This window comes from Danio aesculapii, chromosome 19 (assembly GCF_903798145.1).
Source record: "Danio aesculapii chromosome 19, fDanAes4.1, whole genome shotgun sequence".
Classification (NCBI taxonomy): Eukaryota; Metazoa; Chordata; class Actinopteri; order Cypriniformes; family Danionidae; genus Danio; species Danio aesculapii.
The window spans coordinates 31,922,658-32,066,836 of NC_079453.1; the positions used below are offsets into that span (position 1 = coordinate 31,922,658).

Here is a 144,179-nt window from a genome sequence, read left to right on the forward strand (position 1 = left end):
AACAGCTCCTTTAGAAATATTATTCCCAGAAAATTATATGACGTGTTCAATACTTACTTCCCCCATAGTATAACCCATAACATATATTTGAGGTAAAACTTTGCAGACCAAAACACCTGATAATTTTGTTTTATTTTGTAAAAAGGGAACATGATATGGCACAAGGTTAATTATTATTTATAAATTAACTTAGAGGCATTATATATAGATATAATGAAAGTTTATGTTTTATTTTAAAAATAAAAGAATGTATCTGCAGCAATCATGACGTTACTGCTGATGCCATCAGAACAACATAAAAGAGTTTAAACCAAACAATGAAAATCTGAATTCAACTTTTGCAAATGAACAACAAATAATATCCTATCAATATTATTCATAATAAAATATGGATACTTATTTTCATCAAAGTATTTTTTCTCATAAACAATAACTCACAACTATTTCTCCTTAAAATTCTGAGTTTATATCTCACAATCTTGAATTTGTTTAACTCACAATTCCCTCACACTTACTCACTCTCACACACACACACACACACAAAGAGAAACCAAAAAACGTATTAAAAAATATAAATACAAAGACAAATGTTAAGCCTATTCTCTACTCCTAATTTCCCTTTAAAAAAGGGGTCGTTGACACAAAAATGGTCATTTACTCACCCTAAAGTTGTTTCAAACCTTTATGATTTTTTTCATTTGTTAAACACAAACGAAGATACTTAGAAAAATGCTGAAAACCTGTAACCATTGACTACCATAGTATAAAAAACAATACTATAGAAGTCAAAGGTTACAAGTTTCAAACCTTGATCAAAAACAAGAATGAGTAAATGATGACGGAATATTACTTTTTGGGTAAATTAACCCTTTAAGGGAAAATCATTACGGATAATAAAAGAGTTGTTTTCCTCTTGGACACAAATGTTGGTGTGTCTGGCAGTAGGAATAGGGTTTACCATTTTAAAATGGCATTACTGTTATTTGCAACTTTATTCAATATATTCTATCGTAATTTTGCAAAAATACATGTGTTTTTGTTAAAACAGGTGTCCTGCCATTTTCTCCTACCCATCAGATTAAGCTACAAACACTTTATTTGAATGGTTCTGAGGCTGAGGTTAGGGATTAGGTAGGTTAAGACAATATTACAGCTTCATATCACACTACTCCACATTACAATTTACACTTGCAGCAAAATCTGATGAGCAGCATATTGCGTCATGAAAATGTGCTACCTACTTTTTAAATGGGAGGTAGGATAATCTGACATGGCAGAACACCAGCACTTCAAAACAGATGCACTACAATAGTGTAATGCCACATCTAACCACATGGCGGCAGCAAAGCATTAAAATTGAGCCTTCTTGTCCACATCCCTAGCAGCAAGACTCAAGAGGCCCTAAAATTTTTATAGCTCCATTTCAGCTCTTATTAAAACATTTACACCCACATATATCACCCGTACACAAATATTACCGCATCTTTACAAAAGCCCCAGCGAGTATGAAGACGCTCTAGTGGATATTAATGCAATAAAAAAGCTTCAATAATCTGGGCCAGTAAAACACAAAGGAGATGAGAGACCTAGTGTGAATGGTTATTATTGGAACACTGTGAAAAGAGCTAAGACGCAAATTAAAACACGCATTATACTCATGATTGAATCTTTTCTAAATGGTGCGCAAAATATTACAGGTTGGGTTCATATTTGTGTCGTTCTGACACATTAACCTGATTAAGCCATAACTCAACCAGTTTGTCCTGAAATGCACCCTTACGGTAATCACAACTGGACAAACTACAGCTCACTGCATTATTCACAGGTGTAATAAATGTTTTTCGTACGCTCGACACTTGCATCCATTTGAAACTAAATATTTGATCAGTGACTGATTGCCCCATCATAAACTAAGCGGACTTGTCTAGACACGTCCGGTGCTGACCCAATGCAGACACAGGCAGTCCATCATATCAGATCTGTCCGTTGAGACTTGAGAGAATGCTATATCACCCTCCTGTAATGACTCATGCTGATCTGGGATCTGCTGTTGGCGTTTTGGAGAGTTTGCAGGTAATTTCTTGGAAGAACTAGTGCGTTGGCAGGTGCACAAACTGGTCCAGCATTCACGAGAGTGTACAGTAACACCTCCACCACATCAAGCGGGAAAACAGAACAAAGAAAGGGAAGGTTTTCTATCTGGAGGGCACTGAACAAACTGACAGTTACCTGCAGTGTTTTATTAATAGGGGTGATTGAAGCGTGCATGGGTCATTTAAAGGTAAAGTTTAAAAAATAATAAATAATTAAATAAATAGGAAATTTCTGTCATTATTTACTCACCCTTAAAACCATTATATGTTTTTGTTTCTATTAAACGAAAGATATTTTGAAGAATATTGGAAGCCTTTGGAGAGAAAATATACATATATACACTCACCGAACACTTTATTAGGTACACCGGTTCAATTGCACGTTAACGCAAAATACTAATCAGCCAATCACATGGCAACAGCTCAATGCATTTAAGCATGTAGACATGGTCAAGAGGTCTGCTGCAGTTCAAACCGAGCATCAGAATGGGGAAGAAAGGTGATATAATTGACTTTGAACGTGGCATGATTGTTTTATGCCAGGCGGGCTGGTCTAAGTATTTCAGAAACTGCTGATCTACTTGGATTTTCACGCACAACCATCTCTAGGGTTTACAGAGAATGGTCCAAAAACGAGAAATTATCCAGTGAGTGGCAGTTCTATGGGCGCAAATGCCCTGTTGATGCCAGACGTCATGGGGGGAAAGACCAGACTGGTTTGAGCTGATAGAAAGGCAACAGTAACTCAAATAACCATTCGTTACAACCGAGGCATGCAGAAGAGCATCTCTGAACACACAACACGTTGAACCTTGAGGCAGATGAGCTACAGCATCAGAAGACCACACTGGGTGCCACACCTGTCAGCTAAGAACAGGAAACTGAGGCTAAAATTCACACAGGCTCACCAAAATTGGACAATAGAAGATTGGAAAAACGTTGCCTGGTCAGATGAGTCTCTATTTCTGATGCGACATTCGGAACTTGGAGTCAACATCAAAAAGCATGGATCCATCTTGCTTTGCATCAACAGTTCAGGCCTGTGGTGGTGGTGTAATGCTGTGGGGGATAATTTCTTGGCACTTGGCAACATGGACTAAAATCTCTGAGGAATTTAACCTTGTTGTATCTATGCCACAAAGGATTAGGGCAGTTCTGAAGGCAAAATGGGGTTCAACCTGGTACTAGTAAGATGTACCTAATATAGTGGCCAGTGAGTGTATATACTCTGGAGTCAACATCTACCCGTTTTTAACATCTATCAAAATATCTTCTTTTGTGTTCAACAAGCTCAAACTATTTTTGGAACAAGTGGAGTTGTGAGTAAATGGCAGAATGTACAGTAACACCTCCACCACATCAAGAGGGAAAACAGAACAAAGAAAGGGAAGGTTTTCTATCTGGAGGGCACTGAACAAACTGACTGTTACCAGCAGTGTTTTATTAATAGGGGTGATGGAAGCGTGCATGGGTCATTCAAAGGTAAAGTTTACAAAAAAGGATATTCTGTCATTATTTACTCACCCTTTAGTGTTTTTTAAATCTTTGTAACCATTTTTAACATTTATCAAAATATCTTCTTTTGTGTTTAACAAGCTCAAACTATTTTGGAACAAGTGGAGTTGTGAGTAAATAGCAAAATTAAAATTTTTGGGTGAACTGTCCCTTTAACCCTTTAGCAATTTTGTCAGTGCACTCCCTTAACCCTGGCATAGATTAGTAGCAATGCACGTATTGTTTTTCTATTGTTGAAGGGAAATCTTGGCTGTGATGAACTACGGTTATATTCCCCAACCGTCATCACCTTCACCTGCACTGTCCACACCCACACCAACTGTAACAACAGAGCGGTTACACTGCGCAGCAGACTCTAAACATTACCATGGATGCTTGCTGGTGGCTAAGGAAACAAAGGCTAATCAGCAGTGCAGCGCATGACATGAAACTGTTTTGTAAATGATTAGAAAAAAGAATGCGCAAATAAAACAACACACACACACACACACACACACACACACACACACACACACACACACACACATATATATATATATATATATATATATATATATATATATATATATATATATATATATATATATATATACAGTTGAAGTCAGAATTATTAGCCCCTTTTTGATTTTTTTTCTTTTTAAATATTTCCCAAATGATGTTTAACAGAGCAAGGAAATTTTCACAGTATGTCTGATAATATTTTTTCTTCTGGAGAAAGTCTTATTTGTTTTATTTCGGCAAGAATAAAAGCAGTTTTTTTTATTTTTAAAAACATTTTAAGGTCAAAATTATTAGCCACTTTAAGCTATATATTTTTCGATAGTCTACAGAACAAACCATCGTTATACAATAGCTTGCCTAATTAACCTAGTCAAGTTTTTAAATGTCACTTTAAGCTGTATAGAAGTGTGTTGAAAATATCTAGTCTAATATTATTTACTGTCATCATGACAAAGATCAAATAAATCAGTTATTTGAAATGAGTTATTAAAACTATTAGGAATGTGTTGAAAAAAATCTCTCTGTTAAACAGAAATTGGGGAAAAAATAATCAGGGGGGTTAATAATTCAGGGGGGCTAATAATTCTGACTTCAACTGTATATAGGCCTATAGGTCAAGATTTCTTTTCTCTTTTTTTGGAGTAACAAATGTTTTCATAGTTTGTGATTGGACATGGGTGACGCGGTAGCGCAGTGGGCACATTCGCCTCACAGCAAGAAGGTCGCTGGTTTGAGCCTGGTTCGAGCCTCGGCTGGGTCAGTTGGCATTCTTGTGTGGAGTTTGTATGTTATCCCAGTGTTCCGTTTCCCCCACAAGTCCAAAGACATGTGGTATAGGTGAACTGGGTAGGCTAAATTGTCCATGGTGAATGAGTGTGTGTGTGTGGATGGTTACCAGTGATGGGTTGCGGTTGGAAGGGCATCCGCTGTGTGAAACGTGCTGGATAAGTTGGCGGTTCATTCTGCTGTGGCAACCCAGGATTAATAAAGGGACTAAGCTGAAAAGAAAATGAATGAATGAATGAATGAATGATTGAAAATGAAGGTAATCTCAATGGTGAAGTTAAAATATTGATAATGTGTCAACTAAAAATAAATATAAACACATTTTAAATTTGGAAAAATTATCAGTAATATCTTTTAGTATTTTACAGCGTAATTCAAAAATATGTGATAGGCTACTTTTACAACAATTTATCTTGAATCCAGAGAAACTGTTAATGGGATATATACACAGCTAGTGTTTTTCAGCCAATTAAAAACTTCCGGTAAAAGCTTAATGTGACTACTTTTTTTATTTAATAAGGTTCCCTTTACAGCATCCATGGTGTAATGTAATTAAAATACATTCATTAAATAGACTTAAGCATTCATTTAGTTGTTCAAGCGTAAAACGAGATGAAAGACATGTAATCACAAGCAGCAACAGTAGCAGCAGGCCAGCGCAGAAACGCCATTGAAAATACTTAAGTAAAATACTTTAAATTGTCATATGCAAAAGACATGGTGTGGAAAATGCAATTTAATGCTGTGCTTCTTGTCTGATCTGAGACCCACTTTATATCATATATATCAGGCAGTGAAGATCACTGATTTTTAAAGAAATCAGACCCTAAACATAGCAATTTTATTATGGAAAGAGAGTTCATCAGAGACACTGAGGCTGGCTGGCTGAAATTAAAAGTTCATGTGCACATACAGTTGAAGTCAGTTTTAATACCGCCTTTCTAATAACTGATTTATCTTTGCCATGATGACAATAAATTATATTTTTCTAGATATTTTCAAGACACTTCTATACAGCTTAAAGTGACATTTAAAGGCTTAACTAGGTTAATTAGGTTAAGGCAGGTTAGGGTAATTAAGCAAGTTATTGTATAATGATGGTTTGTTCTGTAGACTATCGAAAAATATAGCTTAAAGCAGGGGTGTCCACACTCGGTCCTGGAGGGCCGGTGTCCTGGAGAGTTTAGCTCCAACCCTAATCAAACACACCTGAACCAGCTAATTAAGCTCTTACTAGGTATACTAGAAACTTCCAGGCAGGTGTGTTGAAGCAAGTTGGAGCGAAAGTCAGCAGGACACCGGCCCTCCAGGACCGACTTTGGACACCCCTGGCTTAAAGGGACTAATAGTTTTGTTCTTAAAATGTTTTTTAAAAAATTAAAAACTGCTTTTTTTCTAGCCGAAATAAAAACAAATAAGACTTTTCCAGAAGAAAAAATATTATCAGACATACTGTGAAACTTTCATTGCTCTGTTAAACATCATTTGGAAAATATTAAAAAAAGTAGAAAAAAAAAATCAAACAGGGGCTAATAGTTCTGACGTCAACTGTTCATCATTGTTTTCTCATATCCATCCATCCATTCATCTATCTATTCAGATGTCATTGTTACAACACAGGAACTTCTTAAATTGTCAACATAAATAAAAAGTCTCCATCAGAGGCAATGTAACAAAAGTTAGACAAGACTGTAATGACAATTTCTCTCATCAGAGAAACTGCATGTAAAAGATAAGTATTTAATGCCATAGTACAGTCATTAACCTTTATAACTTACTTAAGAAGGTCTCAGACACACACATGCTGTGGTTATATGAGCTCAAGTTTCTTTAAGTTACATAACACTGACCATAAGGTGAGACGGTGTGCTTATGTAAGTCGTCTTTATGGGAAAGGGGGAGTTGTGCAGACTTCAGCACTGAAACAGTTAACAGTGCAGCAAGCGGTTGATAGCTCCTCCCACCGGGGTTTATTTGCATATGAGGCATTTGGCGGGAAATCCTCCCCTCGTCTTTGTGCCAAAGTCCCTCCCTCATGGCGGGATCTGATGGCGGGAAAGAGAGCGCGCTAAACTGCAGCAGACCGGCTGCACCTCCGTAACCAAGCAACCATCGAAAACATTCAGCCTTGATCTACACACACAGGGCTTGAGGAAGGAGATAGTGCTGAACAAACACACCCATATAAAGACTCGTACAGTAGAGAGAGCAACGACACATGTTATCACAAACACACACGGAGCGCTGTAGGGGTTAAAGGCAAATGTTTAACGCCCATTTACGCTGTTTTGGCGCGAATCTGGACAAATAAAAGTTTTTTTTAAAACAAAGATTGAGACACACAGGAGACTGCAGATAAAGCTACAGAAGCAGCCATTGGGTGGTTATTTTTCAAAACGTATACTAATGTATACACTAGTAGCCTATTAATGTTTACTTTAAAGATACATGAATCATTTAGAAAAGGCACTGTCACAGTAACAGATTGTGTAGCTTTATTTCAGCAAACGCTGTTATTCAAGACTAAATACACACTTGTACTTTAATCCTTGTGCACTGTTCAAATTTACTACCATTTTGTTATGTTAGGAATAAAATCATCCAGTGAATTAAACTGCTGTAAAAATGCATCAGATAATTTGTTTTTTTTTTTTTCATTTTTTTGCATAAATCTGCTAATCAACCTCAGTCCTGATGAAAACTAGTAAATGTTTTTAAGAATTACAGGATTTTAACTCTTTAAATGCTGAGTTCACAAATGACATCACTGATTTGGGGAAAAAAGCACACAAAGTGACATTTTCAATATAAAAAGTAATTGTGAACTGGATTTTTAAAAACTTTTTATCAAAATCTTGGAAATGTAAATGATTAGTAACAACATTGGCTTTGACGCATTGTTAGATTTAAAATTTTCTCCCTAATTTACAGTTGGTGGCTGTTTTTGTCCCACTGGCTTCCATTATAACCACATTTGCTAGTGCATAAATACACAGTCTTTGTTTTTATTTACTCCATGTAGTTCTGAGAGCTTATATGCTTATTTTGATTTTCTCAGACACATCAACATAAGTGTGTAAAGGTCACTCTCACACACTCACAGACACACACTTTAATCTAAAAACTAAACTTTTTTTTTTTTTGCACAGGTTTATCTAAAGGGTTAATGGTGCCAACTGATGATCAACAGTAAAAGTGACACATTTTACCTCTTTCCAACAGGAAAAACCACCAACAATTAAAAATGCATTACATAGTTGGTTTTGCAGTCAAAAATGTGGTTATAATGAAAGTCAATAGGGCAAAAACAGCCACCAACAGTAAATTAGGGGGAAAAAAGAAAATGAATCAAAAACAATCCAAAGGCAATGTTGTTTTACCAACACAATCTCACGGCAATTCATAACTTTTTGATTTAGTGGCTAATTTGAACAATTTGCTCATCCCCCAATGACGGTTTTGTTTAGTGGTGGGGTTAGGTGCCACGCCTCCTTTTTAAAACAGTGCAATTTCGTACAACTGAACTCGTACAAATTCGTACGAATTAGCCACTAAACTGACAAAACGTAAAATACTTAAATTTTCTCGTGAGATCAGGCTGGTTTTACATGTCCAAGACTGTGAAAAAAAAATAATAGAAATCCAGTCCGCAATTACTTTTTATATCGAAAATAAATCATTTTGTGTTTTTTTTTTCACCAAATCAGTGAGACAATTTATGAATTTGGCAGTTAAAGAGTTAAAATCCTGTAATTTTATAAACAATTTAGTAGTTTTGATAAGGACTGAGGTTGATTACAGATGTATGCAAAAAAAATATTTATCAGATGCCTTTTTACAGCAGTTTAATTTAGTGGATGTTTTCATACCGAACATAACAAAAGGGTAGTACATTTACCCAGAGTGTAATGTTGAGTTTGAAGAGGAGAAGAAGAAGAAGAAAAAGCAAAGCATTTTCTCAAAATATGTGTCAAAATATATAGTGGTATAGTCTTAAACATTCAACATAAGATTTGTCACCAAAAATCATTCTGCTAGCTGAAACACAGAAAAAGGTTATGGCCAAATCAGTGGTCAAAAATCACCCCAGAGCAGATGAAAACATCCCCAACAGCACATAAGGGTTAACTGCATATTGACCCATATTGACTAAACTATACATAGACAGTGAGGAGAAAAACGGTTCAGGTAAACAAATACCAAGTAACACACTGTGAGGTATTTAATCTCAAGGCTATGAAAAACTGGTTTCAGTACACAGTGTATCGGCACAGCTGAGAGGTTTTTTTAGTGGGATCTTTTGCCGGCTTTTGTGCGCGCGCATTTCATTAAAACGAGTCATTCCAGTTATGCAGTGCTGTTTGAGCTGTGTAACTTATTAAAAGGTGGACGTGTTGTCATATAAGGAAGTACTGCTGTAAAGGGTACTTTCATAAAAATGATTTGGTCATACTCATTCTGTTTAATAATTACACTATATCCTGTTTACATAAAAGCATGAAAACTAACAGGCTGTAACATAACAGGATGAAAATAATCAGCTGGATTTAACAATTTTTCTCAGAAACGTTGAAGGGTTTTAAACAATGAACAAAAGCAAATTAGTTTTTTTTGACTACCAGCTAGCTTTAATAAAAAATAATACATAATTTTGTTTCAGAATATTCACCAAAGTGAAGGAGAAAGTACTTCACTTATTATTTTAAATTTCATAAACAGAAAAATATTTTATTTATATTTCAAAATATGGCATGTATAATGATATGTATATGGGGAAGTTTATGGAAACAAGACACTTCATGGTAGTGAGTGAGGCTAAAGATCTCTTGTCATTTGTCACTGTCACTGATCACACTTTCTGGAAAAAGAGTCAAAGTAGATTTCTGCATTAACTCTGCAATTAAACATGATTAAAAAAAATTATCAAGCATTTAGAATCAATTAACATCCTCGAAGCTTAAAATGTCTTTAAAGAGCCCCTATTATGGGTTTTTGAAAATGACCTTCCATGCAGTGTAACACAGCACTAATTTAATGAAAACATCCATCTGAGGTTTAAATCTGAACGTGCGCTGTGTTTAAAACTATTGATTCTTTAATAAAATAGTTGACTCAGAGAAAAATAAATGAATTGTGTTGGGTTCTTTTTGCCTGAACACGTCGACTGCGATACAGTACATCAACAAATATGAAGTGCCAGATCCGGTAAAACGTGAACGTGCCTTTCCCTTCAGACACTAGCGGAGCACGGTGGATCACAGGACTGATCATGACACGAAGATGACGATTACTGACAGACGGAGATTCGGCTGTGGGGAATTTTCACAATGGCTGTGCATTTTCATAACAATACCACAGTAAAGCCAACCTAGTGCTGTGTTTGTTCCTGTCATTTTTCTGATTTGTGATACAATAACCAACGCTGTAACAAGGGACTTGTCGGCCATTTGCTATTAAAGGAAAGAGCAGCAGAGATTATTATGTATAGGACTTTGTTAGAGTTTGACAGGGACTTTGTCATTTGGACCAGTTTCTTCTTCCTTTAGATCATAACATGTAAGTGTTATTTAAACTGTTGCCTCGTTTTCTGCAGTTTGCAAAATATGCATTTAATAGTGTGTTGTAACTTGTAATCGCTCCGCGTTACTTGTAATCACTAATCTATTATAGATATGGCTATTCACTTATTGTGTCCAAAACCACACTAAAAACACGACATGCTTCTTTCTTTAACAATTTAAATACATTTCTGAACTCACAATCCTCTGTTGTTTGTCTTTGCTATGGCCATCATCAGCTGTTCCTCACACGTGTGATGCGGTCAATTTCCAAAATAGTTTAACTTTAGTCACTGTGTGGATTAATACTGGATGTGTCTATGTTTTTACTTGGGGTTAGTGTTAAGAGTAGAGTAATGTGTTTGTGTTTAACTGCATTGCTTTAATGCATTCTTGAATTGCTCTCACATACATTTCTACTTCATAGCCGTGTTGGGCGTTTCTCTATGTCTAGCGCTGAACCCAGTCGACCAATCACAACAGACTGGGTCATCAGACCAATCAGCGCAGATTAGCCCAATGCAAAGGAGGGGTTTGGAAACAAATGAATTGCTAAACAAATCATATGGGGGTCATTGAGATAATTAGGTAAAAATAAATGCATATTATAAGACAACGAAAATGTTTTTGGGCCTTGAATACATATCGGCCTGTTGTTGGAGACCCCCAAAACCAAAATATGACCTTTTATCATGCATAATAGGGGCTCTTTAAAGGTCTTGCAGACCTAAAAAATGAAAATTAAATAAAAACTCCCTATGGAAAAATATAATGGTATTTTTGACTTCAATTGTATGAAGAATTAGAGATTGATGATTAAAAATTAATGTACCATTGATCAACCCTATAGCTCAAAGAAGAATTGTCTTTATACTGCAGGTCATTGTTGAAAATTAATTCCTCATATGCAGAATGAGTGAGGGTTTTACATGTAAATCATGACTTTTGCGATCTGTAGTACGATGTGATGTTAATGATTTAGTACTTGGCTTCTGTTAATTGATTTCATTCAAGTGACAGTTTAAGTTTTATAATCTGCAAAGTACCAGAGGGACAAATCAACATCTGTTCACACCATACTACAGTGAAACCACAGAGTTCAGCAGATGAAAGACTAATTTAACTTTCATCCAGTGTATTAAGGCATAAATTGTGACTTGTATATGTAATGCATAATAAGAATGACTTAACAGTGTTGTGGTATGAAGTGAATGTGACTGGGAATAGAGGAGAGTTGCCATTCCTTCAGCTCTCTGGCTCTCCCACACTGTTTAGCCGCAGGGCCAACAATCACACCCAGACCAACCACCACACCTGCTGTAACCTCCTCCAGCTCACATTAAACACACACAAACGTCTCAGTTTTTATGGCATCCTGTGCTTTAAAAATAAAAGTTCTCGCAACTGAGTTTCCATTCCACAAGTCTGAATGTTTTCCCTAGAACTGAGATAAAACCTTGGATTTTTCTACACCTGGCAACTCAGACTTTTTTTCTGAGTTCATAAATATGTAAAAGTCAGAATTACTAGCCCCCCCCTGTATATTTTTTTCCCAATTACTGTTCGAAATACAATAGAAAAAAATATTGCTTAAAGGGGCTAGAAATATTGCCCTTAAATGTTCTTTTTTTATTATTAAAAACAGTTTTTATTCTAGCCGAAATAATATAAATCAGACTTATTGACTCTATAGAAGAAAAAGATTTTAGGAAATACTGTGAAAAATTCTTTAAGAACATCTCTGAGTGAGCACACTTTTCTTCTGGCCAATCAGAATTGTGCAACTGAACTATGCGGAATGTCCATAAAAAAAAAATAAATAAATAAAAAAACTGTGGAAAGTGCGGACAAATGGGATAGTGGCATCTGCTGCTTCAGAAGCATTATTAGATAAATTAATATCAAAGAAAAACAGGAAATCGGTAACATGGGAATATTTTGGTTTTAAAGTCACAGACACCAAACAAAAACAGGTAATTTTTAAGAGCTGTTGCAGAATTGTTGCTATGGCTTACAGGTTAATGACCTGAAGCTTGACTACAAAATTAAGTCTCAAATCACATCGCAATTAAAAATAAATAAATAAATAAATAGCAATAAGATATTTTCCCTAAATCGCATAGGCCTAGTCAAAACCATCTGTTGCAGTTCAAACAGAGCATCAGAATGGGAAAGAAAGGTGATTTTAGTGGCTTTGAACGTGGCATTGTTGTTGGGCTGGTCTGAGTATTTCAGAATCTGCTGATCTACTAGAATTTTCACTCACAACCATCTCTAGAGTTTACAGAGAATGGTCCAAAAAGAGAAAATATCCAGTGAGCGGCAGTTCTGTGGGCAAAAATGGCTTGTTGATGCCAAAGGTCAGAGGAGAATGGCCAGACTGGTTCGAGCTGATAGAAAGGCAACAGCAACTCAAAAAACCACCATAGGTATGCAGAAGAGCCTCTCTGAACGCACAACATGTCCAATTCACACAGGCTCACCAAAATTGGACAATAGAAGATTGGAAAAAACGTTGCCTGGTCTAATGAGTCTCGATTTCTGCTGTGACATTCAGATGATAGGGTCAGAATTTGGAATCAACAACATGAAAGCATGGATCCATCCTGCCTTGTATCAACGGTTCAGGCTGGTGGAGGTTGTGTAATGGTGTGGGGGATATTTTCTTGGCAAACTTTGGGCCTTTTAGTACCAACTGAGCATCGTGTCAACACCACAGCCTGCCTGAGTATTGTTGCTGACCATGTTCATCCCTTTATGACCACAGTGCACCCATCTTCTGATGGCTACTTTTAGCAAGATAAAAGCCTTGTCATAAAACTCGTATAATCTCAGACTTGTTTCTTGAACATGACAGTGATTTCACTGTCCTCAAATGGCCTCCACAGTCACCAGTAATCAATTTAAAAAAGCACCTATGAGATTTGGTGGAACAGGAGATTCACATCATGGATGAGCAGCCGACAAATCTGCAGCAACTGCATGATGCTATCATGTCAATATGGAGTAAAATCGCTGAGGAATATTTCCAGTGCCTTGGTGAATCTATGCCATGAAGGATTAAGGCAGTTCTGAAGGCAAAATGGGGTCCAACCCAGTACTAGTAAAGTGTTCCCAATAAAGTGGCCGGTGAGTGTATGTACACACGTGCAGATACAAAGACATAATATTTGTATTTATGTTACTATAATTAAATATAATACAGAATATTTGATAATATAAATAAATCTTTCACTACAATTTAACTATTTTTGCGCAATAAAAAGATCCTATTGATGTTAATGGCTCTCCCTGTAACAATGGATCCTAACAACAAACCATAATTTCCAATGTTTAACTCACAAACCTTAATTTAGCCATTTTGCCACATGGCCAGTTTTTCTTGCACTACTAATAAATCATACATGCTCAAATATCTGTACGGGAGAACATGAAATGATGCAACCTGAAATTAATAGTTTTACAGTGTAATCTGAAATATGAGAATGAACAATAGTGATGCACATCTCAGCAACACACTGCCAAAACAGATAACAGAAATCACAGGCCATATCCGGGTTATGATAATGCTAAATGTTTGTTTCAAATGATTCTCAATACGTGCAGAAAGGCCGAGTAATCCTCCGGGGTATTGGGGGAAAACCAGCTCTTCTGTGAGTCATGGTGGGCGTACCTTCAAGGGCTGTGAGCCTCTCATCCGGTCTCTGGGAAAGGGTTCAGTGGGCCACCGAGCAAACAGGAAGTTCTGAAGAGAGGAGTTGAGCCACACAAGGAAGGAGGGGGGGGGGAAAGTGCAGGAAAAAACCCACTGCCCTCAGATTACATAACACAGCAGGAAATCTGCAGAGCTGTAACAGTCTACGCCAAAGTCACACGGAAAACAGCATCTGGATGCACGTGCATGCTCTTACACCACATTAATATGCAAATTGTCTATGCAAAAAAATTAAAATAAAATGTTTTGGACCACAGTGTTCCCCACTGAGACACTTATTTTTGATGTGTGCAAACTCCAGGTAATTAAGCTCACCCAGAAATGAGAGTCTAAACGTACTGCAGTCTTTGCCCTCAGTTTCCACCTAATACGACACAAGGACAGACACGCACACGTAAAGCAGACAAGCAGAACCTCAGATGTCTCCCTGCAGGCCTCTCACATCAGATCAGCAGCAGGCGTCCTCTCTGACCTCGCCGGAGAATCAACTATTCCACTTCACACTGCCAACACACGTCTGCTTCATCAAGTCAGACACCTCCAGAAAACACTAGCATATTCATACATGATGCATTAAAGAATACTTCTGAGCAACTGAAAGCCATTACACTGATACACTTATCAAAATTGCATTAACATCCGGCGAAGTTACATACATGAATTTTATTATTTACACACTTTTCAAATATTTGCCAAGTAATGGTTCACAGACAGAGTAAATTTCTTATATGGTATTTAATATATATTTTTCTTTGGAGAAAGTCTTAATTTTTTATTTTGACTGGGATAAAAGCATTTTTACACATATACACACTCACCGGCCACTTTATTAGGTACACTTTACTAGTACCGGGTTGGACCCCCTTTTGCCTTCAGAACTGCCTTAATCCTTAGAGGCCATAAATTCAACAAGGTACTGGAAATATTCCAGATTTTGGTTCATATTGACATGATAGCATCATGCAGTTGATGCAGATTTGTCGGCTGCACATCCATGATGCAAATCTCCCGTACCACCACATACCAAAGTTGCTCTATTGGGTTGAGTCTGGTGACTGTGGAGGCCATTTGAGTACAGTGAACTCACTGTCATGTTGAAGAAACCAGTCTAAGATGATTTGTGCTTTATAACATGGTGCGTTATCCTTCTAGCGGAGTCATCAGAAAATGGGTACACTATGGTAATAAAGGGATGCACATGGTGAGCTATAATACTCAGGTAGGCTCTGGCGTTGACACGATGCTCAATTTGTACTAATGGGCCCAAAGTGTGCCAAGAAAATATCCCCCACATCATTACACCACCACCAGCAGCCTGAACAACTGATACAAGGCAGGATGAATCCATGCTTCTTATGTTGCTGACACCAAATTCTGACCCTACCATCTGAACGCTGCAGCGGAAATCAAGACTCAGACCAGGCAACCTTTTTCCAATCTTCTATTGTCCAATTTTGGTGAGCCTGTGCAGATTGTAGCGTCAGCTTCCTGTTCTTAGCTGACAGGAGTGTCACCCGGTGTGGTGTTCTGCTGCTGTAGCCCATCTGCCTCAAGGTTCGACGTGTTGTGCGTTCAGAGATGCTCTTCTGCATGCCTCGGTTGTAATGAGTGATTGAGTTACTGTTGCCTTTCTATCAGCTTGCAATTCTACTCTGACATCAACATTTGCGCCCACAGAACCGCCGCTCACTGGACCATTCTCTGTAAACCCTAGAGATGGTTGTGTGTGAAAATCCAAGTAGATCAGCAGTTTCTGAAAAAGTCAGACCAGCCTGTCCAGCACCAACAACCATTATGCTCAGTTTATTATAATTTTTTAAAAAGCTAATAACATTGACATTATTTATACATCTTTTAAAAAACAAATATATATGAAAAAATATATTTTGGAAAGTTAAAGAATTTTGAAGCAATTATAGAAAAAAAACTTTTATATACAATTATGTAATATTAAATGTGGTGAGAAACAATTTCAGTATGATATACTCTACAAAATATTTTTACGTCATATAAATGCTGCTCTTCTGAACTCCTTAAATCAAATAGTAATTGAAAAATTATGGTATAGAGCAAAAATATTCAGAAGCACGCTTTTTAACTCTTTTTAAACAGCACTGAGCTAAGACTGCAGTAATGCCGCTGAAAAATCGTCTTTCCCCTCACAGGAATAATTATATTTTATAATACACTCAATAAGTCAGACTACTTTTAAATTGAAATAATATTTAGCAATTTTAGTGTATTAACTGTATTTGTGCTAAAAAATAAAACCTTGGTGAGCAGAAGATACTTCTTTCATCTGAAATGAAAGGGTTAAACCACAAACTGAGCTTTAAGTGAAAATTACATATTCGCTTTTTAACAGAACAAGACGTCTCTATAAAACATTGAAAAATCCTCCTGACAGCATAACTGACAGTGCAAACACATCAGGGAATGTGAAGCATGCTGACGTAAAACAGAGTTATGTGCGAATGTAACTTACTCATGAAGTGATATGAAAATCTGTGTTTGGGGAAGCGTTTTTTTTAATTATTGAAAAAAAAGATGAAATGTGTACAAATGGAAGCTTGGGAAAAACAAGTACATAGAGACCAAGTCAGTCTTTTAAAGAAAGCCAAGACGTTATTGAAACATCCAAGGCCGAGTTCAGTCTCTCACACACAGCACTACTGAATGGACCCTCCCTTTACATCTCTACAGAGAGGAAATAAGTATGCTACTTTCTGCATATGTTAAGGTGCTGGTATTTTTCGTTTGAGGGCACAAAAGCTGCAATTTAATCAGTGCATGAAAGCAAACTAACTGAAACTGTAGTGTATATACAAAACAAACTTTAACTAAAATTGTAGCAAAAACATTCTTCGTTTTCCTCCTTGTAAATGTATTAAATACATAAAGCGTTTAAAATTAAATCTATTTACTTTGCGCTGCCAACATCAGGCCAGGTGTTTGACCCGTACAGCACCTCAGAGTCCTGATGCCACTGGCCAGATCAAGCTAGTCCTGCTTCAGTAAGTCTTCGCTTTTGCTCCCATGACAAAAACAATGGCTAGACAAGGCAGGCACAAGGTGACAACATTAAATATGACCGGAGAAGACACTTAAATATATTAATTTAACACATTTGTGCCCAAAAAATAGGTTTTATTTCTGTATTAGTGATCTCTATCAGGAACGAATCGTTCTTTTTAAACTGGATCGTCTAAGTGAACCGATTGAACCAGTTCACAGAATCTAAATAATTTGAAGCGATTCTTGTCTCCAGTAATTGTCACAAAAAGATCCTGTTCATGGAAAAGATCTGAACTTCCCATCACTACTGTGTATCTTACCTCAGAAGCAGCACTGTACACATATTGCACTTAAATATTGTTTTGGCTTAAATGGCTGTTGTATTAGAATTTGAGGATGGGTAGATGTTAGTGTTCATGTGTCCTCTGAATACACTTTTCAAAAATTAACCACTTTGAGTTATCATACAATATTTATTCTGATGATTTTGAATCTTGCCCCAAACAAATATCCTTATTTACAAATAACTACTAAAAACTAAAAAAAAAAAAAAAAGCACTTTCAAGATAAAAAATAAAAACTAGTAAATGAATTAAAACTAAAACTAATTAACTAACTCAAAAGTAAGTAAAACTGAATTTGAAAATGTCAAAACGAAATAAAAATTAAAACTAATGAAAAATCTAAGTATTATATCCTTGACAGTAGCACACACACACATCCATTGGGTTATTGCCTCCGTAAAGGAGTGTAAGAGTAAGAGGTGAAAAAAGAGATGCACAATATAATTGCCAGACATTTTGCTATTGTATGATAAATGCAAATGTTTAACATTACCATTTTCAGCCTGATTAAAGCAGATAATTGGTAGTTAAATAAATTTACACAAATCAAACCACTTCAGATGGGGTTTTGACTGGTGCAATTTGCATGATGTGACATATCACACACAGACGCAGGAGTTTTTAAAACAGAGAGAAATAAAAGAATTTCAGAATCTCAGTTATTTTATTGTAAAATTAATGATCAAAATGTTTCCTTGCAGCTTATTTTGTGCAATTATGGTTATATAAAGTAATTAATAAACATCTGTCCACTACATCCTTTTATGTAATTAGTTTAGACCAGGGGTCACCAAACTTGTTCCTGGAGGGTCGGTGTCCTGCAGATTTGAGCTCCAACTCTAATCAAACACACCTGAACAAACTAATCAAGGTCTTACTAGGTATACTTGAAACACCCAGGCAGGTGTTTTGAGGCAAGTTGGAGTTAAACCCTGGAGGGACACCGGCCCTCCAGGACCGAGATTGGTGACCCCTGGTTTAGACGAATTAATCTAAATGTTTTGTCTGCTTATATATAGGTTATATCATCTTCAAAATATAGTTATTAATTATATGTATCAGTCATATATTCAAAAGACACATCCTAAGTTCATCAACTATATTTCGTTGTTTAGTCTCTAATACCCAGCCAGCTGTCAGTAACTAGGGTGTAGAACATGTGTGTGGTGTATTCAGCAGTGGGTTTAACAGGTGGCTGCTTCCCGTTAGCCTGAAAGGGCTCTTGACAACAAACACAAGTCCAAAGATATCCTGCATTAGTGCAGCAGTGTTTCCTCAACATCACCAACTGACAAAATGACACAAACGGTGGCCAGAAAAAGGAACAAATACAAATGGAAGTTATGGGAGAATGGCTGCGCTCATAAAAGCAAAAAAAAAGAAAAAAAAAGATGTGATTTTAACAGTTACATAAACCAACTTCTTGTTATTGTAATCCAGCCAAGGCCTCAGAAACAGACAAAGCTACTGTTCACAGCTGCATACAAGCGTCCACGGGTCAAATCATTTTATAACACATTTTAAACATTATTACACCATAAAAATTAGGATCCCTGTGAGATACTAAAATTTAAAGGCTGCTGTACATTTTCCCACATAAAGACACAGATTTATAATAATAATAATAATAATAATAATAATAATAATAATAATAATATTTTATTTATAGTCCGCTTTTCTCAGACCCAAAGTGCTAAAAGGCATACAAGTCAAACAATAATAAAGAAGAAAAATAAAAAACAGAAAACAGAACAATAAGACAATATATGAACAATAAAATGTATAATTAAATTATTAAATAAACTATTAAATTAGTTATAAGCTACGGTAAAAATGTGAGTCTTGAGACGTTTCTTAAGAAAGTCCAGAGAAGAGGCATTCCTGATGCTGATGGGTAGACCATTCCATAGCTTAGGCGCACTGTATGAGAAAGCTCTACCACCCATGGTCTTTAGTTTACAGTGTGGCTGATACCGCGTTAGGGGCCCATCACACCGAACACACATTTACGTTCCAATAACTCAAGACCCACCTCACTGCCTTTCTTGTTGACTTTTTTCTACTGCGAGTGCACGCCGCACAAGGGCAAAAACGTGAGGTGCAGCAGGCGGTTAAAACCATAGACTGTAAAAGATATGGATGTAGTATCCGTGACATCACTCATAGGTTTCTGAGGAACGCAAAAGAAGCTACCAGTAGGCGTGTACAATAGTCAACAATTTTTCCCCCGCACGTCATCGTACCAACCGGGGGATACCAAACAAGGGCAAAGAGGCAGAGCGTAAGCGGAGCTACAGACACCTGCTAGCATTTTGCTTTAACAGCCTTTTCTTTGGGAGAAACCCTTAATACTTCATTACCTGCAACTCGTTTGTGTTCTGAACACACATGCTTGGCTGTACACTATATCAGTAAAGTGTTTAGACTTTTAAAAACACTGTTGTAACACATTGAGCCACTAAGCATTGTTCTTACGATGTTTTTCTACCGGAGGAAAATGCGAATTACATCCAAACACTTCAGATATAGTCTGTGTTAGTAAATGCAAGGCTATTTATAAAAATCCAGGCATAAAACTGTTTGACAATGTTTCAGATGACTGTTCTAGAGCCTACAGCTGATCAATCTGTCAGATTCTGGAGCGCTTTGCAGTTCTAATGAAAATTATAAATGCCATATCATCTGATAATTGTAAGAAATAATTCCAAAAAACAACCGAAGCCACATAAAACAAAACAAAAATAAAATGTATATGCCGAGTTCAGCGGCTTATCACCCGAAATCAGCTGAGATGAAGTGACGGCGACCAGTGAGACCTAGCTGTCACTCAAGTGGCCACGCCCTTATTTAATGCAGATTTATTATAACTTAATATAAAAGAAAACGTGTGAGTTATAAAAAAAAAAAAAAAAAAAAAACCATGTCATGTTGTCATGAAGGGTAATATTAGCTATATGAACCAAAATCATTCTCTGTACCAGGCTGTAAACACCTTTTTTTCCAGCTGTAAAGTTGGCAATTTTAAAAGTGGGGTCAATAGAAATCTGCTCTATTATAGAGCCAGTACTGGCAGAATTGCAGTTCCAGTTACTTACGTACAGTATTTGCTTCACAAGGGAGAGCGGAAGGTTGCCGCTTGGTTAAAACACGAGGTGTGCAGGGCGCATGAGCAGCGTGCAAAACGCTTGCAGCCTTAGTAAAACCATTCAAAAAAGCTGCCCCTCAATGCAAAAAGTGAGTTCGGTGTGATCGGCTCCTAAGTCCAGATGCAGAACGAAGACTGCGGGTGGGAGTGGCGAGAAATTTAAGTTTTTTTTGGTACACTGTAATAACACTGAGCTAAAAAAAGCTCATGAAATTATTATAATCACCATTTTATCAATTCATCAGGAGCATGCAAAGTACTGGAAACCCATTATTCGTATGAAGTGTTATATTCATACATCAAATGTAAATGTATATAGTTAGTGGTGGGCCGTTATTGGCTTTAACGTGCTGCGTTAACGCGAGACACAAAAATATTTATCGCTGTTAGTCTATTCTCAAAGTTGGGTTGGGAGCTGGGCCTATTCTACTCAAGCTTTCACCTTGATATTTTAGCACGGATGTATACCTGACCAGTAAGCCGTCTGACAAAAAAAAAGTGTCCTTCTGAATCTTTCACTTACTTTGAAGACACTACTGACCACGTTTACATGGACATCTGTAATCTAGTTATTTGACTTAAGACAATAATATAATTAAGGTGTTTACGTGAAGTGCTTTCATGTAAGAGTTTCCTGTAATTTTGCGTGACTTTATCAGCAGTTTCACATTTACTCATGAACATTTCATTCATGGCCCCATGACAAACTAGGGTATTAGACGCAAATAAGAGATAAGGGACTGGTGAGAGTGTTATGGAATTTAATAACGCACACCTCCGTTTATTCGTTTACTCCGTTAATTTCCGTTTACTCCGTTAATTTAATAATTTAATAGTAAGTTTTTGACCACCCCACTGACATTTTAAAGAATATCTCAATGGCGAATGCATCTGTTTTGTAACGTGCGCACACAGTCAGTGGAGGTCCATGACACAGCGCCAGGCAAAAGTATAAATCAGGCTTTATGAGTTTGGTTCAAAACTACTTATTTAAATAGGCTGAAACACAAATCTTCAGGTTTTTGGAGGACAACTTAATTGTTTTATGTTCAACCCTCTTAAATTTGTAAAAAAACTAACTTAATTTCTTCATGTTGTCCCAACACAAATCGATTTTGTGTGGAACCCAGCATTTTCTTCAGTGTAGTTGATCTGGGTGGCTTAGGTTTTTCAAATTCAAATGTCAATGTGGCAATCTGTATTTACTTAAATACTTTAAACTTTCAATATCTAGCTACATTATTCAATTCCTATTTACAGTATCATTTCAGGCTTCTTTATAGTTTTTAAATTATTGATTTGTTTGTTGTAAGTAAACTGAAGAAAACAAACTGATGATTGACCGCTTTATATGTTGATCAGATGACATCCGGATGGTCTTTAACCAATGAAAGCTGCAAAAGAGGCCAGACCTTCAGCATAAAGTACAAAGTGAGCTAAACTAAACTGAACTACGCTCCATTCAACTTTGTTTTTTATCTCACTCCCTTCATCTCAGCAGATAATCTCTACCATTTAAAGGGTGTTTTCATTCCTGGGAAGACGGTTAACGGTTAGTCTGTTGATTTAATGTAGTTCATGCAAATCTGAGGCCTCTTAAATGACCAGGGAAATGCCTAGAGCAGTTTCAGCATGTTCAACAAACCAGACATGGAGACCTTAAGAACAGTTTATGTTGAGCAAATGCTGACAAATGGAAAATCTACCTCAGACAAGAGACATAGAGGAGGAGATGAAGACAAACCACTCAGTGTTTGGAAAGGGAACATGGTGCTCCTATGTGACGATAAAGATTGTTCCCTGTGGTATTGCTGGTAAAGGCTATTATTGCAAACTGATGGCCTCTTATCGAACAGACCACGTAAGGCCACACCAGTGTGTCCAATTCACCGTTATTGAGACATTACCAGGCAAGGTCTTTCTCTCACCACAGGAATGAGCTACAAGCTTCATAAATATCAGTCTCCCTGCTTATTTTGCATGACATTCATGCTGAGAGATGTGTGGAATTCAAGTTCTGTGTTTCAGGCCAGATAACAATACCCTGAGGCTTGCTGATGAAGACTGTATATGTCGGAAAAACAGGATCTATAAAGCAGTTAGGGAATTGCAAGCGAGAACATAAACATATACAGACGCAAATGTATTGTTAAGTGGCAGGACACCTATGGATCAAGGTCAGAAAGTAGCAGACAGGACGGCAGCCAATTCAAACAAGGAAACCGGTTGTCCAACCACACCGCCAGCAACTGAACACCACATATGCAGGACTTGAATAATGGTTTAAATGGAGTTAAGGGCTGCATGGTGGCTCAGTGTTTAGCATTGTCGCCTCACAGCAAGAAGGTCGCTGGTTCTAGTCCCAGCTGGGCCAGTTGGCATTTCTGTGTGGAGTTTGCATGTTCTCCCCATGTTCGCATGGATTTCCTCCGGGTGCTCCAGTTTCTCTTACAGTCCAAAGACATGCGCTATAGGTGAATTGAATAAACTAAATTTGCCATAGTGTTAGGGCTGAGCGATATTGCAAAAAAATGTGATCATGATATCATGTTTCATATCGTTTAATAACGATAATTATTGAATATTTTTTAACAATATATCTAGGAATATTAGGATGTTTAGTTTTAAATTACTTTATTTTAAATTTACCAACATTACTAAGGCAAATACTTTTAATAGTCAAAAACAAAAATAGTTAAACAAAATATCTCATCTCTTTGTAATAAAATAAGTGTTAAAGAGACCCTTAAACTTGATTAATAAAATGTTACAAAGTTTGTGAACTGGTAATGATACAGTAGATCAACATCTGTAAGGTGTCAATAATAATGATACAGTAAACCTCAAACTCTGTGAACAAATTATGATGATCAAATCTGAGCTTTCAAATAAAGGAACCATCCACCGCTATTCAAATACACATTGCAACATTACAAATTGTGAAGTTGAATAACTATATTAGCCCCTATGCTAAAAAATCTTTCAGATGGGGAGCTAGTTGCTGGGATGCACAAGAAAAGAAACCAAAAAGCCAATGTGGCGACATCCTTACATCTTTTTTAATTTACAATCTTCTCACTGCTGCTATGCGGCACTCATTTTCGCATGTGTTGTTATTCTGACCTGACGTGACAATGACACAACACAAAACTAATATGTGAATTTCCTTCACCATTTTCTATGGCGTCTCTCACAACTAGGCGTAACCATTTTCTCAGAGGATGACAAACCACTGCTGCTGCTCCAAAGCAAGTTTATGGAGAAAAGTAAAAACTGCTGCAGTGCTTAGGTGCACTGTTTGTCTGAGGTAATTAGTTACTGAAATGTGTATATTCCATACAAAGTGTGAAGCAGATTATTTAGTTCTACTTGCATTAATCATGGTGCACTTGGGGTATTCAGAAAAGTTCAGATGTTTTTCAACTAGGTGTACCTGGACGTCCCACTTGCACACCATGTGCATGTCGATCCCATGTGCATGTCGTGCACATCCATTGAAAATGACAAACTTACACTCTAAGCTTTTTGGCATTATTTTTAAGGCGCACACTCAGCCACATTTTAAAAAACTATAGCGCTACATACCGCACTTTTTATTTTATTTATTTATTTTTTATATATAATCGATATGGACAATGGTGTTTGGTCAAAAAATACCAATACCGATTTTATCATCCAGCCCTACGTAGTGAGTGAGTGCGTGTATGGGTGTTTCCTAGTACTGGGCTGCAGCTGGAAGGGCATCCACTGCGTAAAACATTTGCCAGAATAGTTGGTTCATTCTGCTGTGGCAACCTCTGAAAGAGACATTAAGCTGAAGGAAAATGAATGAATGAATGTAGAGTTAAGCTACTGAGTACAACCAACACCGATGGGTTTCCCTAATTACACAACCCCTGATTCAAGCAAAACTCTCATTTGGCCGAGAAGAAATAATATAAAAACATGCAAACCAGACTCAATATCTATCTGAAAGGTCAGGAATCCAATGTGAAGAAAATGCCACAAATGACAACCTTGGAGGCATGCATGTGAAAAGATAGCAGGCTATGACCTTCGTTAAAGCGTGGCGTTAGCCCTTTGTGTTTGGGTTAGTTCTAAATCAGAGAGATATCGCCTGTTTCTCTTATGATGAAAACTGTGAGAGGAAACAACGTGTTTTCCAGTTGACAGCATTGTTATGGTGTTAAAAACAAGTTCTGTTGCTGAAGTCAGCGATATATTGACTATAAACACAGTCCTGTATTACGGGCTCTTAGATAGGTTTATAGTGACAACGAGAGATTACAAACTGCAATGTTTGTGTCAAAACCTTGCCATAACATTACTACTACCCTCATTCAAACTTCTGGTAAATATTATTCATAGTCTAAAAAGAAAAACATAGACTAATCCACCATTCGAGGTTAATATCTACAGCAAGCCTTCACTAATAATACACTGTATTTTCAATTACATCTAGTCCCGTGGTTTTAGCAGATGCCACTTTTTTCACAAATGCTTCAGTCTGTCGTAGTGGTTGTGTTGGTTGCGTGTTACGTTACAATCAGTGTCTGAGCCTTACTGGCAGTGGCGTGTATATTAGCTGCATTTGTCAAGATAGCTCCAGATGGCCTGGTGTTTTGTCTAAGGGGATTAGGATTATCTTGTAGACTCGCAAGACGAGTTTAAGAGCGATCATACTGCCTCTGACTACACACAACTAATTCAAACTGTTCAGACAAAGAGGGAGATGCATAGTGGGCCAGACCACAATTCAGGAAAACTTGAGCTCTGTTACAAAACATGCTACTCTACTGCCTTTATAGACAGAAGCTTTATAAAACTTAAAGTATACTTTGGTTTTTACATATGCATGTGGATTTATTGTGTATAGCACTTCACAATCCTAAAGGTCTTTCCTCAGCACCACCAATGTGATCCACCTGAATGATGTGACAGCAGTCACAAGATAATGGCACCAGTGCACTCACCACACACACCAGCTGCAGGTGGAGAGAAGAGGCAGTGATGGAACCAATTCAGTTGATGGGGATGATTGGGAGGCTATAAGGTCAGTAAAAAGGAAATTTGGCCAACACACCAGGGTTACACCACTACTGTTTACGGAAAGCATCACAGGATTTTTAATGTCTACAAAGAGTTAAGAGCTTGGCTTAATGTCTCATCTGAAAGACAGTGGTCACCGACAGACCCCTTCACTATATTGGGGCATTAGGACCCTCACAAACCAAAGAGTGAGCACTACCTTCCTGCTGGCCTCACTAACACCACTTCCAATATACTGTACTAGACTATTCCCAAAGAGCAAGCTGCCTTAAGGATTAGCTTATGATTGAAGATGCATTTTCATCAGTTCACAAAGACTATTGAGTGCGGACAGCTGAAGCATACTTTGAGAATCAAAATAGAAACACTTATGAAAGCAACTGAAACCAAATTAACCTCTTAATAGTAGGGGTGCAACGAGACGTTTACTCAACGAGACGAGACACGAGATTGGGTTCACGAGACTAGATTTCCACCATTTTTAAGAAATCTTCAATGATGAAATACATGAATGGGAAATATTTAAAAACCATAAAAAAAATAAAAAAAATAAACTTGCAATGAATGCCATTTTACTTTTTTTAATGAATTTTATGCAGTAAAGGAGAATCAAACACTTCAAAATAATTTGCTAATATATGGAATATAGTGTTTATACAATTTAAAAAATTTGCTAAATATTGAATGAAAATTTTATTTTTATTCAACTGAGGGAAATTAAATTCACAAAATAGAAGACAATTATTTTACACTTATTTTAATGAATCATGCTATAAAAGACATGCAAACACTGCCTTATATTTAGCTTATAAACTAGACTGGCTTCTCCCCTTTACAGTTTTACATGAGACAAATTGAACTTAAAAAAAAAAAAAAAGCAATTTTTTGTTTCACTTTCATTCATTAACAGCTTTCGTTTTTTTCCGAACAGCATAAACGTGTGTTCGGTGATAAAGATGATGATGGCGATGTGTGTGTGCGCATGCACTTGGAGAAGATGTGTGTGTCTTTGTCAAACAATCGTGTGTGAATGGCTTATCTTGTCGCAAAATGCAGCTAAAAGCTAAACACAACGGTAATAGTTTGATTATGGCTTTAACATGCCTGTACTGCACTTCAATATTGCGACTGAAATAGGAATACTCAACATGTCTTAATTTGATTTGTGTTTACAACGATTATGGCTTTTAGCATATCTAAAGTGCTATTCCATGGCATGTTACGAGCCGTGGTTAATGTGTGTGGCTGCAGTTATAGCAGCATCTGCTTTGTGACTCGGCAACCTTTGAACTCCTGTGGGGGAAAAAAACGGTTACGTCACACCTGCCCAAGCAAACGAGAGACACGCAACTCCAAGGCCAGCCTGGGTTGTCCGGTGTGTGCAAAGTACTAGATGTGTGGTTCAAATCCAATCCTGCCTCAAATCTTAAGTGCTAAATTCACCCACACGCTCCATCATAACAACACAACTCACGAGACAACTTTTCACCTCGACGAGATATCTAGTCGCAATTTAGTCTCGCGAGATCTCGTAGCCAGAGATCTCGTCACATCCTTACTTAATAGTGGTTCTCATTGAGACTTATTTGCATCTAAATTCTATAGAGAATCCCTATGATCCTTAATGTACCGTCAAGCTGCTAAGAGAACGCAACAAAACAAAACTAAAATAGCAATTTCAAAGTTAAAATTGTTGTTTAAAATATACAATTGTACCTTTTCGTTGAGCTTTTTTTAAATTTTGATTCAAAAATTGACAAGTTGTTTTCCTTTATGAAATGTATCATGATCAGACCATGAAACTTTCACTATTGTATTCATTTACGCAATGTATCATGATCAGATCAGACCATAAATCTTTCACTGTGACCAACACTTTAATCCACAATTAAATGAAAAGATATTGCCCTACAAAAATAAAAACATCATCGCTGAATCTCACCACACTGACTACAAATTGGCCATAATTGGGTACTTTAAGAATAGCCTCAACATTAGTTGCATATCATTTTAATGAATCATTTTCTTAGTATGACACACTGACATTACGGTACACATTATGCAGTTTTTTGCACATTGTGCAAGTGTTTCATGTGCCATATAGTGGAAAATACGCTTCACAAGAGCAGACATAAATGTCATATCCTCTTGATTTTGCTAGCAGAAACATTGCAAATCTTTCACATGAAATCAGTTTACAATCTTTCATAGATAACACTGTTTTCAAAGGATGTCAGAGAAGGTCTCTGTTCACACACTGGCAATAAAATACCCCCTTTAAGGCATCTCACTGTTTTGGATCAGGGGGTTAACAAAATACACCAGAGAAATAAAATAAATTCATGTGAAAAAAAAATTAAAGAAATCTAAATATACTTTTATTAGTAATAACATTACTAATATAAATTTCGGACAGACAGACAAATATTCTTGGCATTACTCTTACTTCAGAATCCACACAGATACAGTTTCCTATCAGGTCACAGTAAAACAGGTTAAAAGTTATGTTATCAGCATTCCGGTTTATGCAACGCATCGCATTTCTTAACTGACACTAATTCTCCAAAGTGAATGGAGAGCAAGCTTGAAGCAGATTCTGCCGCATGGCTATTACTAACTACAACACAAAGCTGACCTCTGGTAAGGACTGAGCGTACAGACTGTTCCACTGCACTCCAGAACAACATGATTCATTCTCTACACTATCATTACTGCGAGAGAAAATGAGAGATCGAGATAGATAGTGGAGGGAAATCGAGGAAAGCTGAATATGAAGACATTACCCTCACATTTAGGCTGATATTCAAGTAATGGAGGGGAAAGGTAAGAGGAGAGGGGGGGTATCAGAGAAAGCGAAGGAGAGAGCAAGATAAGACGATGAAAGGAAACCGAATCATGCATGTAGGCTAGGTTTCAGAGGTTACCGGACCTTGAAAAGAGGCCAGAGGAGGGAATGGACTGTGTCTAACCATGACCCTCATTCACTCCATACAGATACATGTCCTGATAAGCCCTATACTAACACTGAGAACAACAAATACAGCATAGCATGCAAGGGTCTGAATTCACTCTATACAAACTTTTACATAAATCAAGTTCAAATCCACTAAAGTTTTTAAAAACATTCTTTTTAAGATCTTATGCAAAGGTGCAATAAAATCATTCAAAAGTGATATCGGGCTCTATTTTAACAATTTAACGATAATGACTTTTAAGTCTAAAGCGCATGGGGCAAAACATTAAGGGTATGTCCGAATCCGCTTTTGTATTTTAAGGACGGAATAATATGGTCTGTACCCTGGCGCATGGTCTAACAGGGTTGTGCATAATCTCTTAACGAGTTATGGGTGTGTTTTGAGCAAAACGTGCAAAAAATAAACAATCAGACTCTCATTTTCCATTCCCTTTAAGAATCAGTTGCATCATGCCATGGCGCATTTTCCATTTACATAGCGGACTTTGTAAGAGGAAAAACAACGGAAAAACTGAATGCTTCACTAGCAAGAAAACAGTTTACAAGACCATCTGCAGTGTAAGGATAAAGAACAAACCTTCTCCATTCGGCCTCTTTACTTTCTCTTTACTTGTACACTTTACTCCTTTACTTTTGTGGATAAGGAAATGGTGTTGTATGCACTACACTTAAGACATCCATTAGCCTACATATTTAATTTCATTTGTTAAGCGCAAAGATTTGTTTCAAAACTATTTATGAATTCAGTTTTAATTTCCAGCAAATTAATAAATGAACAAACAATAATATCGAAGTGTGGTCAAAAAACAGAGTTTTATCCAAACACGCGTCCATTTTTATGCCCCATATGATGATGCATACATCTCCAAAACCCGACAGGTGAACAAATCTAAACTTGTTGTTATTAAAATAAACAAACAAACAAACAAACAAACGTGTATATATATACACTAAATAATACTGTAATAATAAATCATAATTACAAAATTTTTATAAAAAATGCAAATTGTCATGAATAAACAAAAAAGAGCCCCCCGCAAATGAGAATGGAGGTGTTTTTATATCCATGTAGTAAATAATAATTTTTGTAACATTTTAATCCTTTATTTTTTTCATATGTAAACATTTGTGTATTGCTGTACATCCTGTGTTTATTAAGCGTTTGAACCTGCATAGGCGCATAACTAACACGCTCTGCCCTGTACTTTTATTTATTTCAGTTTCTCATAATAGCAACGCGCCAACAATGCACCTTACCACACTTTCTTTATAGACCGGCACACCCATGAGTCCACAAAGTGGTGCAAATGGATTTGCTATTTAAACAACATGGCGCAAAATGGGAAAATTAGGGTAGCGCTGGTCTGAAAACAGTAACAAATCGTACAAAACACGTCTTGCACCTTATTGCACCATGTGGATGAAACCCAAAGATTTTACCTTATAAATAAATGCTGTTCTTTAAACCTCAAAATACAACCCTAGAATTATAAATATCATGGTTCCCACAAACACTACTAAAGAACACTGACCGGTATAAGAAATGTTTCTTGTGCCGAGGAGTAAAAAAGGAGTAATGCAGATATCTTAAACTGTATTAATGTTTCACTACATTACTGATTTACTGCACTTTTGAAAGTATTTCTATAGCCTAGGGAGAGAGGTCTGAAATTGAAACATCTTATTTGTATATTCGCAAAGATTATACTCTTAAAACTTTGTTAATTGCTCATCAAAATAGCACAATTTTGTTGGGGAAAAAAACTAAAACAAATCCAAAAACAATAGTTCACCTTTGTTCAAGTTTCAAAACGTTATCATCTGGGTCAAGTTAACTCTAGCCTCAGAGATATGGACTGCCTGATATGTTTTGTTTTGTTTTTTTTCAGTGCTCTATATAGATACAGATAACTTCAGATCAAACGAGCCAATATCAATGAAAAGACAACAAATAGAGTATAAACGGCCAAAATGAACAAAATATTGTATCTGTAAACCGCATCACAAAAGGGCCTGATATCACAAACACCAATATACTGACTTAACACAGGTAGTATAGGAATCACCGTAGGATTTGTTTTATCATACTATAGTATCTACGTGCACTTTAAATGGGCTAGTACTTGACTGAATCACATAAGACAATTAAACTAACAAACCTGACCCAATTCTCCAGTTCTCAGTGTGCTATTTAAGCATTAGATCAGCTGGTTTTCTTTTATTCAGGGAATGATTCAGCAGTTAGGAGAGAGAGGGGAGAAAGCAAAGAGAATGACGCCAACAGCAGTATTAAACTCGCTAATCATCCCAGCGTGAAGTAAACAAACGTTCTTGCATAAACATAAAAGCAAGCTCAGTGTTCAATAAATGGGGAAAGAGCTGTGGGGAAGTTCTGCTCGCAGTATCTTTACAAAACGGTTTACTCAGATTTCACTGATTTATCATGTTGGAAAATCATGTGTCTATAAATTGACACATTTTGAAGATGAGCATGGTCCATGTTAGTTTGGATTTACAACCACTTTTAGGGGCCTTTTACAGAGCTTTTTTATTAAAAATGTGAAAATCATGGTTTCTGATGCATTGTCACTCCCATTATGCTTCGTTCACGCTAGGGCAAATGATATTAAAAAATGTTGACATTGCAATATTTTGTTTGGCTGCGATGTATACTGTGATAGGAATATAATTTTACCAGTTGATTTGAATAACTTAATTTGGAAAGAATACATTAATTTAGATCAACTGGGATGATCAAGTCTTTTTCTTTGCAGTGTATTTGCATAAAATACAAATTTCAATACAAGCATACACACTCACCGGTCACTTTATTAGGTACACCTTAGTAGTACCGGGTTGGACCAAAAGGTTGCCCTCAGAATTGCCTTAATTCTTTGTGGCATAGATTCAACAAGGTAATTGAAATATTCCTCAGAGATTTTGGTCTATTTTGACTTGATAGCATTATGCAGTTGCTGCAGATTTGTCGGCTGCACACCCATAACGCCAATCTCTCGTTACACAAAATCCCAGTGGTGCTCTATTGGATTGAGATCTGGTGACTGTAGAGATCATTTGAGTACAGTGAACTCATTGTCATGCTCAAGAAACCGGTCTGAGTTGATTCGTGTTTTAAATCATGGCATGCTATCTTGCTGGAAGTAGCCATCAGAAGATCAGAATCAGAAGATGGGTACACTGTGGTCATAAAGGGATGGAGATGGTCAGCAACAATACACAGAAAGGCTGTGGCATTGACACGATGCTCAATTGGTACGAATGGGATGGATACATGCTTTCATGTTTTGATGTCAAATTCTGACACTACCCTTCGAATGTCACAGCAGAAATCGAGACTCAGACAAGGCAACGTTTTTCCATCTTCTATTGTCCAATTTTGGTGATCACCTTTCTTCCCCATTCTGAAGCACTGTTTGAACTGCAGCAGATTGTCTTGACCATGTCTACATCCATAAATGCATTGAGCTGTTGCGATGTGATTGGCTGATTTAAAAATTGCGTTAACGAGCAGTTAACCTACCTGATAAACCTGTACCTAATAAAGTGGCCGGCGAGTGTATAAATGCCACAAAGCAAAAATAAAAGTTAGATAAACAGTGGTTTTTGGTTTTCTGGGGAGTCTAACAGTATTCAAGGACAGAAATTTAACAATCAGATGTAAAATTATAGTCATCATTGTATAAATAATTAAAAATAATATTTAACAATATCTTGATTTTTTTAAACTTTATTAAATAATCTAATCCTGCAATGTGACTACTGCAGATACACATATTGCAATACTGACGCTTTTAGTCTGTTATGGTTGACACTGTATGATTATGCAACTTTGGCTTCCAAATAATTGAGCAAGAAACACAGGGTCATCTTTAACAACTTGAGCGATGTCATCAAAAAGGGGGAACTAATAGTTAACTTTCGAAAGCAGGAGTGTAAACAAGCCATGAATAAAAGCCCTCCAAAAATAAGGAAACGGGAAACAGACAATATTGCATAATTCCATCTCAATTTCATTTCAACATGTTTGTTATCTGCACATGCTTTTATTGGTTAACACCACAGACGTGAGTCAATCCATTGTAGAGCATCAAAAAATGTAAACATGCTAGTCAATTTGACCTGAAGCTTCCCAATAGCTGTGCCAACTGTCAATCACTATTACATACTATACGAGATATTAGCAATCAAGAAGTTTAGTCTACAAACCTACTGTTATTCATGAATTATCATGACACCCTATGCCAAATAAATAGTGCAAATAAAGACTTGGAATTGTGAGTAAACTGAATATTTCTCCTTTTGCATTCCACAGAGGAAAGTCAGATCTGGCATAACAAAAGGACAAGTAAATAAACTAAAATGTTTTTAAAAGGAGTGTTAAATCTACTAAAATACTGTTAAATCTGAATATTTCATGAAGTAAACAGACAGGTCTTTAAAAGCACAATCGGATGACATGAAAGGTCAACAAACCCCAGCTGACTGCTGTTTGCCTTTTTTCCATTCACTTTCGTCCCTGAAAACTCCCTCGTCTAAATGAGCTGTTATCCGTCAAGAGGAAGATCAGCTGACCCACTAAGACTTTCCCGCCAAGCTCTCAGGGAGCTAAAATAAAACCCACACACAAGCACATACACATGGATGAGAGGCTCACCTCGCTCTTACCGGAATCACCGGCACCCGCTGCAGAGTCCAAATCAGTGACCCAAATCAGTGTAAATGTGGGACAGGCACTTGCAGGCACTATGTAAACACTCTCCCTTCCAGCTATTGTATGTGTGATGTATATTTAGCCTAGAGAGGGAGGCTAATGAGGGTTATGTAGCGAACTTGCTGAGATTCCACACTTGAGTGCATACATCGACATGGAGCAGGGATCAAAAGTGAGAGAGGATGAAAAAGAGGTAGCTTGTGGCTCGCTGCCAAGGATTACGAAGTTGTGCGCCGGTATGAGCAGGTATTGGTGGCTCATCGCCCAAGCAACCCTGATGACTTCATGCTAAACGTTTTTCTGGTTCATTTGATTAGATGATAAACACAGATCTCTTCAGACGAGTCATTTAAAAAATAAAAAGCACTTTAATTACATTTGCATAATGTATGCAGTAATAGACATATCACTCTGTAAAAATAATGAAATATCAACACTTAAACCCAAAAAGCAAATGCAGCGAAGTCTTAAACTATGAAAAATTACCCATTCACACTCATGAACGTTTAAACTCATTCCTTCAGTCAAACAGAAATTATTTGGAAGATTGTTCATGCTGCTCTTTTCCACAATATAATTGCGTTTCACATGAATGTGTGTGTTTTTTGATTGATGTTGTAAGAGAAAGGGTAAAGGCACTGGGAATCCTGAGAAAGAATGTCCACATCTGCTTCAAGAGATAAGCGCTGACAATAACTGATCAGACGATTAATATAAATGTAAGACTTGCAAAGTCAGCATCAGACTTAATAATGAATAAATAACCTCCATTCTCGATCAGCAGGAAAACAAATGTGATCCAGTAATCCAAAATCATCTGTGAAGTATTGGAGTTCAGTTAGAACAGCCAAAAAGGTTAGCACAGCTCACCACAGTGTGGTTTAAGAGGGCAACAGAGGTGGCTAGATGTGGTTAAAAAGACCACCACTCAGACAAAACAGCAGCAGGGAAGACATCCGTCCAACACAAGAATCCAAATCCAGACATTAACTGTAACCACAGGCCTGTGGCAGATGGAGAAAACCACCAAATCCAGAGGTCCAAACATCACAGAGCCTGAAGTAAAGTTTCGCTACTCCACAGGGACACTGGAGATTTCTCTGCTGCTCACTGCAAACCAATCAATCTCAAAGTACCTTGTCATATTGATCTGATAAATACATTAAGAGTACTTTCGTTCCTTTGGTCCTTCTCCAAGCTTGACCCCAAAACACCCTAGTAGAGGCAGCGAGGGATGCTATAGTGCAGGTACCTGCCCGTCACAGTCATTTTGATGTTTAGCAAGTTTCGTGTCCTGATCTGTGGCCTGCTCCGCTTTCCTCTTCTTACGGACTTGATAAAGATGGTTTTTGGACTTCTGATGAGCTAAAGGTAAAGACAGGTAAAGTATTAGCATCTTATTTCTTCTTTTAAGACATTTGAGAACACACTGGTTTTACTAGATTAAAAACTCACCTGTCCATTCCAAGTCTCCAATGATTACCTTTTCACATAGATCGCACATGTGATGACTCCGCTTATTGCGAGACTCCACCCCTTCTGCTTTGATTGGCTGTGTAGATGGTTGCTCTCCCTAAAATGGTTTAAAAAGACAGGTGATATTAGAGGTGACCTGAAGCATGAAACACTACTTTCTTGGTCTCCTACCAAGGAAAACAAACACCCAATTTTCTCTAAGCAAGCAAATGCTATCAAAATCACTGACTGGATTTTAGCAACACAATCTACCTCAACAGTTTTAATCGATGATGTGTACGGGAATAGAAACAAGTCAAACCTTTTGGAGGCAGTCCAGGATCTCTAGAGCAGGAGTAAGTACAGCAGTCTCCCAATTGGTCACATCAGTCACATCCAGACCATAAACAGGTGGCACATTGCTAGCAGGCCCTAAAGATTCAGATGATACATTGATTAAAGATGACACTGATGAAAAAGCACCTTGATTAAACTTGCAGAATAATTGTGGTGCAAGGCAACAGGGTGAACACGGTGTACTTGTGTTTTCAGATTAAATCTAATTGAGAAAAGTTAATGGTTTCACCTTAGGCTAATGGTTACTTTATGTTAAACTTTCAGCTCGAGTCCACAGGGGAAAAACAATGATCATGATTTGCTGATTTGTCACGGGGAGTAGTCTCAACTTCAGATGTCAAACCAACCAAATCAGATAGTAGCTGTTCCCATCCACTTATTTTTATGCGCATTTTGGGAAAAAAGTAAATAAAACAAAAAAATTAGCAGAAAGAAATCTGTAATACATTTACTGAGTGAATTCTAGCAAGTGCTTTAAAAAAAGTAATGTGATTTTGTTATTAGCTATCATGTAATTACAAAAACGCAACAGCATTAATGAACAAACCAGCGGACTGACCACAATGTTAAACATCTGATAAGTTGTTTTGGTCATTCTAAAACCCCTTAGCCAAAGTCAATAATCAAAGTTTCAGTGTCTTGAGCTCCCAAGGAGCGTTGTCTTTCACATCAAAAAGTCACTGGATGTTCAATGCATTTTGTAAGCAAGTCATTTATTATACAAGAAAAAATGCCCACAGTGGCTTCTCCTTTTTGATATTTGATGTCAGTATATCATGAAATGACTATTTTGTTCTCTTAAGCCCAGGTCAGACCACACGATTTTTATTATCAGTTACGAAAGTTACTATGTCAGATATTGCAATTTTATCTTGATAAAATCTTAACTTGTCATCGCTAACAAATGTGCAAGACTACACATTCCTTCACACCTTGACATCTACGATGAGTGTAGCAGTCACAAGTGTTGCAATAACAATATTTCTCATCTTGTTAATTTCAAATTTTTTTTTTTAATCTTCTGTCAATTCTCAATAAACACTGATGCTTGCTGACATCTAGGCTACATTATTTAAGGGCATTCCTTACGAAATGGATAGGATCAAACGTATATTTCCTTTATAATATTAAGATATTTACTTTTAATTCCAAATATATATTTTCCAGCCATGGGTTGCTTATTAAACACTCCCTCCCCTGAACTTGCCGCAAGTGAGATGGAGAAAATGAAAGCACATCAGCAGCAAAGAAAAATCAGATGCTAAACACATAATCTTTAAAATAATTACATATTTAAAAAATTGCAAATATATGACAGAGGTTTGTGATGCAACAAGTACAGTGAAGCATTAATTAAATCCTTATTTTCCTTGGAGCGAAACAAATCATTCACCCGCACAGCCGAGTAGTGGATGGGCACAAACAAAAATATAATTCGTACATATTATACATTTGGTATAATTATCTTAATTTTAATGTATTTTTGTTGGCCCTTTATCTACTAGATAAACAAGAATAACGAATAACATTAAAAATGACCTGCTTCAAAACCAGTCATGCTTCAGCACCAAAGCACAAACTGGTTCGTTAAAATATATAGCTTAAATAAAATTACTGTGAAATATGCACATTTTCAGAGAAACTTATACTAAACTTTAGTTTTAATGACAAAATCATCCATTACCGGTGAGTTTCAATTTAATTAGTTTAATCACGCAATTTCAATACAGAAGACAGGCTTTTTCAATGCATTAGCAGCACTGAACGTGTTGCCAGATTACCTCGGAAGAACAAACTAGATTAGAAGGCTGAGAGAACTCAGAAACTTAAAACTGCTTAAAACACCTTAATATTTTAGAAAAAGTAGTTAAAAGTTTGCATAAACCAATGATAGATCTTCTCCACCCATGACCGACTCGTAAGTAAATATGCAGACAATTTTTTGTTTGCCCTGTGCCATGTATAAACAGCAGCACGAGCAGATTTAACTATAAATTAAAGCTGCAAGCAGCGATGATAGGGACCTCGCACCCCGGGCTCACTGCCGCCCGGTGACCTCAGGATGACAGAGAACAGCGAACAATAATAATTTACGCCGATATATATAAAAAAACCTGAGAAAAATGACAGATTTAAGCCAAATTTTCTTCTGTCAGCAGGTGGCGCTATGACTGTGACTCAAGATTGGCATTTGTCACCCACATAACTGAACTCATCAAAAAATTAAACATGCTAGACTTTCTGCTATAGTGTCGCAGACATGGAATTGGTTGTCGTGAACTATGACGCATTACACACGAAAAAAACAATTGAATCTTGCGTCACAACGCACATTTGTCATTTACGACTCCCCACGACACCCTACAGAGGAAATCATACCGAAATTGTGACAAAATTGGGTGACCAGACCAGGGCTTTGGACACATCATATTAAGTCATCATATGATGGTTTTATTCAGCAGTCCAGAGTTTGATTTGAATCTTTAGCTTGAAAAATAAAATAAATAAAAATGGTAAAGGCAGGAAGGTATAAAAGGCAGAGAATGTGTGGATGTGGTGCAGTGAATCAGTATGAAGTAAAGCGGGGAGTGCCTGCAGCAGTCTGAAGCTGCTGAATCACTGCTGCTCGATAATCTCCAACAGCATTCTGACACTGTCAGCAGAGACGACCTCACTGCCTCCCTCTACACTATTGATCAATGCACAATACAGCAGACATGCACAGAAAACGTGACAGGCCTATACGTTAGGCACATGCAGAGGAAAATAAAACACATAGAACTTCCTAAAATTTCAGGAAAGATTACAATTTCTGGGTCCAAGTCAAAGAGCTTATCTGTAAGCCCAAGGTACTGTTTGGCTTCGAAATAAAATAGTTTTTCATTTTTATAAACAGAACATCTCATGATTTAAGGAAGTGGTGACAAACAGACCTGCAGAGTTTAGTTCCAACCCTGCTTCAACACACTTAGCAGTGGGTTTCAAACAAGCCTGAAGGACTAAATCAGTTTAATAAGATGTGTTTAATTAGAGTTGGAATTAAAACGTGCAGAGCTGAGTTTGACACCTGGGTTTTAAAGCATCAATGTATGTACAGCTGTTACGTCCCATGGCGCACAAGGACGTTACAAAAAAAAGGAACACCCAAAAAGGACAAAATTATATAACAATTTAATAAAGAAATGGTTTTAAACAATATGTAAATGTGGTAGTCAGGAGTGTTTCAGATTTAGGTGTATCCATGAATATGTAATGTAGTGTAGCAATGTTGATGTACAAAATAACTGAACAATAAGTCCAGTCCAAAGCAGTAGCCCTGCTTTAAAATGCCAGCCAGGGCCCAGAGCAGTAAATGACAAGCGTTTCCTATAACAACTAGATTAAGACGGAGCCAATCCTCAATTTCAACCAGACAGAGCCTGTTTCTCAATATGCGTTCTTCAGTGTTATTGCGTCCTCGCGTTCTTGTGTAACGTCATCATCAACTGCCAAAGTTCAGTTTCAAAACTCAAGACTGCAAGAATGGAGAACGCTTAAAACTTCCCGATGTGTTCTTGATTTCGAGGACGCATGGATGAAGATATCTATCTAGAAGTCCCAGAAGTTATTGCAACTGAAGGTGGGAAGCGTAGCATTTTTATTTTATTATTAAAGTTCAAAGATATAACTTATTTGTCTCAGGAGTTTCCCTAAATGAAACGGTGAATATAAACCATGAAAATCTTAATAAAGGCATAAACATTAAGGGTGTTTATTTGCTGAAATTGGTATTAAAATCTGTTTTATTTATATTGTGCAACGTATATTTGTAAGGCTTTAAGCATAGTATATATTGTGAAAAGGGGAAAAACAGTAAATCGCTGTATGAATGCTGTAATGTTTAAATTTTCCATTAAAAACACGTGAAGGTCACATGACCATCAGAAAGAACGCAGCATCCCATTTCTCACAGGATGCTTTCTCTGTTCTCCTGGTCTTCGAGTTCGTTCTTCCGAGGACACCTGGCAAGACCGATCTTCACAAGAACGCAAGTCCGTTCTCTGCGTTTTTGGAATTGAGAAACAACCAGACTCCTAGGCCATATCGAGTCACAAGAGCAAACAGTATAGGGCAAGTTAGGTCCTCAAATTCAACGTTTTGGGTTTAAAAAAAAAAAACAAGAACAGAGTAAACAAACACCAAGGTTTCAAGTCTCTACATTGGTGCCGTGACCAAGATGGGTTTGAGATTTTGTGGAATGAGTGAAGTGGAGAAGTAATAGATCTCTGAACCCTCCTACCTTGGCTTGTATATGTTTGGGAAAGTCAAGCACATTTACTTAAGTAGTTTTTAAATTTCGGACAGAAGGTTGTGGTTAGAAGCTAAACATTGGCTGTATGTGCAAGCAACTAAAGTCGAATCTCTATTCTACTTTAGACTATAACCTGCAGACACAATGACAGAGCCCAAACAAAAAGACAGCATCATCACTAACTGCAAATTAATATAGCATAGGACAATTTCAACTGATATGTGTTATTTTTATTTGTCTAATCTTTTGTACCTCAATAAGACCATTGACTGAAGGAGTGCCACTTCAGGTTACAATTATAAAGCCGGACCTAATCGAACATCTTGTTGAGTGTTCTCTTCAGTGTTTGGACTTTCAGCAGTGAAATTTAAACCACACTGAACTGAACTAAACTAAACTCTGAAAACTGGACTGAAGCAGTTTCAATTCACTAGAACTTCTATGTTAAGCTGCTTTGGCACAATCTACACTGTAAAAGTGCTATGAATAAAAAAATATGAATTGAATTGAACTTGTATGGTCTTATAATTAGTAACTAGTTATAGAAAAATACTGACCAGACTGTCTGAAACGTAAGATAAATTTAAGAATAAAATAAAATATTAAAACATGCCTTTAAGATGAACTCCTTCATATCTAGTGGTAAAAAATCACACCTGAAAAAGGGAAAATTTTGATTTAAAGATTTCCCATGCTGTTAACCAGATCTTTAAAACTAATGAGATATCATGACCTGCTGTCATGCTTTACTCAAATCCTTCTACTTCTCTGATTAGACCCAATAACCACATAATCCCCATGAATTATAGGTTGAACTCCTTAAAATAGAGGTATAAATGATGAAGGAAAGAATAAAAAGGATCCATTAGTGACATTCTGCCTTCTCTGGTCTTGGCTGCATGGTACTGCACTAAATTGTACCATATCATAAACTGTTACCATGTCATTTTAAGCTAACATTAAACTGTTTATCTGTTTGAGGCTTAATGTCAATAATGCATAAGATGCATCTCTATGCAGTGCTGTCATGGAACAATGTTTTAAAACCCCATCAGGAAGTAACACCACAGTAAATAGAACAGCAATTAATGATTGCACAATTTGTAGACGATGCTTCTTACTGTGATAGATTATTGTATTACTCGTAAGAAGTTAAATTGTAGTGCATATCTAGTCTTCTCACTAAAAGAGGGGGGAAACTTGCTCAGCAACAACTAATCCAATATCATTTGATTCAAGAAAGTCAACTGCGGCCAGTGAGCTGTCACTATGACCAATTGCAGTGGTTATTCTCACAGAGGCTTAATTACCTCCTATGTAGACATGAGTGGTCAAAATTTCCTGCTGTGATAACCAGTTTCAAAGCAGGATCTCTCTGGCAAAGATATTTTTAGAGCAGCTATTTTCAAACATTGTGTGGCTGAACTGTCAAACTACTTGAAATGACATCCTGTATTTACAAATGTTTGCTTTTCTTTGAGTTAAATGTAAGTTGACAAACCCACTGAAAATGAACTCAAAAAGGCATAGATTGTTGATTAATCAAAGTTTGCGCAAGAGTGTTTAATTGATTTTTGTTTGCATCCAAGTCTGTGACGGCTGGAATTGTTTTATCACTCAAGATTTTTGTGATGAAGAAACCCAAGCTCTTACGGAATGCAAAAAGTATTCAGTTAAGTAACACTAGCCTTTTATTACAAAGGTAATGCTCTGATAATTACTCTAAAGAGATCAACAGAGTCCAGCACAAACTAACTATGAAAACAGAAGAGCCAGTATTTCGTAAGAGCAATACTGATATCATCATTCAGCCCTCACCTGTTTACCTGAGTTAAATGTTACACTGTCACAATGACACATAATCAAACCCTACTTTGAAAAAATAAAATAAAATCAAGGAAGCATTTAATTAGTTCGTTCTTAAAAATAACTATGCTAAAAGTTGCATTATTTGCATAAAATGCAAATAACAAGCCATTTACAACCAGAAGATTATGACAGAAAATCTAAATCTGACAAACACTTTCTCCACGTCTGGAAAAAAGGAACAGACAGTTCTAATCTGACCAGTGGAACGGCTCCAAATGCAATTATTATCCTCATCACCCTGTGTTTGTTTACAATTAGAGCAAACACAGATGACACCAATAATTATTACATAATACTGAAATACAACAACAGTATCCATAATAGTATACAAGACACTATAAAATAGCTCTAAAAAAGAAATAAGTAATGGGCTACCAAATAATAAACTGCAGTCAATCAATCAATAAATCAATCGATAAATAATGTATTTTACATCAACAAATTGTCCAATGAAATTGGATAAACAAATGTTGAGATTTCTCAGAAAGTCATACATTAGTGAGATACATTAATTTTAGAGGGTTAAATTCTTTCAGTTTGCCTGTGCATGTTTTGCAGGGGCATCAAATGCACAGGTGTTCCTGCACACAAGAGACCCGAGCTTCCCACTTAACTCATGTAAAGCATCTCTTTACCCCAAACTAAACCTTGTTGCCTCTTGCCTGCTTCACTCTTAATCAAAGGCAGTTCTTCAGTCTTTATGTCTGCCATTGTGCTTAGTAGAAAAGAGCGGCAGCAGGTGGGCTTGCACAGAGACACCTGGCTTACCTGAGCCATGCGAGGAGTGGACCACATTCTTTTTTCTTTTTTGTATCTTTACCTCTTTTAACTTCTCTTCCTCTCTCTGAGGTATAGAAATTAGAAGAAAAAGGGCAGCGATGGCCATCTGGGGACAAACAGATGCTAAACGAAGGGCTTTCCCTCTATGTCCAAAATTCAAATCTCAGTGAAATCCAAGTCAAGTAATCTTGCCAAACCTGAATGGTGAAAAAGACGAGAGAACAAGGGTTTTTAACCACAGAGATCTCAAATATCGGCCTCAATGAGGCGGCGCCACTCCAGCGCACTCACAGCGGACAGCCATACGGCTGCCACCTTTTGAGACAAAGACCCCTCGCTCACCAACTGGCAGATCTTTTAAAGTCCCTGAAGACATGGACATTAGGAAACACACCGAGCAGTCACACTTGCTGCTGTTTGTGCAATAGGAAAGCTTAGGGCAAGAAGAGACGAAGGAGTGGATATGGATTTCAGCACAGGACACCTGTTGTAATGCCCACAGCTGAAGGATTTGACTGACATCACAAAAAGGAAGTGAGAGCTGAAAGACCAAATGAGACCAAATGGTTAAAATCCATAATCATTAGACATCCAGCTGGAGATAGCAGTCTTGACATCACAGCTGTGTTTTCACTCCTCACCACTTCATTTTGTATTTAGCTCTACAGAGTCCACCAGTGTATGCTGCCTAACAAGCTCATTAACAAATGTTCATACATAAACATGCAGAAGGGTCTGTACGCAAATGGCTGGCAGCAGTTTTCCAGTTGGAATGCATTTTAGGGAGTACAGGGTGTGTCCCGAGGTGTGCAGAGTGTAAGAGGACACTCTTCCATGTTGCACCTGTTGCGCATCCCACTCAGGTTTCCCCTATCATTGACAAAAGGTTGTTATTTAACGCTCACGTTGCCTCCCCAAACCATCAACTGAGCTGTTGTCATGGTTACACCCAAGCTGCTCTGCCCCATTTCCCTGAGGAAGCACAGGCAGAACTGCAACTCAGGATCATGTTAATCTCAAATTTAGATTTAACACTATCAACTGTAGGGTTCAAACCAGCTCATCGAGGTAGAATGCTGGCAGCCTGATCACCCGCCGGTGACCTAACCACACCTGCAGTTCTCCACGATGAGCGTCCAGTGTCCTCAAGCCTCTAGAACCTAGACTGCAGCTCGGCACAGGAAGTTTGGCCGGAGGAGAAATGGTTGTGCTGAACTGAGCCTGGTTTCTATCAAGGTTTTCCGGTCTTTTGTCAATTGCTGAAGTTTGTTCCTTGCCACTGGCTTGCTTGGTTTGGAATTGTGGAGCTGCGCATCGATGGATTTGCTCTTCAGTGTTTGGACTCTCAGCAGTGAAAATTAAATCTCACTGAACTTCAACTCTGAAAACTGTGGCAAAATTTCAATTTACTAGAACTTCTATGTTAAGCTGCTTTGACACAATCTACACTCTATAAGCGCTACATAAATAAACATGAATTGAATTGAATATTTGAGCTAGCGAAAAATTTTCTTAAGTTCCAAAATTTTGATGGCTCTGAGGGTGATGTTTTCTTCAGAACTGTTAGTTTGGGTCAGCAAGATAAATATACCGATCAGGCCAATTCATGACAATCCAGAGATTGTTTCAAATCACAATGAAAAAATAGGAAAAAGGGAAAGAGGAAAAAAAAGTCAATCACACCATAGTCTTCGAGGACAACAAACCCAGGTTTGCCCTCAATGACCCCACAAGTCCTTATCCCCAAGAGGCCACACCGCAGACTCCAACCTCCTGCCACCCATCTGAATTCCTAGCAGTGCACTAATGCCTGCAGGATTAGACTGGTCAGCTGAGGGCCCCATGAGGCTCTGGGATGCGTGGGGTGCAGAGGGAGGGATCAGCTATCCCACTGACAGAAAGCCACAGATTAACCAAGCCAAAAGCAGGTCAGAGTCCAGGATAGGTGGGGATGGATCCAACTGGTTCAACGAGAATGAAACAACCTTGAGTGGTAATGACTTGAGACCCACTGGCCTGGTGACCCTTTTAAGCAAGGCAACATGAGGTGATAAGAGTTTAAAAGAGTACTGCTCTAGTCCAAGTCCATATTTTTTCAGGACTATTTGGATTCTATTATTGCACACTGAATCCAAAATTTTCGTATGAAAATTTCAGACTTCAGTGTGCAAAGACCTTAACTTGGATAAAGTGGACTTGAGTCTGAGCCTAGTCTTGTCTGAACTTTTCAAAGAGGAAGTGTAAAGAGAAATGTTGACTGCTACTTATGTTCTAATGTAATTAGGATGACAAATTGCTTTATGATAAAGCAAACCCAACGCATTACAAGACTGAAAAATGATCAACGCACCGGAAACCATCTAGTGAAAAAAAACATTCCAAAAAAGCACCTCCTTGAAGAACTCTGATGAAGATTGTGCAGTCAGCCTACAAAAGCATTAAAGGCCACATTCACAGACCTCTCCCCTAATGCCAGCTAACCCTTGTGCAGTCCAGCCACACATGGCGGGACACAAAACTACTCTTAAAGAGAGCTAGCCACTGTTTCTGCCTAATCTCATTAGGGCTAACAGGATTGCTTGTAGCCTCTGTGGAGATGGAGAGCAAGGGGTAATCAAGGCCAAGTTCCAAAGAAACAGGAGAGAGAATCCAAAAGAAAAGCATGGACAATGTTAAAGGGGTGGTCCACTACGATATCGTATTATAAACTTTAGTTGATGTGTAATGTAGCTGTGTGAACAAACAACATCTCTGAATGTAACATGCTCAAAGTTCAATGCAGAGGGAGACATTGGCTTTTACAGGGTTAGCTTAACAAAGCCTACAGTGAACGAAGTTTGAGGACAACAAAAAGTAGTCAGGTTATGCGGATTCATCATGCGCATACACCCTGCGCAGCAAAGGGGCATGGCCAGAGGTGCTATAATGCTGTAATGTAGCAGAAAAAGCTAAAATGCCGTCCAAACACTGCTATTTCCACAGAGCTTGTTCTGTTTCTGTATTTGGGTTACTAAAGGACACGACACAAATAGAAAAGTGCTTACAGTTTAATTTTAATTATGTTCCAGAGAATTATAATACACACATATATAGCTAGCATTTGTCAAAGGACAGCTTCCAGAATCTCTCCCAGTTCAGCGCTGGATTCGGCTAAAAACTCCTCAAATATAAAATAGACAAAGCTGTGGACTGTAAGCCACAACTTGTAAGTATTTTTATTTGCTTAAATCGATCCATTACATGCACAGTTTCTAGTGTTAACGGTGTATTGTTGCAAGGACATAAAAACAAGGATGTAATAATGGGAAATGCTGCCATTAACAATTAGCTAAAAATTCATATTTTTCCGTCAAACCGCTGTAAACACCCACAGATTTCACCAGCATTGCATTGTCTCTTTGCGGCCGCTTTCCCTGCCTTCTACATCCCAAATAATCAACTCTCAAAAATTATGTGAACGTTTCATATTGCTTACACATGCTTATTCAAAATATATGTGAAAGACACTTGTCAGATTTTGTTTTAAATAGCATGCCTGAGGTTCAGCTGTGTCCTCCGTGTTATTTTCTGTCTGATTCAGGCACAAATTGATAGTACTAACAGCTGCTCTGACTGACAGTATTTACACAGCGCAAAAGTGCATGCTTATAAGGGCGTGCCGTTTTTTCTGGCGACGTGGAGCCGATCTGCGAATCACAGCACGTTATGTTAGCTGACCAATCAGAGCCTCTTAAGGGCCTGCCTTTCGGATAAACGAGGAAATATGACAGTCGTTTTCATGTTGGATGAGTAGCTGTATTTAATCAAAGATATACGGAAAAAAAAATTATGAGATTTTCTACAAATGAAGCATGAGCAAACATTGCTTTGCATCTTATAAACACAACCAAGTCACAAAAATACATTCTTGACCACCCCTTTAAGAAAATTGATGGTAAATAGGGCTGCACAATATTGGAAAATTTAAGTGAATATGATACGAGTGTTAAAGTGATAAAGTGAATATAATTCTGCAGTGGGATTGCATCTCCATAAAATCTAAGCAATCTATAAAATTGTCCTCAGACACATTTTCGTTGTTGTTCCTGTATGAACATCCCCCATGTCAAATGCACACACCCCATTTTACTTTATTACGCACACATCAGTATTCAACACCTATACAACTCCTGTATAGCACCCTTCACATTCTTGCCCGAAAAAAAAAACTTCACATCCTGACGTCACCAACACATCCAGACACAAGCACACACAGCTGGTTAGTCACTGAAAGGTCCGCCGATTTGGCTGTTGTCTGTTAGGAAGTAAAAGAACAAGCTGTTCAGACTGACCATGTCTTGAAAGGCCCAAGCTTTACGAGCATTTGATCTTTTATCAGCTCAAGGCCAGTAAACACTGAACCCTGAGACTTGGAATTTTGAGGCTGTCTGTAAGGGAGATGTAAAACAAACACTATTTCTACACAACTGTTTGTGTGTTTAATGGTCTGTGTGAAGTCCATCTCGTTAAAACTGGCTGTGATTACCTGATCATTGGACCATACTAAAAAAAAGATGCGCTCACACAGCTCTTGGGGAGGACTGAAGCCAATATGCAACAGACAAGCCACCAGTGGGACCAATATGTAATGTGCACCACTGAATTCAGAACGGGGAGGAGTGAACAGCACACTAATAGCAGCTGTGATTTTCTTGTGTGTGTGTGTGTGTGTGTGTGTGTGTGTGTGATCCAAAATTGAAGCCAGTGGCTGCTACGTACTTTGAACTAAAGCAGCTGCTGTGTTACAGAGCATCCAGCAGCAGAGACTGTACGTCACAGACCATTAAACTCTCAAACACAAGCGACAGGATAGAAAAGGGAGGACGACAAACTCACATCAAAGGACGGTGACTTGAGAATGGTGGAAACTTTCACGCAATGTCGCGCTGTTTTTTATTGCAGGAACAATACAGACAGAATAAGCACGCTTCACTGCATTGTGGGTGTCAAATCTACTGCCTGAATTACTACACCACACCAAGGAAAGAGTGTGTGTGTTTAGTGAGACTTACTCTTGAGGAATCGGTTACGGACCCACTTATTCTGTTTCCGGGCGTAGCGGCGGGTCACCTGCTTGAGAGACTCGATCCCTGTGAGAGGAAATAATCAGATCAATATATGATGACCACACCACGTGAAAAGAAATTGGCTGCAATGGGTTTACAGACACAGTTTAGAGTGCTTAATAGCAAAATCTAGAGCACAAGGGGAAGAGGAAGATGCAATTCCATTAAAAGCCTAAGCTGCCCCTCTCTCTCAGTCCACTTCCCCTTTAGAGTATCCTCTTACCACTGCTGCCAGAGAGCACTGGCCTATGTCTACAGTAGTCAACATTTGAAGTGGATCAAAACCATTCAAAAGTTGTCCTAAATCTATTGAACAACAGCCATTCTTATCTAAGGAAGAATTTTAACCATCAAACATTGAATAAAAATGCATATTTTAAAGCACTTCACAGGCTTCAGTGTCTCTGTGTCTGTGGATACACTCAATAAACAGCGATGAGTATGGTGAACTGATGACCTTCACAGCCAATCACAGTCATTTTGTCACCTTAGAATTATAAGGTTCTATCTGACATTTGTCAAAATTGAGTTATTTTTGAGTTTACATTATGGGATGTTTTTTATAAGTTGTTTACATTAATACTTATTTAAAAAAAACAAATGTTACACACATATTGTTTGCTATGGAATGCAAAAACTTTGAAGCCCAATCTCTCAAAATCATTAACGCAGATAGAACCTTATAATTCCAGGGTGACGATTTCTGTTGAGCACATGAACACAATGGTAAATTAGCAGTGTTTAAAAACGTTCTCCACAGCGATTAAATCTTCATAGGAAATAGACGTTTTTAAAATGTCAGTATCGTTTGGCATCGACTTCCATTCTCGTGACACCCCTAGTGCAAAGTGAATGATCATTGTTGACTTCCTTAGGAACAAATTGAGATCATCTTTGATATTCACTAAATTGACAGAAAATCCAAAAATAAAAACTCTGACCTCAAAATTAGGATAAAAAAAAAGTTATGGAAGTCAATGGGAATATCATCAACTGCTTGGTTACCAAACTACAATGTAGAGCAGCGGTTCCCAACAGGGGGGTCCCGGCCCACAAGGGTGCCTCAGCGAGCTCTGTCCTCCACAAAAAAACTGAGTCTGACTGATTCGCCTTTAGCAGCTAATACCCAAGCATACTGGACCCAGGTGAGGAAGCTCGAAACATTTAGAGTCGCAGCGCTAGCAATATTGCAAACACGAAATGCAGGAAATACCAAGATAGTTACCTGAACTATGATTTTATTCCCTTTTTTTGTGGCAAACAGTCCCTGACCCAGCCAGTGTATTATCTGCGGCAAAGTTCTTGCTAACGAATGCATGAGGTCGTCCAAATTAATAAGACATTTAAAGACGACTCATCTCCAATACCGCAAAAAGCCCAGAGCATTTTTGAGTGCAAGGCAAAAGAATTGACACATGAGGGACTTCACAGCTACTGACAAGAAACTTTTAAATATTGGCAACTAATTGGCAACTAATAAGGCCAATTTAAATGCCAAAGGCCAACGTTTTTCAGTTACAAATGGCCTACTGAAGTTTTGCTTTTATACTTTACATTAGACTTTTATTTGTACATAAACCTATCTAGATATTGTAATAAACATACCGTTTGTTTGAAAACACCATTTTTTGTCATCCTTACTGCAAACTTATACGATTGATAATAACATTAAATGTTGAAGGGAGCCTTACAATATTCTCCGGGGGAAAAGGGGGTCTCAGGCAAAAAAAAAAAAGGTTGGGAACCACTGATATAGAGGATAATCAAATAAAACATTCATTTTAGGTTTTTAATCAATAGGCATACAAGGCACAAATGCTAAACAATATCAAGTGTGCATGTCTGACAACATAAAACAAGGATTTCTGCACATTTAGTTTTATATTTAACTTGCTCTGACATTTTGAACAAATGAAATGTCAACTTTTGATCATAATCTGTATCAAAATTATGCAGTACCCTCAAGCCTTGTGTTTGCTCACCTACAAAACTCATGTGTTATCATGCTATGCTGAATTCTACAGTAACCCATGGCACTAAAACCTGTGACAATATTGCATCATGAGCCTCTTGTGTGTTTCAAGCATGTTTAGTAGGCAACAGAACAGAGCACCTCCCCTTCAGTTTGAAGCACACAGAACATGTTACTTATAAACTGCTTTTTAAAGGTTTTGGGGTGGTATGATTTATTTTATTTGTACTTTTTAGAAAGTAGGCTATTACGCTCTATATTTACACCGAGGCTCTATATTTCATCAAAACCAGCTAAAGCAATGGGCAAAAACAACTATCTTGCATTATATTCAATTAATGCTATTATTCAATTTCATCCACTATTATTTCAGTCATCGGTGTCCACAAGATCCATTAGAAATCAATTTAATATGCTAATTGTGTTCTAGGAAATATTACAATCTCATTTTCCATTGTGAAAAACTGTTCAGGCTACAACATATTATCATTTTTGAGCTCACCTCCCTGGGAGTGTAGTCAGACAAAAACGCAAGTCACAATCTATCACATCAACATCAGATTAACACCAACCAATCCAAAAGCAGCATTATTATCATCTTCATGGCCTATTGACAAGTCTGTAATGCTCAGCACTCAACACAAGTGAAACACACTCATGAGCTCTTAGCAGACATGAACAGCGTTATGAGTGCACCAACTTTCATGCCAAGCGCGCCGGTAATTGATCTTGACACCAGTTCAACTGACTGACACAGACAGAGAGAGAAAATAGAGAGGGAGAGATAGAGAGAGAGAGAGAGAAAGAGAGAGAATGACAAAAAGCACGTCTGCCTCTCTACAGCCCCACGGCAGCTGTTAACAGAGACAGAGAGCATTGACTATTAAACGATGAATGTTTCAGAGATTTGATCAGATCATGCTGGTAATCAAATTAATTACATACGAGCATTTGATGAGAAGTACTCTCAAATACAGATCATTCAAAGACTTTGAGACAGTTCATAACAGAGCGGCTTTCATTGATTGTACATGTTTGGATAGTTCACAGCTATACATTTTGTCATGTCTAAAGTGCTTGTTTACATGTACGTCAGACATGCTGGCATTAAAGTTACCACTCCAAGCCAAATTCCCTGACTTTAACTGACTAAAAGGCTGAATTTCCATAACATACAGTAAAATCAAACAGCTGTTGAGCACTCCCTTTGGTATTTTCAGACTCTGTGATTGCTGAATTTAGCGCCAAATCAAGCAATCAATTTTTTTAATTGCCACCAATTTCTCACAAATCTTGCTAGGATATGGTTCCCTGTTTTACATTAACTAAAATATATATTTGCATATAGAAAGTGCTCGTGCAGTAAGCTGTGACAGTCAAATTATCAAAATGCACACTCGGTTAAAGCAAAACACATGAAATGCCACCAATGTTGTACATTGAGAAAAGGAACCGCAAAATCTGTCATTTTAGGCCACAATTACCAAACATTTTGTCCACAAAATACAGGAAGAACTAATTAAGCACCAAGCAGACCAAAAGCATCCACAGGCAGCATTTTAACAGATACATCCTGGCGACTATATTTAGCTGACAAGTGGGAAAGGAATAAAATGGCAGTGAAATATAGCTTAACCATAACAATAAGCAAAACATGTAATACAAAAATAGTACAAGTGCAAAAAAAATTATTAAAGGGAACAAAGTTTAAAATGACACAAAACAGCCTATTTTAAAATGAAATCAGTACAAGTACAAATCAGACCCCCCAGGTTGTGATGTTACGGTAGCTGAATCCAATGCAAAAATCAACAAAAAGTCACATATTTTTGCGATCCTACAAATTTTTTTTATTTAAACGGAAAATAAACGCAAAAAATGTAAATAATGTCATAAAACATCTAATTATAAACCATATAATAAAATGAGATTTCAATTTGCTATTAATTGTTTATACGAATGTCTCTCGTAAAATTACGTCTCACAATCATGGAGGGGGTGAGGGTGTTGGGGTGAATTGTTTTGCAGCTTGTGCAGTAAGCAGACACGGATGAAGCGTGAGTGATTTACATGTGACGTGAATGCAAAGATGCAACTAGACATCCTGTGGTGCAAATTGGGCGTTTCGTGTGTTTGATGCGCTTCAGACTGTAAAAGTGGGAGCAAACATCTAACAAACAGAGCAGTGGAAAAGACAGAAACCAAACAACTTACAATGATGGAGATTGGTTCAACGGATTGGATGACTGCTGCTGGGCGAGGCCGAATTGAAGGACATTATTTGCTATTATGATATGTGTTAAATTGGTAACTGATTTCATTTAACTCTTTTCCCGAATCCCTTTTTTAACAATCTTTCTGAATGAAATGACTACTTTTCTACATCCAATCAGATCGCAATAGAAAAAGAGGACACGCCCATGGTTTTCTCATTAAATATTAAGTTTCTCTAGGAACTGCGTCACAATACAACAAAAATAAAAACGGTTCATGCAGACTTTAAATTATATAAAATTCTCACTTTCACTTTTTGAAATTCAATGATATACCAGACATTCGTGTGAACCCTGTGTCATTAAGATAATTAATCATTGGACCGGGGGGGCCAAGTTGGAGCACTCACTCAGATCCCCCCGCTCTGCGATTTGTTAGGGAAATTTATAATCAAACCAAAACAAACGATTACAATTGACTTAAGATTGGCAATATATATATAAATATAAAAGATAATTAATCATTACTATAAAAAGTAGCAATTAGCTAAAACAGAATAAATCAAAGACGTAATATTGACTTTGTACATTACAATCATAACATTTTTATCACTGCTGGACTAAATGTTCTTGCTTCAAATGTGTTGAGTTTGTTCAAGGACTGATTTGCTTGACTGTTACAAAAGAACTGCTATGGCGACCATGAGAATGCTTTCAGAATGACTGCCTGTGATTCTGTTTGCTCTCTTTTGTGTGAAGTCAGGAAAGCTTTCATAACTGTTCTCACGCAGAAAAAAAATTCCAAGAACATCAACAATCTCACTAGGTTTATTCTCAAGGCCTGAAGCGACAGCTGTTTAGTTTGAAAACAAAGAGAATGAAGACACTGAAGTTAAAGGAGAATTTAAAGGTGAATAAATCCTTACCCTTATTCATCAGTTTATCACGTTCTTCTCGACTGATGTTCTCACTCGTTGTCAGGTACTCATGAAACTCTTTAAAACCAATAGATTGGAATATGCCATGTTGATAGTTCTGACTGCAAAAAGAGAAAAAACCTTCCTTACATACAGCAAATTATCATCATTATACAAGTAAAACGTTGAAGGATTAGATTAGACTTTTACTGAAATTGCTGAGAGTAGCCTTTGCCCATGAAAAATAGCACCACAATGCTGTAATGTTCTAGGTTGCCCCTGCTAGTGTTATTTACTGGTCAAGCATACCACATTTTACTGTCACTTCTGAATAAAAAGAAAACCAAAAAAAGAGAAAAACGCACCAAAAAAAAAAAAAAAATTACTTCATTGCACTGTTCCAAAACCCACCATTTACAAATCAACATTATATTGGTCATTTAAATCTTTTTTGAGCTGATGAAAAGGCAACAGTAACTCCTAACCACTCGTTACAACTGAGGTCTACAGAAGAGCATCCCTATACACACCAGTGATGCTCCTAAAAGCCAAATATAGAAAACAGGGGACAACATTTCTTCACTTTAGCTAAAAAAAATTTTTATAAAACAAATCAAAATGGACACCAGAAGACTGAAAAACAGCTGATGTTTGTCAATTTCTACTGTAGCACTCAAATGGATCAAAATTTGCCATAGACATTGATTCTTTGGGCCTTGAATCAATGTTTTTAAATGCAACTGCCTTTCTAAGAATTATTGTTATTTTTATTTCTCTATGACTACAGTGAACTCGTCTTATGATCGCATCTTCCAGCAGGAAACTTCAGAAGTTAAAAATAATCTTAAACTGGTTTCTTGAACATAACAATGAGTTCAGTATACTCGAATGACCTCCACAGTCACCAGATCTCAATTCAACTGAGCATCTTAAGAATGTGCTGGAAACAGAGATTCATATTCTGGATTTGCAGCCAACAAACCAGTGGTAATTCTGTGATGCTGTCATGTTAATAACAACTAAAAACCCATCTCTCCTGAACCTCTGTAAACAAAACCTCACTTGAGCCTCACTTCTCACCCCACCTCACCACATACACATTCTGAGTGTCACACACAGGTGAGCGGTCTTAACAAACCACCAGTAGAAAACAATCCATCTCTGACACTGACCACTTTTTGCACATTTGGATGAGACCATTTCTTACAATTGCACTATATGTAAAAAAACACTGAATTTATGAAGTGTGCTTAACATAGGTTTTCACATTCTCTTTCTAAAAAAAATGCCTTACTCTAGCACTTAATTCTCTGAACACTAACAATTCCTTTGTATAATTAGCACCTCTTATGTGTATTGCCTCTTCTTGTTGAATCGCTGAATGTCTCCTCAATTGAAAGTCGCTTTGGACAAAAGCCTCTGCCAAGCCACTAAATGTAAATGTGATAGACCATAATATCTGAATAATGGTTTCCATCTTGTTGAATCTATGCCACAAACAACTACACATGACACTGCTTTTACATGCTAAAAGGAGTTTTCGTCCTAACCATCCATGAGAGTAATGCACAAATTTTCTGTTTTAGAAATGGTTTCTATTTCTACAATGTTTTGGCTAAAACAACACCATAAACTACTATGACAATGAACACCTCAGCCTCCTGTTACCAGTCTGACACAGTAAATATTTTTCTTGCACAACCCTTTGTGTTCGCTATAAAAGAAAAAATATATCAAATGCTTGTTGTAATGATAACTCTAAAATGAAATATAATCTATTGGAGTGTGGAGTGTGTGCTTTCGGTTTCACTTTCATTGCAAAGTGCATCGTGAATGGCCACCGTCACTTTGAAAAAAAACATACATGCAAATCAAACTTCCCATGCAACTCCCAAACGATTGCTCTGTGCAACAAACTGAATGTTATTTACAACTTTAATACCTGTTATTTACAGCCTATGTAAGTTCTGTTTACTAAAGTAGCCATCTTTGGCGGGCACACACACGCACGTCTTCTCAGTTGTAAACAAACAGTGCATTAGCTCTAGTGATTTTGTGGCCGCGAATACATCATTACATAAAGAGAGAAATTAAATTTTTGGGTGAATTACACCTTATAAATTCAGTATGTGACACTTAACGCCATTTGGAGGTGTCCATGTTGCTGCGCTAAGTGTATATATAACCTTCCGTCTCGCTACAATCCAACCCGCTCTTTAGGATCTCAAAACTCAGGGCTTCTGGTAGTACCTAGAATAGCAAAGTCGAGTAAAGGAGGTCGAGGCTTCTCATTTATGGCTCCTAAACTCTGGAATAGCCTTCCTAATAACGTCTGAGACTCAGACACACTCTCCCAATTCATAACTAGATTAAAGACCTATCTGTTTAGTAAAGCATACACTCAGTGCATCACTAGCTAAATGATACATGAATGTTCTCCACACAGGTTTCTGCATCTTGTTTGTATACACTATGAACAGCAGCTACGCTAATTATTCTCTTTATTTTCCATTTCCACCTGGGGATACTCATCCCGAGGCCCTCAACACTGATAGAGTCACGAGAGTCACTGATTAGATCCAAGACCAGCGACGAGATGATCCCAAGGTTTCCAAATCCTGGACCAGGCCGTATCCTGAGCAGCTGCTGTGGTGGTCATGGAGGAGTGATGAGCATGAGACTGATTAATGTGACGCTCCAGGGACAGACGAGTCTTCGCTGAGGTCCAGCTTCCACTGAGAATGCAGCTCTGCACAAGACATTTGGCCAGCGGAGAAATTGAAATGGTCGTGCCCAACTGAGTCTGTTTTCTCTCGAGGTTTTTTTTTTTTTTTCTTCACTTTCGCCAACTGGTGAAGTTTTTTTTTTTTTTTCTTCACTTTCGCCAACTGGTGAAGTTTTTTTTTTTTTTTCTCTCCGCTGTCGCCAGTAGCTTGCATGGTTTGAGATCAGTAGAGCTGCACATCGATGACTTGCTCTTTAGTGTTTGGACTCTCAGTAGCGATTATTAAACCACCCTGAGCTAAGCTAAACTGAACTGAACTTAAACACTAAAAACTGAACTACACTGTTCCAATTTGCTCTGATCTTTTATGTGAAGCTTATGTGTATCGTTTTTCGATTAATCATGCAGCCCAACTAGATTTTGACAAAAAAAAAAATAACTAGCAACATATAAACAAACGTAAGAGCATGTACATTTAATAATGGTTAAAATGTATGAATTAGGTTATAAACCAGTCCATTCTATTGAGGGAGCAGTGCATTATCTTGAATGACTGGTATTTAAATGCTTATCTACTGTATCATTCAAATAGCTCGTTGATAACTAGCCATGTTGTGTTGTTAGGACACTCTGCATGGCAGATCTAAAACTCAACCCAGTACTGAAAATGCATACCTAATAAAGTGGGCAGGGAGTAAAAGATGACCACGACATCCATTACATCCAGACTCTAAAGATGAAATCACATCTAATGTTGAAAAGGACTCAATTTTAGATGGAAACGCGGTCACTGGGTGCATTGGAAGAACCAGCCCCTAGGGGTAAAAATTGAGTCGCCATACAGCTCAGAAAACTGAAAGAGAGATCAACCGGTCACAGGGACACAGACGAGGGGAGGGGGGTTTATTGACAGGACAGTGCGAGATAGAGCGAGAGGCAATGGAAAGGAGAGACAGGCCGAGTCTGACCTTGCTGCCTTGTGACTGCTCCCTGTGTAAGGTGAGAGGGCTGGCGGAAGGGCGGTAGATGCAGACATGAAGAGGAACTGGGGGGAGGAAGACAGTGGGATGACGTGAGGAAAGAGGAGAAAAGCGCTTGGGTGGCAACTTTGAGGACGAAGACGTCTGAGAGGGGAGGTGAGGGGAGTGATCGGCTGGACGAAGCACTGAGCGGATGGCCATCAATCAGAAGAAGCCACACCCAGAGCGCCCAAACCCCAGACACTGCTGTGTCATCAACATCCACACACAAACTGCAGTGCAGTCCATCCGCCAATATCCCTGCACAACAGAGCATGTGAAAGCTCTGACGATCAATATTTAATCACCTTATTAAACAAATATTGTTAGTGGATCAGTACATATAGACTAATGCACATGACGGCCTCACGGGTTTGCTGATGTTCTGATCAGTTCAAGATTAAATGATTACAGCGTCATTACCATATTCCATACACAACTATGTTCCTTACAGATTACCTTTGAACACCAATCTCTGAATAAATAGTTATATCGAGCTATACATCCGTGTAATCTTTGTGTCTCACTTTTTCATCCCAGATCACAACAGAGACTCTTCTACTTAATGTTTCCGAAAAAATTTTTTTTAAGTATGCTAAATTCAGCCAATGCGCCTGTAAATGAACACTGGGCAAGCTTATGGTGCGAGTGTCGCTTGAGAGGGGAGACATTAAAATAAATGACCTTTTTTTTTTTTTTTTTAAATAAATGTTTTGAAATGGTGATATTTAGACATCTGTTGTGAGTTATGATAACCACGACGCAATTTCCCACCAGAGAGAGCCTGATAGACAAGCTTCAAACACTATTTGCCCACCATCTTTGTGCATTGATGTTTATATTCATAAAAAGTCAGTTAAGTTAGTGTTAACTTGCATAATTTTAATGTTTTAATATTTTAAATAGTCACGTTGCAATACAATAAGCTTGATCTAAAACTGAAATTATTGTAAGGTTCTTTCAGTGCAAACATTCATAAAAAGATATTAAATTTAACATTAACTTTTTAATAAGACTTCAAACAATGTCCATTTTTGCAGATAAACTGAAGTCTTGCGCCCTGTACGGAACACTATTTTAATCATGTACGGAATACCGTTAATACCCATCATCTTCCGTGCGAAAGCAATATGCGAAGGTGGTGTTTTTCCCCTCATTTCTCAAAAACTACTGGTCCAACAGACATCAATCAACATTTGGATTGTGTAGTAGGTAGTCACCCAGAGAATGATCACACAAACATGCTTATGTGGCTTTCAATGATGGAGGAGTGGTCGTTTGAGCATGCAGAAGAGCAGAAAGTGTATGAAACATGGTTAGTCTACGTTAAGTATATTATTGGATCAAGTTACCAACTGAATTTTGGTTGGATATTTTTTATGGTCACAAGTGAGTTTCAATATAAAATTGTGAAATGCAAAAGTCAACCTTCCAATATCTGTAATATTATGGGACTTGTATAAGACTTTGTTTTGTCCCTAAACTAAAGACCATGTTATGTTTAATCAGTTTTACTGCCCACACGAGAAAAAAAAAAAATCTTCATAAGAAACAGAGTTATCCTGAAAACCCACACAATTTGAGGTGCCATTGACGTCAGTATGGGCTAACAATGTGGGAAATGTTATGTCTCGAAGTTTAAACAAGCAGCAAAGATAATAGAAACGTTAGCATGCTCTAAAGATATGTTCACATGGCCTTGGTGGCCTTTGATGAACTATGAAATGTTCAGTTAAAAACAATTTGCATGATGAGACGGTTATAAATATGAACTGAATAGATAATACACCTTTAATAAGTCTGATGCTAATGTCATCATGTTCACATCAAATGTTATGCAGCAGTAAGTCCAATTTAGTATCCTTCAAATTATGCATACTTTTGTAACATCATGTACTCTAAAATTGCTTAATTCCTTCAGACTGTCATAGTGACTTCGCTAAAAATCAGCTTGCATTACATCAGTTGTTGAAAACGTTTCACGTGTCAAAACCCTACATTCCCACCACCATTACTTCACAAGAACTCTCTCCAGACAGGAACAGCGAGTGCTAAACCTGCTAGAACTTGTTAAATTCAAAGGTCTGACATGCAGAACAGGTTCAGCCAGCGAAACTTCGCTTTCTTGTATAGCTCTGACAGTTGAGGAAAAGAAAAGATAGCTGTGCAGCTATTGTGTCATACAGTCATGTTTCACATGCTTCATTGAGAGGTAATACAAGAATTATGAACACAAAACAAATCTGACCCATTTCCATAAACCAAATAGAGGATCTTAAACTATAGAAGTGCCCAAAAACAGGTGACTGATATTGTACAATAGACAAAAATAGTCATGAAACCATGCAAGCGAAAACATATTACAACCCATTCTGAAATGCAAATTGTTTTGGCAAATTTTAGGAAATTTAGCAAATTTTTTGGCAAATTTTTACGAATAAGACAATAATCTGATTAAGAGTCTATCATGTAAACTGCGATTTAATTATCTTTATCCAACTAAAGTCATATTCAAACTAAACCGAAATCGAATTAAGATGGAGTATTCTTATTTTAGTCGCATTATTGAAGTGCTCTACAGACATGTTACCGTTTTGTAGTACTTTTGCGACAGGATGCACACACTGCAGTTGTCAGGCATTTGACGACCAACAAATGGTAATGGCTTCAAGCAAAGAGAGCACATTTTGGTGCGAGCGGGAAATGATGATTATCCTTTCTTTCAGTACGTCCGAGTTTGTTGCGGGGACATAAATGAAAAGTTAGTAAATTAAACTCAATAGTATCTGACTGAAGAGGTGGCTTGTTGCTTGAGAGTTTGTATCCACTTTTGTCTGTTTGCATGAATAGTGTGAGAAATCAACTGCAGTTGAACTTGTCGCAAAATTAAAAACGAAACGCCCAAAATCACATATGGTGCAATGACAAAGACGAAATGGAGGAGACTAGTGTCGAATGGTGACAATGACGTTAATCGAAGTACTGTAACGTAAAACGGAATCATAAAAAAGACGCATAAAAGACGTGCGAATAAAGCACTGTTTCCATCCAACAAGTAAAATTGCCACTTCCTGATTATCTGCCGCCAAGTATCAACAGTAAAAACTGAATTTACTGCAGTAGAAGCTGCGTGAATCTGTTCTTCATTTAATTATTGACTTGCACCTCAGAAGGCAATCCTGACATGCGAAGAACACGTGGTGCGGTTTGAAGGTGTGAGACGTGGAGCTCAAACGCTCTTGATTCTGGAGGTAATTAATAATAATGACACTAATACTGAAACGATTAAGGCGTTTTAGAATGACCAAAACAACATTTCAGATGTTTTACAATATGCTCAGCCTGCTGGTTTGTCCGTTCACACACATTTTTATCACCACATGATCTCTTATAACAAAATCAGATGACCTTTTTTTAATGCACATACTGGAATTTGTTTGGTAAAAGTGTTTCCATCATAGTTTATGTGCATCTTTTCTTATCGAATAAGAAGTTTATCCTACTCAGTTAGGCGCATATGTTTTTTATGCGCATTTTCTAAATTTATGCACATCTTGGCGTTTCCATCAACCATTTTTTTATGTGCACATCCACAATGCGCATAAAAATAGGTGGATGGAAACGTAGCTATTGTCTTGTTCTATAAAGTACATATAAGCCATAGCCAGGTGATGCAATAATCAACTTAGCATGTTCGTAATTTATTTATGAGTTCATTTTGAAATGTCCTATTATAAAGCAAAGAGATCTACCTGCTGTCTTTGATCATCTTCTCGTTGAAACGCATGTGAAAATCTTTAAGCTCATCAATCAGCCCAAGAGACAACATCTGATCCACACGCTTGTCCAATCTCTCATCCAGAACTACAGGAGAGTGCAAAGAAAAAAAGTAAGAACACCCAATACATGTTACAGAATTGCTCAATATTGGTTAGCTACCATTTGTTTTGCCATTCAGCCAGAAGATGCAAGGGTCCTGAAACCGCAAGGGACCCCCAAGACAATCTCCTCCATCCTGTCCTCGTTGCTCCTCCAAAAGTCGACTATGCGGAACTCCGGTGTCCATATACACCTGCAGACTCCTGTCGATAAATTATCCAATCAATGGACCATCTACATAGAATCAAAATGGCAAATGATTTTAATTAAAATGACAATGCCTTTCTCCAACACACAAAGATTTTCCTCATACCAAATAACCTCTCACGTGAACGTATTATTTGGAAAGAGCACACCACATACCAAACAAGAACATGATCTACTGCAAACAACAACAAGTACAGTTCTGTCACGCTAAAGAGAAAATGCTTGGGAATTCATCGAGCTTGTCGTTTCTTTAAAAGCAACTGATATCAGGTGGAGACATCAGCACTCTGAATGGTGGGAGAGAAGCTCAGCAATACTGCAGACGCAGTGGCACACAGGTTGGCATCAATTAACCAAGTACACAGTGCTCACAAGAGGTGCTAATCGGCCCCCTGATACCAATCAAACACCAATTGAAGCATGTGAAAATGTGTAACACGCTTGGAAGCCACAGCAGCTCTCCCACACAGGTGGAAAAATAGATGCAGCCCAACAAAAGCGAAAAATTTATGATGGCAAGACAGTATTCAAGTTCCCTTCAACTCTGCTTCTTTGTGAGAAAGTGTGAGAGGCAAAACTAAATAGCATTTCCTGAAAGAGAAATCAATGATAGTAGTAAACAGGGTGAGGTGGTCAAAAATCTGGGCTGTTATTTAAAGAGAGTGTGGGTTCAAGTGCCATGAACTACCACCACTGCGCTGTTGAGAAATTTGACTTGACGGCCATAATTTTAAAATCTCTGAATTAGTTCTACAAACATTCATGCAAAGTCAAGACTATATTCTAGATGTTCTATGACAAATACATTACATAAAGCCCAATGCAAACTTAGATTTTCTTCTGCTTACGCTAAGGCAGGGGTGCCCAAACTTGGTCCTGGAAGGCCGGTGTCCTGAAGAGTTTAGCTCCAACTTGCCTCAACACACCTGCCTGGAAGGTTCTAGTATGCCTACACAGAGCTTGATTATCTGGTTCATGTGTATAATTGGGGTTGAAGCTAAAATCTGCTGCACACCGGCCCTCTACGACAGAGTTTGGGCACCCCTTTGCTTAAGCCGCAGTCACACTGCACTTTTCGCCCCATAGACTTCCATTCATACATATGCGAATGCGACAGACTGGAAACGCAAGCTCGTGAGACCAAGAGTGGTATACATCAAGATTTAGATAGAAGCATTCAAACTTTTTTTTTCCCCAAATAAACCCTACCAAATCACACCAGAGTTTGTTTTAATAAAACCAACTTTCTGTAAACGCCTTGCTTTATCACAAAAGTAAATACCTTGCAATCTTTCGTGTATCATGAGGGTGCAAGATGGCCGCCATGTCAGGATCCACCTCCATCAACCGTCTGTGAAGATCAGGACCACCCAGCTTTTCAAGCCCCGCCCTTGAATCAGCACCACCACCTCTTTCTGGCTCTGTGTCACTCCCCTGCTGATTTTCAGACAGAGGAGGACTCGATTAGATCATCTCTGCCAATAGATGCACAAAATTCTACTTAATATTACTAAATCGGGCGTTATGGTCAGTGCAGTTAGTGACTGTATTATAATCAATAACAATACTTGTTTAGCGCAAAAGTTCGTAACATACCAAATTGTAAAACACTAAATCCTTCCTATAAAATGTTCTGCCTTTTGGCTTTGTTTTGTTTGTTTGCTCATTACTACACCCATATGCAGCGCAAGTCAGATTGTCTTTAGTCTTGACTAGTGCGGTTGAATGACTTTTGTCCTGGGAGCACTGTACTAATGTGGCAGCGCTATTGACGCATGCTCAGAGTCCGTATGCGAGATCTAGTGTATATATCTATGGTTTTACGCTTGAACAACTGAACGCGCAAGTCTATTAATCTAACTGTATTTTAACTATATAACAACATTGATGCTGTGAAAGGAACCTTATGAAATTGAAAACGATCAAACCTTTCACCAGACGTTTATCATTGGCTGAAAAACACTAACTGTGCATAAACCCCATTGATTAAACACAAGAAACACTAAAATCAACATTTACCCCAGTGTCGATGAGCACTTTCCACAAAATGGACTCAATGTAGTAGTTTGTGCCTCCAACAATGATGGGCAGCTTCTTCCGATGATGCATGTCTTCTATGTAGCATATTAAGGAAGTCAGACATCTCCCAGACAAGAAATTAATTTTTCAAATAAACATCCTTTGACGCCACACAGTTACAAGCAATGCATAAATTATGCACAAAGATCATACGTGTGCAACCATATTGGGTTATACTGCAAAGTGCACCACTGCTTGAAATGCAATACCATACTCTCAGATCTATAGCCACACCAACAATAATGTCCAGGCTTGGTGCCATGAGAGGGCAGTTGGTTCAACATGGCTGCCGGGTCTCTGTTAAAGACTGTAATAAATGGCATCGCCAAGGAGCAATTTGATAACTGCTTCAATACGAGAAAACGCATCAGCACTCCCACTCACTCGAGACGGTCAAACACACACTCTCAGACACACTTCCAGGTCACATGCATCAAAATCAAAGTAGCCCGGCAGCACAAAGAAACTCACCCAACCCCACCCACGTCGCTGTGATCCTTGGGGATGGAGGTGGAGAAAATGAAAATTAGGAGGAGAGAAGGGAGTGAGAGACAGCGTGTGGAAAAGGGTGGGGAACAGACTGCATGAGATTTAAGTCGTGTTTAAGGATCTCTAAATGGATGCAATTGAATAACTCTAGATTTATTTTCATTTCTTCATATTCTTGGACCTGGAATACACCAAAACTACAATATTTGGTTTTTCTGTGATTTATATTGTGAAAATAACTTTAATTTTTGCCAGAGTAGATATATTTGCAAAAACTAAATCATTCTAGATTGTGTGGATTTAGTTGGGGATGAATTTAAAAATTATCTTAATGTTTTGTTTTTTTTTGGAGAAAAACCTTTTTGGGGCTTAATTTAAGAAAGCCTCAACAGTAATGAATACATATTTTTAGTTCAAGAGAAAAAATATTACTGAAATACATTTTAGGTTTGTCACGATACTGGAATTTGATACCACTTGGTACTGTCCATTTCCTGCGACCATTTGAGCACTGTGGAGCACATTCTTAAACACTACTGATTTGTCATTGTGTTCACGTTCTCAACAGAAATGACTGTGATTGGCCATGAAGGCACTGTTTCACTAAACTCAACGTTGTTTACTGAGTGTAACAACAGATACAGAGACACTGGAGCGGTTCAAAGTCACATTGTTCAGCTGGTTTGTCTGTGGTTACACTCAGTAAACAGCTGTGAATTCGGTGAACCGATGACCTTCACGACCAATCACAGTCATTTCTGTTGAGCACGTGAACACAATGGCAAATTAGCTATGTTTAAGAATGGATGTTTTTTAATTTAAGTACCGATTGGTATCGAATTCCAGTATCGTGACAACACTAGTACATTTTAGATAAATTGTCCTGCTTATTCTACTTCAACATTCAGTTGAGCATTTATAGACCATACTTTCACTGTTCTTTACTTGAATTCAATAATTAAATTACATTTTGATTTTTAAAACCAAAATATGAAACAAAATGTAATAAAATATTGTACAATTAAAACTTGCACAGAAATTAAACAAAAACTTAAACATGTGCCAATGATAAAATTTAACTTTATTACATTTCATTTGAAATTAAATCCACAAACTTAAATGTGTCAAGCACTGTGATACCTGGTCGACTACAGCCCCTTTCACAGGATACCGGTAAATATCCAGAAAATGTCCGAAACGACTTTACCGGTACATTAAAAAAAAAAGCGCTGTTCACACAGGCAAGGACGTTCCGGAATTTTTCCGGAAAAGACTATTCACACATCCATTCCAAAATTCAGGTAAATTAAGACATCATTAATCAGAAATGGCCTCTAAACGGTTGCGTACATCTCTAATATCAACACATTTCTAGATTCCCATTGTTGTACATCTCTGCTGTGTGACTGGCTCTTAGATCAATATAAAGTAAAAAGCCCAGAGCTTATCATTGTTATTAACATGAATTTTATAGCGATTCGATATAACATCGTTTATCGACCCAGCCCTAATTCAAAGGCTTTCATTTTCATAAAAAGCGTCTGAATGTTCTGATTGGCTGGAGTAGATGTCTCACGTCAGCACATTCTAATAGTAAATGTGTCCTTTCTGGCAAATTCTCGGTAATGTAACAACTTCTCTTTCTGGAAAATTGCAGAATGAATTTACCGTAATTTTTAAAAAAAAGGCCTGTTCATACATGATCCCTTACTGGCAATTTTGCGGAAAAGTCTGTGTGTGAAAGGGGCTTATAATTCCCATTTGACCTTGCATATTCTTGCATAACACTTGCAGATTTAATTTTTAAATCTGCAAAATTTACTTGACTAATATTTACGCCGTTGCTTCATTCTTACACAAAATTGTGCTTTTGATTTAAAGCATAAAGCTCAGAATGTTCATTTTCTCATATCTTACAAAGCTCTTGCTTTACTTTTCAACTAAATTTGACAGTCACACTATGCCACTATACGAAATGTCAACTTTATTTTGCTATATCTCATAATCTTAAATGTGATTGTTACTTCTGATTAACCTCAGAGTCTTATGTGTGCTGTACAGTAGGCATTGTTGCTCTTCAGCATGGAAGCAGGACCAGCGTTCTCATCTTCCGCCACTCCTCAACTGCTGTGCATGAATGTCTGAGGCGTCTGCGGCAGTGCTCCTCCAGACACACACACCAAGAGAGAGAGAGAGAGAGAGAGACCCACCCCACCTCCTCACAGCATCTCCCTCAGCTATTAATATCCTCCTCATCTCTCCGCAAACATCTGCAGCAGACGGGCGGGGAAAACGAGGACAGCGACGCGTCTTTCTCCGTCTCTGCTACACGCATTTCTAGTTATGCCCTTGCATTTACTGAAAGAGCATATCGAGAGAGTACAACCCAGCGCCCACTCAGAAAATGCCAGAGCCATTCATGTGGTGCACTGGGAAATGCCACATTCCACAAAAGACGCAAAAATTTAAAGATTGGGATTTGCATTCAAACAAGGCCGCAGTCTTCACAAAAGCCGTGTCACTGATGTCAGAGAGGCGACGACATTTTAAAAGAACAATTACTGAGAACGATCATTAAGAAGTTTGCAGATCACATATTAAATGGCTGAGAAAGGGACCATTAATTTTATCCGCAGGGACTAAATAAAAAGCATTTATATATAGAAGGGCCCGTCAACTAAATGAATTTCTACAACCATTAATTATGGAGAGCATAGATTGGGCATATTGGTCAACTAGTCATCCAGCCAACTAGGATTGGGCGATATTGCAAAAAAAAAAAAAAAAAATTCTCAAGATATCATGTTTCATATGATTCAATATCGATAATTATTTAATATTTTTTAACAATACATTTAGGAATATTAGGATTTTTTTTGTAATTCAACCACTTTTATTTTAATTTACCAACATTACTAAGGCAAATAGTTTTAATAATCAAAAATATAAATGTTGAAATACCTCATCTCTTTATAATAAAATAAACATAAGTGTTAAAGAGACTCTTAAACTTGACAAGTAAATTGTTACAAAGTTTGTGCAATTGTAAAGGTAGATCAACATCTGTAAGGTGTCAATAATAATGATACAGTAAACCTCAAACTCTGTACACAACCAATTATGATAATCAAATCTGAGCTTTCAAGTAATGGCCCATTTCCACTGAGTGGTACAGTACGGTTCGGTACGCTTTTATGGCCGTTTCCACTGTCAAAAGGCGTACCGAACCATACGATACCACTTTTTAGGCACCCTTTCGAAAGGCACCCTTTAGTCATTAAAGATCATGTCCTGAGCATCTGATTTAACCTAAGAGCTTGTGTGCTTTTATTTTCTCCACCCCGCTGCGCGTGATGAAAGACAGTGACAAGGCGCATATGTTGACTTTTTGTAAAGTATAGGCTACTATAGCATATAACAATTTTGTTGCTTACATATGATATTGCATTAATTTGCATAAATGTTTTATAAGCTTTAAAATGAATGCCTCAGTTTGGTGCGGAGTTATCATTATACAAAAATCAAGAAAATCTTTGCATTTGTTTGATTCGTAGATTAGGCTAGGCCATTTTAAAAAAAGGATATTTTATAAGAACTATTAATAACTGTATTTTTCCAAATGGAAAAAAAGGTTAGTTTGTTGGTAATTCATTAAAACTATAGCCTATTTGTTGTCTTTATGAGTGGTGCAAGAGCGAGCGCTGATGGAGAGAAAATACAGACACTCCGACTTCTGAAATATTTCAGAAAGTTTTGTTTTGCGGCTTGTTTCTGCAATTGTGTAAATAAAAGGAGGTGTTTAAGACGCGGATCCAAGACAGAGGCAATCAGCATTAACGCTAGTTTGGCATCGACTCGTCTGTGTCAAACTGTGACCAGCAATATCCTTTTATTTTGCTTCTTTGACAAAAGTCTGTAGACACGTGTGGTTGCAGGTGTTACCATTCCGTGAGTTAACAAATATGTGTTGCACATTTATGCTGGCAAATCTTTAAAAAAATAATCTTTTTTCAATCATTTAACTGATACCATTAATCGGTTAAAAACGCACCCTTTCAGTAAACAGATCATCAGTTATTATGAACATCTCTACCCAAAACGCACAAAAATAGGTGGGTGGAAACATAGCTAATGTTGCTCTGAGATGCATTAATGTTCTGCTTCAGGTTTGTCTAGAACTATGTTCATTAGCATAACAGGAGGGAAAAAGTACACTCTGTGTATCTCATGACTGACTTGTTAAAAAATAACCAGACATTTCTACATGAATCAAGCACAGACATGATAAAAAAAATAAACTTATATAGTTTCATCCACTCAAGCAGACTCTTGAATTTGATTCTGAATCCTGTATTAACAAAGGATATGAGAGAAAGTGCTTTGTTCCTGAAGTCCACCACTGTGTATCCACTAACCAATGGATCCACGAAGCTGATCATATGATGGTGACATTGGGCTTGCTCCTCCTCGGTAACCTTGTTGGTGATGATATCCAGCCCTTTGTAAACCTGCAATGAGAAACCAATCAGACGATATAAAACAACGAAGGTTAATCCAGGAAATAAAGGCTAAAACTCTCCTTGGAGAAGAATTGCGAATATCACATGCTTCGTAGACCACATAACTGTTTGTGCTTGACTCATCATGACATGATCACTGCATGAATCCTTAAAAAGGCCCAATTTTAAATGCTGGGACCAGTGGGACAGAGGTAAAACAGGTCACTGGCACTTCTTTGCCTTGTCCTACATATCTACTGTCACAATTCTATTGTTCGGTTTGATTAATACATAAAAGCAGATGTTAGCATGTAACAAAATGGAGAGAGATGCATCTACAAACATAACAGGAAAGAATAGGACTGTGTTATTTGAATAAGAACCTCTTTTCTAATCCAAAACCCAAGTTATGTGGCAACAGTCTTTAAATGGTCACCATAAAAGCATGGTTCTTTGGTCACTCAAGAGCGTCAACAGGACTTTATTATCAAGGGCATGCATGCATGTCCAAAGCTAAACTCAGACCAGCTTACGGTAACTCTGCTGCCCTTGCGTGCTGATTTCGGCAAGTTAGGAAGAAACGCTACTGAATTATTAATATCTTCTCCCCTGTGCTCTCTACAGGACATCCCTGCCAGCAAAATCTTAGCGAGGTGAATGGGGAGAACAACATATGAGGAGAGACAGGCCATACTCTCCCTATTGCAGTATGGTAAACACTAATTAAGAGAAGCGATTATAAAACACGCAGAAAGTCTTAACAATCGCTCCAGAACTTGGCATGGTACTTCAATTCTGGTTTTTACAGTGCAAATAAAATGGCTGCTTTTCAGAGCCAGCCCTCTTGAACGCAATAGTTCGCCTTTACTGGCCTCTAACTCTGTGAAAACTTGGAATCAATAACAGCTGGTTTTCAATCTTGAAATAAAAACACAATGCAGCTTTGGACCGCTACGCTTGTTAAGATGGTTTTAAAGCAGGGAGTTTACCAACAGGCTCATGACATTTCATAACTGTGGATCTTGGGTACAGAATGTAACATTTTTTGGTCATTTTTAACAAAAACAAACTGGTGGTTATAGGGCAAGACAAGTTATTGAATATGTTAAAGGGCTCGCAAACGTGATTAAGCAAACCTGTGAATGTCATGACCATCTTATCGAGGAAGCACAGCTCTATGATCAATAGTAAATCTCCAAATGAGGCCAGAGGTTTTCTTGTGCGGAAACTCCAAATATTCTGCGAAGATTAACGGTATTCTACCATGGGCTTGTTAAGTGTCATGCAAAGTGGCTACCGAGTCCAAGCGCTCTACTCTCCTGTCGAACCGTATGTGGAGGCTCAACAAATGGTAATAATAAACATTTTCAAAGTGCTGTAATACTTTTGAAAATCATGATCTATACATCATGCCTAATATCAGACAGCCAGAAAGAGATTCATTGTTTATATATTGTTAAAATATTGATGCAGCAAGTCCAGAGACTGTCGTGTACAGCATGAATTTCTATAAGATTTACTTTTTTTTTTACATGCATTTTTTTAATTTATCTTTGCTATTTGGGCTTATTAGAATCTAATTAGAATAAAAACCTAAGTATCATCCTTTGATACGATCTACTTTTAGAGAAAAATAATGTCCATATATGTGGACTTGTGGTCCGAATTTACATAACACTTTTTCTTGAATTTTTTTAAATGCATAGTCAACTTGCTTTGACTATCAGAGAGTAAAAACTAATTTTCTTGGACAGTTAAAAATAGTGTTTAGGACATTTCATATGCTGCAAATCAGCTGCAGGATGACACCGTATGTCTGTAACAAAATATAAAACATTCAAAGTATTTTAAATAGCCACTTAAGAGCTAATGTGCGGTCTACGTATGTGCACACTCAAGCCCTAAGAGGTTATGGTGTGATATGACTAAAAAGTGGTCATGAACAAATTATTTTTTTTAATTCAAACTAGTAGGAGCTTGGATTTGGAAACAGTATCTCATACGTCTTGACTTCACAAGCGGATTCAGCTATCGCTAATACAGCTCCATTTGAAAGCACATGCTGGAGCTATACTAAAACCAGTTTTTATTGACAAGATGCACAAAAATCACCATTGATTTATCACCCAGACCTAATGTGATAAGCAAATATGCAATTACTTTTGAAAGGACAGAAATTTACTCCAAAAACACGAGCTACCCATGAAAGCATTTTAAAAGCACAAAACACCAAGGCCATTTGTAGCTTATATTAACATGAATTCTATTCAATCCAATCACAAAGTGGAGAATGTCAAATACAATGTAAATGGTCTCTAAAACATGTTGAGCATGCCCAATTTTAACCGCTATCAAATCTACCAGAAAATGCATTTGATCAAATTGCTTTCATACTGAAAACACACATGGGTCAAATGTGTTAAAATGGCCACAAAAGACCACCTGCTCAACACCTTCTGAACAAAAATGTTATGCGATGTGAAAAAGAACTTCTAAAAAAGGTATTCATACGTTGCTGCATTGTACCAAAAACATGGGATTGACTGAAATTATGCTGGCCATTCAGTTTTTGCTTGTTAGTCTTCACATTGTAAGCCACATAGCAATTTCATTAAGTCAATGGAACTCAGCCATAACACAGAGCGCTCATGGAAAAGTGATGTAGAGCTTAATAAAGAGTAATCTTAATTTCAGTTGGATACAGTGCCCGAGACTGTAGATTCTCAGCTCCATCATGCGTGTTGCATCAATTAGAGATCAATACAGTAAAAGTACATGGTCTGAAAGACCGGCATGCCGGAAGCCACACAGTTCAACAGCGAGGCCATATCAGGTCAGCTGACTAACAAACAAGAGTGGTGCATGGGACAATTGTCAGTGCTTCCCACACATACTTTAGTTGGGCGGGCTGCCCAGGTATATTAATGCCCATTCAAGTATATTTGGTTATCATTCGTGATCAATTAACCAGTTTAAAATCTTTAAAATCTGCCCTACACATTTCAACACTCCAACAGACTCCCGCGCTCTGCAGATCCACAGAGATGTGCCTTTTAGGCACTTAAAAAATGTGTGAAATTGAGTTGAAATATCCTAAAATGTCCGGGATTCGACTTTTGCTTTCGCTTTCTAAAGTTGTCATTATTCGTATGCATTTTTGCATTACCTTTTTATTTAAGTCTATTTTTGCTTAGATTCAGTTGACTGTGCGAAAGCAAGAAAAACATTAAATACTAAACCTAATTCTTTATTAAACGACTCTATATACTCGGAGAGGACAAAAACGACATTTTTAATGGGTGTAAAATATTTGTACACCATTAGAAATGGTTAATCAGTTAATTTGCCTTATTTTAATAATCTGCACTTTTTATTCTTGTAGTTATAATTTACAGTTTTTATTCCTTTTCACCATCATATACTTCTCCTGTGCTGTATATTTTATTAATATATTACATACTCCATACAAATCTAAAATGCTTTAGCAATACTATACAAAATGTCAAGCCAATAAAGCAACTTGAACTTGAGAGATCTGCTTTTACCCAATGGATGCACATGGCTCCTAAATAATGAAAAGAAATCCACTATTTCTCTCATGCCATTTCAACAGTCTTTATAAAAAAAAAAACTATAACCCACTGAAAAAAAAACTGTGTATAAAAGCGTCATAATAAATAAAAATATAGTCAAAAATCAAATTTTTTTGTTTGTCGCATGTGGTTTAACCATTTAAGTGCCATGGATAAAAGGAGTATTTCAATCCGGCTACCACAACAAGTATATTTTAAACCTGTGGGAAGCACTAATTTTACTAATGCTGGAACCAGAAACTGATATAGTAGGCCTTTATAAAAGATCGAAAGCATAATCATCATGAAACTGTTCTACTGAACAATTAAAAGCAATTGGCAATAATACTTTATATTTTCTTCATCATAAATTGCTTCATTTATTAAATACTGCTTTATTTATTATAGGTTACTGTCATTTGGTCTAAAGAGCTACAAGATTTTGCTGAAAACTACTACATTTGTGAATTAGAAACTTGCAAAAATTATTACAAATGAGGCGACAAGCACTGACACATCATTGAAATATTTGTTGGACAAATGTTTGTTGAAATTTGTAGGTAAGCTTATAGTTTATGAAAGGAACTGGAAATTGTATTTTTCTGAGACAATCTTAAGCTGAAAATCTACTGCATACTGCTTAGTCAGAATATTAACAGTACATAGATGTACTGTAAGTGGGACAGACAAACATGTCTTGCTTTCATCAAAACAACTAAAATAGCTGTATAAAAGACACAAAAGTTCTGCAGTTGAGAATTTAATTAACAAAAAACACCAAGTGTGCCTACCTTTTTCTTATACCTTTTATAAACGACTCTGACAGTTTACATGATCTGATAGTACACAAGTTAAAATTTCCACAGAAATACAATTAAATACAAACAATACTAATATAAGAATGTGAAGTACAGACCCAATTAGAGAAAAAAAGAATTGCAATAAATACAAGACGCAAGGTGTCATTAAGTTAATTCCTCAAAGAAAAACCTTGACTTTCACGACTAACAGGTCACAGCAAACAATCACAAAATATCTATCATATGAAAAATATATATACATGTTTTCTCTTCTCTCAAAAGGTTGTATAGAGCCCCTAGCAAGCATGAGCAGCCCACGATAAGACTACAATGACATAGAACTGACAAGAAAAAGAAAGGAGGGTTGGTGTTGTATGTGTGGGGCAAAACATTGACAGAAGGGTCTGTGAATGTCGAGCCTGGTCATGTGGCTCTTATTTGGGGCCACGTTTCTTAAGTGCTGCCGGCATTAGCAGGTTTTGTTCCCCCCGCACCCATTTATTACCCCCTTTAGTTAGGCTCTGTACCAGCCTCTCACTGCCACCAAGCCCACCCTGCAGTCAAAGCGTCCATTCCCCAGTCTTTCTTTCATTTTAATTCTCTCTAGTAGTTAACAGAACATATTTAATGTGAAGCAAACACAAACACTGCTGTGAGAAACGGAAGTACAGTTTGTTGTACATGCTGTAATGTCCTTTGCGGTCAATCAATTTACAGATTTTAAAGAGTATTTTCCTTACTGACGATCTGTGGACTGACATTTGAAATGTTCAGCAGTCCAAAAGTAGAACATATTGCCACTTGTTATTTGGGTAAAACTGATAACGTTGGCACAACTTTGCCTCAAGGCAAACTGCTTAATGCAAAACGATGGCAAGCGCCTTCAGATTTTATAAAAGAATGAGAAATGTGAACTCTGCCTTTAAGAAACATTTTGTAAACATTTTAATGTTTCATGTAAACAATGCAGATTTATACTTCTGCATCAAGTGCAAGCGTATGGTTTGGTGCAGCCTTCGCACGGTCACATAGCCCTCGCCATGGCTGACGCAGACCTCTCAAAAAATGTAACTATACGTAGCAACAACGCATAGCGCAAGCTCTATGATTGATCAGCTTGATAGTTGTGACCAGTGTGAGCGGGACTGAGAGCCGTGCAAACCCGTTGGATCGAGTGTTTACAAGTGTAGAGTCTAGTGAAGTAGCTCTAGATGGAAAATTGTTGCGTTTACCTTATCACACTTGATAAAAAGTCTGCAGAAATACTGACATTCTCCCTTTGTACATGTCATCAGAGGAAAGCCCCGCCCATTAGTGACAATCTCACCTTCATTAAGCTTAGTACAATAGCCTTGTTTTTTAATCTGTCACTATGCTGAAAATTTTGAAAAGAGGGCTGGGAGCACAATCTTTTTTGAATGTAAAGCGACAGTCAGCAAAATGGCAAAATTAGGGTCAATGATTAAAAAGGGGAGTTACAAAGAGTTATAAAACATCATTTGTCAGGTAATTTGAGCTAAAACTTCATATACATAATCTAGGGCAAAGATGCCCAAACTAGGCCCAGGGTAACCTTTGATTTGGTCCGCTAACCAATCAGAGAAGAGATGGACAAATGATGGGGAAGGTTGGGGCGAATCCCTCAGAGATCGTCATTTCTAATTGTACATAACCTTTTGTTTGTTTAATTGTTGCGCTACAAAAAAGCAAACCTGTGAATTAATAAAATTATTAAAGGGCCATGAAACCCTAAAACACTTTTTGGTGGTTGACCGATATATACATTTATTGATGCGATTAATGTTTTTTTTTTCTATACATTTTTTTTATATTATTAAATTAGAAAGTTACCATGTCAACTTGTAACATGTCAACAATAATGTAATACAGTTTGGTATATTTAGCTTCGGCCCACCACACTTAATCAAGTTTGGATTTTGGCCCTTCATTAGAAAAAGTTTGGGCACACCTGCTCCAGCAATATCAGAGACTTATTTTACATAAGGTCCTATTATAAGTCCCATTTATTGTTTAGATTGTTTAATGTCTTGTGATCATGTTACAGATGAATTTGGAATATTTTGTCAACAGACATTATCCGAGAAATGTGTGATACTTTTTTTCTTGCAAATTCTTGCAAGCTTTTAAACATGGCCACAACCTCATTTTGTAAGAATGTAAAATGTTTTATGTTAACTAACGTGATGTCCCAAACTATTTTAAAATCGATACCAAATGAAAAATGTGTCCACTAGAAACAATTGGAAATTTACACATTAAAACAATAAACAAAGTTTATTAATTCCTCTCAGCCTCACTTTTGCTTGAATTAAATTTGAACCAAGAAGCTTTCCAAACTTACTTTCTGATGAACCATGCAAAATTTCAAGCTGATTAAATGATTCTTTTGCAGATTAGCTTTCCTGTTGCGCTTGCCTTGGTTTGTCTGCTTGAGGTTGCAATGCTGAGGTCCTGCTGTCGGGTCTCATGCCCTTCCATGACTCAAATGACAGGCATCTAATCCCATGCAGCTACCCAAGTGTGTGTGTGTTTGTGTGTGCACATGTCCTAGAGAGCCAGTGTCTAACTGAAACATTATTAATGAGGACAACTGGTCCGTTGTGGGAGCAAGTGGACTCCATATTTAATATCTAAAATTTTATATTTTACAACAATAAAAGAATTTAAGTAGTAACTGTTTCAGCAGGGTGTAAGAATCCGAACACTCATCATACGCAAGAACTAAGCAGAAGACAGACGACACAGTGGTCTCAAATCCAATCTGTGTGTCTGTGGACAACAGCCCCAAACAGGGAGGGGACAGTTTTTCTTTGTGTGTGTGTATATATGAGAGCCGAAGAAAGAGGCAGACAGAAACAAGGGGGAAAGGGGGTGAACGGCAGGGTGTAGTGAATCCAGTGACCCACACAGTAAACACTCAGATGAGTCCCCAGACAATGGCTTTAGTGTTGAGCTATTAGAGCCGGCCATGGCTGATCCACACAGCACCTCAGGCCATGCACGAGACAGCTGCTCCCCGCTATTCATACAGGGGGAAGGGCCATGAAGAGGGACGATCCAAGCAGTGGCAGGATGACAGACAGCAGGACTGAAGCTTGTCTACAATTGATTTTTTTAATCATGACAACAGACTTAATACAGAAGACGATTTTTGATGATGATGATGATGAAAGCTGTGCCTGAAATTAAAGACTGTCTAGGTACAAGGTGCAGCTTGTGCAATCAATAAATAGAACACATTCTAATTGATCTGATCTATGAAAACATGGACAGAATTGAGAAACATGGAATGGACCCTATTCTCAAGCCTGTTATGATGCGTTTAACGGTCACCAGAATCTTAAATCCTTGAAAGTTTAATATTTAGATTTTTTTTAAACGTATGAACATGTATATGTATTTATGCATATATTAAATCATATTTGCTTCAAATAAAAAAAATGAATTACCGCTTGTGCGAGGTGTTTCTAATGCATAGTCTATAGACAGGACAGTAGATTTGACATTATTCTCCTCTCTGGCTGCGGTCATCAGTCTCACACAATTTTTTTTTTCTTTTTCTGAAAGTCTTTATAACATCATCATGGAGTTATTCTTTTATTATTTGAGCAAATAAGATTGTAAAAAAAATATTTGTTTCATTCTTCCATTCAATGTGCTTTATGTTTTCCCAACTATGACGACTTCTGCTACTGAGAAAGCTGGAAATGTGAAAAGAGTCTATTCATAGAAAGAGAATGCCAGAACTTGTGCATTTTAGAAGAATAAATCTAAATTCATTGAACCAAGATAATGCTAGTCTCTGTAAATCTTAACATGCAAAAAGACTTATGAAGTTTGGTTGACTGTGTAAATAAGTAATATATTTTAATCAGCTACACAAGTCATGAAGGAAAAAATTTTAACCTTTAAAATAGCATCTAAAAAGTTATGTTAAGCCCAACTCATTCATCCTTTCAAAAAAGTATTCATCACAAAATTGTCATTTAAAAAAACACTGCTTAAAGGTCCCATGAAATTAAAGTTTTTTAGATGTTAGTGTGAGTATTGTTAGTTTTTAGGATATCTGTAACATAGTGTGCTCCACAAAAGAGTTTAGAAGATATAAAACTGATATAAACATGTAAAGCTGGTAGTTTGTCACTTCTGCCTAAATGGACCAATTTTTTTTTTTTCACATCACCTCATACTTCAATCTCTCATCAAATCACAGGCAATCAAATGCTCTCTAGTGTCTGACATGCCCCGCCCCCTTCAAGACGCTTCTCATTTGCTTTGCATTTAATGCGCTTAAGCTCAACTGGCAAAGCTGTGATAAAACAAAACACTACTGGCCGTTTTAGAAAAAGGGGAGGAGCTACACTGTCCGACGCTCTTTGTGTTTTGGTTGAGATCACATCAAACCTTAAATAAAAGTGCATATTTTAAAGCACTTCATGAGAAATTGAAGACAGTTCCTGACAAGTCAAAAAGACAACAAATCAGTCGCACTTATAGATGCAATCTATATATTTTATCTATAATAGATAATGGTAACAGTATTAGGTGTTCTTGTTACACATGTTTTGTTTATGTACTACAGTAATTCCAAACAATTATGCAAAATTACAAGCAACCAACCCTAAGCACAACCTGCATTCTAACCCTAACCATACAGTATGTACATGTAATTAATGATACTCAGTAGTTAAATGAATAGTAATGCTTTAACAAGTTCTTAAAATAAAGTCGGATGCCCTGTTTCCACTAAGTGGTATGGTACAGTACACTCTTATGGCTGTTTTCACTGTTAAAAATTACCAAAAAGCAAACCATACTGTACCACTTTTTGGGTACCCTTTGAAAGGTTGGGTAATAATAAAAAAATGCATTATGATTAGTTGCAGGTGGGTCGCGGGTGGATGAGTTTAATTAATGATTTTAGCTTTGTATTTTTTAAACATTCGTTAAATATAATAGGCTATGCAACGGCTGTAAAGCGCTTTATATGAAAGTCACAAGACCGGTACCTCAAATATGAAATGTGTGTGCCAAATCGAAAGGCCGGTCAAGTCAAAGTCTGACAAGCACTTTAAGTTCTTACATTCGTCAGGACAGCAAAAAAATACCACTGGAAGTTACATGGATGATTGTGTGGACCTGTGCTGCCTTGATTTACAGTACGCCCCTTCCATGTTGTCTCTGGCAAGGGATGCACAGATTAGCTCTCTGAATATGCTGTTATTAACAAACGGTCCACGCTGACCTATCATCATGCTTAAAACAAAGAATTTGAATTATTTAAGTGAAGATCGGGTGCGGAACTGTGGATTTATATATCACATAAAATTCTGTGAGGGCGGGTGGATGATTAGTATGAAGCTGCGGATTTGAGTGACATCTCTAGCGAGCAGTTTCACTTTCTCCAGAGAACTCACGTATTGGGGTGATATAAGCACACCCAGTGCTTTTTTTTTTCAATTTAACAACATAAAAAACGGTGGACCAATTGGAGCAGTTTTCAAACTGACCACAACTTTACATAGGAGAGCGGTCACCCCGCCCACCAATATTGATTGACAGGCGTGTCATCATATCCTCAGTTCGTTGATTCACGTCCGCCATTTTCAGCGTGAGTCGAAGCGATATCACTAAAGGAACACGCTAGCTTTATTTTTAGATGCAAGGCTCATTGAGCTCAACACAAGATCAATATTCTCCACATTATCGCTCTAATCGGAATTATTGGTTGTATCTTTGGGTAGGTTTGCAAACATGTGTACTTCTCATTGAGTCTACCTTATACTTCAGCCGTTTGCATTTCTCGCGATCCCAGAAGCTCCCTGTGATCTTAAATAGCATGCGTTTTAGAATTCTAAACATAGGTTTCTTTCAGGGTATACTCAAGTCGACGGCTGGGCGTCGCTGACCGCTGCAGAAACCTATGTTTAGAATTCAAAATGCGTGGCGCGACGATTCGGTACACTTCATGTCTCTGCCGCGCCACAGAGAGTGTCTGGTGTGCCGTGTTGCGGCTTCGAGCAGCGCATCCGGTGCCTCAGTCAAAGTTAATTCAGTGTGCGTGGTTATTAGTTTCTGTGTACAAGCTCGGCACTTGAAACTAGCACACAGTGTCTGTAAAACTGTACAAGGACACAAATGATTTTGTACTCTCTGCTTGGTCTGTGTCAGAGTCGTACATGTACGACTGAATGCTGTACCTCTCGCTCAAGCTCCTTCTCTGTCTGCCTGTCAGACTCTGTTGCAAACGCAGAGCGGGTGAGCTCATGGCCCCGCCCCCCTTGTTACGTTGGCGGGAAGCCGAAACTAATTTACATGTGAAGCAACACACCCATAAATCAGCGAACTGTGGACACGCCCCCAACATGACACTTTTTAACACATTATAATCAAAAAATCTGAATCGTGTTTTAAACTGAACCTAAACTGGCACACTTTAACTTAATATTAATATTAAATCATAAAAAAAGGTAAACTATGTGCCCTTTAAATCGGCCATCTGCAATTTTTTTATCGTCCTGAATGATTGTAGCATGTCAGACTGCAAGAACATGGCTCCCATGTCACGCTGTAAGATCTCAGCTGTCAAAGTCAGACTGAACGACAATGAAAACACGCCAAACACGAAAGAAAATGCCCCCAGAGTTTGACGTCCCCCACCCGTCACACTCTCACTATCCCGCGTTCTGAAATGATTCCTAATAGTAAACACAATCAATTTGTAGTGACAATTTTGCACGCAGCATGTCTCAATAATAAAACCCCCAAAAAAACTGTTTTAGCATTTCCCCGCTGTCATTTATATTGTCGCATGGATTGCGTCATCAAATTCAGAGCTCCTATTGGTTCTTGGATTGACACTCATCGCAGCTGTAGTCAAACTGCAGGAAAGTGTCTGAAATCTTCTGACACTGCCAGAACTTCATCGGAGGAAAAATCTGATCGCAACGAGCACCAAGCGGCTGTCTGTGAACATGTCAAACCAACAATAAAAGATCACAGATCTTAAACAAGGATTTCAGGAATCTTTTAGGATTACCTAAATTTGTCTCAGATGACAAAATCGTGGCAGAAATCTCACAGTGTGAGCAGGGCTTTAGGTGCAAAAAAAAGATTACTTTAACTGGTGTGATAACCAAAAATAATTAGCATATTGCTTTATTGTATATACATGTTCAGAGGAAAAAAAGATTTTAAATTAAATTGAAAAAAGATGAAGTACGAAAGGTAACACTTTACAAAAGTCTCATTATTAAATGTTTGTGAGAAATAGCTACTTCACAGTTACATGTTAAAGTTGATACAAAAATACAACATTTGTATTAGTTATTATCTTCATTAATTCAATGATTAGTTTTTTTAAATGCATTATTAGGCATTAACTAAGGAAGTAACATCACCTAAGATTAATAAATGCTTTTGTAGTTGTCATTACATTGACTTTAGTTAAACCAATGTTAACAAATTTTTATTTTAATGTACAATGTTATTGAACAAAAAGCCAATAGTCACTAAATTCTCAATGTCATAGGCTGGATTAACATGTAAAAAACATATATGAATATAGATTACCTATCAAGTCTTAATTCATTTGGTGCTGTGATCAACAACAACTTCAAACACAAGAATCTAAATATTCTTAAAAGGCTTTCTAAAAGTTTGAATAATAAATAATTATTCACCATATTTTGAAATGCCCATGATATCAATATTGTGCATAATCATTATCATGACATACTTAAAGAGCTATTGAATAGCCGCTTATGTCTAATCTGGTTTATTGTCTTCTAGGTGATAATTATTAGTCCAAGAACTCTCTCAACAAGATGCTTTTATTTTGTACTAATGTCATATTGACAGAAATTGTATTGTATATTAAGTGATGAATGAGGAAAATGATGACTATTTTATCTGTATAAGAGGTGGAAACTAGTCTCTCCAACACTGTACCTTCTACTACAGTTTTTACGCCCCAAACAGAGAGTCATTTACTCGCCAGCATCTCTCCATCCATCCTTCCTCTCCTCTAGGAATGGCTCAGTGAAGCCAGACTAATAAATCATTCACAATGTCGCTCTTTCCCCTCGCTTTAGCGCTATCAAGCAGTCATCATTTGTGGAGGCTTTCTGAAATCGCACCGCACTCAACACCCCACCCACAAACTAACCCACTTCCGCACCTCATTTCAGGGAGGACAGAGGAGGGCGTCAAGAGAGATGAGCAACAGAGAATAAATGAGAGACGTCACTTGAATTTCTCGCTTCAGTCTTAACTAAGAGATGAGTTTAACTGGATATCAGGAAGATATCGAGCACTGACAAGGTTTCATAGACGCCAGGATGAATACAGACGTCACAGCGGGCATGTGCTGTGCCGCCAGTCCTAGGCGGCCAGACAGGCTGACACAATTGGATTTTCATTCATTCGGCTCAAATTGAATTTAGCTGCTGGTGTGTTTGGCAAAAGGGGGGAAATGGTTCCTTCCAAAAGCATTTAGCGCCTGAGCAAACAGAGACTAACCAACTCCGCACTTCAATACATAATAGGTCACATTGACCCTTCTCTTATAATCTGTGTGATTAAATTAGGTTAAAAATAATTTATGTTTACAGTTGTGGTACTGTCAGAAATAAATATTCAATAAAAACAAACTTGTGTGTCTACTAGGGTTGTCAAAAGTATTGAGTTTGGTACCATATGGTACTGAAAAAAAAAAGTCAATTTCCTGCTAACATTTGAATGCTGAAGAGTGGGAAATGGTACTGATTGGTACCAAACTTGATCCTTTTGAAACATCTCTACAAACTAGATTGTCAATGTAAAAAACATCTTTAAACACAAGTAAAAAATACTATGTAAAAAAAACATTTCTTGTTAACATTAAGTGTACAAATTATTAAAGTGTAGACTTAATAAACATTGTAAACAGTGTATTAAATCAAATGTAACTTAATATAATTTTAGCTTGTTCAATGTGTCAACATCATAATAGTATTTTGTATACTCATTTGGTAATGAACTCGATACTTTTGACAATCCTAGTTTCTGGAAAATGTGGAAAAACATCTTTAAACATAAATATAAAAGTACGATGTAACAAAAATATGACATCAAAACATTTATTTGTTTTTAAGTGTAATTTAATATTTTTAAAAAAGTTTGTTCAATGCAACAATACCATAAAAGTATATTTAAATACACTGAAAGAAAACTGGTTTACAAAGAGATGAAGCAAGAAAAGGAAAGATGTTAAACATCATTTACTACTAGTAGAGCATCAGATGTAAACAAAATTTTTTTTTACATTAACTGTCGGATAAAGCAACTATAAGGCTGGGCAATAAAATTGGTATCGGTATGTATTGACCGAACACCATTGTCAATATCAAATAAAAAAAAATTAAAAGTTCGTCATGAAGTGATATAGTATTATTAAAATGTGGCTACAGAGCATGCACCTTGGAAGAAATGCCAGTAAGCTTAGGATGAAAGTTTGTCATTTCCAATGGAGGTGTACGACACTCATATGGGAGCGATGCACACATGTTATGCAAGCGCCGCACATGTGACGGGTGCAAATTTTCCAGGTGCACCTATTTGAAAACATTAACTTTTTTAGATTCATACAAGTAGAACTAACCAATCATCCAAACACTGCAGTGCTTTTTACTTTTCTCCGTAAACTTGTATTGGAGCTGCAGCATTGGTTTGTCCGTTTGTCATCCTCTGAGAAAACGGTTGATGGTCGCCTAGTTACAGAAAGACAGCAGGGGAGCGCGAGCGCAAAGTGCATTGAAAATGGTGAAGGAAACTACACGTTCGCACTTGTCACTTAAGGTCAGAATAACAACACATGCGAAAATGAGAGCGGTGGCTAGCAGCAGTGAGGAGATTGTTCCAAAAAAAAGGATGCAAGGATGTCGGTAGAGTGGCTTTTTGGTTTCTTTTCTTTTGCATCCTAGCTATTAGCTTCCCATCTGAAAGCTTTTTTTTTAGCATTGTGGTAATGTAGTCACCCAACTTTACAACTTGTAATGTTGCAGTATGTATTTGAATAATGATGGTTAGTTCCTTTACTTGAAAGCTCAGATTTGATTGTCATATTTGCTTTTGTTTATGGAGTTTGAGGTTTACTGCATCATTATTATTCAGTTTGCTCTGATTGTTCAGCATTTGCACTTTACCATTGCACACATATTGTCACATTTTATTTATTAGGTTTAACAGTCTCTTTAACACTTGTTTATTTTTATTTATAAAAAGATCTGATATTTTGCTTAAATATTTTTCTTTTTGACTATTAAAACTATTTGCCATAGTAATGTTGGTAAATTTAAATAAAAGTTAAAAATTTCAATATATAAAAAAAAAAAATTCTATAATTATTGATACCGAATAATAATATGGATACCGAATAATATGAAACATGATATTGTGATACATTTTTTGCAATATTGCCCAGCCCTAAAAGTAACTATACATGATTAAAGCTCTAGGAAAGGATTTGAAAATCAGACTCAACTCAATAATCTCTAGGTATTGTTCACATGGCAAGGCCCCTGTGGGTTTCCAATGCTGTCTATGCAGTTTTTAGACAGCAGCTTCTGTCTGCTTTGAGATCTGATCTATTAATCCTCAACACAGAGAGATGTTAGGGTGAACAAGTGTTCATATAGATGAAACACCTATTCAAAGAGCTAAAGGGAAAAAAAAATGCAGTAACGAGACAAATGCTTTAAAGACCTGAGTCCAGCGGAGTATTCAAATCAGGCTAATAAATGATTCTCTTTGAATTATGGTTATCATGTGAAACAGGACAGCACAGAGGAGTCAAGGCCTGTCATTTGTCATGCAGGGAAAGTTACTGGAAGTGAATGAGAGGCAGCAAATCCTTTAGAGTCCAAATCGCCTTTAATGGAGTGTTAACATCATGTCATAAGGTTAAATAAAATTCATGTAAACAGTTATTGAATACGTGAATGGACGTTCAAGGCTCTTGCGGAGAGGTGAAATCGCTGGTCGTCAGAGAGAATAAAGATCAAGTGAAAGAAAATGTTTCAGTCAAGCTGCATTTATTAGAAAATCTACAGCTTGAGCTAAAGAGCAAGTAGCTGCTGGACCCTAGACTGATACTGATAGAAAATAAAGATGGTTCACAAATTAAAAATCTAATTAGAAACACTTCCAGTGACACTCTCCTGCAATCCATTTTGGCAAGTGTTGCAAAGATGTTTATGCACACATTTAACACCAAACCTGGGGTCGTTTTAGTGCATTTGCTGAAAGCACAGATGCAATTATCAGAGTACTAGTTCTTGAGAACATCTTGTGAAACCTGCTGCTACTGACTCTGAATTAATTTAAACAGGTGCTTACAATTGTGTACATGTATTCAAAGCAGAGATGTCCAAAAGTTGCCTAGTGATGACCTTTGGTTTGGCTCACCATGAACGCATATTTTAATTTCAGCTTTTTTGCTTAGAAAATCTGATTAAGTCTCAGCTTAAAGAGAGAGTATGTCAGAAATTTCAAGTATTTCATACAAATTTAGAAAAAAAATAATTAAAAATCAATTTTAAATTTCTGAGGTTTTTCCAAATCCAAGCAAACAGTTTGCTCCAAAATTGACAAAAAACAGACCCAAACTCCCAAGGTTATATTGGTTGTTTATACTGGACAATTTCAGGATTCCCAGTTCGTTTGACAAGAGTGCTCCGAATCGGGTCAAGGCACGGTTCAGTTGGCCCGCCCTGGCCCGGTTGGAAGAGGTGCGTCAGAGCACAGTTCGGTTGGGCTTTAACGCAGTACACTTGTAGTGTCAGTGCAAAGCGTGCCTGAGCGCGAAACTGAAGATGCGACGTCACTTTTAAGAGACTGTTTCATATTGATTTATTAATCATTTTTACTTTTCAATGAACGCAAACTGTCATAGATTATCAGATGCAAACTCCTCGCTGCACATCAGCTGGACCTTCAGTAAACCTCCTAATACCTGAAGCACAAGGACTTTTATGATAATTTTACTGCATTAATTTTAAAATATTTTACTGCATGTTACTGCATCCCAAACGACTAAAAATAATACAAGACGATAAAACTAAAGCAATCTCTACTGTGCTGAGTAATATTGCTTCTCTTTCTGTTAAATTGAACATTCGCACCATCGATGACATAAGGGTGCTCAGGCTCGGAAGGTAAAATGGGAGGGGGGACAATCACACTTCTATGTGGTTCAAGGCAACTGTGCCTAGTGCGACACCATCCCTCAAAGCCTAAACTGTATTAAATTAAACTGTAGCTGTAAATTTAAATTAGGGACGAAGAAAATAGATTTTTTATTTATTTGCGTTTTAATGCCATTTCAGCATCATTGGCTATATATTCATGGACGCAATGCTAATAATTACTAAAGTAATTTACAAACATAATGGTTCATAACATTTTCAATTAATCAATGATAAAGATTCTAAAATCTAAGAGACACCATTTATAACACTTCCTTTAAAATAATTTCTGAACAAAAACATTTTTAATATGTTTTAAAAACATACATTCTATTTAAAAATGTTTTATAGTCAGAATATTCTAACACAAGTCACAATTTGGTTTCTCTTCACCTTTTCAACAAATATGAGTGGGTAAACCATAGGAAGTAGAGGATTGCAAACATGCTTCTTTATATAAAGTCATCAATTTTAAATCAGTAACCTGTAAGTAATATAGCTTTTTTTATTTCGGTTTGAGTTGTTTTGGCCACAAGATGTCAGTCCCGCTGACAGTCCCCCACAGACCACTGTTTGTTTCACAGCCAAAAAGAAATGGGATAGATGGAATAGCAGCACAAGTGAAGACAGCTAAAGATGTGGTGTATATACATGCAAGATATGTGAAGTGGGGTACGCCAATCACTGTCATGCTGTCTTTTGTTATAACTGATCCAAATCATATCAGCTAATATTCTTCAGATGTAATATTAGCAGTATTTACTACAAGAATCTGGGGTTCACTGAAGTTACGCAAACAGCTGTCAATATCGCGTATGACTTTCTACTATTTGAATAGCCCGGGAGTATATTAAATGCAATATTTTACGTAACTTGTAGTAAGTATAGATAACGCGGATCCATCTGAACACACATGCTGGAGATTTACTGCAGATTACACATCTGTCATTAGTGACAAATGCACATGGAAATTACATGCAACATATCAGCTCTACTATTAATTTATAATTATAACGAAACGTACGTGTACTCCATGGTAGTGCTGGGCCGATAAACAATATTATTTCGAATCGTGATAAAATTCGTTGATAACAATAAGCACTGCACTTTTTTTAATTCTATAATGATCTAAGAGCCAATCATAGCAGAAATGTACAGCAATAGGAATCTAGCAGTGTGTTGATATTAGAGACGCAGCAAATTTTTGGCTGCCAAAAATGGTCACCTACCGAAAATAGGTTATGCTATTTAAAGGACCCTTAAATTTTTGTGGCTTCAGTTATTGTTGGGATACTCTTTTTAATCTGGAAGCATTAACAACTGATATCTTTTTTTACATTAATATCAATATTATATGTTTAATATGGAAAATAATTGAGATTGCATTTTTGCCATATCGCGCAGCCCTACTCCTTGTTTATTTAAATAATCTCGAAATAGATCAGGAGAATCAATAAGTCAGAAGAGTATTTTTTTGCGACAGAAGGCAAACAGTACTTTAGTACAGGTGCTAAATTTCTCTTGTTGATTGGTTTAATAACAATAAAAGTACTGCATTAAACCAATTTTATAATCCTATTATGAACACTATCACTGCTCTATCAAACCTCGGCTACTCCGTGTTATTTGTTCCCATTCTGTACAATTGGGCTACATTCATTTAGCAAGTCTTGCATCTCAAACATGACAACAGCATGTGTGTCCGGGTTTTCCCCGAGTGTCCCATTTCACTATTATCCATGTTACCATGATACCTTTAAACCCTTTGAGTTGCTTTTACACTGATCAAAAGCTGACACCAGCAAAGTGTAGTAGGAATCAGTTCTGCATCGGTTAGCTCAAACAGCCACGAAAGTCCATTAATAACTGTTCACGTTGATGTCTCGGAGTCCTTCGCTTTTTTGAATGGCCTATTAAAAAGGCCGCTGGGATCTGGAAGATCTCATGTGAAAAGCGGGATGCCCTAAGCACCTAAAATCCCTTCTTGCTTTTCTCCCGTTACAGCCTTTGTGACCTCAGTCCGGGTTCCCATGATCAGTTTGCTGACCCAAGGTCCATTGAACCTTGCCCTCCCTGACCTTTCCTGCTCAATCCAACAGCAAGAATTTGGGTACAAGACTTCAACAGACCATTATTCAGATACTCATTCCTAACCTGACCGCATGAACAATCGGTCACTCTCTCGACTTAGTCCCATTCTATCCTGCCGTACAGTACTGCCATTCAAAATGTAAATAGTGTCCTGTGTAAGCCGCATGACCACTGAATGTCCAATGAAAGCTTCTGCGCATAATAGGCGTGTAGGCACCAATTCAGCATGTCAATAGCAGCTTCCCAGCAGCCTTCCTGAAACAGTGATCAGACTTCAACAAAACAGCCCAACTCACCCTTGCACAAACTTGCATTTTCTATCTGTGAACAAACGCAACGCTTTTCGAAATACTATATGAATGTAAAGCACACATTTACTAGAGAACATTCTCATTGATTCTGTGTGTTTCTTGTAAAGCTTTACACCAGCAAGGGGTCTTGGAGGAGGCAGCTTGCTGCTCAGTGTGTGAGCAATGGATGTGACTGCACTGCAGCACAAGGGGAGGAATTTTATTAGCGTAACCCAATTAACTGCACCAGGTGACAGCCATGCCATCCTCAATAGAGCAATACATCCTCAAGGAGGCCACATGAGGAAAGGACAACCAGAGTTTCACATTTTCTATGGAAAATATAAATGGCGTTTGCCTTTATAAAAAGGGGTATGGCCACATTACGGATGGTCAAAATAGCCTGGCACCACATTTGAGCTTCCATAGGAACTAGGGCTGTGCGATTGTGGAAAACAATTGCAATTTCTGTCAGATATTGGGATTGCGATTTGATTTGCAATTTAATTTTGCTGTCAAGCTTCAGCTCAATAATCTGTAGGCTGTAGCAACAATTCTGTGACAGCTCTTAAAAATTACCTGTTTTTGTTTGGTGTCTGTGACTTTGAAACCAAGATATTCCCATATTTCCGATGTCATGTTTTTCTTTGATATTAATTTGTCTATTAACGCTTCTGAAGCAGCAGACGCCATTATCCCAATTGTCCGCGCTTTCCTGTCTGTTTTTTTTTTGTGGGCGTTCCGCAGTTGTGCAATTCTGATTGGGCAGAATGAAAGTGTGCTCAATCAATTGGCTAGTAAGACTATCAAACACTGACGGCAGTCATGCATTTGCTTTGGGCGGGGGAAATTAAATAATACATCTATATTTCATATCAGAGCCTCTTGCGATTATCTAATCGCAAGGTTTCAAAATGCAATTGCTATTCAATTTCGATTAATTGCACAGCTCTAATAGGAACCAATGACATTTGCTCCTGCGCAAAGCAGATATAACTGAGCTCTCATGTTTGCTGATCAACGGTTATATTATGGCTGCACAATATAACACTTGAGCATCGATAATCGCAATGTCCCATTGCAGGATATGAAATGTTGAATTGGGATTATAGTTGATCAGCACAACAGTTGAGAATTAGACATTTTAACTTCGTTTTAAGCATTCAGGTGCAAAAAAGTAAATTTGTAACTTTAACGATAAATTATTTTACTGAATTAATACAATGAAGACTAGTTAGTGATGTTTTACATTCCATTGTTCAGTTTCCTTACCTGAATACTGTTTGACTCTCCGGAAAACTATAAAGCACTGTTTATTTTACTTTTTTTCATTGCTCTGTTGTATTTTTGTTTGCAATTTGTTTATTTTTTATACATTTTTATACACGATTCACACCTTTGCAAAATCCTAATATAAATCATTAATAATTTCTTTCCAACTAGAGCTATTTAAGCCATCTGGTGAAATTGTTTACATATCACAATATATATATATATATATATATATATATATATATATATATATATATATATATATATATATATATATATATATATAAATAAATGTAAAATAAATAAATAAAAAAAAAACTGAAAAAATTATATTTCGCTATGTCAGATTTTTTCTAATATCGTGCAGCCCAAATTTATATGCGTAAATATCTCAATTTATTTAATTTTGACTTTGGAACTTTTACATTTTGGGAAATAACTTTACTTAAAGTTTTTACTTAAAGGATAGAAAATTTATTGGAAATATCACATGTAATGACAACACTCATTTCTGTTTTAACGAATCTCTGGTGTTTTCCAAATAAAAACTACAGTTTAATATTAGCACAGCATACGTGAAGCTTTAGTCATGTCCAAAGCCCACATATGCAGGACAAATTGTGCACCGATGATCAATAGTAACTGTTAGTGAAGTATGAGCAACAGCAAGACAGGCTTGACTTTGCAAACAAACCAATTAAGTTACAAAGCAGCAAAAAAAAAAAAAAAAAGGTCTTGTTACATTTCTAAAGGAAGCTATATAAAACAGCACTTTGACGATGATGTAATCTGCATTTAGAAATGTAATTGGTGAACTAACATAATTGTAACTATCCTCGTCAAAATACTTAAATGGCGTGTCCTGACACACTTTAAACTTCAACCCATTAAATACAACTACATCCAGTTCAAGATTGGGAATGGGCCAAATTTCCACATCCTGAATAATACTTTAATGTATGATTAAACTGACCCAATTTCAACAGCAGAAAAGTCCCTTTCTACTGAGAATAATAGACAAGCCTATATGCAAATGTGGTACCAAACCTTCACTAAGCCCACCCCCTGAGTTCCCAGGCCTTGTTTCCAGGGGCCCTGAGAGGACAAAAAGAGTCCATGCAGCCAAAGTCTTTTTATGTGTTACAAACACAGATTTGGTGCAGGATGTAGTACATCAGCTGGTTCACCTGATTCTTGTTGCAAAGAGCTGAATGATTTTGTAGTAAAACTGCAATTGCTAAAACGCAAATGCAATGAAACAATAAGGCTTCATTGTAATTTCTCAATAGAACGCAGTGCTTCACACAGACTTTACTTGGGTGGGACACCCAGGTATATTGACAACAGTCCAAGTATATTTGGTGGTGACAAATGAATAATACTATTATCATCATGCTTTTACACTTTTTGTTGTATCCGCCCAAGAAAGCCAAACACTTGCGATTGATTAACCAATGGAAAATCTTCTCTCGCTCCGCACCGGACCGCACGTTTCCTACTGCTGGTTCCGTCAACACTCACACAGACCATCTCACGTGCTCTGCAGACCCACAGAGACATGCCTTTTGCGCCAAAATGAGTCCGACTGTAGTTTCTGAATCTCCTAAAATATCCAGGATTCGAGTTTTACTTTCGTTTTCTAAAGTTGGCACTATCTATAGGCGTTTTTGGGTTACCTTTTTGCAGCAGACTGCGCGCGCACAGCTGCGAGAGAAACAATAAATGATTAATCATTTAATAAACGACTCAGATAAACTTTACTATATACCCAGAGAGAACAAAATATACTGCTACAAAGTATTTGTACACCATTATAGAAATGGTTAATCAACTAATTTGTCTAATTTATATAATCTACACTTTTTATTCTTGTAATTATTATCATTTTGAACAATATTTTTATTCCTTTTTTCTGTTATTTATCATTTTCTGTATATTTAACTAATTTAATGATGTTAATATATTACATGCTTTATAAATATCTAAAATGCTTTGGCAATACTGTACAAAATGTCATGCCAATAAAGCAACTTTAGAGAGAGAGAGAGAGCAGCCTTTACCTGTCAGGGTGTGCACATGGCTCCCAAGTAGCATAAAAGTAAGAGAAATAGTGGATTTCTTTTATTTCAACAGGATTTTTAAATAACTTTAACCCTTTGAAAAGATGTATAACAGTGTCATAATAAATAAAAATTTAGTTAAAAATCTATTTTTTGTTTTAAAGGTGTTTCAATCTGGCTACCACCGCAAGTATATTTCAAACCAGTGGGAAGCACAGTAACATGCAAGAACAATACACGGCCACAGTAAACCAGATAAATCCAGCAACCATGGGCAAGCACATTAATATTTACCACATAATTAGCCATAATTGGCTACTTTCGGAGAAGTTAAGGGTCAATAAACTACATTTTCTCAGATTTTAACAGACGTTTGTTTCACACACAGCATAAAAAGACAGATTGGCAGTTCTGTTATGTTTTATCTTCTGCATTTACAATCTGCACTGTTGAAGTCACAATAAGTAATTCGGAAAAAGACCACAGTTTTATGGGATGCATCAGTCTCTCTAAAACAATGAATAATAATAATAATAACAACAACAATAATACTAATAATAATAATAAATTACAAAATTGTGTTTTGGAAATTCTGAAAAATTGCCTACAAAATGATAGCGCTTGCAAAATTGCTTGTTAATGAATGCTTTGAAAGATTGTTAATCTTGTTTTGCAATTGTATACATGGTAAATTACCCTTTGAGAATAACTTTCATTTTAGATGAATTACACTATGTAAATAAGTGGTGACAAGAAATTATTATACATTTAATTCTCACTGAATAACTTAACCAATGTATTTGTTCAAAATGCCAATTCAGTCATTAATGAAACATCTAAAAGTATTTCAAATCAAAGAAACATGAGAGAGTTTCATGCAAACTGCACAATTCTAAAACTGAGAATCATGATTTCTTTTAAACAACAACAAAAAAAAAATTGTGCGCAATGTGTATGTCTGTCAAACCTTTATGGACAAAATAAAGCCTATCATTTCATATTATGCTCTATTGTTTATGTTGTGGTGTCACAAAACACAGTTTATGATTATACTTTTATACCCAGCGCAATATTACCCACCATTACAGGGATGCAAACAGAAACATTAATCATGAGAAAGTTGCAATCTTAAAAGTTCAATTATTACATTTTATTTAGTTTTTTTCTTTTTATGTAGAACCTGCTATCATTACTTTTTGAAAGGTGTTTTATTTTATTATTTATTTTATATTTTACATTTATATTCAAACATTTGCCCTTATATTTTAAATAGCGATAAATAGGAGCACATATAATTAGTAAATTTGAGTATATTCTTTAAAATGTAAAAGAAATCATCCTTTATATGTGGTTTATCTATCTATCTATAATTTTTTTTTTACAGAAATAGTGTTATATCATGATATCAAACACAGGGTTTCATAATCCAGGGTAAAATTGGTGTCAATCTGAAGCATGCTTCTAAATTATAAAAGTGAAATGCTTCTTTAGTCAGGGTTAAAAAAATGATAATAAACAGAGGAGGTTATTTACTGCAAGTCATATTCTAGTAACATAAAACCACAACAACAATATTTAAACAAGCGAATTTTGAAAATTACTACAACTACTGCATAAAGTAAAATTAAAAAACGTTATATAAAATAAAAAAATCCTCAACACTGACCACTGAAGCAGCCACCTGACATTAACCACTGACAGTAATTGAAAAAATACTGTTGTAATCTAAAGTTGTTTTTTTTTCTGCATTAAACATTTAAGTAAATATTGTATTTTTGCTAATACTATTTTTAGGAGGGTCTTTAAATAAATAAATAAAATAGAAAGAGTATAAATGCATGTTTCCAATATATTTTTCCCAACATGCTCCCCTTGAGGTCGTATTTCATCTGACTGGCTCAGAACCACAAACATGGCTGACTTCTAATCAAGGATTTCAAGGAGTACTTAAAGTCACTGCAACTCATAGGAATGCTAATAGACAGCTTTCTCTAAATATTCTTCTAAAAAGACTTTAATACAGTCTGGCACAAGATGGTGAACAGGAGTTTCATAATACATCATTCACACTGTTATGCAACATGCCTTACTGTGCTCATGCTAAAGACATCTCCGGCTTTAGTCAGAAGTATTCACACAGAACCAAACACAATCTTTCAAAATTACAGGCAGACTACATGATCCCATGTGACAAAACGTAATTTGAGATAATAAAACCATTTAAACAGATGAGGTCATAATACTGAACAAATCACGACCTTCTAGATTGAATCTAAAACCATCTAAAATAAGTAAGCAGTTCTTACATGGTTGCCATAAGCCTAGGGACAGTGACAAATGTGATAAAACTCGAAAATATGATTAGCTTTATGATAATTTTAGGAATTTTGATCGCGTGGATCATTGTCAAAAATGGCGACCAGTGAGGAGCACGAGGAAATAAAATAATTAGAAATCGACAAAACGAACATGATGCACAGAGCAAAACATCTAAACAACGTTTAATTCAACTTATTTTCAAAAGAAAAGCAATTATTAGCATATGTACACAGTTTAGAGTCCAAAAATGTTTGGCCTACTGATGTTCTTTTAATGCGACATAAAACATCCTGCGCTTACATCTAAACCAAATCAAAGCCTCCATAAAATCGCGATATTCTTCATAAACAATTACATATTTGATTTTACAGTTGTACTGTTTCAGAATTACCTGTCATTTATTAATCAAAATGCCCTTTCAAGTGCTAGCCTGTTTGATAGATGATGCAGCAGATTGCTCCACTCACCTGCATGGAATCGGCGCTTATAATCTCCCCATTAAGTCGTTTGCCGATCTCGATAGCCAGTTTAGATTTGCCAGTTCCAGTGGCTCCTAAAATCACCACTAAAGACGGCCTGATGCCTTTCTGGAGTACACGCGTGGCGGCCGCCATGACAGCAAGCTCTCAAGTCTCTGGCACGATCTACGCATGCGCGTTGACTACGCTGTGTAGGAGGGAAGTGTTTCCAAGCAACGAAACCTGTTTCTATAGGGACGAGATTGAAGGATTCAATTATAGCAGGTACGGCAAGGCAAGTGTGTTTCATTCAGAAATAGGACAAAAGTTCATACAATCAAACAAAAGTACTTGGAAAACAGGAGACATAATATAATATGGACAATGAAATAGCACTGCTTGGTCCAAACATAGAAGAAGCAGGTACATTTATTAAAAAAAACATATACTTATTGCTGTGAATAGGTGATAATAATTATTACAAAATAATTAGCAATAATAATGAATTATTTGAATAATACTAACGTTACATAGATACATTAGATGTCGCCTACGCTATTGTTGTTTATTGGAAGAAACGCGTCAATAGAGCCGCCATTTTAGTACAGGGTAGCGCTCCTTTGAAATGAATGTGGGACCAAGGGGCAGTGGAGCACTGTGGCCATCCAGAGCCAGAGATATATCCATATACATATATCTATGATCGGGAGTTTTCCCGGAGGTCAGTATGCAAATATTTTTTAAATTACCAAAGTTATAATTTTACATCACTTTCTACACTGATGGAAGTGAACTGACGATCATTCCTGACAAAGAGGGATGTGTGCATGGAAATGTATTATCCTCCCTCCCTGTTAAATTTGATCTAATTCATGTCCTGAAACACACCCCCTCTACCGCTTTCACTTCTAATTCTAAAGGAGGGAGCGATTTGTTTGTGCATAAATCTCCGTTATGAACGACTCGTTCTCCTAGCCAACAATAATACAAGTTTCTAGCACCGCAGCATCTTGTTGTCATAATTCATTTACATTGTTTGAGTGCGAGTTGGTGCTACTTTGCCTTAAAGTGCAGTAGAGACTGTATTGTTATCAATAACGTTACTTGTTTAGCACAAAATTCTGTAACATACAAAATCGTAAAAAAACAACGAAATCTTACCTATGAAATGTTCTGCCTTTATGCTTTGTTTTCTTTGTTTACTCGTTGCTACACCCGTACACAGCGCTAAAATCTAGCATCTTTAGATTGGCTTAAGTCTAGACTAGTGCAGTTGAATGACATTTGTGCTGGGAGCACTGTACAAATGTGGCAGCGCTATTGACGCATGCTCAGGGTCCGTATGCAATATCTAGTGTGCGATATGCTAACATTATAGAACTGTTAGCAATATAGCATAGTATTCATTCCTATTCATCATGATTTCTATAGCGCTTTTACAATGTAGATTGTGTCAAAGCAGCTTAACATCTTAACAGCTTAAGTTCTAGTAACTGAAACTGTGTCAATCCAGTTTTTAGAGTTGAAGTTCAGTTTAGTTCAGTTCAGTGTGGGTTAGTTTTCATTGCTGAAAGTCCAAACACTGAAGAGCAAATCTACTGATGCGCAGCTTCACAAGTTCCAAACCAAGCAAGCCAGTGGCGAGGAACAAACTTCACCAATTGACGAAAGTGAAAGAAAAAAACTTGAGAGAAACCAGGCTCAGTTGGGGTTGACCATTTCTCCTCTGGCCAAACTTCCTGTGTGGAGCTGCAGTCTATGTGCAGGAGGCTGGAGAACACAGGACGTTCATCGTAGAGAACTGCAGGTGTAAGTTGGTCACTGGCGGGTGTTCAGGCTGGCCCACGGGTTCAATGCGGAGACTCGTCTGTCACTGTGGTCTGTCAGGAATCAGTCTCACGCTCTCCACTCCTCCATGATCACTGCAGCGTCAGCTCAGGATATGGCGTGGTCCAGGATTATGGATACCTTGGCATCATTTCTTCACATGTCTTGGAAGAGAGTATTTTTTTATTGTATGTTAGCAGAAAACTAAAAAGCTTCTCGTTTGTGAACAACAGATTCAATTACAACACTCGCAGAGATGGAGTTGGTGTGAAGCAATATTTAGAGAGAAGGGAAAAAATATGAGCTTCATCACGTTACATATTTATATGCGGGTATGTATGTTTACACAACAGTGATGCACTTTAAACAAGGGAAAGTTTTTTTGTTTTTATTACTTTGTGCTTTTCATAACTTTTATAGATACAAAGTTGTTATCCCATTTACATGAATCAGCAAAAAATATTAAAACACTGTAGCTATTACTCATGCTAGGCTAGCACTGGCCATATCACTTAAAAGATAAAGTGTAGTCTGCTATTATTGTTTTGGCTGTGAAGATTTCCTGCACATGGATGGCGATTGGGGCCAAAAGTATCTTAAATATGCATAGACCTTCATGCCTGATGTATGTTTGTCACATACATAAATATAATATCAAATACAGCCCTTTTTTGGCTGTAGGTGTTTGTAATGTTTTCAAAGGGTCAAACTGTGCGCTTTGTTTAAAAAAAATGGCCTAGATCACCCTCCATACATGAATGTCTATAGACTTGTGATTTAAAATGAATGCAACTAGTTATATGTATATAATTACAATCTGTATCATTACACAATATACACTACCTGACAAAAGTCGTTGTTGTTGGTCAAGTGTAAGAGCAACAAATAATAACTTGACTTGACTAGTTGATCATTTGGAAAAGTGGTTGAAGGTAGATTTTTCTGAATCATCTGTTGAACTGCATCACAATCATCACAAATACTGCAGAAGACCTATTGGAACCCACATGGACCCAAGTTTCTCACAGATATCAGTCAAGTTTAGTGAAGGAAAAGTCATGGTTTGGGGTTTCAGTATGGGGGTGTGCGCAAGTGTGTAACAACCGGGTGGGGGATACATCCCCCTCACTTTTAGAGACAGACAATTTAGAAACAAGTGATTAGAACATTTAGAAACAAGCCCCTGGGCATGCGAGAGATCTGCAGAGTGGATGGCAGCATCAACAACCTGAGGTATCAAGACATTTGTGCTGCCCATTACATTACAAACCACAGGAGAGGGCTAATTCTTCTACAGAATAGCACTTTTTTATATACTTTTCATAAAGAAGGTCAAGGTGCTCCAGGATTGGCCAGCCCAGTCACCAGATATGAACATTATTGAGCATGTCTGGGGTAAGATGAAGGAGGCATTGAAGATGAATCTAAAGAATATTGATGAACTCTCGGAGTCCTGCAAGAATGCTTCTTTGTCATTCCAGATGACATTAATAAGTTATTCTATTCTATACTGAACATTATTTCTGCTAAGTGACAAGACTTTTGTCTCAGCAAAGTCAGACCTTACTGTCCTAACTAAATAATTAAAACTCAAGGCATGATCATGTTTTATTTTGGTAAAATAAGCATAATCTAGAGGCCTTTACCTTTCATATAAGCCAATTATGATACCAAATGATCAACTAAGTCAAGTTATTATTTGCTGTTCCTAAATCTTTTCCGTTCAAAAATGTATGCTGTTTATATTGTTCAGCTTTGAATATTTTCAATATATAATGGTCATGCAACGTCATACAGAAACTTTTAAAATATAAATAATTCATTCATTCATTCATTTTATACCGCTTTTCTGGGGCCTGGTTGTGGGGGCAGCAGTCTTAGGAGAGAACCTCAGACTACCCTCTCCCCAGACACTTCCTCCAGCTCCTCTGGGGGGATCCCAAGGCATTCCCAGGCCAGCCAAGAGACATAGTCCCTCCAGTGTGTCCTGGGTCTTCCCTGAGGCCTCCTCCCGGTGGGACATGCCTGGAACACCTCCCTAGGTAGGCGTCCAGGAGGCATCAGAAACAGATGCCCGAGCCACCTCAACTGACTTCTCTTGATGTGGAGGAGCAGCGGCTCTACTCCGAGCGCCTCCAGGGTGTCAGAGCTCCTCACCCTATAAGACTATAAGGGTGCGCCCTGCCACCCTGCAAAGGAAACTCATTTTGGCTGCTTTTAGCTGAGATCTTGTCGTTTCGGTCATGAGTTATGACCCAAAGCTCACGTTCCATCCTTCCCTCACTTGTGAACAAAATCCCAAGATACTTGAACTCCTCCACCTGGGGTAAGGTCTTTCCTCCAACCTCGAGATGGCAACTTTATCCGGTGGAGCACCATGGCCTTGGACTTGGAGGTGCTGATTCTCATCCCAGCCGCGTCGCACTCTGCAGCAAACCACCCCAGTGCATGCTGAAGGTCCATGTTCGATGAAGCCAACAGAACAACATCGTCTGTTAATAACAGAGATGAAATCCTGTGGCCCCCGAACCAGACCCTCTCCAGCCCAAAGCTGCTCCTTGAAATTCTGTGACAAAAGGCAGTCCAACATGCACTGGAAACAAATATAAAATAATATTAATATTTTTTTAAAAGTAATTTAGGCCAGAGGTAATCTGAAATAAGTAATCTAGATTACGTTACTGACTACAGCTTTCATGATGTAAGTTGAAATTAAAGTAACAAACCACATTTTTAATGATATATTTTTTAATTATTTTATAAATTATAATTAGTAAAAATACCATCCAACGGGAAATTAACACTATTTCGTGTATACTCATCAGTGCTGAAGTTGACCTGCATTCAGACTTTAGTAGGTTCAATTTAGATCATTTTAAAATAATGTGAGCTCTAATAACACAGTGATAGTTCAATAGTGTACTCTGCCCTTATTAAAATAATCCGCTTTGAGTTTTTACTCACATCTGATAAGTTGGTGCAGCTTTAAATCATTTAATGTGCAGCTTTGACAACACTGTTGACTTCAGCAGGTCGACTTGTGCACCTTCCGGAAGAACGCGGGTATGAATAGCTCTCTACCGTCTCTATGGCAACAGAGTGTTCTGCACCAAGGAAAAGAGAGATGCTCGTTGCCATGGCAAAGAAGGGCACTACGACGTGTCAACTAAAAGCGGCTTGCGCTAATGAAATGATCAAATCCAGTTCACACACTCATACAGGTGTTGATGGAGGAAAATAGCTCTTATTCCACACACTACACACTGGCAGATGTCAAAGCTAAAGTTATTTCAAAAAGCAATCATTGCCAATCTATATCAGTAAACTACTGTCAAAAAAATATGAAGACACGCTTAAAGTTTGAATTCAGCTATATATATCATTATTTTCTCACCTTGAATTGACTTTCATTAATATTCAATATTCCAATATTCTCTTCAATTGCAGCTTTTCTTGTGAAAGTCAGTGAGGTATCTCATGTTGTGTTTCATGTACATGTTTGGAACAACATTCAGGCGAGAAAATAATGAGGGAATCTCTATTTATGGCAACAGACATATTTATGGTAACAATAATAAGATATACAGGTAAAAAATAAAAATGAACATTTCTTGAAAATTCTCTGAATAGACTTTATTTACTAGGTATATGTTAGAGCAAAGGGGTGGCACGGCGATGTAGTGGTTAGCACTGTTGCCTCACAGCAATAATGGTTCTAGTCCCAGTTGGCATCTTGAAGTTTGCATGTTCTCCCTGTGTTCACATGGGTTTCCCTCATTGTCCAAATACATGCGATATAGGTGGATCAGGTAACAAAATTGACTTGTGTATGACTGTGAATGTGAGAATGTATGGGTGTTGCCCAGGCTTGTGGCTGGAAGGGCATCTGCTGCATAAAATATGTCCTGGAATAGTTGGTGGTTCATTCCGCTGGGGATCACCCCTGATAAATAAGGGACTAAGCCAAAGGAAATTGAATGAATGAATGTTTAAGTAAAATGTTAATATTTGTTTTATTCTATATAGGTCTGAGAATATTTCTCCCACATTTAAAACTAAATTATTGTCATCTGGAGCAGTGTTTCTCAACCATGTTCCTGGAGGCCCACCAGCACTGCATGTTTTGGATGTCTCCTTTGTCTGTCACACCCATTAAAGCTCTTTCAGTCTATTCTATAATGAGCTGATGATCTGAATCAGGTGTGTTTGGTTAAGGAGACATGCAAAATGAGCAGAGCTGGTGGTCCTCCAGGAACGTGGTTGAGAAACACTGATTTAGATATTTTTTGACAGAAAACTGACAGTTGGTCAGCAACATACATAACATTCAGTTTATTATAAGCACATCGATACTTATAGGGGCGTCACGGTGGCGCAATGGTTAGCACAATCGCCTAATAGCAAGAAGGTCGCTGGTACAAACCTCGGCTGGGCCAGTTAGCATTTCTGTGTGGCGCTTGCATGTTCTACCCGGGTTCGTGTGGGTTTCCTCCGGGTGCTCCGGTTTCCCCCATAAGTAAAAAAACATGCGCTATATTTGAATTGGGTAAGCTAAAATTGTCCGTAGTGTATGGATGTTTCCCAGTGATGGGTTGCAGCTGCAAGGGCATCCGCTACGTAAAACATATGCTGGATAAGTTGGCGGTTCATTCCACTGTGGCGACCCCAGATTGATAAAGGAACTAAGCGGAAAAGAAAATAAATGAATGAACAATACTTATAGTTCTAGTAGTTATCTGTATAAATGGTGTAAAATTTGAAAACATTTTTATAACTTTTTTTGGCTTAACTGGCGTATCCAACCAAATCTGAAAGCATTGTGTTGAGCATTTAAAAACTGAAGACAAACAACTGGATATGATTTGAACTGAATTTATTTATTGTTTATCCAAATTGGAGTTTATGTATAGGCTTATGAGGTACAGAACACAAAGTGCTTAGACAACGCTGCTGCCATTCTTCTCCCAGTATGACACCTGACAACATGGGATGAACGTGAAAAACCAAAATAATAAACAAAACAGTGGGTTACTGGTGGCATATGCGCCCTGCTATCAGGTACTTTTTTTTATGGAGCATTTTTATGGCCATACAGTTTGTACAAACAGAAGTCACCTCAATCAATTACTGGTGATTGCTGCGAAACGGCCTTTATTGATGTTATTTGTTTCTACAAAATGACAGTGTGCGTAAACGTCAAATTATAAAGTCACAAGTAAGCATACGCCACCAGTACAACCATATTAAATAGAATCAAAACAATGATACAATCAATTCTGTAAGAAAATATAATTAGTACAAAACTTCTTTCAGCATTTATTCTGCCACAAGAGCTATAACAAGCCAAAGCAACTTCAGAACACAAGGTAATAGGCAGTGAAAACAGCATAAAGTGGCTAGTGATGAAAATGAAATGATAGTGTTATTAAACTTTTTGATTTTTTTTCTTTTTAACTTTTCTTAACAAAAATAGAAATTTTGAGATATTCTTGGGAAGGCGGCTGGGCCAACCGAGTTTTAGGACAAATGACAGAAAAATAGAAAATAAAGTCTATTAACAGTGCTGATTTTCCTATTCAAAACACAAAAGCATGTATCTTTTTACACAATGTCCTGTACATTACTGTTATTATATACACGTATGTCCAAAGAATATGCCACAGTTTATATACACTGCAAGGCTGTGCTGGACACGGTCCTGAATGTTCAAGATAAGAATAATATACAAGAACAACGAAAACAGAGAGAAAATAATCATGGAACTTAATGCAACAAAGTAACAGTGATGCAACTTCCTGTCTGTTAAACTTACTGTCATCATGTGGCAATGGGGGCGCACAGCTCTCATTAAATTTGGGTTCATTTGGGTAATAAAGCACTAGAAATGGAGAATTTAAATATTTAACCACAAAATTCAAGATTCTGCCACCAACAAACCCTTGACGGTTTAGAAGATCAATTACACATGCATATAAATTGCTACATTTCAATTAACGCCTAAATAGGCATGCTAATTTAATGAAATAATACTTCCCCGCCCAAATACTTTAGCATAAATGCACAAATTTACACACATTCAGGATTTAAATCTTTGAATTACAAATGAAAACGACCTCTTTGGAAAAGTGTTTGAAACTTGGTAGGGTCCACCAGTACCTCAGCTTCCGTAAGTACGTCTTTCCCCTCCCCCGACAACTGCGAAGGCAAATGTGCAAAGAACGAAAACTGAAGAACTAATCTGAAAATATAGAGTCTATTCCGTTAAATATCCCCATGTTTACAAAAAAAATTATAATAAATGCAGCTCTACAAAGTTCCTATTGAAAACATGGTCGGACTCATCGAGATTTAAGCACGTTTCAGTTCCGCGAGTCTCCGTAGTAGCTGCTGTTGCTTGCTTTTCAGCTGCTTCTTCTCCTGGGCCTTCTGTTTATCACTGACATGCAGCGTACGAAGATACTCTGTTGCCTTAGTCAAGATCACAACTTTGGGTGTCTTTGGACAATCAACCAGGCCTGGGATTTCATCCCGTAGTGCCAAAAAGCGCGAGCGAAGGTCATTGCGTCTTTTGCGCTCCAAGAAGTTGTGCGTCTTCCGCTTGTCTGTGTCCTCACAGTCAGAACTCTGAGGGCTGGATGGTTGCGATTTGAGGTGGTAGGATGTATGTGTGGGTGAAGCAGAGACAGTCGGAGACTGGGCAGGGACTGATGGGGAAGGTAATGGACTTTTTCGTTCTGGGGTTTGAGGCATTGAAGCCAATCGTGGCTGTGTGATTTCTTGACGGATTTTTTTGCGTGGCGGCTCTTCCTCAGGATAACTGTCAGGGGAGCGGGCGGCATAGTTGTGCTGCTGCTGGTGAATGGAGATGTGGAAACGCTTCATGCAGGGATCGTGCGGATCTGCGCGAACAGTGATGGTCACTGGCTTGCGGGAATTCACCAAACGAGACTTGTTCTGTTTATGTTCCACCGTCACCACATCAATCTCTTCGTCATCTGCAAGAACAGAAAGAATTGTAAACCATTATTGATTGACTGTAGACAGATGTTTGAGAGGGGTCTGGATGCAGACTTGATAAATTAGCAATGGTTATTAATGGACACACCTAACCCCACCCCTAACAGTGACGTCACTAGCTCCATTGAGTGTCTGACATTGCAAGTCTCAGTTTGCAAAACCAAGTCTGCATACAAATATTATGGAGATGATTTGCAATTATGTTATATTTACGCACTGATTACACTTGGTATGATGATGCATTTTGGTTGATCAGACCACGAGTAGATTAAAGTAGATTGTCTAATTTCAAACACTTCTGAATTTCTTCAGTGGAAGGTTTATGTATGAGCCTTTACAGATTTTTCAATCTTCTATTGGAAAATAAGCAATTTAGATATGAATGTGAAAGAAACAATATCTCACAGCCATAAAAACTTCACCAAACAACATCTTCAAAACAAATGTACAATTTGAGATGGAAAACTTTATGTATAGACTTGATAGAGAAGTTCAACATGGCCTGTAATATTAAAGAATTAGAGAAGAAAGCAAAATGAGATGCTTCTCTCAAAACAAAGGCTGTTTAAAAGCATTACATGATGTCAATCATTAAACCAATCCTGTTTAATGCGTTTTTGACAGCGTCCGGGAGTGGTTGAAAGTAGACAGTTTAGAAGCGTTTAAGACCCTGTATAACCCTGTATTGAGAATTTGTGATTGGATACACAGGAATGCATCTTAATAGGAGATATAAAAGGGCTTTGCATGGGCCCCAAAACTATGAATTGGAATTAGGTTTCCATTCATCATCTTTTCCATTTATTTCCTTAATCTCAACAAGAGGAAAGCAAATGATGCTTTGATCTGCCACAATGAACTTTGAATCACCTCTGATCTGTATTTTGATAAGAAAAGCATCTGTTCAGAGTTCCCCCTTCTCTGATTTCCAGCACAGAGCCAAATAATGCTAACAGATATTCACCATTAAAATAAAAAAAAAGTATAGTGTTATTTATTTATTTATTTATACACACACACACACACACGCACACACACGCACACACACGCACACACACACACACAAACTCAAGCGAAGTATTCTGTGAATGGGATCAAGTGTTGATCTGCAAACTAGTGACCACAGTATGACTGCACAAACAAAAGCTGATTAAACATTCTTGATTAAAGTGATAATTTTCATTCATTCTTTTATGAATGTGTCCCTAATAGAACTTATACGAGTAACTCTACTATGGCAGCTTTAAATTCTGAATGTTCTTTCATGGACAATTAAGTGGCTATGAACGCTTCAGGATTCAACTCCCCATATTATTGTTGTTTTTTTTCACTGCTGATCACGCACTACTACTAGGCACCACCCACAAGTAAAACAATTTCTCCTTTTGTTTTAGTTGGGGAACGCTGAAGCTCAGCACATTATTGCATTCCACACATATTAAAGATGAAATGCCAAACTAAATCCCATGGCACCAATGAAACCGTTCTACTCAAGCATGACAGATCTGGACACGAATGAATAGCAGTATCATGACATAAGGATCGGTCAGGTGTCAAAACGAGACGTCAACACAGCTACAGATTCTCTGCCTTTATTTATTTGCTTGAGTTTCTTCAGTTGAACACAAAAGAAGAGATTTTGAAATATGTTGGAAACCACCATCGACTTGCATGGCATTCGTTTTAGGTTTTCAGCTTTCTTATAAATATCTTCTTTTGTGTTCAACAGAAGAAAGACCCCTAAATGTTTGGAACCACTTGAGGGTGAGTCAATGTTCATTATTTTTGGGGGTGAACTGTCTCTTTAAGCGAGTGCTCAAAGTCAACAGTCTCTTGCTTACCAGAGGAGTCGGTGCGAGATTCTGACCCGGACGACACCTGTTTCTTGCAGCTGCTGCTCAGGGGGAAAGTAAGGACAGCTGCTGGATCCACGCAATCTGTCGCCAAGCTGTTGAGAGCAGGCACGTCCGCAGGGACGCACTGCGCCTTGCCGGAGAGTTTGGACTGCGCCGAGCAGGACAGCCGCTCGCTGACAACTTTCTCCAGCTGCTGACTGGCGGAGAAACTGCTCCACATACAGTCCTGAATTATGATGGAGCTCAGGTTCTCCAGAGTCTCCTCCGCATTGAGTTTGCACAGCCCCTCCTGCTCGTCGTCCTGTCCCAAAAATTGGGACACCCACTCCAGCCTGTCCCCCGGAGATGGACCGCTACCTTCCAGTATCCTGACAGGCGACATGGGCGGGGTTGGCACGAGCTCGAATTTCTTCCAAATGTCCTCACTCGGTGCGGTCGATTTGAAAAAGTCCTCATCCAAGTTGTGGTCGTCGTAGAAATAGTGCTGATATTGGTCGTATTCCTCCATCTCCCACTTCTTAATTCGCGACGCGCTCGCACTGATTCCTGGCATTGGTGTCCTCCTTAGAGATCAAGATCTGAAAACCACAATTGATCCGCTTTTAAAAAACAATCCGATCTTATGGTGCTTTGTGTGAGATGATTAGCTTAGAGCACTTCATTTTATTTCAAGAGAGCTTAAGCGTTTGACCCTTTTAATAAATAATGTTGTTAATATTAAACCCTGCTGAATAACATAAATGAATTAGCCTACATATGAAAATATGCAAGCAAACATGCTATTATACAGAAACTATTTAAATGCATAACTCGATGGTATATAAAGTGTTTGGTCTTCATGCTGTTCTACTTTAGGCTACAAAACTTAAGTTTCGCAACATGCTTCTATTACATAACACAACTATGTAATATGTAAGTGCTTCTATAGCTAGCTACTACTGCCATACTGTCCTCGTAACTTGCTCTGCTGGTCAGCAGAATCCTCAGCTTTCTCCTAAAACGATTGAGTCAAGCAATTGAATTATTTCTTAATTAAACGCTTACCGTAATGCAGAGCAGAGTCAGAACGTTGCGTGTCATTTGAGACACGAAAATGTTACCGGTGAGCTCCAGACAAATGTTTTGCACGGAAAGCTTTCATGTCAACAAGTTAATAAAGCGTCGTCAGCTGTGTGCTCAGTAAACCGGTGTTGTGTTCGCTTTTCCAGGTGTGGTTTTGTATCATCCGGTTGTTGTTTATAAGTTGAGTGGCGAGGTCGTCAGCTAGATTTGCAGTCCGCTTCTTCATGAGAATTTCGCTTCCCTCCTCGCTCTTTATAGCGACAGTGTGATCCTTTCTCAAGCCGCGGCTTGCGCTCAGAATGGACACCTGAAACGAGTACCCCAAAGTAGTGGGTGTATTTGCATACTAGGCGGGTGATAGTGCGTTAACCACGCCCCTCCTTAAAGAGACAGGACCTACTACAGAGGTTCATTCGCGCTTTGGGCGAGAAAGGATACATTCAGAGGATGATTGAGAAAAATTTGCATGGACCTTGCTGTTTACGAGTGGGAGAGACTGTAGTGTTATAACTCTTACTCAGCTCAACGGCTATATCTATAGTATATATCTATAAGTAAAATATACCATCATCCATATTAAAATGGGTGGTTCTTTTTTCTCAAAAAGTGGACCTTATCGCAGTCATTCATCCCATTTTCTATTAAAGTATGAGGTTCAAACACTGCATTTTAGTGACATTTAATACTGCACTTTACCACACTTTTTGATGCAACAAAAATATTTCCTACATTTTTGTCAGTGCTTACCATACTATTTTATGTTCAAAAATATGTTTATTTACATATGTTCATTACGTTATTGCAGTTTTATTAATAATGTAATTAGATTATAATTTTACATTTCAAACAAAGAAATATGAAAAAAATACTTCATTAATAATAATAATTCATTCATTCATTTTCTTTTCGGCTTAGTCCCTATATTAATCTGGGGTCGCCACAGTGGAATGAACCGCCAACTTATCCACATATGTTTTATGCAGCGGATGTTCTTCCAGCTGCAACCCATCACTGGGAAACATCCATACACACTCATTCACACACGTACACTACGGACAATTAAGCCTACCTAACTCACTTATAGCGCATGTCTTGGGACTTGTGGGGGAAACCGGATCAACATAGGGAGAACATGCAAACTCCACACAGAAATGTCAATTGACCCAGCCAAGGTTCAAACCAGTGAACTTCTTGCTGTGAGGCAATCGTGCTACCCACTGCACCCTAATTTTTTAAATGCTAATTTATTATCATCTATCATTAAAAAAACAAAACAATTAGGAATCTGTTTAAAATTATTAATTGTTTGTTGTTTTAAATTAAAAACTGTAGAAGGCAAATAACAAACTAGTCAGCTTATTTCCAAAGATTTAGTCCATTTTAATTATAATTAATGATTAAATTAGTCTAAAAGCCCTCTTTTATCGGTTATTTTCACAATTGATGATGGCATACTGTCAAAAATGGGACAAATGAGCTCATATAGGGGCCAAATTCATTTTTTGAATTTTTTCAAAAAAATTCAGTAGAGAACTTTGTCAGTAGAGGGCTGGGTCTTTCGAACCACCTGAACCCCCCCTGACTATGGGCCTGCATACATACATGATATAATAGCATATTTTACATTTTGTATATTTTTTGGTAGTATTTTACAAGTATAGTGTAGTATAAAAATAAGTATTGATATAGTATAGTATAGTATAGTATAGTATAGTATAGTATAGTATAGTATAGTATAGTATAGTATAGGATGGGATAGGATAGTATAGTATAGTATAGGATAGTATAGGATAGGATAGGATAGGATAGTATAGTATAGGATAGTATAAATAATATTGTAGCCACACTATAATAAAGTACTATATATATTAAGATACAGTAGGTTATATTATAACTTAATAATAAAATTATATGAATACAATGAACAATGTACACATGAATATAATAAAAGTTTTTTAAACTTCAAAAACTTTGGCTCAGTCCCTTTATCAATCAGGGGTCGAAACAGCGGAATGAACCGCCAACTTATCCAGCATATCTTTTATGCAGCGTATGCCTTTCCAGCTGCAACCCAACACTGGGAAACATCCATACACTTCTGCATTCAAACACATACACTATGGCCAATTTAGCTTACCCAATTCACCTATAGCGCATGTCTTTGAACTGTGGGGGAAACCAAAGCATCTGGAGGAAACCCACGTGAACAGGGGGAGAACATGCAAACTCCACACAGAAATGCCAACTCACCCAGCCAGGACTCGAATCAGCAATCTTCTTGCTGTTAAGCGATCGTGCTACCCACTGCACCACAATGACACCTTAGTGGTAATATACCAAAAATATATCTATAAATATTTACAAGGTTTTACAATGAAAACTAATTCTACTCTGGCATAATATAAAATGACATTCTGACAGAGAAAATTCTTGCAAATCATTGTGCATACGGTCTCAGAAAAGGGCAAAGACAGCTAATATCTAACACTGTTTGTGTCTTACAACACCACCTATAATTTTCTAATTGCACACACTGTATTCATGTAGAACAGCACATTATTATATTATTATTACTCTGAGTGAAAGAGCAAGTCATACACCGCCTATACGTGTTGTCTGTATTAATTTAGCTCAAGATGATAATTAGTGTCAGACAGCTTAATGAATTGCTGGCAGTGCACAAGCTATAATAGTGACAATTATTTTTGCTTATGGCTACACCACATGTCCTCCTCCAAAAAAGCCCCATATGGCAAATCTGTGCATTAGGAAGTAAGCAATCGCTGTGCAGTATCTCAATTCAGTGTCTGTCCTCTCCTTCCTTTACATCCACATTAAAAACCTTGACCTTACGCAGAACAAAGGCTCTTCCCACAGCGATTGAGCAAACTCCCTTGAGAAATGTCGCTGTCCTTCTTGGGCTTTATGAGCTTTTTAAAAATTTGCTTTGCTTTTTGACCCACCGTTTCATTCAGTTGTCCCACACAAATGTTGAAGAGTTTGTAGGCGGCTGGTTAATGACAGCAGGCTGAGTGAGTTAAGATGATTTACTATTATTTTTATTAATGAATCTGTCTCATCTTTTTTTTACAGCTTAATTAAATATACAAATAATATGTTTGTGTGTGTTTACTGTATATACAGTCAAGCCCAAATTTATTTAATTAATTACTTAAAGTCTTTGTTCAAATGTAAATAAAAGCCGAGAGTTTTTTTCCACAATGATGCCAGTACATGGTCTTATTATCTTTTTGGGAGAAGGCTGTTTCATTTCCGGTCAAAAAAAAAACTTGCTGGTTGAATAAAAGTAACTTTAAGTCAGAATTCAGGGGTATGAATTATATATACAGTTGAAGTCAGAATTATTAGCCCCCTGTTTATTTTTTTCCACAATTTCTGTTTGATGGAAAGAAGCACACATTTCTAAACATAATATTTTTAATAACTCATTTCTAATAACTGATTTATTTTATCTTTGCCATGATGACAGTAAATAATATTTGACTAGACATTTTTCAAGACACTTCTATACAGCTTAAAGTGACATTTAAAGACTTGGTTAATTAAGTTAACTAGGCAGGTTAGGGCAATTAGGCAAGTTATTGTATAACGATGGTTTGTTCGGTAGACTATTGAAAAATATATACAGCTTAAAGGGGCTAATAATTTTGACCTTAAAATGTTTTTTAAAAATTAAAGATTTTATTCTAGCTAAACTCAAACAAATAAGACTTTCTCCAGAAGAAAAAATATTATCAGACATACTGTGAAAATGCCCTTGCTCTGTTAAAAAAATCAAAGGGGGCAAATAATTCTGACTTCAACTATATATATATATATATATATATATATATATATATATATATATATATATATATATATATATAGAAACTTGAAGCATTCAATTACGTATACCGATCGATCACACAAAACACGTTGCATCTTTTTTTGGTTGGCTTATTGTTGTGTTTTGACTGTGTATTTAAAATGGCACTTCCTGTATTGTTGTAAACCAATCTGCATTCTGCAGTGAGTCTAGCTCCACCCTTCAGGTACCATACTATTATGCAAGTTAACCATATGAAAGGGTCCCAAAAATGTATGATTAGCTATGCTAGTACCATAACTTATATCATAACTTCTGATAGTGGAAATGGAAAAGTTGCAAACTGTACTGTACTATACTGTACTATAATGGAAACAAGCCATTAAAGAGATAGTTCACCTAAATATGAAAATTCTGCCATCATTTACAAACCCCAGACTTGTTCCAGACCAGCTGACTGTTTTTAGAATGTGAAAGACCTATTACTTCTATAGTAGGAAAAACAAATACTAGGGAAGTCAACAGTTACAGATCTTCAACATTCTACAAAATAAAAAATAAATAAATAAATAAATAAACTGGTAAAATAGACTGGAACCAGTCTTAATGATGGCAGAATTTTCATTTTTGGGTGAACTATCTCTAAAACTTGTTACATCTGCAGTCTGCAGAAGGGCATCTCTCAACACTCAACACGTCCAACCTGGAAGCAGATGAGCTACAGCAGCAGAAGATGATCACACCGGTGCAACTCTTAATGGGAAATTGAGGTCAGAATTCACAAGACACATGAGTTTTGTTTTCTGCTGCCACATTCAGATGGTAAGGTCAGAATGAAAGCATGAATCCATCAAGGGTTATATTATTGGTTTAGTCTGGAATTGGTGTAATGGTTTGGGGAGAATTTCTTGCCACACTTTTTAATAATAACTAAACATTGTTTACATTTTTTTAAAGCAGGAGTGCCCAAACTTTTTCTTATAAAGGTCCAAAAGCCAAACTTAATTGAGAACTGCAGGCCAAAGTTAAAGATGTAACTGTATTACATTAAATTTGTTAATTTATTTGTGTATTATTTAGATATAAACAGAAAACATCGCCTAAAACATATTAAACAATGATTTATAACCCAATGGAGTTCAATGCTCAATATACAAGTCAAGCTTCTCCTGCCTTTGCCTTGATTTGCTCAGTGATGTCTTGTGCAATTGTCATCTGTCTATTGACAGTATTTACATTTCAAAAATCTGATTCATTTACACATTGAAATGAATCATCCCAACCAACTCCCCATCATTCTCCTTCTCTTTTCAGATGGGATGGCGGGTCAAACCAAAGGTTAACATGGGTCTACATTCGGCACCACTGCTTTAAAGGATCTAAAAAGATTTGGATTTTTCTCACTATGCAATTTTATATTTAGGATGAAAATAAGGACTTCTCTCAGGTGTATGCATGAACATTTGTGAAGCTTTGAATTGGTTTTGAGGCATTTTATTTTCATTTTCCTCAGAAGAGGATGAACTGGAGGTGATGGAGCTGATGCTCGTGTGGCACTGGGGACAAAGATTTGAAGAGGTATGTGTGTGTGTGTGTGAACTGGCAGAGGTTCTTGAACATTAGCATGCTGTTATCATATACTAAAAGTGCTAATTAAGAAGTCTGCCCTCAAAGATGTGCACTGGTTACCAGTGGAGAAATGGAAATTATAAATACAGGCTGAAGCTTCACTATTATTTTATGACTGTTATTTTTGAAATGCTTTTTCTTCTGGCATCCATGAAATATGCAAAACAAAATAATAAAATAAAATATGTGTAGGGATGATTAATGCAGGTTTTAAACATTTCAATATATACTAGCATATAAGAAAACTTACTGTATTTAATATTTGCCTTACTAACTCTATAGTGAAACATATTTGTGCCAATCTGATGTTGTTGAACATGTATTTATCCAGAACAAAATAAATTTAATTTTGTTTTTAAAGAGCACCTACTATACATTAAGAAAAGGTCATATTTCGGTTTTGGGGGTCTCCAACAACAGTCTGAAATGCATGCAAGGTCAAAAAACACTTTCGTTGTATCATAATATGCATTTATTTTTACTTAATTATCCCAACAACTCCCGTATGATTCGTTTTGGAGAGGATTTGGCAGAGGATCACGAGCTGCACCTACCTGATCTCGGATCTCCTGATATGCTTATCGACCGGGCGTGAGCCCTCGGCTCAAATATCTCTGAGCTCGGGGTTCTCTCCCGGGACAGCATGCCAAACCTGCTTTATACACCAAGCATATCTAAGTGGGAACTCTTGAAATACATATTTTGCAAGCTAGTGAAAACAAGGAGGCAACCACTTACATTTGTGAACTGGAGGAAGAAACTGATCCATGAACTGTGTACCGATAAAGTTCCTGTCAAGCTCTGACAAAGTCCCATACATCAATAGTCTTTTCTGATCATTTCCTTTAACAAACGGCAGACGAATCGCCTGTTGCAGGGTAGATTATTGCATTAATCACCAGAGTGTTCACTCATTAATGTTCACTCATCTTCAGTCAGGATCAGTCCAACACACACCCGCACATTGCTAGCGTTTGAAGGAAAAGACACACTCATCATGTTTTACCAGATCCAGCACTTTATATTTGGTATTGTTTCATGTTGACGACGATACAAACAGGCAATAGATCCGGACGAATGACGAATAATTTAAACGACTCTGAGTTGAATCAATATTTTTAAACAAGGTGCACTTTCAGATTTAAACCTCAGCTAGATGTTTTCATTCATTTAGAGCTGTGTTGCACACTGCATGGAAGATCATTTTCAAAAACCCATAATAGGGGCTCTTTAAGTATTTATAGGGATAATTTCACCCAAAAATAAAATGAACCTACCATTTAAAGTTGTTCCAAAAATTGTTTGATTTTTTTCTGCTGAAAACAGAAGACAATGTTTTGGAAAATGTTTCAACAAAGAAGTAGTTGGTCTCCATTGACTGCAATAGTGACTTCCTACTATGAAAGTCAATGTGGACCATCAAATGCAAGATCACTGACATTTTTCAAAATATCTTGCTTTGTGTTCATCAGATGGTGGTGATGATGAGTAATTGATGACAGAATTCTCATTTCAGGTGAATTATCCCTTTAAATGTAACGATATAAAACATCAACAAATGTCCATGGTGCAAATGATAATGAGAATTCTTGTTCCTCTATCAAATTTATTGACAAAAAAACTGAAATCAAGAGATCAAAGATTGTGCTGTGGAGGACAAACTGTGAAAAATGTGCTTGGATTTATCACAGGAATGCAAGTTTAATATGTAATAATCTCATGATGACATAAGAGCACAGAAATGCAAGCCTGTCCTCCAACATTCTCTGTATATCTAAACTCTCTGAATGCTCATTGAAGTGCATCTATCAAAGGCTGCTATCATGAATTCCCAGTTGTCTGACCCTTGAATGAACAGGTTGACTGAGCAGGTTCAATACCACCTGATGTCTTTTTAATCAGAAGAGGAAGAGAGCAGAAAATCCTCCCTAAACGTCTAAGGAAAGGTCAAGGTCCTGTGATCTTCCTGACCAGTATAGGCAGAAAACAGGGCGTAGATCTGTCCCTTTTGATCTATTAGCATTTTGCCTGCTTAAGTCCCACCCAAAATGCTCAAATTCAATTTGGACAGCTGGAAGATGTAGACAAGTCAGCAAAATAGGAACACGCACTGTAAAAAAATGCTGAGTTCCACACAATTGATTTGTGAGGGGACAACATGAAGGAATTATGTTAACTTATTAGTTTTTACAAATTCAAGTGGATTGAACATAAAACAATTAAGTTGTCCCCAAAAAACTCACGAATCGTGTTGTTTTCAAACACGCTCATTTAAAAATAAGTAGTTTGAACAATAAACAAGTGTCATTTATTGAGTGTATATTGCTCTTTGGCAGTATAAAACTGTACACTCAATTATATTTTCTTTAAATATCAATGTTTTTGTTTGTAGAGCGTTCATCAGCTTTCATAAAAATGCTTTATACAATATAAGATAATCGCTCACAGGTTGGGATACCAATAAAACATCAATAATAAAAGAAAGTCCATGCTTAAAGTGTGTGAAATCAAAATTCACAAGCCACAATATTCTTAACCACGCCTGTTAGTTTGCTACAGGAAATGAGGCACAAAAAGAAAGCTCAATATTCAGTTCTGTTTCAGAAGTACATCTACAAACAGAAATGAAAGTCTTAGCATCTTCCAGTTCATGATTTAAGACTTTAAGTAATTATGCAGTTATGACAAAGTTATGCAGCCATTAAAACAATGGTGTCTTCTCTTCTCTTTCCCCCCCACCACATGACAACCCCAAAAGATTATCAATTCTGAGTGTGTCTCACACAGGTGAGTGGGTTTGATAAACCACCTGTACAGAATACACTCTTTCACCTCTCGACACTTCAACCAACATCAGTTTTGCACATTTGCACCAGACACATTCTTACAATCAGCACCAAAACAAAAACACACTGCATTTATGAAGTGTGCCTCACACAGGTGAGTGGGTTTGATAAACCACCTGTGGAGAATACACTCTTTCATCTCTCCGACACTTCAACCAACATCAGTTTATCACATTTGCACCAGACACATTCTTACAATCAGCACTAAAACAAAAACACACTGCATTTATGAAGTGTGCTTCACACAGATGAGTGGGCTTGACAAACCACCTGTAGAAACACTCTTCCCCCTTAAGCCCCAGTCAGATCACACGATTTTTATTGTTGGTTACGAAAGTCACTATGTCAGATAATGAGACTTTTTCTTGATAAAGTCTCGACTTATCGTGGTTAACAAATGTGTCAGACTACATGTTCCTTCATGATCAGCCATCCCGTGATGTCTATGACGAGCGTTATTTCCCAAAGTGTAGCTATAACGATATTCTTTATCTCAATTTCAATTTTTTAAAATCGTATTTCAATCTCAATAAACACTGATGATTGCAGACAACTAATAACTACAATATTTAAGATCATTCATTACGGCATGGATGGGATCAAAATTTATTTTGTAAATACACAAAATAAAAAGATATTTTCTTTGAATGTATATTTATGTATATATCTAAATGTATATTTTCCTGCCAACACTCCCTCGCCTGAACTTGCCGCGAGTGACAGAGAAAATGAAAGCACAGCAGCAGCAAGGAAAAATCCGATGCTCAAGACATAATCTATAAAATAATAACATATCCAGCATATGTTTTACACAGCGGATGCCCTAGTGAAGCATTCATTAAATCCTTATTTTCCACAGAGCAAAACAAATCATCCACCCATAAAGTTGAGTAGTGGAGGGGCACAAACAAAAATATCTTTTTGAAATGAATTTCATTTGCAATCATTTTTATCTAAATGTTAATGTATCTTTTGTTGGTCAGTTATCTAGATAAACAAAAATAACAAACTAGATATTAAAGTTTGAGGACAAACTTTATGGTGGCTTGAAAAGCCGAGTCTGAATTAGCATGTTACTAGCATGAATTAGCAAGTAACTAGCATGATTCTAACATAAATTAGCATGTAACTAGCATGATTCTAGCATGAATTAGCATGTTACTAGCATGTTTCTAGCATGAATTAGCATGATTCTAGCATGAATTAGCATGTTACTAGCATGATTCTAGCATGGATTAGCATGTAACTAGCATGATTCTAGCATGAATTAGCATGTTACTAGCATGTTTCTAGCATGAATTAGCATGTTATTAGCATGATTCTAGCATGAATTAGCATGTTACTAGCATGATTCTAGCATGAATTAGCATGTTACTAGCATGTTTCTAGCATGAATTAGCATGTTATTAGCATGATTCTAGCATGAATTATCATGTTTCTAGCATGAATTAGCATGCTATTAGCATGATTCTAGCATGAATTAGCATGTTACTAGCATGATTCTAGCATGAATTACCATGTTTCTAGCATGAATTAGCATGCTATTAGCATGATTCTAGCATGAATTAGCATGTTACTAGCATGATTCTAGCATGAATTAGCATGTTTCTAGCATGAATTAGCATGTTACTAGCATGATTCTAGCATGAATTAGCATGTTACTAGCATGATTCTAGCATGAATTAGCATGTAACTAGCATGATTCTAGCATGAATTAGCATGTTACTAGCATGATTCTAGCATGAATTAGCATGTTACTAGCATGATTCTAGCATGAATTAGCATGTTACTAGCATGATTCTAGCATGAATTAGCATGTTACTAGCATGATTCTAGCATGAATTAGCATGTTACTAGCATGTTTCTAGCATTAATTAGCATGTTACTAGCATGTTTCTAGCATGAATTAGCATGTTATTAGCATGATTCTAACATGAATTAGCATGTTTCTAGCATGATTCTAGCATGAATTAGCATGTTACTAGCATGTTTCTAGCATGAATTAGCATGTTACTAGCATGATTCTAGCATGAATTAGCATGTTACTAGCATGATTCTAGCATGAATTAGCATGTTACTAGCATGTTTCTAGCATTAATTAGCATGTTACTAGCATGTTTCTAGCATGAATTAGCATGTTATTAGCATGATTCTAGCATGAATTAGCATGTTTCTAGCATGAATTAGCATGTTACTAGCATGATTCTAGCATGAATTAGCATGTTACTAGCATGATTCTAGCATGAATTAGCATGTTACTAGCATGATTCTAGCATGAATTAGCATGTTATTAGCATGATTCTAGCATGAATTAGCATGTTACTAGCATGATTCTAGCATGTTACTAGCATGTTTCTAGCATGTTTCTAGCATGAATTAGCATGTTATTAGCATGATTCTAGCATGAATTAGCATGTTTCTAGCATGAATTAGCATGTAACTAGCATGATTCTAGCATTAATTAGCATGTAACTAGCATGTTACTAGCATGATTCTAGCATGAGTCAGCTTGTTTCTAGCATGACTAGCATGTCACTATCGTGTTGCTAGCACCTTTCTAGCAAGATTAGCATGTCAGTAGGATGTTAAAACTGTTAGCGTGTGTTAGAATAGCTAGTCGAAGTCTATGGGACAGTTGCTAGGGTGCTGAAATTGGTTGCTAGGGAGTGGCTAGTAAGTTTAAAGGTAATCAGTGATTGGCTGCTGGCTAGACTGAGTTGAATGAGGCCAGACTCTAGTCTGTAGGACAGTCTGATGCAGAGTTATGAGCTCACAAAGGTTGATCCAATGTTAAGTCAATGGGACTTTTGGGTTTTTTCTGGGTCGTTTTTCGGAAAACCCAAAGTCGGATCAGTTAGAAAAGATATAGCAACCCGAGTCAGACCAGTTTGAAGGTTTGACGAAAGTTTGAAGTATGTAGCTTGAAAGGCCTAGGAGGAGATACACTTAGAAATTAGTCTCAGAAGAATAAGAAGAAGAAGAAGAAGAAGAATAAGTTTAAGATAGATAACAGTATGCTGGCTTTTCAAGCCACCATAATAATATTTGAGGTGAAGCGCTTCAAAACGAGTCCGCTACATGTGTCAAAACACAAATTGCCATGAGATTGTGTTATTTTGTTAAATAATATAATAATCTAACCTAAATAAAATGAAAGTGAAATATTTACAGTTTCAGAGAAGCCCATTAAACTGTTTTCATTATTAATGACAAATTTGAATACTCAAGACAGGCTTTTTCAATATATTCGCAGCACTGAACATGTTCTCAGATTATCTCGAAAGGACAAACTCTGTTGGAAGGATGAGAGAACACAGAAACTCATTGTGAATGGAGATGTCTGCATATTTGTGTCAGTCTGTCAGATAAAATTGCTTAAAACACCTTAATATTTTAGAAAAAGATAGTCAAAGTTTGCATAACCAATAATTAATCTTATCTACCTGTGACTCAGTAAATATGCAGCTTTTTTTTATGACCTGACCAGCGCATTAATGGCAGCACTCACTGAAATTACAGAGAAACGATGTGCTCCTATTGCAAAGTGTTTTCCACGTGACAGAACTCATCGTGAAGAACAGGAAAAAAATTAAAGACTTTCTGCGATGGTGTCGTGAAACATCACAATATCGGTTGTCATGCCACATTACACGAGAAGAAATTATTGAATATTGTGTCATCCATTTATCGTGTACGAATCCCCACAACACCCTATGTCAAGAAAATCGTGCCAAAAAATCATGACAAATTCATGTGATCTTAGCGGGGCTTCACTCTCTGAACACTAACAGTTGCTTTCTATAATTAGCACCTCTTGTGTGCATTGCCTCTTCTTATTGAATCACTGAATGCCTCCTGAATTGTAAGTCGCTTTGGACAAAAGCATCTGCCAAATGACTAAATTTTACTGTCAAAATGTATAAGCATATGACTGCTGCATATATAAGTAATACTTACAATCAATGTACAGAGTTGAGGTCATACGCAGACTTCCTAATATGCATTTTTGCTAAATAAATTCATATTGCTTGTATTTTTTTCAATCTATTTGAAACAAAATATTAAATTATACCATATAGTTAAAATACTGTAAAAGTATAGATAGAGTTTGAATGTAAATAGCGATTTTGTTGTCAAAAACTGACTGATAAAAATCCGGTCGATTAAATACGTTTAAATAATGATGTCATGCTTCAAATATCCAAAAATAAACAATTTTCAGAGTGCAAATAAAATTTCAAATATGTTTTTAATTATATGCATAACAAAATCTAATTGCACAAGGTGATTGCATGCTATTACATACACATAAATGACTCCACTAGGAGGGACCCTCAAGAGAGAATTAAAATATGTGGTCAAATAGCTCTCCTGGTGACTCTTTGTTGTGTCCCATTGGTCGAATTTTAAAAGATGCAAAAGCCAATCCCAGCCTACCAGTGGCCTGCTGTGTGCATATGTTAATGAGGACCGCTTGGCTTGACTTCACTTTGAAATGTATGCAATACTGAGAGTGAGAGGCAAGAAATTACTGTACTTTATTATTATTTTATTATTATTCTTTATTGGTACAATCTGCAAATTAAGAATTTAATTAAGTTTTTATTTCAATTTTTTTACAGTCAGATGGAATTTTAAGTAGCCGATACAGCTAAAAATAAAAAAACAGCTCTTATAATTTAATAGGTGTTATCTAACATTTGCATTTGATTCAGCGGGTGATTCACACAGATGAATGTGTCAGATACATATGGAAAAATGCTAGAAATGCGTAGGTCTTTGAATTGGTTAGCGCTTTATAGAAAATACACAGATGTTAACGGCCATGTGTTTGCTTGAATAGAAGTATCAATATTAAAAGTATTTTACAATTTATATTTTTAAATTGGCAGGTGCTTCAATCCAGTGTGACTTACAAATGTAAACTGAGAAGTAAACAAAGCAACTAAAGAATAACAATATGTCAATCAAATTAGAACAACCTAGTTTGTTTTATTTCTTTAAATTGAATAAAAAATGTGTTTTAGTGTTAGAAGTTTAGCTTTACATAAAATAAAGAAGAAAAGAGAATGTTTTAAAGATGAATGTGTTTTTTGGACGCATTAGCAATAGAAGGCCAAGATTTGAGAGTTAAGAATTTTTTTGAGATTTTTCTGACAACAACAACAGTATCAAACAAAGTCAACGAAAGACACACACACACACACACACACACACACACACACACACACACACACACACACACACACACACACACACACACACACACACACACACACACTTGTACAGCTATCTTTATTGTACTTCCCATAGTCCTAATGATTTGTATAGACTATATATTCTAATCCCTACCCCAGACCTACCTCTAAACCCAACTCTTACAGAAAACAATCAGCATTTTTACAATTTCATTTGAGTCTTTAAATGTTGAGGGGTTTGTCTTATGTTTTATTGTTATGTACATTTGAAGACAGAATTATTAGCCCCCCCTTTGAATTTTTCTCCTTTTTAAAATATTTCCCAAAGGATGTTTAGTAGAGCAAGGAAATTTTCACAGTATGTCTGATAATATTTTTTCTTCTGGAGAAAGTCTTATTTGTTTTATTTCGGCTAGAATAAAAGCAGTTTTTAATTTTTTAAAAGCCATTTTAAGGTCAAATTTGGGTCTTAAAAGCCAAAATAAGGTCTGCAGAAACAGAAATTGGGGAAAAAAATAAACAGGTGGCTAATAATTCTGACTTCAACTGTATGTGCTGTATGACTTTGTGTTGTGTTCAGCAATGTTGTGTTGTAAAAATGTGCTATATAAATAAACTAACTAACTAACTTTTAAGATTTAAGAGCCATTTTCCTCTTGGGGAACATAAACTGTTCCCACAAGGTCAAAATTTACGGTATTGCTATATGCTTGTGCGGACATTTGTTCTTCATAACTCAAGAAATACAAAGTACAGTCAGCAACAGTGCTAACCACTGAGCCACCGTGTCACCATGAATCGTTATTAACTTGAATAATGTTTCATGATTAATTGGACACTTTTTAATTACTACAATTAATTAGAACTACTAAAATGGAGTCCATAAAACTAAAAACATCAAAAGTTTCCCTAGACTAACCATCCTAATGCACATCATCTGAAATTACTTTAGCTATTCTCAAATTCCTGTGCAAAAGTGGGTCATGAAAATGATTTGGTTAAATTACCTTTACAAGAACTGTTTCACAAGACCGTTTGCCCAAACATAAGGCATCAACACAAGTCAACATGACAAGAGTTTGTTATTGTGTGTCAACGACATGTTCTGGGCTGCAAGTTATTTTTATTATAGAAGGAAAAAAGAGCTACAGTGATTGGCGGCAACTTACATGTTTTATTACTCTTAATCTGTGCCAGTTTTCTAGTAAATAACTTTTTTTATTATTCTCATGAACACATGGGATGGAAATAATACTTTATTCCATCACAATCAGTACTGTTTTGCAGGATTGTTGTATATTTCATTATTGTAATGACTTTCTGAACAATTCATACACTGTAAAAATGATATGATTAATCAGTCATGACAACATATGCTTTTAGTTCATTATAACTTATTAAACTAAGTTAATCATGTTCTAACTTAATTTTATGAGCACTGTAAAAAATGCAGGGTTCCACACAATTCACTCATGTTGTCCCAACACTAATTGATTAAGTTAACTTTTTTTACACAATTTTTTCACAAATTTATGCAGATTGAACATAAAAAATTAAGTTGTCCCAATGAAATCTCAAGAATTGTGTTGTTTCAGTTTATTTTAAATAAATAGTTTGAACGAGCAAAAAACATTTTTTAAAGTGAGTTATGCAAGCTGTTATGCAAGTCAGGTTAACATAATATAAGTTCAATGGGCTCATAAAGTTAATTTGATTCAGCTTAAACATTTAAGGCAACCAGGATTTTTTTTACAGTGTAGGATCTGCTTATTCTTTAATGACAGCTCACTCTCTTTTTTGGATTTTGTAAGCCTCTTAATAATCAAAACTCCAAGTGATATTCTTTTTTTAAAGTATTTCTCTATATATTTTTTACTTTTTGACTGTAGATTTCTGAAAGAGTCACTGCTGATACCAAAATCACCAAATCAGCATCTGAAAACAAACTCACATTGATTCAGTTTAAGTCATTGATGTAGCATCTGTATGTAAATCACAAATTTGCCACCAGTCTTGCTTTTGTATTTGTGGCTTTGAATGTGTGATGTTAGCACTGAAGTCAGAGAATGAAATTCAAATCAAACCCCGCGCTTCTCATGAATATATAATCAGCCCGACGAGAGGTCCAGGGCGTGGAGGTTTATTTTTTTGTCCAGCAGCCACTATTGACCAGCGGGGCTTGAATGTAAGTGGGAGGGTCACGTGGCCCCTTTGATTGATAGATGCTCATTAATTGGAAAGGGTGTGGGATTTTTTTTACCGCATTCTTCCGAGGCTCGGCCTTGGGAGAAAGCCGACTGTCAGCTCAGTTCTGGGTACGGCGTGTACTTGTTGCAAACTGCACCTTGGCAGCAGAAATTGGGCGAGAGAGAGAGACTGAAAAAGAATGAGAGAGAAAGATAGATGAAGAGAGAGAGAGAGAGAGAGAGAGAGAGAGAGAGAGAGAGAGAGAGGTGGTGCATTTCACAACAACAGCCACAGAGCGAAAAGATTTCATAACTGCTATCTGACAGTGAGAGAAATGCAAACGCTTCTAAATAAACAAAGTGAGCAGCAGTTATTCGACTGTTTAGATATACTTCCACTGAAATGCCTATTTGCATATGAGTAAGAGATGCAGAGATAGTATAAAGATGCACTACATCTTTCTGCTTGATACATTAGTTATGTTTGACTGAGAAAACCAACATACTAATCTAGTACTAAGCTCTTTTATCTTAGAAATTTGAGACAAAATTTCTAACACAGATATCTAATACAGGGCGTCACCAGTGGGTAGCACGATCGCCTCACAGCAAGAAGGTCTCTGGTTCGAGCCCCGGCTGCATCAGTTGGCATTTCTGTGTGGAGTTTGCATGTTCTCCCCGTGTTGGCGTGGGTTTCCTCTGGGTGCTTTGGTTTCCCCCACAGTCCAAAGACATGTGCTGTAGGCGAATTGAATAAGCTAAGTTGTCCATAGTGTATGTATGTGAATGAGAGTGTATGGGTGTTTCCCAGTGATAGGTTGCAGCTGGAAGGGCATCCGCTCTGTAAAACATATGCTGCATAAGTTGGCGGTTCATTCTGCTGTGGTGACCTCTGATTAATAAAGGGACTAAGTCGAAAAGAAAATGAATGAATGAGATATCTAATACAATATGTTTTGAAGCTACAGCTGCCATACTTGACAGTGTGGTTCAGTCTGTTCTGAATTTTTATGCTATTTAACTGATCACACATGTTCATAAAACAAATGATCAAAACTATGAAAAAATCTCATTGACTTGCACTGATCAGTTCATGTTAGCAAGATTTTTAACAATAATATGCTAATTCATGTTAGCATTGTGATAAACATAATATTAACATGTTAATTTATATGCTAAACATGCAAAATATGTGCTAGGCATGTTAAAAACTGAAGAATTATTCTAAAAATGATATTAGCTCGACAAGAGGTCCGACAAAAGGTCCAAAAATTATCGCAGAATAGAGTACAACCGGAAAAAGCACAAATCTAGCAGAAATGAAAACATTTGAATAGAGCACATCTAGCATATTTCATACAAGACACTTTTAAGCCACAGCCGTCATACTTGACAGTGACCTTGAATTTTCCAGGATCATTCTGAAAACGTACTGCTATATACATTTCTGCAGTGCGCCAAATACGTCCCAGGAGCTACGTTTTTTTGCAGTTTTTGTTTTCGCGAATCCACCAGAGGTTGCTGTGCACGCTTTTTGAGATCTCAAATTTCTCTCGAACGTGCTGTCCTCGTGTAAATCCACCAGAGGCCGTTGTCGGCTGACCCACCCTCCCCCTTCCCTAAACCCCAGCAATAGTGTTTTCAAAAGCACAGATTGACCCGTCCACCCAATTCCCTAAACCAAACCTACAGTTTTAAAAAGCAATCCAAAATAAGTTTTTTACTTGTTTATTTTATTTTTTTGACTTCTGTTCTTGTCTTATCTGCTTTCTAAAACTGTTCTTCGCTGAACTCGAACCCCGTCATCAAGGTCAACTCCTCTCTGCGTCTAAAGTCTGTCAACGTACATGGCAAGCAACTGGACAAACTGGTAACAGAGGGAGAAACCGTCCATACTGTACGTAGGTAAGTGGTCAACTGGTAAGAGTAAAAAGCCATACTTACTTCTGGCTACATAATTCGCGATCTCCATAAACGTATACAGGGCTACGTTTTCAGAATGAGCCTATGTTGTCAAAAACAGTGTTGTTAAAAAACAGTGTAACAGAGCCTATGTTGTCAAAAACGATACAGACAAGCCTATAAATATAGATGTGAACATATCTGATGGTCAAGATGAACTCAAATACCTGGATCAGCATGTGTTATTAAATTCAGAAATTGTTATCTGAGAATATCATACCTTGGAATTTCGTGCCTGACCAATCAGAATCAAGTCTTCCAGAGAGCAGTGTAAGAATTTAAGCTATCAACATGTTAAAACATTCTAACAATGTTCTAATTTACGGTATCAGCCTTCTTATAATGTTAACGATGTTCTCAATATGATAATTTAAGCTAACAATAGGATAGAATGCTAGAAAAATGTTTACAATTAGCTAATTCATGTTAGCAATATGCCAATTCATGTTAGAAACATAATGATTTCAGCTAGAAACATATTGAAAGCATTTTAAATATTGTTAACAATGTTAACCACATACTCTTATCTGGGAATATCATACCATGCTGTGACTGACCGATTAGAATCAAGTTTTCCAGAGAGCTGTGAAATAATTTAAGCTATCAACACGTTAAAACATTATAACGATGTTCTAAATTATGGTTTCAATAATGTTAACAGTATGCTAATCTAAGCTAACAATGAGATAACATGCTAGAAATTCTTTTTACAAACAGCTAATTCATGCTGTGACAACTGATGCTAGAAATGGTTATTTCAGCTAAAAACACACTAAAAGCATTCTAATTATTGCTAACAATGTTAACCACATACTCTTAAAACTAACTAACATGCTTTTAAAACTTTTTTTGAGACTAGTTCTAACTTGCAGACTAGGCATTGTCTACAAATCTAGTCACGCAATTCAAATTTGCATGGGAATTTACCTGAGACCGTTAAACTAACATATATAGTGACATGGATTCTTCAGTGACAAATAACTATAATATGTTGCAGTGAACTTGTTATGGGTGTCTTTTTTAATAATTCAGTTGATATAACATTTGCATTATGTGCCAGTTACCGTTATGTGAAAACTTCTTCTTTTCACCTTTTTAAAAAGCAAAAGAGGAAGTATCATATTTATGACTTCAGTTTTAACTTATGTTTGTGGTCAAGGTTTGTTTACACTGCTGGTGTTATGGGAAGCAGACGGACAAGGAAGGTGAGTGAATTATTTACAATGTTTATTTTCAACACATGAGCACATAAGGAGAACGGAGGAGAAGTGAGTGGAGTCCGGTTGTGCGGATGATCCTTGGTGGCAGGCTGGATGACTGATACTGAGGGAGACCGAATGCACACACCAGAGGGCTTGCGGGGAAGACAGACTGATGACAAACACAAGGCAGACAGGACACCGGGAACACTGGACAAACTAGGAGAGACAGAGAGCAGATAAGTACAATATACTGATAGCGAGGGTTAGTGATTACCAGGAGGTGTTCACTCAGAGTCCGCTTCGTAGGAACGAGACCGGACCCTGAGTGAAGTGAGGTGTGTGCTTATGTAGTGACTATGAGTGATTGGGTGCAGCTGTGTGTGGTTAATACTCAGGTGACGGTGATCGTTGAGTGATGCTGGTGGAAGAGCCTGGCCAATCCGTGACATTACCCCCCTCCCCAGGGCCCGCTCCTGAGGGCCTATACTTCCGACGCCGTGGTGGTCTACCACGTCCACGAGGTGCTGGAAACTCGGGGTGATTGGAGTGGAACTCTTCCATAAGTGCAGGATCTAATATATCTGATCTGGGGACCCAAGATCTCTCCTCCGGACCGTATCCCTCCCAGTCGACAAGATATTCCAGCTGACCACCACGACGTCGGGACCGCAGAAGGTCCTTGATCTTGTAAATGGATCCGACTTCCGACATCAGTGGGGGAGGAGGTTCCTCTTCATGGCCAGGCTCTGTGGAGGGAATCAGAGGGTCGTGAAAGGGTTTGAGGAGTGAAACGTGGAATGTGGGGTGGATCCTATATTGTGGTGGTAACTGTAACTTAAACGTGACGGGGTTGACCTGCTCCAGGATGGTGAAGGGACCAACAAATCTGGGACTAAGTTTTCGGGAGGGCAGTCGCAAGCGGATGTCTCTGGTGGAGAGCCAAACTTTCTGCCCCGGCGCATAGCTAGGACCTGGAATCCTCCTCTTGTCGGAGACCTCCTTGGCTCTGCGAACTGCCCTCTGGAGATGGTGATGAGCATCGTCCCAGACCCTCTCGCTCTCCCGGAACCAGTAATCCACTGCGGGGACATCAGAAGGTTCGCCATCCCAGGGAAATAGTGGAGGTTGGAAGCCCAGAATACACTGGAATGGCGTAAGTCCGGTGGTAGGTTGCCGCAGGGAATTCTGGGCGTATTCCGCCCAGCCCAGAAACTGGCTCCAGGAGTTTTGATGACCGTGACAGAATGTTCTGAGGAACCGCCCCACTTCTTGGATCTTCCTCTCTGTCTGGCCGTTGGTCTGTGGATGATAGCCAGACGAGAGGCTGACGGTCACACCTAGGAGTCTGAAGAAGGCTTTCCATAGTCTGGAGATGAACTGGGGTCCTCGGTCCGAGACTATGTCTTCAGGTAACCCAAAGCATCGGAAGACATGGTTGAATAGGGTTTCGGCGGTTTCTAGGGCTGTGGGCAGACCTTTCAAGGGAATCAGACGGCAGAATTTGGAAAATCGGTCGACAATGACTAAAATGCAGGTATTACCTTCAGATGATGGGAGATCTGTCATGAAGTCAACTCCTAGGTGTGACCAGGGGCGGTTTGGGATGGGCAAGGGATGGAGTTTACCTGCAGGTAGATGGCGAGGACTCTTTGACATAGCGCACTCTCTACAGCCTTGAATGTATCTCCTCACATCCCTCGCCATGTGCGGCCACCAAAAGCGTTGGGATAGCAACGAGAGGGTGTTGTTGGTCCCGGGATGCCCTGTGCCCAAAGATGTATGGGTGGAATGGATCAGATCTACCCGTTGGTTTTCAGGAATGAAGCGACGATTGGGGGGACAGCCCGGCGGAGTCCTGGATTCGGGAGTGGCGATGACTGTAGGAGCGGACCAGGTGATAGGACAGACCGTGATCTGTTCTGGAAGGATTCTGGCTGGGGTCTCCATGATTTCTGGCTGATCATAAATTCGGGACAGTGCGTCCGCTCGGATGTTCTTGGACCCAGGTCGGTAAGATATTGAGAATTGGAATCGGGAGAAGAACAGGGACCATCGGGCCTGACGAGGACAGAGTCTTTTGGCTTCTTTGAGGTACTGGAGATTTTTATGGTCTGTAATCACCTGGAAAGGATGTTTGGCTCCCTCCAGCCAGTGTCGCCATTCTTCCAGGGCAAGCTTTATAGCCAATAGCTCCCGATTTCCGATGTCGTAGTTTCTCTCCGCCGGGCTGAGCTTCCTGGAGAAATAGGCGCATGGATGGAGTAATGCTGGTGTACCATGATGTTGTGATAGGATGGCTCCTACTCCAGTTGTCGAGGCATCTACCTCGACCACGAACGGGATTTCAGGATCTGGGTGAGTCAGGAGTGGAGCTTGAGTGAAGGCTTGTTTGAGGGCTTGGAAGGCTGCGTCGGCTTCGGGAGGCCAGGAGAGTTTCTTGGGTTGGTTTTTGAGTAGGTTGGTAAGCGGAGCGGTAATGAGACTGTAGTTGTGGATGAAACGTCTATAGAAATTGGCAAACCCTAGAAATCGTTGGAGTTCTTTAATAGTTGTTGGTTTTGGCCAGGAGACAACGGCAGTGACCTTCCCCTCGTCCATGCGAACCCCTTCATGATCAATGATGTACCCCAAGAACTGAACAGACGGTAGGTGGAAGGAGCATTTTTCAGCCTTGAGGTACAATTGATGGTCTCTGAGGGTTTGTAGGACCTCCGCAACGTGGTGGCGGTGTTCGGCCTCACTCCGGGAGTAAATCAGGATGTCATCAATGTAGACTATGACGGAGATATGGAGGAACTCCCGGAGGACTTCGTGAATGAAGTTCTGGAATACGGAGGGGGCGTTGACCAGACCATAGGGCATGACCAGGTATTCGTAGTGCCCTGTAGGGGTCACAAACGCCGTCTTCCACTCGTCCCCCTCACGTATTCTAACCAGATTGTATGCGCTGCGGAGGTCCAACTTCGTGAATACCTTGGCTGATCGGAGTTGTTCCAAGGCCGCAGGGACGAGAGGAAGGGGATACCGGAACTTTATTGTTCCTTGATTCAGAACTCGATAGTCGATGCAAGGACGCAGCCCTCCATCCTTCTTGGCCACAAAGAAAAAGCTTGAGGCAGCGGGTGACGTGGACTGGCGGATATACCCCTGACTCAGTGCTTCCTGAATATACTCCTCCATGGCCTTAGTTTCCGGAAGGGACAACGGGTAGATCCTACCTTTGGGCATAGGAGCGTCTGGCAGCAGGTCTATGGCGCAGTCCCATGGCCGATGTGGAGGTAGCTGGGAAGCTCTCTTGGGGCAAAAAACGTCTTCATATGCGGAGTATATCTTCGGGATTTGAATGGAGCGTTTATCTACTGGACTTTCAACTGACGTGACATAGATAGTAAGGGGTTTCTGAAGTTGAACAGGTAGGTCGGGAAAACATCTGGTTTTGCAGTCTTCACCCCATTTTCTTATCTCTCCTGTGCCCCAAGAGAGGATGGGATCATGCTTCACCAGCCACGGGCGCCCTAGAATGATGTCCATGGATGCACCCTCCAGAACCAGAAATTGGATCTCCTCCTTGTGGAGCAATCCCACTTGGAGATAGATAGGCTCACATTTGCGATGGATACGTGCCTGGGAATGGATTGCGTTGGTTATGGGTTGGATCTGGTAGACGTGCGTCGAGGCTTCGGTGTTAAGATGAAGCTGGCGACAGAGGGCGTACGATATGAAATTTCCAGCTGACCCGGAGTCGATGAGGGCCGTGACTGCAACAGATACAGAAGGGGTAGTTAACTGGACATTGGTGGTGAGAGGATGCATTTTTTCAATGGGAGAACTGAATACACTCACCAAAGGACGTGCTGGACGAATGGGACAGTCCAGCCTGACATGTCCTTCGGCACCACAGTACATACATAAACCCCGGGTCAGCCTCCTCTGTCGCTCAGTGATGGTGAGTCTACCAGATTCCACGATCATTGGTTCTGGTTCTGGAGGGACTGCTGGCTCTGGCGAACGGAGGAGTGCTTGGGGTGCAGATGGAAGATCGTGCTGGTAGACCCTCAGACGATCTGAACAGCGGAGAGATTGTTGGATGAATTTCTCCAACCCCATGGTATCGTCGAGGGCTGCTAGCTGTAGTCGGAGGCTGGGCTCCAGTCCGAGCCGGTAGGTGGTGAGGAGAGATCGCTCATTCCATCCGCTAGCAGCAGCCAGAGTACGGAACCGGAGCGCATAATCCTGAGTGGACATGGCTCCCTGTTTGAGATGGTACAACTGTTCTCCAGCTGCTACTTCTGCATCTGCGCGACCGAAAACCTCCTTAAAGTGCTTGACGAATGCTTGAATGGAGCTGGTTACCGGCCCAGACTGTTGCCAGATGGTTTCTGCCCACCGAAGAGCCGATCCAGAGAGAAGGGAGATGATGAAAGCGATTTTGGACCGATCTGTGGGATATAATTCAGGTTGCATGGTGAATATTAGAGAGCATTGTAACAGAAAACCATTGCACTCCTCCGCCCCGCCAGAGTAGGGCGCTGGTCGAGCCATGGGACTGGATGAGTGGGTGGACGGTGAAGAAGTGCTCGGTGCTGGTGGTGCTTCGGGAAGTGGAGCAGATGGTGACAAGACTCTCTTCAGCGAGTCCACCAACTCCTGAATGGGATCGTGAGTGCTCATGCTGTTGATTGTAGTAGGTCCGGTCTTCTGTTATGGGAAGCAGACGGACAAGGAAGGTGAGTGAATTATTTACAATGTTTATTTTCAACACATGAGCACATAAGGAGAACGGAGGAGAAGTGAGTGGAGTCCGGTTGTGCGGATGATCCTTGGTGGCAGGCTGGATGACTGATACTGAGGGAGACCGAATGCACACACCAGAGGGCTTGCGGGGAAGACAGACTGATGACAAACACAAGGCAGACAGGACACCGGGAACACTGGACAAACTAGGAGAGACAGAGAGCAGATAAGTACAATATACTGATAGCGAGGGTTAGTGATTACCAGGAGGTGTTCACTCAGAGTCCGCTTCGTAGGAACGAGACCGGACCCTGAGTGAAGTGAGGTGTGTGCTTATGTAGTGACTATGAGTGATTGGGTGCAGCTGTGTGTGGTTAATACTCAGGTGACGGTGATCGTTGAGTGATGCTGGTGGAAGAGCCTGGCCAATCCGTGACAGCTGGAACCAAGGATGGTAAAACCTGACATCGTTGTGAGGACCAGTAAATCTTAACCAATTATTAAAACATATTAAAATTACCTTCAGAAATTATTGTATTTAGTGACACAAGTGGCTATTATGTGAACTACAGCCAAAAACATTTGCTTAAAAAAAATGTAATTCAATGTCTTGATTTTCTCATCTCATAAAAGTATATTATGAGACTTATGGAGTCGGAAACTTTTTTTTACTTAATACATCCAGTTAATTGCATGTAACCCTTCATGTTATCAATTATTTTATTATTTAAATTGTTATATGGGAAGAAATCTAAGGGTTATAAATGCAGTTATAATAAATACTAAATATAAATATAATAAATAATAAATACATAATAAAAAGAACTAGCTCAGCATTAACCCTTATGTACTGTTGGGGATGTGTTCATCCACTCTGGGGTGATTTTGTGTCTTAATTTGTCATTAAACTGTTCTGTGTTTCAGCTAGTGGAATGATTTTTGGTGACAAATCTTAGTTTGACAGAGAAAATGCTATGAAAAAATAATAAAAAAAACTCAACAATAGACTCAAATGTACGACCCTTTTGTAATATTAGGGATGAAAACATCCACTGAATTAAACTGCTGTAAAAATGCATCAGATAATTTTTTTTTTAAATTTCTTTTGCATAAATGTGTTATTCAACCTCAGTCCTGATCAAAACTACTAAAGTATTTAGAAAATTACAGGATTTGAATTTTTAATTGCCAAATTCAGAAATTATGTAAAAAAAAAATCTGGTAAAAAAGCACATAAAATGAAGTATCTTTAATATAAAAATTATTGTGTACTGCATTTTTTTACCTTTTATCAAAGTGATGCATTGTTTTTAAATCATTTTCATTTTTGTCCTCCTAATTTACTGTTGGGGCTGTTTTTGCCCCATTGACTTCCATTATAACCACATTGTTTTATTATAAAAACATGACACCATATAATCATGCATTTTAGATTGTTGGTGGTTTTTCCTGTTGGGAAGAGGTAAAATTTGTCACTTTTACTGTTGATCATCAGTTGGCACCATTAACCCTTTAGCTAGACTTGCGCAAAAAAAAAAGTTTAGTTTTTGGATTTTATATGGAGTATGAAAGCAAATTAAAGTGTGTATGTGTGTCTGTGAGTGTGTGAGAGTAACCTGTACAACTTACCTTGATACATAGAACTACATGGAGTAAATAAAAACAAAGTCTGTGTATTTATGCACTATCAAATATGGTTATAATGGAAGTCAATGGGGCAAAAACAGCCACCAACAGTAAAGTAGGGAGAAAAAATGCAAAGCTAACAATCAAAGCCAATGTTGTTTTTAGCCGTTCACATCATTTATGAATTTGGCAATTAAAGAGATAAAATCCTGCAATTTTATAAACAATTTAATAGTTTTGAGCAGGACTGAGATTGATCAACAGATTTATGCAAAAAAAAAAAAAGAAAAAAATATTTATCTGATGAATTTTTACAGCAGTTTAATTTAGTGGATGCTTTCATCCCGAACATTACAAAAGCGTTAAAGGTTATAAAAAACATAGTAAAATAAGTTGATGGAAATTGTTCATCGATTGTGTGTGTGACATTTTTATTGAAAAAAACGAAACAAAAGAATGAATGCATATATAAGTGACAACAAAAAAAGAAAATGTGTTAACATAAATACTTAATAATGTCCGCCAATGCAGCAAATGTTCAATGAGTTGCACATCCACCATTGTAAGTTCACCTCTGTTAACGTATATTTTGTTGTTACTGTTTATATTGTGAGAGGTGAACTAGATATTATTTTTCAGTGCATTATTTATTTATATAATACAATTTGACTTAATTCAGAGCTTTTCTTTATCCAGCCTTTTTTTGTACTTGCCTTTAGGCATAAATGTTTTCTTTTGTGTTTCAAATCAACATTCAATAAGACTCTCCATCATCTGCATTTCAATACAGCCTGCAGACATTTGAGTGACTTCAGGGAACTGAATTCTGCCATTGTGCATGCTCATGTCTGTTAGAAATGGTTCGTACCGGTTTTATGGAGAACTGATGGTGTATATGTACATTTAACAGTACAGTAGGGAGTGATTCCAAATCCATCTCCTTCATATCCAGGGTCAGGCTGGCTCTCTCTTATCCTCACCCACTCACCGAGATCTTCTGCTGGCTCTGCAGTCTTGGTCTTTACAGTCTGCCAGACAGTTGCCCACCCACCTGCTTACACATACGGATTTACATGTACAAATTAAGCACTTCAACATACTCACAGCTTATTAAAGGCACACCGTATAATTTGCCTGTGAAATCACTGTTTTGATTTTGAAAGGGACAGTTCAGCCAAAAAAATAGTGTTTTGACATTATTTACTCGCCCTCTTGACGTTCCAAACATGTTATTTTCTTCTGCGAAACAAGTAAACAGAAGAGAAGCTACACTCAAAACCGGCTTATCATTGAAATGCACAGAAACGTTTATTACAAATTAATAAAACTGTAAGGACAGGTGATGAAACTAACGAGTAATACTGTACGACAAAAATAGTAATGTGAGAAAAAACACATGAACAAAGAAAAATATGTTAAGCTAAATATTGACTGAAACTGAGACACAAACATACATGTGTGTATGTGATATTAAATAATCTTTTTTCACCCTTTCTGAGTAATTAACTGTTATACACAGGTATAAGTATAAGCACAAGTAGGTAGTGCTGTCGCCTCACAGCAAGAAGGTCGCTGGTTCGAGCCTCAGCTGGGTCAGTTGGCGTTTCTATGTGGAGTTTGCATGTTCTCCCTGCGTTCGCATGGGTTTCCTTCGGGTGTTCCGGTTTCCCTCACAGTCCAAAAACATGCCTTAAAGGTGAATTGGGTAGGCTAAATTGTCCGTATTGTATGAGTGTGAGTGAGTGTGTATGGATGTTTTGAAGAAATGAGTTGCGGTTGGAAGGGCATTCGCTGAGTAAAACATATGCTGGATAAGTTGGCGGTTCATTCCGCTGTGGCGACCCCGGATTAATAAACGGACTAAGCCGAAAAGAAAATGAATGCATGTTTAACAGATCAAGGAAAGAAACTTCACAGCATTTTGATATTGTTAGCAGGTCAATATTGTTAGCCCCCTAAAAAAATGTAAAAAAATCTAGTTTAAGTTTTGTCAGTTTAGTGGCTAATTCGTACAAAATTTAAAATTTTGAAAAGAAGGCGTGGCACCCAACCCCACCCCTAAACTCAACCATTATTGGGGATGAGCAAATCATACTAAACTGTAAGAATAAGATCGTACAAATTCATACAAATTAGCCACTATTTCAAAAAGTTACGAATTGCCGTGAGATAACTTGAAAATTCAGAAAAACAGCCTGATCTCACGTAACTCACGAAACTTAACTAATTTACGTTTTGTCTGTTTAGTGGCTATTTTCGTATGAAGTGTACAGATTTAAAAAAGAGGCACCAAAACCCACCCCTAAACCCAATCGTCATTGGGGCATGAGCAAATTGTACAAAACTGTATGAATGAGATCATACAAATAGGAAATGGTTACTAAATCAAAAAGTTATGAATTGCCTAGAGATAGAGCCACTGTTGACAAACCACTGTTTTCCAATGACTTAACCTAACTTAGGTAACCTAATTAGCCTAGTTCAGCCTTTAAATGGCACTTTCAAGTAAATTCTAGTATCTTGCAAAAATACTAATCAAATATGATGTACTCTCATCATGACAAAGACAAGAAATTAGTTATAAACAAATTTAGTGTGTTGAAAAAAACTTCTTTCCGCTAAATCGCTTGGGAGAAAATTTCAATGGAGGGCTGATAATTTCACCTTCAACTGTATGCCCTTGTATAAGACATTATGTAAATCTGAAGAAGAAAAAAAATTGTCAGGAAAGAATCTGAGACAGGGATCGGGTTAAATGACGTCCCCTGGTGCGCCTGTATGATAGGAATCTCTCTCCTCCTGCTCACCTCATCAGCATTCCTGGAAATCTGTGCAGAGGCCAAAAAGAATGATCACATCATTGATCTGACGCCGTCTTCGTTTGGTCATACCGACCGCTCTTCATTTCCAAATGGATTGCAGACATCCTCATGTGACCTGACAAAATGAATCAACCTGCCAACAGAAGAGCCACAAAACCACAAAGGTCAGAATAACTTTCATTAACATCCCTGATTCCGCACGCAGAAAATCTTACACCGGTAATATGAGTGAAGGTCATGGATATGATTATAAAATGCATCAAAATGTAATCTATAAACACATTAATGACTCATTTATTCTTAAAAAAGCATGAAAATAAAGCCAAGATAACAGCTGTGTGTGTTGCAATTAATTAATATTCTCTCATTATTTGCTTACCATTAATTTATGTCTAATCATTAAGCAGACACTTTTATCCAAAATGAGGAACGTCCCAAGCAATTTATCACACAACAGGCTAACAAAATGTGTAAACCTCTTATTTCCCACATGGCTAATCTCATGTGTCTCTTTTTACAGCTGACTGGATAAATAGCCTCCATTCCAGCAGAGGAACAGCCTTTCAACGGAAGCCTGCTGGAATGCAGCTGGTGTTAACAGAGAAGCTACAAATCTGGCCTGTAGCCTGTTCAAAATCAAGATTAGCCTTACAAAGAGCAGTGTTCAGCCAGGATGGTCCAGATGACCTAACGTGACCTGTCCTCAAACGAGATGGACCCTTGTATATCAACACAATGCGCAGACAATGGTAGAAGTATCTGGCCTCAATGCTCGTAAATGCCAGTTCAGTATTAGTGATTGGAAATACTAACCTGATCTCACGAGGAAACAGAACTATTTTACATTTTGTCAGTTTAGAATTCAGACATAGAATTCATTCGACACGGTGGCTCAGTAGTTAAAAGATCGCTGGTTTGAGTCCAGGCTGGTTCACATGGGTTCTTGTTCATTACTGTTTTAAACAAAGTGTACATTTACAGTTTTTCTCAGTCGTTTTGGTGCATTTCTCACAACACTATTTACATTTGCACAACAGCTAATGCATTTCTCAAAACAATTAGTCATTTGTGCACATCATGGTAGCAGTTTCTCATTCCTTCCAACAAATTGCTAATGCTTTTGGACATGCATCAATTGGTTTCATACAACTCTCTGCTGTTTTATAACATAATCATTTGATTATGTCATGTCAGTCAAAATGAACTAAACTTGTGAATGCTGAATAGTCATTCCATATAAACTAATAGTCCTCGTTTCCTTATTAGAGTCATTACGTACAAAAATGTTGAACTAGTTGTCAAAAATCTGTCAAGCAAACTTTACCATTCATTCATTTTCTTTTCGGGTTAGTCCTTTTATTAATCCGGGGTTGCCACAGCGGAATGAACAGCCAATTTATCCAGGACATGTTTTACGCAGCGGATGTTCTTCCAGCCGCAACCCATCTCTGGGAAACATCCATACACAATCATTCACACTCATACACTATAGACAATTTTAGCGTACCCAATTGTACCTCATGTCTTTGGACTGTGGGGGAAATCGGAGCACCTGGAGGAAACCCATGCGAATGCAGGGAGAGCATGCAAACTCCACACAGAAACTCCAACTGACCTAGCCGAGGCTCGAACCAGCGACCTTCTTGCTGTGAGGCGAAAGCACTACCTACTGCACCACTGCGTCGCCTAGCAAATTTTATTTTTTATTTTAATTTAATTTTTTCCCTGAAAATGTCTTCTAAATTGAACAATTTCATGAATGATTTACAGACCTATGTTGTAGGTTCAGTTCCAGTATGTACTGCAATATTGTTTACAGTTGTGCACAGCTCTACCCAAAGGAAGTGCATGTTTGTTGTAAATAAGGGTGTATTTATACTTTTTTTTTTTGCACACATACATGTGTCTTGTACTCAGATACCTCACTAAATGCAGTGATGTCTAACTTTGCTGTAGTTTTCAAATGGCTGTGCAAATAGTATCTAGTGCTGTCTTGAGCATTTTTAGGACGTGTCACCAAAATCTGACCTTTTTGCATTGGAAAAATGTACAGAGTAAACTGTCATAATGAAAACATGACAAAGCCATTTGACTATATTGATCATAAACAATGGTGTCAGGACTTTTCATCTTGATGACACTGGCACTTTCATTGACATGAATACTTGCTTTTGAGGAATGAGCTCTCCATTTTGATCAAGTGACACGCTTTTACAGATTATAAACTAGGTTTTGCAGATTGTACTAATTGTTTTGATAAATGCATTAACTGTTGTGCAAATGTAAATAGTGTTGTGAGAAATGCACCAAAGCGGCTGAGAAAAACTGTAAATCTAATGATCTAATGATCTGTGCCAGAAACTGAACATTATTTTCAACTTTAATCCACAGCCTCTGCAAACTTTTACTTTACTTGAAACCACAATCTATTATATGCTGTTAAACAAGAGCACAAACATTTTACTTAACTGAAAAGAACATTTAAAAAGACTCTCTTTTTGTAATCTCCTTAAAAAGATTTTAATCAAAATAGTATGTTTTCCATTTGATTCAGATTGAAGGTTGCTTTTATTGTAATACAGTTCAAGAAAACAGCCAAAGAAGAAAACAGCTGTTGCCTTGCCAGAAGACAATTGCTTTCTATGTGCTCACAGTAGGAGAAAACTACTGTTTTGATGTTACATAGGGGAACGTGTGTGTGTGTGTGTGTGTGTGTGTGTGTGTGTGTGTGTGTGTGTGTGTGTGTGTGTGTGTGTGTGTGTGTGTGTGTGTGTGTGTGTGTGTGTGTGTGCGCCTGTTTAGCAAGGAGGATCAAAGTCAGGACAATAATGTACATTACACCAAAGTAGTTGAAAATTGCTGTGCTAAAAACAGTGAGTCACATGGGGGTCTTGACTGGAAGAGGCTAATCTTCTAAATTGCTAAGAATATCTGTGGACCTTGGGGGTTTTATTGTGGACAAACAGAATTAAGACAGACTTCTCAAAGTAAAAACAGATGGATGGATGGATGGATGGATGGATGGATGGAGGGATGGATGGATGGATAGATAGATAGATAGATAGATAGATAGATAGATAGATAGATAGATAGATAGATAGATAGATAGATAGATAGATAGATAGATAGATAGATAGATAGATAGATAGATAGATAGATAGATAGATAGATAGATAGATAGATAGACAGATGACAGACAGACAGACAGACAGAGAGACAGATAAATAGATTTAAGACAGACTTCTCAAAGTAAAAACGGATGGATGGATGGATGGATGGATGGATGGATGGATGGATGGATGGATGGATGGATGGATGGATGGATGGATGGATGGATGGATGGATGGATAGATAGATAGATAGATAGATAGATAGATAGATAGATAGATAGATAGATAGATAGATAGATAGATAGATAGATAGATAGATAGATAGATAGATAGACATTTACTGGTCATTCCTTAACATGTCTTTGTCTGATTAACATCATCTTAGCATTCATAAGTGATGCGAGTCTCTGGAGAGGAAGAATAAAACTCATGAATAGCAGAGTCGGTGAAGCCTTCTTCATTGTGTTTGTGTGCTATTCTATGACATCTCAGTATTTTGGAGACACCCCACAATCTGTTGCCCTTATGTGATATTCATTACATCCTGGGAGAATGATGGGCCCTTTGGCCTTTCAGACAAGCAGGGGAAGCTTCTCCATCTCCTCCCATGGCCTGCTTCTGTTTCAGACACCCAACAATGGTTAACACTGGCAACACGGTCTTTCCCACCCAAGAGCCCTCCAGGTTAACTCAAGCTGAAGGTACCTCAACTCATCCACCCACACGAACCCCTTCCATTGTCTCTCCAGCATATGTTTGTGAAACAGTGAGCAGTAGAGCCCATTGTTGTCTTTAGAGAGAAGTCAAGCAGAGCACATTAGCACATTAGCAGCCAGTCACCCCAGAGAGATGGAGAGAGGGAGGGACACTCTACAGGAATTCAAGACATTCACGCAATCCTCTGCATTGATCTATCGATCCCACTCACAGAATGCTCTCTCAATACAAAGCCTCCCAATAGCCAATAGCCTCTTGACCCAGAGTGAAGCACTCAACCCTGCACCTCCTCCAAAAACTCAGACCATCTTTTCTGTCATTACAGGTCGTATAGGGAGGCCCTGTGCATCAATGATGCAGCAGGAGTGATGTCATGCATTTTGTGGGACATCAATCAATCATTCAGTAATAGCCCAATAATTCAGTAAATGCACATGGTGTTGTAGAAAGGGGGATGGAAACTTTAAACGCTTCTTACTAAGATTAGGGGCCTCATGTACGAAGACTTGCGTTGAATTAATTCTAAAACATTGCGTATGGACAAAGTTGTAAATGTGCGTACTCAGTAAAAAATTCAGATGTATGAAACACTGCGTATGAGGAATCCCACGCATATTCTCTTTTTACATCCGAATTAAAGTGAAACTGAGCGCACGAGCACAAAACCTCTCCCTGCGTCCTCCCCCGTATGAATATGGTAATGACTCTACTTTGGCAAAACCAAACGAAAAAGCAATGGCAAAAGCAAGCAAGAAGAATAACTTCAAAGAATGTGAATTGGAGGTGCTTCTATTGGAGGTAGACCGAAGAAAAACTTATTTGCAAGTTTGTCCTCCGGAATTAATAACAAAAGAAAAAAATAGAGTGGGAGAGTTTAGCTGACGCGGTTAATGCAGTGGGGTCTGAACATCGCACTGTCAGTGAATTAAAAAAAGAAATGGTCCCATGTAAAGGTGCAGGTTAAGAGGAGAACAGCGGCGCACCGTCAAAGTGTGGACTGAAGAGGCAAGGGAACAGGGGATGCTGAACTAACACCCTTTGAGAAGAGAGTTGCCTCAATTGTGGGCGAAACTTTACTGTCTGGAGTAGTATCCGTGTCTGTGAGAGACACAGATGTATTAGAGGAACACTTTGTTATGGCGATATAGTAGCACCCCTCCGCTCTTATCAAGGCAGCGCCACCTGCGTTTCAGCTGCCCAATCGCCCGCTCTACAACTGACTGAGTGTGAGAATTGGCATCATTGTATCTGCGCTCTTGGTCAGTTTGTGGGTTGTTGAGGGGGGTTAACAGCCACGTCTTTAATGGATAACCGTGGTCTCCTGATATGCAGTTAAATAATTACGCTCAATAAAAAAATAAAATAAAAACGTAGCTGGAATAATATCTTTAAATACATCACTCACCAATAAGCCACCCATCACGCACCCTGCCACCTTGGAGCCTTCGGATTCGACCATTGACAATGTCCTCTAATAAGGCCAACACTGACATTGCCATAGACTAAGGGTTGTATACATTTGCAAATGCTTTTATATGTTCTAAATCACATAATTGGTCTAAAAATATTGTCAATTAATAACAATATCAATTATAAATTAATAGCAATGTTTTTCACATGTGTTGGTGCGATACTTTGTAGTGTGCAATTCAACATTATTGCCTCTAGGAGTCGCTAATGGAAATAAAACAAACACGCACAAGAAATACACGTATGCAAGATATGAAGTTGGCACGAACCAACGCATATTCTCACGTTAATTTCATCGTTAGTAAATCCAAACGTGAGCGTGAAATCTGCAGTTAGCAAAGTTTTTGTGCATACGCAGCGTTGAAACATGAGGCTCCAGGGCTTTTAAAAGAAATTTTGCAGATCTTATCCCACGACAATTGTGAGCTCCAAAGTTGAAAGCAAAGTTGAGAGTAAGGTAAGTTACTTCAGAGGAAATTGTTTGCATGCTTGTCTACTAGAGGGACATTTTACACATATTACAAATATGGAAGTATGTACAATATTTTAAAATGTCTACCCCCTTGAGTTCCCCCTGAACACACTTGCAACCATTTAGAAACACTTTAACAACCTCATAGCAATACATGGAATCAACTTGAATCATTCATAGCAACAACCTGAAAACCACTCAGAACCGTAGCAATGAATACCTTACTAACCAGATAGTGATGGCCTGGAAATCACTCAAAACACCCTTGTAACTCTAAAAGGAATACTAACAACCAATTGGAACGCTTAAACAGCCTCAAAACCCCATACAATAGAAACCACTAAAAACCGACTAGCAATCCTATAGAAACACTCACAACTTCATAGAGCAACACTCTGGAAACTGCTTAAAACACAGTAGATATCCTATAGGAACACTAACACCCACATAGCAACACCCTGGAAACTGCTCAAAACATACTAGAAATCCTATAGGAAGACCAACATCCACATAGCAACACCCTGGAAACTGCTCAAAACACTTTACAAACCCTATAGAAACACTAACACCGACAGAGCAACACCCAGAAAACAACTCAAAACACTCTAGAAACCTAGGAAGACGAACACCCACACAGCAACGCTCTATAACATCAGAAAGGTCCGACCCTTTCTATCTGAACATGCAGCTCAACTCATTGTTCAAGCTCTTGTTCTCTCCAAACTGGACTATTGCAACTCTCTACTAGCCAGGCTTCCAGCTAACTCTATTAAACATCTTCAGCTGCTTCAGAACACAGCAGCACGAGTGGTCTTTGATGAACCGAAAAGAGCACATGTCACTCCACTACTCACCCGTTTGCACTGGCTGCCAGTTGCTGCTCGCATCAAATTCAAAGCTCTGATGTTTGCTTACAAAGTGACCTCTAGCTTTGCTCCTTCTTATCTGCTCTCACTTCTGCAGATATATGTGCCCTCCAGAAACTTGCGTTCTGTGAATGAACGTCGCCTTGTGGTTCCATCCCTAAGAGGGAAGAAATCACTTTCCCGAACTCTCACATTCAATCTGCCCAGTTGGTGGAATGAACTCCCTAACTCTATCAAAACGGCAGAGTCACTTGCTGTCTTCAAGAAACGACTAAAAACTCAACTATTTAGTCTCCACTTTCCTTCCTAATCTGCAACTGCCTCTCTGGCTATACCACTAACTGTACTCTCTCTCTCAAAAAAATAAAAATAAATAAAAATAATTACATTACTAATGCTTTACTTCTTAGACTTTACACACCTGAAACTTGTCTATAGCACTTGTTCACTGCTGCTCTTATAGTTAGTATCTTATAGTTTATCCAAATCGCTTTGGATAAAAGCGTCTGCTAAATGACTAAATGTAAATGTAAATGTAAACATCCAGAAAACCACTCAAAACACTCTAGAAACCCTATAGGAAGACTAACACTCACATAGAAACACCCAGAAAACCACTAAAAACACTCTAGAAACTCTATAGGAACACTAACACCCACATAGCAACGCCCTGCTCAAAACAGCTCAAAACACACAAGCAATCCTTTAAGACAGTGGTGCTCAACCCCGTTCCTGGAGATCGACCTTCCTGCAAAGTTCAGCTCCAACCCTGATCAAACACACCTGAACCAATTAATTAGGACCTGAACAGCACTTGATAATTACAGGCAGGTATGTTTGATATGGGTTGCAACTGAAGTCTGCAGGAAGGTCGATCTCCAGGAACAGGGTTGGTCACGCCTGCTTTAAGAACACCCACATATAAGTAACACCCTGAAAACCACTCAAAGCACTCTATAAATCCTACAGGAACGCTAACACCCAAATAGTAAGACCCTGGAAACTGCTCAAAACACACTAGAAATTCTATAGGAATGCTAACACCCAAATAACAACACTCTGGAAATCACTCGAAACACCCAGCACCCAACACTCTGGAAACAATTTAGAAACAATAACAACCACATAGCAACACATGGAAACAATTAAGATCACGCATAGCAACACCCTGACATCCACTCAGAACACAGTAACAACAATAAAGGAATATCTTACTAACCAGATAGTGATCACCCAGAACACCCTTGTAACTCTAAAGGAAAACTTTAACCACCAGTTGTGTAGGAACACTTAAACAGCTACAAAACGATACCCTAGAAACCACTTACAACTAACTAGCAAGCCTTTAAGAACACTAACACCCACATAGCAACACCCTGAAAACTACTCAAAACACTCCAGAACTCCTGAAGGAACACTAACTCCTACATAACAACACCATGGAAACTGTTCAAAACACACTAGAAATCCTATATTAACACTCACACCCACATGACAACACCCTGGAAACCACTCAAAACACCCTAAAACTTTTGGCAACCACATGGCGAAATTCTAAACAGCACACAAAGAGACACTTTTACAACCAGCTGTATACAAACACATCCGCAACCCCATAGCAATGCCCTGGAAACCATTCAGGCCACCCTAGCAACCATACAGGAACATTTTAGCAACCACACAACAAAACTCTGGAAAGCACACAAGAGGACACTTAAAAAAAACACTGTACAGAAATACTTTCACAACATTGCAAAAGCCCTCACAATACCCTAGCAACAGTAGAAGAACATTTTACTGCTGCCGGCTGTATAGAAACTAAATAACAACAACTTGCTTACCAGGAGTGTGTTTCCCAAACAACGACATAACCTGCAGCTGAACTATTATAGTACCATGCATCATTTGGGAAATGAACAATGTAGAGATCAGTGTTTCCCAAAACTAGTTTCTCTGTCGCAAATCCACTGTTTAAACCACATTAGTAATAACATAAAACGCCCATAATGACGCTCTAAATGGGGTGGAGTAACAACTTCTTTAGAGAAAAATCACATCATTTTTGGTGCAAAATATCTTGTTTTAAACACACACGCAATTAAATCCAATATTTGTTTTGCATATTAATTGAAATATATGTAAACGGTAAATATAAGGCCTATGTTTCCTTTACAAATATTATTAAGAATATTCCATATTCTATTCTAAAACATGAACTAGCTAACATGTATTTTAATCTCATATATCAATCATATAAATTGCTAATGGTTGTAATTCACAGTAGTATTAAATTAGTAATACTAATAAGTATTATACTAATAAGTACAATAAGTATACAGTAATTATTATTATTAATTTGTATTAGTATTATTGTTTATTTATTTATTTTTTTTATTTATTGTAAAAGTCTACTTTTACAATTTGACACATTTAAACCACTGCAGAAATCTTCTAACCAACAAATCAATGTGTCATATAGTGATACATTTCTTAATAAATGACCAACTATAAATTGAAACCATTAACATTTGCTTTACACTTTTGTTTTTTACAAGCTTTGGAGACGTAACGTATATTCCGCTTTTAAATAGTAGGTCACCTTTTTTAGGATGGCAATTATCAATATGAAGATTGCTAAAACTGAACTGTAAATGTACTATGAAAGCAAATTACACCTAAGGTAAATTACAAATGTTTTTTTTTAATCATTCCAAGTTTAAATATTGGAACATTCAAAATGAATAGGGAAGGTAACGAATGCGGTAAGTTTGCGAATGTTCATTGGAACAATAGGTTTGTGAAATGACAAATCAACAAACTATGTTTGTAACGACGGAACTTGCGACCTTAGTTGGCTAAGTATGGTTTTCGGAAACGCACCGCAGAATGTTTAAGCAACATACTTTTGAATAGGCTGTTGTCGCTTCTATCTTCATCTTTATCATCCACTTCAAGAGCACAGCTGATGTTCATTGATGAAGGGCAAAAAAAAAAATGAAGGGCAACATTAACTCAATTATTTTATTGGCTGAAGAAAAAGTCTTGATTCAGACAGACACTCATCGAAAGCAAATTATTATTGCACTGCTAATGACTCCCGAGCCACTATAGAGAGCAGCTACCAATGATCAATCATCTCTACAGCACATGGCTCCACCAGATCTCAACTCAATACTGATCAATGCTCTCTAATAAGCACCAATAAATCACAATCCGGACGGCTTGCTGGCTGCATCCACTATCAATATCAATTAATTGCCTCTAATGAATATCCATAGAGCAGAGTGTTAAATGAAGAAACAATGAGCAGGTGCTGAGTAAACACTATACAAAAACAGCCCTCACAAAGACAGTAAATCTTTCTTTGTTCAAACCACATTGGATTTATGGCTTTAAGAAAAAAATAAGCACACAGATAAATCACCCCATTTCTGTATTGAATGCCTCTGCTTAACGTACTCTTTACGTTGTTTTTTTAGATATATCTAAAGGATTAGATGTAAGACTAATATATTTTGTCTGCAGGGGTTTAGACACAAATCAAAGTACTGATTTATAGCAACTTGCCCAGGCTGAAAGCATAGATATACCCTCAGTCTGATAAAATCCCTCCAAAAATATTCTTTATAAACATGTACAGAGATACTGACCACAATAGATTTATGATGTTAAGTTTATATTCTGAACTTCCATCCACAACCCAGTACTGGGAAACACCCATACTCTCTCTCACTACACTTATACACTACGGCCAATTTAGTTAATCTAATTCACCTATACCACATGACTGTGGGGGAAACCGAAGCACCCGGAGGAAACCCACGCAAACTTTGGGAGAACATGCAAACTCCACACAGAAATGTCAACTGGCCCAGCCAGGACTCGATCCAGCGACCTTCTTGCTGTGAGGTGACAGTGCTAACCACTAAGCCACCATGCCGCCCAACAGTAAAACAATACTTTTTAATTAAAAACTTTGTAATACAAAAAGTTCAAGTCATATGTTAATTCCTTTAAGTTCTTCCAGCTTATACCAGCCAAGACCAGCAAGCAAGCTTTGAACTAAAACACCCTGAGCTAGTTTGCTGGCGTGAGATTGTCAAGCTAATGTTTAGCTGGTTTTAGCTAAGTCCAACTAAAAAGTGCTTAACTTTGATTAAAACCTGCTATATGCCCAATTTACCACTGGTTTGTCAAATAGCATTAGCAATATATGCTATGCGTTTGGAAACATAGCAGCAGTATGCTACATTGTGCTAAAAACATTTTAAAAATGCTATAAACATTAGAAACATGCTAACTAAATCATGTTAGAGACAATCACGTAGCGTGTTAAACAATGCAAAATGCTAAACCATGTTTACAACATTGTACTGACATTAGAAATAAAAAAAAACATTAAAATCTCAAGGAGTTATCTCAATTTTTTTGTTCAACCATAGTTGTCCAATTTCAAGCCCAATTTAAGGTTTTTCATCATATTTCATTTACCTTTGTATTGCAAATGAAATGCTAAAAAATAAAGAAACTAATGAATTAAGAAATGTTATTTTCAGGCCTGTATGATGTTCTGAAGTGATGGTCTTTTGTATTCAGTATAGCAGTAAGTGTGGATGTGCAGCAACCTCGATTAAAACCTGCTGTATGCCCAATTTACTACTGGTTTGTCAAATAAAAGCGGTTAAAATGCTAGTAGCATTAGCAACCTGATAATTAATGATAATGCTAAATTCTAAAGTTATTATCAAATGAGTTTATAGCAGTATGTTAAATTAGACTGAACACATTTGCTATATGCTATAAACTTTAGAAACAGCTTAAGAATATGCTGAATTATGCCAGAGACACTCAAGTAACGTGTTTAATTATGCAAATGCTTAACCATGTTTACAACATTGTTTCTCTGAGAACCCCCCCCCCAATAAAATCTGAAGAAAACTTTTTTTGTTGATGTTGAAGCCCAAATAAGGGTTTGTCATCATATTTGATTTACCATATTTCAGATGAAATGCTAAATGCTAAAAATGCTAAAAGTAATAATAATAAAATTAATCAATGAATAAATTAATAAATGACATTCAGGCCTGTATGATGTTCTGAGGTGATTTTTTTTTGTAGTCGGTATAGCAGTAAGTGTAAATGTGCAGCCATACGTGTCATGTCCATGTCCCGACAGATGGGCCAGTCAGCGCATCCCATCAGCCCCTTCTGCCAGCAGCATGATGGACCACTGTATGAGTCTCTGGGGGATCCCCGGGTGAGCCTTCATCCTGGACAACAACTGTCAATGAGCGTGATTGATCCTTTGCAACTTTTCACCCTCACACACACACACATCTGTAGACCCTATACACACAAACA

At 37.7% G+C, this 144,179-nt stretch overlaps 2 protein-coding genes across 2 annotated transcripts; both read right to left on the minus strand.

Moving 5' to 3' along the window:
* Nucleotides 1-33,775: 33,775 nt before the first annotated feature.
* Nucleotides 33,776-92,555, minus strand: trit1 (tRNA isopentenyltransferase 1). Its single transcript, XM_056480263.1, has 11 exons — nt 92,400-92,555; nt 67,152-67,292; nt 62,236-62,334; nt 61,499-61,653; nt 60,070-60,212; nt 59,883-59,994; nt 52,396-52,508; nt 47,231-47,308; nt 35,205-35,314; nt 34,883-35,000; nt 33,776-34,792 (listed from the first exon to the last, which is right to left on the minus strand). Exons 1-11 carry the CDS (start codon nt 92,544-92,546, stop codon nt 34,665-34,667), a joined length of 1,344 nt encoding a protein of 447 aa, XP_056336238.1. The 5' UTR covers nt 92,547-92,555; the 3' UTR covers nt 33,776-34,664.
* A 6,518-nt stretch (nt 92,556-99,073) lies between these two features.
* Nucleotides 99,074-104,467, minus strand: myclb (MYCL proto-oncogene, bHLH transcription factor b). The gene is made up of 3 exons (XM_056479969.1): nt 104,135-104,467; nt 103,076-103,668; nt 99,074-101,212 (listed from the first exon to the last, which is right to left on the minus strand). Exons 2-3 carry the CDS (start codon nt 103,641-103,643, stop codon nt 100,566-100,568), a joined length of 1,215 nt encoding a protein of 404 aa, XP_056335944.1. The 5' UTR covers nt 103,644-103,668; nt 104,135-104,467; the 3' UTR covers nt 99,074-100,565.
* Nucleotides 104,468-144,179: the final 39,712 nt, after the last annotated feature.

Bases quoted from the DNA above. Each gene is read 5' to 3' on its own strand.
- trit1 (XM_056480263.1), bottom strand. From the start codon at position 92,546: ATGGCGGCCGCCACGCGTGTACTCCAGAAAGGCATCAGGCCGTCTTTA. The intron at 62,335-67,151 runs ATATCCTTTGTT...TTAATATGCTAC, and splicing joins GGAACAAAGCACTTTCTCTC to ATAGAAGACATGCATCATCG. The intron at 35,001-35,204 runs GTTTGACTTGTT...AAACCATTTTAG, and splicing joins TCCTGGACTGCCTCCAAAAG to GGAGAGCAACCATCTACACA.
- myclb (XM_056479969.1), bottom strand. From the start codon at position 103,643: ATGCCAGGAATCAGTGCGAGCGCGTCGCGAATTAAGAAGTGGGAGATG. The intron at 101,213-103,075 runs GTAAGCAAGAGA...CTGTTCTTGCAG, and splicing joins ATCTCGCACCGACTCCTCTG to ATGACGAAGAGATTGATGTG.